At 49.2% G+C, this 103,195-nt stretch overlaps 1 protein-coding gene across 1 annotated transcript; it reads left to right on the forward strand.

Annotated features, from left to right (window-relative positions):
- Positions 1-1,201: 1,201 nt before the first annotated feature.
- LOC124011565 (transcriptional regulator ATRX-like) lies at positions 1,202-97,709 on the forward strand. The gene is given in 35 exon segments (XM_046325022.1): positions 1,202-1,378; positions 8,671-8,765; positions 10,249-10,396; positions 10,912-10,992; positions 15,277-15,386; positions 19,307-19,374; positions 20,904-21,407; positions 21,512-22,250; positions 22,359-23,640; positions 27,732-27,801; positions 30,011-30,138; positions 30,264-30,440; positions 30,678-30,934; positions 32,695-32,880; positions 33,397-33,538; positions 36,730-36,839; positions 40,281-40,421; positions 40,867-41,044; positions 41,130-41,267; positions 43,748-43,923; positions 44,406-44,523; positions 46,861-46,879; positions 46,881-47,000; positions 50,213-50,299; positions 51,227-51,363; positions 54,428-54,575; positions 56,819-56,919; positions 64,787-64,895; positions 67,254-67,431; positions 70,692-70,883; positions 86,396-86,545; positions 88,859-88,978; positions 91,624-91,719; positions 94,204-94,332; positions 94,908-97,709. Coding segments are annotated over 34 exon segments (6,660 nt in total). The 5' UTR covers positions 1,202-1,378; positions 8,671-8,675; the 3' UTR covers positions 95,139-97,709.
- The last annotated feature ends 5,486 nt before the right edge of the window (positions 97,710-103,195 follow it).

Here is a 103,195-nt window from a genome sequence, read left to right on the forward strand (position 1 = left end):
TTTTCTCCCCAATTTCGTGATATGCAATTGGAAGTTACAGTCCCATCGCTGCTACTCCCGTACCAACTCGGGAGAGGTCAAAGGTCGAGAACTATGCGGCCTCCGAAAACACGACCCCGCCAGGCCGCACTGCTTCTTGACACACTGCTCGCTTAACCCGGAAACCAGCTGCATCAAACACCGCACAGCTGGCAACTGAAGTTTGCGTGCATGCGCCCGGTCCGCCACAAGGAGTCGCTAGAGAGCGATGGGACAAGGACATCCCAACCGGCCAAACCCTCCCATAACCAGGACGACGCTGGGCCATTTGTGCTTCATGGATCTCCCATTTGCGGCCGGCTGCGACACAGCCTGTGATTGAACCCGGGTCTGTAGTGACGCCTCCAACTCTGCGATGCAGTGCCTTAGACCTCTGCACGACTCTGGAGGCCAGCCAGAATCTCAAATCTGCAATAAAAATAGTTCAGTCTCTCTGCAAACTCAATGCAATTTTATTGAGCTCAGTGTGGTTGGTTGCTAGTCCAGTGTAGGTTTTTAGGCTTTCCAAGCATCCCTCTCAACAGTGTGTCCTGGTTTTATAACATACTTTTTGTAGGCCTACTTGAGGGGACAGGACAGGCTCCGAGTGAGGAATATGTAGACCTACCTGAGGGAATAGGACAGGCTCTGCGTGAGGAATATGTTTAGCCTACCTGAGGGGACAGGACAGGTTCCGAGTGGGGAATACGTAGGCCTACCTGAGGGAACAGGACAGGCTCTGAGTGGGGAATATGTTGGCCTACCTGAGGGGACAGGACAGGCTCTGAGTGTGGAATATGTTTAGCCTACCTGAGGGGACAGGACAGGCTCTGAGTGGGGAATATGTTTGGCAGCACAATAGACTAAAGTTTAGAGTCTAGCACAATAGAGTTTACTGAGCAATAGAATTTTAGAATTCAAGACAGACCAGAATGAGGCTCAGATTATCAGAGAAAACAGTGTCATTTCCATGTGGCATTCCCCTGAATTAATCCAAAATAAAAACCAGAGCAAAGAGGTGGGACACAAAAAACAAATCGCCAGTAGATTGAGAGAATATGATTCACACTAAGCCTATGTAAACTTCTCAAAAGGATTTGGCCAATCAGAAAGCTGACTCAACAACCAATAGGAAACCAGATAGGATTTGGGCTAGAAGCGCCATTTTAGTGCGTCTCAAACCATCCGGTAAAATGGCGCCTTTGCTTTGTCTCCACTGAAAAAAAAAGGTTTGCTTCAATATTCACATTTTTTTCTAAAATACAAATTACTGAGAATTATCTGTTTTACATCTCCGGGACGACGTGCCAAGAACTACACGTGTCTCAGTCATTCAAGAAATGACAAAAGAGTACAGTAGGTATGATCTTTTCCTCACAGCAGTGTCTAACGTTAGCATCTTTGTATTGATGCTCTGGGCTCGTTAGCGATGTACCGGTGTTACGCAGCGGAACCGGCTCGGTTTCCCACGGTACCAACGTAGCTAGCGACACTATGAAACCGGCTACTGCTGTTATAACGGAGGATTTATAACCTAGCTAGCTAGCTAACTCAACCACTATTACTAAGTTAGTCTTTTTTTGTGGAAAAGGTTGTAAAACAAAACATGTCAGCGGGTTTTGGTCGATTTCCAGCTGTGTTTTGGCCCGGAATGTATAAGCTAGCTACCTAGCATGCTAACTGATGTGGGATCTGACATCTGGCGAGGGGGATAAACTGATGCATTTCGTTGCATGTCTCTGGATGCTCTGGACCATTGAAACGGCACTGCAGGGTTGTCCGGGAATCTGATGTCTGAAATGTGGACATACTGTAGAGATGTTGGATTTGTATATATACAGTTTGATCACACTTTTCTATTGTGTTATTGACTGTTTATTCCATGTGTGTCTCACTGCTTTGCTTTATCTTGATCAGGTCCCAGTTGTAAATGAGAATTTGTTCTCCACTGGCCAACCTGGTTAAATAAAGGTGAAATCAGATATTAAATGTTTGTTTACCTCGACTAACCTGCAGCCCCCCACATGGACTCGATACTGGTACACCTTGTATATCGCCTGGTTCTTGTTTCACTTTTTTTAGGTGGTTTATTTACTAGATATTTTATTTTACTCTTATTTTCTTAAAACGTTGTTAACCAAAACATTGTTGGTTAATGGTTTGTAAGTCAGCATTTCTCGGTAAGGGTCTAAACTGTTTTGATAAGAGTCAGGTTGACTTAGTGCACAGACACTCCGGTTAGTTAGTTTGCCTTTGATGGGAAGATGCCCAGTTTTTGTAGTATGTTTTTCTTCCGGTTTGCCTGATTTCTGTACTCTGTTCATGTCAGAAAGCATTAATTGTAGCAGACAAGGTCCATGTTAGTTCATTCATTCGCACCATTGACGAAAAATGTCAATAAATAATGCTGGAGTTAAACCTTTAGGTCGCTCACACACGGGCCATTTTTCTTTAAAACGAACTGTTGTAACTGCATTTTTAGCCCAAATAGTTACCTAACATTAGTTTGCTTTAGTAATAATATGAATAGTTAGAAAAAAATCACTTAGGCCACTGTTGATCAGTCACTTTATTCTTATGTTTTGGGATCCTGAGTGGTGCAGCGGTCTAACATGAGACACCGTCCGCATGTTGAGGTTGTCCTCCCACACCAGAGGAGATCAGGACAGGCAGGTTAAAATATGAAAACAAACTCTGAATCAATTTGGGGACAGGTCGAAAAGCATTAAACATTTATGGAAATGTAGCTAGCTAGCTAATTTGTCCTGGGATATAAACATTGGGTTGTTATTTTACCTGAAATGCACAAGGTCCTCTACTCCGACAAATGAATCCTCCCATAAAAGGGTAAACCAAGTTTGTTTCTAGTCATCTCTCCTCCATCAGGCTTCTTCTTTGAACTTTATATGGCGGTTGGCAACCAACTTGAAGGTGCTTTACCACCAACTGGACTGGAGTGTGGACCTCAGTTCAGCTTTTCAATGCTCCTAAAAACCAATGAGGAGAGGCGGGATTTGCAGCATGTCAATCATTAGAAATGGAACCAAGTTCTATTTTAGCGCCCAACTACACAGACACTCAAATGACGTGCACGAGTAGTGTGGGTGCAATGATTGAATAACAAGAATGTGTAAATATATTTTTCACTGCTCGCGTCGCATGGTCAGCACATAAGGCACTGCATCGCAGTGCTAGAGGCGTCACTACAGACCCATGTTCGATCCCAGGTTGTATCACAACCGGCTGTGATCACTAGGGTAACTGCCGCCTTGAATATAGCCATGTTATTACCTCATACTCCTGCACATTGACTCAGTACTGGTACTCTGTGTATATAGTCAGGTTACTCATTGACTCAGTACTGATACTCTGTGTATATAGTCAGGTTACTCATTGACTCAGTACTGGTACTCTGTGTATATAGTCAGGTTACTCATTGACTCAGTACTGATACTCTGTGTATATAGTCAGGTTACTCATTGACTCAGTACAGGTACTCTGTGTATATAGTCAGGTTACTCATTGACTCAGTACTGGTACTCTGTGTATATAGGCAGGTTACTCATTGACTCAGTACTGGTACTCTGTGTATATAGGCAGGTTACTCATTGACTCAGTACTGGTACTCTGTGTATATAGTCAGGTTACTCATTGACTCAGTACTGGTACTCTGTGTATATAGGCAGGTTACTCATTGACTCAGTACAGGTACTCTGTGTATATAGTCAGGTTACTCATTGACTCAGTACTGGTACTCTGTGTATATAGTCAGGTTACTCATTGACTCAGTACTGGTACTCTGTGTATATAGTCAGGTTACTCATTGACTCAGTACTGGTACTCTGTGTATATAGGCAGGTTACTCATTGACTCAGTACAGGTACTCTGTGTATATAGGCAGGTTACTCATTGACTCAGTACTTGTGTATATACAGGTTACTCATTGACTGTACTGGTACTCTGTGTATATAGTCAGGTTACTCATTGACTCAGTACTGGTACTCTAGTCAGGTTACTCATTGACTCAGTACTGGTACTCAGGTTACTCATTGACTCAGTACAGGTACTCTGTGTATATAGTCAGGTTACATTGACTCAGTACAGGTACTCTGTGTATATAGTCAGGTTACTCATTGACTCAGTACTGGTACTCTGTGTATATAGTCAGGTTACTCATTGACTCAGTACTGGTACTCTGTGTATATAGTCAGGTTACTCATTGACTCAGTACTGGTACTCTGTGTATATAGTCAGGTTACTCATTGACTCAGTACTGGTACTCTGTATATAGTCAGGTTACTCATTGACTCAGTACTGGTAGGTTCAGGTTACTCATTGACTCAGTACTGGTACTCTGTGTATATAGTCAGGTTACATTGACTGTACAGGTACTCTGTGTATATAGTCAGGTTACTCATTGACTCAGTACTGGTACTCTGTGTATATAGTCAGGTTACTCATTGACTCAGTACTGGTACTCTGTGTATATAGTCAGGTTACTCATTGACTCAGTACTGGTACTCTGTGTATATAGTCAGGTTACTCATTGACTCAGTACTGGTACTCTGTGTATATAGTCAGGTTACTCATTGACTCAGTACTGGTACTCTGTGTATATAGTCAGGTTACTCATTGACTCAGTACTGGTACTCTGTGTATATAGTCAGGTTACTCATTGACTCAGTACTGGTACTCTGTGTATATAGTCAGGTTACTCATTGACTCAGTACTGGTACTCTGTGTATATAGTCAGGTTACTCATTGACTCAGTACTGGTACTCTGTGTATATAGTCAGGTTACTCATTGACTCAGTAGTACTGTGTATATAGTCAGGTTACTCATTGACTCAGTACTGGTACTCTGTGTATATAGTCAGGTTACTCATTGACTCAGTACTGGTACTCTGTGTATATAGTCAGGTTACTCATTGACTCAGTACTGGTACTCTGTGTATATAGTCAGGTTACTCATTGACTCAGTACTGGTACTCTGTGTATATAGTCAGGTTACTCATTGACTCAGTACTGGTACTCTGTGTTACTCATTGATAGTACTGGTAGTATATAGTCAGGTTACTCATTGACTCAGTACAGGTACTCTGTGTATATAGTCAGGTTACTCAGTACTGGTACATTGACTCAGTACTGGTCTGTGTATATAGTCAGGTTGACTCAGGTACTGGTGACTCTGTGTATATAGTCATACTGGTACCCTGTGTATATAGTCAGGTTACTCATTGACTCAGTACTGGTACTCTGTGTATATAGTCAGGTTACTCATTGACTCAGTATATACAGGTTACTCATTCTGTACTGGTATATAGTCAGGTTACTCATTGACTCAGTACTGGTACTCTGTGTATATAGTCAGGTTACTCATTGACTCAGTGGTACTGGTAGGTTACTCATTGACTCAGTACTGGTACTCTGTGTATATAGTCAGGTTACTCATTGACTCAGTACTGGTACTCTGTGTATATAGTCAGGTTACTCATTGACTCAGTACTGGTACTCTGTGTATATAGTCAGGTTACTCATTGACTCAGTACTGGTACTCTGTGTATATATCAGGTTACTCATTGGTGGTACTCTGTGTATATAGTGTTACTCATTGACTCAGTACTGGTACTCTGTGTATATAGTCAGGTTACTCATTGACTCAGTACTGGTACTCTGTGTATATAGTCAGGTTACTCATTGACTCAGTGTATATAGTCAGGTTACTCATTGACTCAGTACTGGTACTCTGTGTATATAGTCAGGTTACTCATTGACTCAGTACTGGTACTCTGTGTATATAGTCAGGTTACTCATTGACTCAGTACTGGTACTCTGTGTATATAGTCAGGTTACTCATTGACTCAGTACTGGTACTCTGTGTATATAGTCAGGTTACTCATTGACTCAGTACTGGTACTCTGTGTATATAGTCAGGTTACTCATTGACTCAGTACTGGTACTCTGTGTATATAGTCAGGTTACTCATTGACTCAGTACTGGTACTCTGTGTATATAGTCAGGTTATGTGTATATAGTCAGGTTACTCATTGACTCAGTACTCTGTGTATATAGTCAGGTTACTCATTGACTCAGTACTGGTACTCTGTGTATATAGTCAGGTTACTCATTGACTCAGTACTGGTACTCTGTGTATATAGTCAGGTTACTCATTGACTCAGTGGTACTCTGTGTATATAGTCAGGTTACTCATTGACTCAGTACTGGTACTCTGTGTATATAGTCAGGTTACTCATTGACTCAGTACTGGTACTCTGTGTATATAGTCAGGTTACTCATTGACTCAGTACTGGTACCCTGTGTATATAGTCAGGTTACTCATTGACTCAGTACTGGTACTCTGTGTATCATAGTCAGTGTATTACTCATTGACTCAGTACTGGTACTCTGTGTATATAGTCAGGTTACTCTTGACTCAGTACTGGTACTCTGTGTATATAGTCAGGTTACTCATTGACTCAGTACTGGTACTCTGTGTATATAGTCAGGTTACTCATTGACTCAGTACTGGTACTCTGTGTATATAGTCAGGTTACTCATTGACTCAGTACTGGTACTCTGTGTATATAGTCAGGTTACTCATTGACTCAGTACTGGTACTCTGTGTATATAGTCAGGTTACTCATTGACTCAGTACTGGTACTCTGTGTATATAGTCAGGTTACTCATTGACTCAGTACTGGTACTCTGTGTATATAGTCAGGTTACTCATTGACTCAGTACTGGTACTCTGTGTATATAGTCAGGTTACTCATTGACTCAGTACTGGTACTCTGTGTATATAGTCAGGTTACTCATTGACTCAGTACTGGTACTCTGTGTATATAGTCAGGTTACTCATTGACTCAGTACTGGTACTCTGTGTATATAGTCAGGTTACTCATTGACTCAGTACTGGTACTCTGTGTATATAGTCAGGTTACTCATTGACTCAGTACTGGTACTCTGTGTATATAGTCAGGTTACTCATTGACTCAGTACTGGTACTCTGTGTATATAGTCAGGTTACTCATTGACTCAGTACTGGTACTCTGTGTATATAGTCAGGTTACTCATTGACTCAGTACTGGTACTCTGTGTATATAGTCAGGTTTACTGTTGTACTCTGTGTATATAGTCAGGTACTCATTGACTCAGTACTGGTACTCTGTGTATATAGTCAGGTTACTCATTGACTCAGTACTGGTACCCTGTGTATATAGTCAGGTTACTCATTGACTCAGTACTGGTACTCTGTGTATATAGTCAGGTTACTCATTGACTCAGTACTGGTACTCTGTGTATATAGTCAGGTTACTCATTGACTCAGTACTGGTACTCTGTGTATATAGTCAGGTTACTCATTGACTCAGTACTGGTACTCTGTGTATATAGTCAGGTTACTCATTGACTCAGTACTGGTACTCTGTGTATATAGTCAGGTTACTCATTGTGTATTTATTACTTTTATTATGTTTTTTCCCCTTTTCTATTATTTCTCTATTTTCTTTCTCTTCATTGTTGGGAAGGGCCGTCAGTCAGCATGTCACTGTTAGTCTAAATCAAATCAAATTTAGTTGTCACATACACATGGTTAGCAGATGTTAATGCGAGTGTAGCGAAATGCTTCTACACCTGTTGTTTATGGAGCATTTCACTGTTAGTCTACACCTGTTGTTGATGAAGCATTTCACTGTTAGTCTACACCTGTTGTTCACGAAAGCATGTGACAAATAACATCTGATTTTAACTATCTAGTTACTGCCCATGGTTGCTAATTTCACATGTTCACACAATAGAAACAATGGCGGAAGCCTGATTTTTGTTGAAACAGTCGGCCTAGCTAATCTGGCTTATTTAGGTCCCGTGTCCAAATTTAATAGAGCCAAAGTTCCACTCAAACTCCCATTAGTGCTGCTGGGCTGCTCCATTAGTGTTGCGGGGCTGCTCCATTAGTGCTGCTGTCTGCTCCATTGGTGCTGCTGTCTGCTCCATTGGTGCTGCTGGACTGCTCCATTAGTGCTGCTGGGCTGCTCCATTAGTGCTGCTCCATTAGTGCTGCTGGGCTGCTCCATTAGTGCTGCTGGGCTGCTCCATTAGTGCTGCTCCATTGGTGCTGCTGGGCTGCTCCATTAGTGCTGCTCCGTTGGTGCTGCTGGGCTGCTCTGTTGGTGCTGCTCCATTAGTGCTGCTGGGCTGCTCCATTAGTGCTGCTGGGCTGCTCCATTAGTGCTGTTGGGCTGCTCCATTAGTGCTGTTGGGCTGCTCCATTAGTGCTGTTGGGCTGCTCCATTAGTGCTGTTGGGCTGCTCCATTGGTGCTGCTCTGCTGCTTGTTGAGTTCTGTACTGAATACAGTTAACAGTAGTTATAATTTAGATTCTAGCCTTGCTGTTAGTGAACTTAGTTTCTAACAGCCAACATTATATCTAGTGTTGCATCTGAATTCGCACCCTATTCCCTAAATAGTGCACTCCATTTGACCAGGGCCATAGGGAACAGGGTGTCATTTGGGACAAAGTCCTAGATCTGTTTTGCTTTTACTTACAAAAAGGAAAGAGCCTCTAACCTGGTAATTTAGTCCGCTCTTCATCTCCCCCGTCCTTTTAAATTGTCTAATTTCCGACCTAATAGTGGGATTTCTTGTTGTTGGCAGGTTAAATGAGTAGAACCTCAGCTGAATCTACAGACCAAATGATGGAGCAGGAAGTAGATCATCTTCCGATTACAGACCAGAAGGAGGAGGAGGAGGTAGGTCAACATCAGATTACAGACCAGATGGAGGAGGAGGAGGAGGAGGAGGGGGTAGGTCAACATCAGTTTACAGACCAGATGGAGGAGGAGGGGGTAGGTCAACATCAGATTACAGACCAGATGGAGGAGGTCGGTCAACATCAGATTACAGACCAGATGGAGGAGGAGGGGGTAGGTCAACATCAGATTACAGACCAGGTAAGTCAACATCAGATTACAGACCAGATGGAGGAGGAGGAGGGGGTAGGTCAACATCAGATTACAGACCAGATGGAGGAGGAGGAGGAGGAGGTAGGTCAACATCAGATTACAGACCAGATGGAGGAGGAGGAGGTAGGTCAACATCAGATTACAGACCAGATGGAGGAGGAGGAGGGGGTAGGTCAACATCAGATTACAGACCAGATGGAGGAGGAGGTAGGTCAACATCAGATTACAGACCAGATGGAGGAGGAGGAGGAGGAGGGGGTAGGTCAACATCAGATTACAGACCTAGAGGAGGAGGAGGAGGAGGGGGTAGGTCAACATCAGATTACAGACCAGATGGAGGAGGAGGAGGTAGGTCAACATCAGATTACAGACCTAGAGGAGGAGGAGGAGGTAGGTCAACATCGGATTACAGACCAGATGGAGGAGGAGGGGGTAGGTCAACATCAGATTACAGACCAGATGGAGGAGGAGGTAGGTCGGTCAACATCAGATTACAGACCAGATGGAGGAGGAGGGGGTAGGTCAACGTCAGATTACAGACCAGATGGAGGAGGAGGGGGTAGGTCAACGTCAGATTATAGACCAGATGGAGGAGGAGGAGGAGGTAGGTCGGTCAACATCAGATTACAGACCAGATGGAGGAGGAGGAGGTAGGTCAACATCAGATTACAGACCTAGAGGAGGAGGAGGAGGAGGTAGGTCAACATCAGATTACAGACCTAGAGGAGGAGGAGGAGGAGGAGGAGGAGGTAGGTCAACATCAGATTACAGACCAGATGGAGGAGGAGGTAGGTCGGTCAACATCAGATTACAGACCAGATGGAGGAGGAGGAGGAGGAGGAGGAGGTAGGTCAACATCAGATTACAGACCAGATGGAGGAGGAGGAGGAGGAGGAGGTAGGTCAACGTCAGATTACAGACCAGATGGAGGAGGAGGAGGAGGAGGAGGTAGGTCAACATCAGATTACAGACCAGATGGAGGAGGAGGAGGTAGGTCGGTCAACATCAGATTACAGACCAGATGGAGGAGGAGGAGGAGGAGGAGGTAGGTCAACATCAGATTGTCTATTTACCTGCTCACTTTTTCAGATGTATCCACCTGTGAACTTCATGAATGTCTTACCAGAGCTGGTTGAACGTAGTGCACTAGATAGGGTGCCATTTGGGACACAGCTGGACTGTAGCTTCTGTAGCAGATAATAGGACGATCACTCAGGGTCTATTCTGAGGTTTTTCATTAGACTCATGTTGACTCTTGTTTACTCCTCAGCCTGGGAGCTCAGCAGAGACTGAGAGACCCTCCTCTTCTCACACCAAGAGGAAGCCTGCTGTTACAGCCAAGCACACCGGAGGGAATGAGTCTGACACCTCGGACGAGAGTGGACAGGAAGATGGCGCCTCTGACAACCCCTCAGATGGTAAGGTCTACCACGACCTGGGGCCAGAACGTGTTTTAATGCCTCTTCATATCATTGTGGAGCCAGAAGGTGCATTTCTACACTTTGTGGATAATATTGTTGTTGGTCTATTCTGAGTTGATGTTCAAGGTAGATAATACTGTTGTTCATATATGTTTTTAAAAAGGTATTGAGTTCATATTCAAGGTTTATGTGGTGGTGAAAGAGCACTTGTTGAGAGTTATGAGTCCCGGTCTAAAGTAGTGCACTATATAGGGAATAGGGTGCAATCGGGCTCTGGTCTAAAGTAGTGCACTCTATAGGGAATAGGACTGGTCAAAGTAGTGCACTATATAGGGAATAGGGTTCCATAGGGCTCTGGTCTAAAGTAGTGCACTCTATAGGGAATAGGACTGGTCAAAGTAGTGCACTATATAGGGAATAGGGTTCCATAGGGCTCTGGTCTAAAGTAGTGCACTATATAGGGAATAGGGTCCCATTTGGGATGCATATTAAGTTCTTGTCCTCTACTTCAGGCGTGTTGGTGGTACGGCCTGGGACTGACAACAAGGAGAGCAGAGGAGCCATGAAGCTGGACCTCTCAAGGAAAAACACAGGTTTGTCTCTCACACACAGGCCATGTCTAAAATCTGGCCTACTTTAAATCATACTCCATTTATACATTTCACATACTATAAAACTAGTTTAGCATACCCGAAATACCTACAATTTGGGATGCAGTTACAGGTACTCCGATATGGCCTCCACACAGACACAGGGGGGACCCCCTCCAGGGGGGGCTCCTCAGTCAAAAACACAGGTTGGTCTCCACACCACACAGACACAGGGGGGACCCCCTCCAGGGGGGGCTCCTCAGTCAAAAACACAGGTTGGTCTCCACACCACACAGACACAGGGGGGACCCCCTCCAGGGGGAGCTCCTCAGTCAAAAACACAGGTTGGTCTCCACACAGACACAGGGGGGACCCCCTCCAGGGGGGGCTCCTCAGTCAAAAACACAGGTTGGTCTCCACACAGACACAGGGGGGACCCCCTCCAGGGGGGGCTCCTCAGTCAAAAACACAGGTTGGCCTCCACACAGACACAGGGGGGACCCCCTCCAGGGGGGGCTCCTCAGTCAAAAACACAGGTTGGTCTCCACACTGTGTATATCTCACTACTACTAACAAGTGGATAGTCATATAAACACCTACGGACTGTTTGATTATATAGGGTTCCATAGGGCTCTGGTCTATAGTAGTACCACTATATAGGGAATAGGGTTCCATAGGGCTCTGGTCTAAAGTAGTGCACTATAAAGGGAGTAGGGCTCTGGTCTAAAGTAGTACCACTATATAGGGAATAGGGCTCTGGTCTAAAGTAGTGCACTATATAGGGAATAGGGCTCTGGTCTAAAGTAGTGCATTATATAGGGAATAGGGCTCTGGTCTAAAGTAGTGCACTATATAGGGAATAGGGCTCTGGTCTATAGTAGTGCACTATATAGGGCTCTGGTCTAAATTAGTGCAGTATATAGGGAATAGGGTTCTGGTCTATAGTAGTGCACTATATAGGGAATAGGGTTCCATAGGGCTCTGGTCTAAAGTAGTGCATTATATAGGGAATGGGGCTCTGGTCTAAAGTAGTGCATTATATAGGGAATAGGGCTCTGGTCTAAAGTAGTGCATTATATAGGGAATAGGGCTCTGGTCTAAAGTAGTGCATTATATAGGGAATAGGGCTCTGGTCTAAAGTAGTGCATTATATAGGGAATAGGGCTCTGGTCTAAAGTAGTGCACTATATAGGGAATAGGGCTCTGGTCTAAAGTAGTGCACTATATAGGGTTCCATAGGGCTCTGGTCTAAAGTAGTGCACTATATAGGGAGCCATAGGGCTCTGGTCTAAAGTAGTGCACTATATAGGGAGCCATAGGGCTCTGGTCTAAAGTAGTGCACTATATAGGGAGCCATAGGGCTCTGGTCTAAAGTAGTGCATTATATAGGGAATGGGGCTCTGGTCTAAAGTAGTGCATTATATAGGGAATAGGGCTCTGGTCTAAAGTAGTGCATTATATAGGGAATAGGGCTCTGGTCTAAAGTAGTGCACTATATAGGGTTCCATAGGGCTCTGGTCTAAAGTAGTGCACTATATAGGGAGCCATAGGGCTCTGGTCTAAAGTAGTGCACTATATAGGGAGCCATAGGGCTCTGGTCTAAAGTAGTGCACTATATAGGGAGCCATAGGGCTCTGGTCTAAAGTAGTGCACTATATAGGGAATATGGCTCTGGTCTAAAGTAGTGCACTATATAGGGAGCCATAGGGCTCTGGTCTAAAGTAGTGTACTATATAGGGAATAGGGCTCTGGTCTAAAGTAGTGCAATATATAGGGAGCCATAGGGCTCTGGTCTAAAGTAGTGCACTATATAGGGTATAGGGTGCCATAGGGCTTTGGTCTAAAGTAGTGCACTATATAGGGAATAGGGTTCCATAGGGCTCTGGTCTATAGTAGTGCACTATAAAGGGAATAGGGTGCCATAGTGCTCTGGTCTAAAGTAGTACCACTATATAGGGAATAGGGCTCTGGTCTATAGTAGTACCACTATATAGGGAATAGGGCTCTGGTCTAAAGTAGTGCACTATATAGGGAGCCATAGGGCTCTGGTCTAAAGTAGTGCACTATATAGGGAATAGGGCTCTGGTCTAAAGTAGTGCACTATATAGGGAATAGGGCTCTGGTCTAAAGTAGTGCACTATATAGGGCTCTGGTCTAAAGTAGTGCACTATATAGGGCTCTGGTCTAAAGTAGTGCACTATATAGGGGAATAGGGTTCCATAGGGCTCTGGTCTAAAGTAGTGCACTATATAGGGCTCTGGTCTAAAGTAGTGCACTATATAGGGCTCTGGTCTAAAGTAGTGCACTATATAGGGCTCTGGTCTAAAGTAGTGCACGATATAGGGCTCTGGTCTAAAGTAGTGCACTATATAGGGAATAGGGTTCCATAGGGCTCTGGTCTAAAGTAGTGCACTATATAGGGAATAGGGCTCTGGTCTAAAGTAGTGCACTATATAGGGAATAGGGCTCTGGTCTAAAGTAGTGCACTATATAGGGAATAGGGTTCCATAGGGCTCTGGTCTAAAGTAGTGCACTATATAGGGAATAGGGTTCCATAGGGCTCTGGTCTAAAGTAGTGCACTATATAGGGAATAGGGTTCCATAGGGCTCTGGTCTAAAGTAGTGCACTATATAGGGAATAGGGTTCCATAGGGCTCTGGTCTAAAGTAGTGCACTATATAGGGAATAGGGTTCTATAGGGCTCTGGTCTAAAGTAGTGCACTATATAGGCAATAGGGCTCTGGTCTAAAGTAGTGCACTATATAGGGAATAGGGCTCTGGTCTAAAGTAGTGCACTATATAGGGAATAGGGCTCTGGTCTAAGGTAGTGCACTATATAGGGAATAGGGCTCTGGTCTAAAGTAGTGCACTATATAGGGCATAGGGCTCTGGTCTAAAGTAATGCACTATATAGGGCATAGGGCTCTGGTCTAAAGTAATGCACTATATAGGGAATAGGGCTCTGGTCTAAAGTAATGCACTATATAGGGCATAGGGCTCTGGTCTAAAGTAATGCACTATATAGGGAATATGGCTCTGGTCTATAGTAGTGCACTATATAGGGAATAGGGCTCTGGTCTAAAGTAGTACCACTATATAGGGAATAGGGTTCCACAGGGCTCTGGTCTAAAGTAGTGCACTATATAGGGAATAGAGCTCTGGTCTAAAGTAGTGCACTATATAGGGAATAGGGCTCTGGTCTAAAGTAGTGCACTACATAGGGAATAGGGCTCTGGTCTAAAGTAGTGCACTACATAGGGAATAGGGCTCTGGTCTAAAGTAGTGCACTATATAGGGCTCTGGTCTAAAGTAGTGCACTATAAAGGGAATAGGGCTCTGGTCTAAAGTAGTGCACTATAAAGGGAATAGGGCTCTGGTCTAAAGTATTGCACTATAAAGGGAATAGGGCTCTGGTCTAAAGTAGTGCACTATAAAGGGAATAGGGTTCCATAGGGCTCTGGTCTAAAGTGGTGCACTATAAAGGGAATAGGGTTCCATAGGGCTCTGGTCTAAAGTAGTGCACTATAAAGGGAATAGGGTTCCATAGGGCTCTGGTCTAAAGTAGTGCACTATAAAGGGAATAGGGCTCTGGTCTAAAGTAGTGCACTATAAAGGGAATAGGGTTCCATAGGGCTCTGGTCTAAAGTAGTGCACTATAAAGGGAATAGGGTTCCATAGGGCTCTGGTCTAAAGTAGTGCACTATAAAGGGAATAGGGTTCCATAGGGCTCTGGTCTAAAGTAGTGCACTATAAAGGGAATACGGTTCCATAGGGCTCTGGTCTAAAGTAGTGCACTATAAAGGGAATAGGGCTCTGGTCTAAAGTAGTGCACTATAAAGGGAATAGGGTTCCATAGGGCTCTGGTCTAAAGTAGTGCACTATAAAGGGAATAGGGTTCCATAGGGCTCTGGTCTAAAGTAGTGCACTATAAAGGGAATAGGGTTCCATAGGGCTCTGGTCTAAAGTAGTGCACTATAAAGGGAATAGGGTTCCATAGGGCTTTGGTCTAAAGTAGTGCACTATAAAGGGAATAGGGTTCCATAGGGCTCTGGTCTAAAGTAGTGCACTATATAGGGAATAGGGCTCTGGTCTAAAGTAGTGCACTATATAGGGAATAGATAAACGGTTTGAATCCTCCCATCGTTAAATAAAAGGTTTTGACCAGGAATGTGTCTTCCTACTGCCTAATATCCAGACCTGCTGCTGAATGAAATCATTCAGTTTGGGATTGATACTGGATGTAAACTAAACATGTTTGTCTCTCGGTCTTCCTCTGTTTATATCCAGATAACACTTTGGAGGAGAGGATAGACTGCACCGCCTGTGGACAGCAGGTCAACCACTTCCAGCGCCACTCAGTGTTTGAGCACCCGATGCTCCATGTGCTCCTCTGCAAGGTAGATACACCTGCAACACCCTCTCTGTCTATCTTCCATCTGTCTGTTTGTCTCCTATCGGGCTCTACATCTTTCCATCTGTCTGTCTCTCTATCAAATTCTGTCTCCATCTGTCTGTCTTTCTCACATACCCTTTCTTCTCTAGTCTGTGATTGTGGGATGATTGTCTCTGTCTCTGTCTCGTCTGTCTGTCTGTCTGTCTGTCTGTCTGTCTGTCTGTCTGTCTGTCTGTCTGTCTGTCTGTCTGTCTGTCTGTCTGTCTGTCTGTCTGTCTGTCTGTCTGTCTGTCTGTCTGTCTGTCTGTCTGTCTGTCTGTCTGTCTCGCCTGCCTGCCTGCCTGCCTGCCTGCCTGCCTGCCTGCCTGCCTGCCTGCCTGCCTGCCTGCCTGCCTGCCTGCAGACATACCCTTTCCTCTCTTGTCTGTGATTGTGGGATGATTGTCTCTCTCCCTCTCTGTCTGCCTGTCTCTCTGTGCCTGTCTTTCTCTCTGCCTGTCTCTCTGTCTCTCTCTCTCTCTCTCTGTCTCTCTCTCTGTCTCTCTCTCTCTCTCTCTCTCTCTCTCTCTCTCTCTCTCTCTCTCTCTCTGCCTGTCTCTCTCTCTGTCTGAGCTCCACCATGCTCCTTTAGGGTTGGACATATATATGATTCATTTGAATGTATGTTTTTGCGAGATATTCCAAATGGTGTGTGTTACTGCATTGTCGGAACTAGAAGCACAAGCATTTCGCTACACTCGCATTAACATCTGCTAACCATGTGTATGTGACAAATAAAATTTGATTTGATTTGGAATGCCAATATCACAAGAATAGTTTTTAGCGTTTGTCCGCATTTTCTCATGTCTTTTTGCTCTCGTCTCCTTCCCGTTTACACCAGAGATCTGAATATAATGAGGAGATGCTAATGTCCCCTTAACAATGGGAGTCGTCCCAAAGGCGACAAGCTTAGGACCAAAATACACCCATAGAAACACATTGGGATGATTTTGAACAGATTTGGGCGAGAGTGAAACCTCTCACTTTGTTTCCTCCTCTGTTTACACACACACCAAGCCCCTCCCCTGCCACTCACACCGAGCCCCTTCCCCTGCCACTCACACCAAGCCCCTCCCCCTGCCACTCACACCGAGCCCCTTCCCCTGCCACTCACACCAAGCCCCTCCCCCTGCCACTCACACCGAGCCCCTGCCACTCACACCAAGCCCCTCCCCCTGCCACTCACACCAAACCCCTCCCCTGCCACTCACACCAAGCCCCTCCCCCTGCCACTCACACCGAGCCCCTCGGACTGCTTATACAAGCTGTCTAGTCTGTGTTTTAGAATAAACACAATTATATAATACATTTAAAGTGGACAGGCCAGCATGCTGTTCCAACAGTTTGAGACGGACGGGCTAGCATGCTGTTCAACAGTTTGAGACGGACGGGCTAGCATGCTGTTCAACAGTTTGAGACGGACAGGCTCGCATGCTGTTCCAACAGTTTGAGACAGACAGGCTAGCATGCTGTTCCAACAGTTTGAGACAGACAGGCTAGCATGCTGTTCCAACAGTTGGAGACGGACAGGCTAGCATGCTGTTCAACAGTTGGAGACGGACAGGCTAGCATGCTGTTCCAACAGTTTGAGACGGACAGGCTAGCATGCTGTTCCAACAGTTTGAGACGGACAGGCTAGCATGCTGTTCCAACAGTTTGAGACAGACAGGCTAGCATGCTGTTCAACAGTTGGAGACGGACAGGCTAGCATGCTGTTCCAACAGTTTGAGACGGACAGGCTAGCATGCTGTTCCAACAGTTTGAGACGGACAGGCTAGCATGCTGTTCCAACAGTTGGAGACGGACAGGAGGTCATGTTTCTAATCCAACTGTTTTGCCTTTTTAGCTGTATTCCAGAGCTGATCAAATTATACCTTGTTTCAAGTTGGCTGAACTTGAAGTCTAAATATTAGCTGGCTACTCACCAACACGCCCCTCCCACTCACACCAAGCCCCTGCCATTCACACCAAGCCCCTGCCATTCACACCAAGCCCCTGCCAGTCACACCAAGCCCCTGCCAGTCACACCAAGCCCCTGCCAGTCACACCAAGCCCCTGCCAGTCACACCAAGCCCCTGCCAGTCACACCAAGCCCCTGCCAGTCACACCAAGCCCCTGCCAGTCACACCAAGCCCCTGCCAGTCACACCAAGCCCCTCCCACTCACACCAAGCCCCTCCCACTCACACCAAGCCACTCCCACTCACACCAAGCCCCTGGCTACTCACTAACACGTGGGCTTGTTCTTGAGAGATTGTTTATGAGACCGGTGTTCGTTTACGCCATTAGTAAATGTGCATCATGCATGGTTCTGGTTCAATTTAAACAAAATATCATTTTTAAAGAAGACCTGAAAGCCAGATCAGTGATTATTGCAAAAAAAAGCAGGTACAACTATTTTGATAAAATAATGAAATTAGTGGGCCATAAAACTTGTTATGGTAGACGGTAGCATCCCACCTGGCCAACATCCAGTGAAATTGCAGAGCGCAAAATTAAAAAAAATATTCAAATCAAATATTTAACTTTCTTGAAAATATGTGTTCTACATCAAAATAAAGTGTAACTTCTTGTTAATCCAGCCACTGTGTCAGATTTCAAAAAGGCTTTACGGTGAAAGTATACCATGCGATTATCTGAGGACAGCACCCAGCAGACAAATCATTACATACAGTTACCAGCCAAGTAGACTAATCACAAAAGTCAGAAATAGCAATAAAATTAATCACTTACCTTTGATCTTCGTATGGTTGCACTCACAAGACTCCCAGCTACACAATAAATGTTTGTTTTGTTCGATAAAGTCCCTCTTTCTATCCAAAAACCTCAATTTTGTTGGCACGTTTTGTTCAGTAATCCAATGGCCCAAAGGCAGTCTCAACAGGCAGACGAAAAATCCAAGAAGTATCAGTAAAGTTCGTAGAAACATGTCAAACGATGTTTAATCAATCCTCAGGTTGTTTTTAGTCATAATAATCGAAAATATTTCAACCGGACAAAAGCTTCATCAATATAAAAAGAAATAAAGGCTCTCGGTCGGGCAAACAGGTCTGGGGACTTTCCACTATCCACTTACTCAGAGTGGTCTTACTCCCTCAGTTTTCAGAATACAAGCTTGAAACAATTTCTATAGACTGCTGGCATCTAGTGGAAGCTATAGGAAGTAGAATTTGAGTCCTAGGTCAATGGATACTGTGATGGCATTCAATAGAAAACTATAAACATAAAAAAAACATCTCAGGTTTTTGCCTGCCATATCAGTTTCTGTTATACTCACAGACATTATTTTAACAGTTTTGGGAACTAGAGTTTTCTATTTTTCAAATCTAATAATTATATGCATATCCTATCTTCTGGGCCTGAGTAACAGGCAGTTTACTTTGGGCACGCTTCTCATCCGGAGATGAAAATAACCTCACTCTAGGGTAGGGGGCACAAAGGTTGTAAAAGTCTTCTATTTGGACAAGATATAATTTACCAAGACCTGCATTCATTAAATTGTAGTTTGAAATGCAGTGTATTTGATATTGAATTGTTACAACAAAGCTTGTGTGTGTGTGACCTTTATTTAACTAGGCAAGTCAGTTAAGAACCAATTCTTATTTACAATGACGACCTACACCGGCCAAACCTGGACGACGCTGGGTGCCGCCCTATGGGACTCCCAATCACAGCCAGATGTGATACAGCCTGGATTCAAACCAGGGACTGTAGTGACGCCTCTTGCTCTGAGATGCAGTGCCTTAGACCGCTGCATCCAAACTAAAATGCTTCTGCTGAAACTTTAAATATCGGTTATCGGTATTGTTTTATTTTGGCAAGGACAATATCGGTATCAGCCAAAAACGTAATATCTGTGCATCACTGTTGTTTCCTCTCCCTCTAGTCGTGTTATAAGTATTACACCAGCGATGACATCAATAAAGACGAGGACGGCATGGACGAACAGTGCAGGTAGGTCCCCTCACAGAACACAGAAACATGGACGAACAGTGCAGGTAGGTCCCCTCACAGAACACAGAAACATGGATGAACAGTGCAGGTAGGTCCCCTCACAGAACACAGAAACATGGACGAACAGTGCAGGTAGGTCCCCTCACAGAACACAGAAACATGGACGAACAGTGCAGGTAGGTCCCCTCACAGAACACAGAAACATGGACGAACAGTGCAGGTAGGTCCCCTCACAGAAACATGGACGAACAGTGCAGGCAGGTCCCCTCACAGAAACATGGACGAACAGTGCAGGCAGGTCCCCTCACAGAAACATGGACGAACAGTGCAGGTAGGTCCCCTCACAGAAACATGGACGAACAGTGCAGGTAGGTCCCCTCACAGAACACAGAAACATGGACGAACAGTGCAGGTAGGTCCCCTCACAGAAACACAGAAACATGGACGAACAGTGCAGGCAGGTCCCCTCACAGAACACAGAAACATGGACGAACAGTGCAGGCAGGTCCCCTCACAGAACACAGAAACATGGACGAACAGTGCAGGTAGGTCCCCTCACAGAACACAGAAACATGGACGAACAGTGCAGGTAGGTCCCCTCACAGAACACAGAAACATGGACGAACAGTGCAGGCAGGTCCCCTCACAGAAACATGGACGAACAGTGCAGGTAGGTCCCCTCACAGAAACATGGACGAACAGTGCAGGCAGGTCCCCTCACAGAAACATGGACGAACAGTGCAGGCAGGTCCCCTCACAGAAACATGGACGAACAGTGCAGGTAGGTCCCCTCACAGAACACAGAAACATGGACGAACAGTGCAGGCAGGTCCCCTCACAGAAACATGGACGAACAGTGCAGGTAGGTCCCCTCACAGAACACAGAAACATGGACGAACAGTGCAGGTAGGTCCCCTCACAGAACACAGAAACATGGACGAACAGTGCAGGTAGGTCCCCTCACAGAACACAGAAACATGGACGAACAGTGCAGGTAGGTCCCCTCACAGAACACAGAAACATGGACGAACAGTGCAGGTAGGTCCCCTCACAGAAACATGGACGAACAGTGCAGGCAGGTCCCCTCACAGAAACATGGACGAACAGTGCAGGCAGGTCCCCTCACAGAAACATGGACGAACAGTGCAGGTAGGTCCCCTCACAGAAACATGGACGAACAGTGCAGGTAGGTCCCCTCACAGAAACATGGACGAACAGTGCAGGCAGGTCCCCTCAAACGGTCGCCATTGTTCTAGCTGCCGTAAGCTCCCTGTTCTACTGCTTGAGTGTCGCCACCTCTTGTACAATATTGGCTCTCGACTATGAGTACCTACTTTCAAAGAGTCCCAGCACCTATTTTAGTCCACACCAAGGGCTACGCCCCAACTGCCACCCTATTCCCTATATAGTGCACTATCTTTGTCATTTTTTAGAATGAGTCATTGCTTCCCAACAACAGCTGCAAATCCCAATTAAGATACGTCACGTTTTGAAGTTGACTTTCCTCGCTATCTTAACTACGCCCCAAGGTGGTGTGCTGAAGGTGGCAACCTGATCTGCTGTGACTACTGCCACAACGCCTTCTGTAAGAAGTGCATCCTGCGTAACCTGGGGCGCAAGGAGCTGTCTATGATCACCGACAAGGACAGTAAATGGTCCTGCTATATCTGCAGCCCTCAGCCTCTGTCAGACATCGCCTCCAACTGCTCCAACATCTTGGCCCAGCTGGAGAGCTTCTGGCGCACGGGATGCAAGAAAGAGAGGAAGGAGGTGAAAGGGCACAGTAAGGGTAAAGGTCACCACCACCATGGTAAAGCTGTGGTGAACGGTAAGGAACATTCAGACGGGTCAGGGACCCTCACCTTCTCCTATAAGACCCTGAAGGTCCCCAAGGAGCTGGTGAAGAGGACCAAGAAGCTGATTGAGACGACCACAGGGCTCAACAACACCTTCATCCATTTCATCCAGCAGGCTGAGGAGGAGCAGGGAGCAGGAGGAGGTGGCAGCGGGACCAGACACCTCAATGCCTTCAGGTATCCTAACACATGTTAATATTATGACTGCTACAAAGTAAGTGAGGCAACCCAATTCTGTTATTTTGCCTAATCTATCCATTCATCCATCTATCTCTCTCTAGGTCTGTTCTGGCTGATCTGAAGAAGGCCCATGCTGCCCTAGAGGAGGACTTGGAGTCACAGTTCACTTCCCAGGACCAGGGGATGCAGAACGGGGATGCTGTTTCCAACACCGACGGCCACGACGGCCACGATCAGATTGACAACATGGTTGAGGATGGACAGGAGGCAGAAGAGGATAAAATGGCCGACACTGAGGACGGGGAGGAGCTAGAGGAGGATGGGGGCTTGTCAGAGGACGCAGAGATGGAGGGGAGCCCCGCCCCCGCGCCTCAGGACCACTCGGACACAGAGACAGATAGCCAGGCCAAAGACCAGACAGCAGTGGAGGAGGAGGAGGATGAAGAAGAAGAAGAGGAGGAGGAGGAGGGTGAACGGGATAAAGACATTGTGTCCGTCGGGCCGGCCGTCCCTGACGAGCTCTTCCAAATGGTAGAGAGTCTGGCGGACTCGACAGGGTTAACGCCCGGCAACAACGCCATGGAAACCACCGCTGCTAGCCAATCCGAGAGCCCCGCCGCCGACTCAAACAGGAAGTCACTTGAAACCCATAAGGAGAAGGCCATGCCCAAGGTGAAGAACCTGATTGTGAAGCTGACGCCCGTTCCAGTGGTTACCACACGCACCTCCAGGTCTATGAGCAAGGATGGAGGGAAGGAGAGGAGTAAGGATGGAGGGAAGGAGAGGAGTAAGGATGGAGGGAAGGAGAGGAGTAAGGATGGAGGGAAGGAGAGGAGTAAGGATGGAGGGAAGGAGAGGAGTAAGGATGGAGGGAAGGAGAGGAGTAAGGATGGAGGGAAGGAGAGGAGTAAGGATGGAGGGAAGGAGAGGAGTAAGGATGGAGGGAAGGAGAGGAGTAAGGATGGAGGGAAGCAGAGGAGTAAGGATGGAGGCAAGGACAAGAGTAAGGATGGAGGCAAGGACAAGAGTAAGGATGGAGGCAAGGACAGGAGTAAGGATGGAGGCAAGGACAAGAGTAAGGATGGAGGCAAGGACAAGAGTAAGGATGGAGGCAAGGACAAGAGTAAGGATGGAGGCAAGGACAAGAGTAAGGATGGAGGCAAGGACAAGAGTAAGGATGGAGGCAAGGACAAGAGTAAGGATGGAGGCAAGGACAAGAGTAAGGATGGAGGCAAGGAGAAGAGTAAGGATGGAGGCAAGGAGAAGAGTAAGGAGGAGGTGGAGGAAGGTGGGGGCTCTGAGGAGGACAGCCGCCGCTCCAGCCGCACAAAGACCACACCCCTCAGGAAGTCACCGGACGGGAAGAACAAGATGGCCGAATCCTCTCCAGAGAACAGTGACTCAGAGGGCAAGAGTCCCAGCAGGCTGAAGAGTAGAGCCAAAGGCAGCTCGGAGAAGGAACATGAGGAGGAGGAGGAGCAGCAGCAGAGCAATGCCTCCCCCAAGGTGACCGCTGACCCTTCTAAACAAGAAGTGGACTCTGACTCTGACGAGGTTCTGGACATCCTGCTCCAGACTGCAGCGGCAGAACACAGCTCGGACGAGGATGCGCAGCAGGACGCCGATGGTAACCAGGGCAACAGTAGCTTCAAAAGGTGCCTGTTCAAACTCAGCAAGAAAGATGGAGAGGAGGAGGAGAATGACAAGGTGAAGACTGACAAGAAGCTGGCGGCCAAACGCAAACTGAAAGCCGACGATTCAGACAACTCAGAGTCCGACTCAGACGAAGACGCAAAGAAGAAGAAGAAAAAGAAGTCCTCCTCAGCTTCTGCCAAAAAGACATCCAAGAAGAAGGGCTCGGACGGCTCCTCCGACTCGGACCTGGAGATGGAGGGACTCAGCAAACTGGCGACGGGGAAACGGAGGAGCAGCCGTGTGAAGAAGGAAAGAGAGGAGAAGGAGAACAAGGGCGGAGATCGGAGGCGGTCGTACGAACTGAAACGCAAAGCCAGAAGTAGAGGAGCCAAGCAGCAAGATTCATCGTCTGATGACGATGAGGAGGAGGGAGGAGGGTCTGGAGAGGAGAGTGGAGACCAGCAGAAGATTAAACCTGATGACGATGAGGAGGAGGGAGGAGGGTCTGGAGAGGAGAGTGGAGACCAGCAGAAGATTAAACCCATCGTGGAGGAGACGGTGCTAGCAGGGAGGGGAACCTTCCACCAGTCCTCAGGTGAGTAGAGCTGTTGTTTCTGAAAGCGGTATATTGAGCTCTCTGTTTCTACAAGGCAGACGCTACACTGTGTTGTCAATACAACTCGACCTAAACTCCACTGATTTAACATCTGACCTCTGCAGTGTTTTCCACAAGTACGTAGAGTAGCCAGCCAGGCGCCCCCGGGGTGTGAGGCTTGACCACTGGGGTGTGAGGCTTGACCACTGGGGTGTGAGGCTTGACATTTACATTTACATTTAAGTCATTTAGCAGACGCTCTTATCCAGAGCGACTTACAAATTGGTGCATTCACCTTATGACATCCAGTGGAACAACCACTTTACAATAGTGCATCTAAATATTTTAAGGGGGGTGAGAAGGATTACTTTATCCTATCCTAGGTATTCCTTAAAGAGGTGGGGTTTCAAGTGTCTCCGGAAGGTGGTGATTGACTCCGCTGTCCTGGCGTCGTGAGGGAGTTTGTTCCACCATTGGGGAGCCAGAGCAGCGAACAGTTTTGACTGAGCTGAGCGGGAACTGTACTTCCTCAGTGGTAGGGAGGCGAGCAGGCCAGAGGTGGATGAACGCAGTGCCCTTATTTGGGTGTAGGGCCTGATCAGAGCCTGGAGGTACTGAGGTGCCGTTCCCCTCACAGCTCCGTAGGCAAGCACCATGGTCTTGTAGCGGATGCGAGCTTCAACTGGAAGCCAGTGGAGAGAGCGGAGGAGCGGGGTGACGTGAGAGAACTTGGGAAGGTTGAACACTAGACGGGCTGCGGCGTTCTGGATGAGTTGTAGGGGTTTAATGGCACAGGCAGGGAGCCCAGCCAACAGCGAGTTGCAGTAATCCAGACGGGAGATGACAAGTGCCTGGATTAGGACCTGCGCCGCTTCCTGTGTGAGGCAGGGTCGTACTCTGCGGATGTTGTAGAGCATGAACCTACAGGAACGGGCCACCACCTTGATGTTAGTTGAGAACGACAGTTTGTTGTCCAGGATCACGCCAAGGTTCTTAGCGCTCTGGGAGGAGGACACAATGGAGTTGTCAACCGTGATGGCGAGATCATGGAACGGGCAGTCCTTCCCCGGGAGGAAGAGCAGCTCCGTCTTGCCGAAGTTCAGCTTGAGGTGGTGATCCGTCATCCACACTGATATGTCTGCCAGACATGCAGAGATGCGATTCGCCACCTGGTCATCAGAAGGGGCCACTGGGGTGTGAGGCTTGACCCTCAGGGTTTGACATTTTTTGGCCAAAGAAATTATTTCTGAAGATTAAATCCGAAATAGACAGTGAAATTATTTTATACCTTATCGAGTTTACCTCCCAGATTGGAAACATTAGTTGTGGTTTTGTGCAGAACAGGGCTCTCCAACCTTGATTCCTGGAGAGATACCCTCCTGTAGGTTGTAACTCGAACCTCAGTTGTAACCTAACAGGATTCAGATTATCAACCAGTTCATTATTAGTCAGTTGCCCTTGATTAGGGTTTGAGTGAAAACCTACAGGCCTGTAGCTCTCCAGGAACAGAGATAGAGAGCTCGGGTAAAGAAAGACTATAATTTAAATGAATTCAGTTTATTGTTATTTGTTTTGAATATGATCTGGGCCTATATGATCAGGATTATTTTCTAAATAAGACTCAATTAAACCTGTCTTTTGAGTTTAAGTTTCTTTAAAGTTTTTCTGCAAGATATGAATTAGCTCAATAATGTTAGTTTAAAGAACAATGTATTAAATTAGAAATGAATTAAGTAGCCCACATCATAAAAATTAAAACAATTAAGGTTTCATTGAACAAATTACAAGGTTACATCATGTTCAGTGTTATCATTCTGATTTTACATACATATATATATTTTAATGTGAAATGATCATTAGTTAGGACCATGTTAAATATGTTTGTTATTTTGTCTGATTCCATTTGATTAGTTTTTCCAGGTTTCTGTTTTTCTTAATCGAAATCACGCTTTTAAAAATAGAAAAACAACAAATTGGATGTTTTAAGTCCACAACAATGAACCTCATCAGGAGACCGCTTTGATATCTGGGAAAAACCTGATCCATTAAAATGTTTGGGTGCTGTTGGCCTCAAATTCAATGGCGCGCCTAACAGGCTGTTTATGGTGAATCTGGCTATAGAGGCTGTTTATGGTGAATCTAGCTAGAGGCTGTTTATGATGAATCTAGTTAGAGGCTGTTTATGATTAATCTAGCTAGAGGCTGTTTATGATTAATCTAGCTAGAGGCTGTTTATGGTGAATCTAGCTAGAGGCTGTTTATGGTGAATCTAGCTAGAGGCTGTTTATGGTGAATCTAGCTAGAGGCTGTTTATGGTGAATCTAGCTAGAGGCTGTTTATGGTGAATCTAGCTAGAGGCTGTTTATGGTGAATCTAGCTAGAGGCTGTTTATGGTGAATCTAGCTAGAGGCTGTTTATGGTGAATCTAGCTAGAGGCTGTTTATGGTGAATCTAGCTAGAGGCTGTTTATGGTGAATCTAGCTAGAGGCTGTTTATGGTGAATCTAGCTAGAGGCTGTTTATGGTGAATCTAGCTAGAGGCTGTTTATGGTGAATCTACCTAGAGGCTGTTTATGGTGAATCTACCTAGAGGCTGTTTATGGTGAATCTACCTAGAGGCTGTTTATGGTGAATCTACCTAGAGGCTGTTTATGGTGAATCTACCTAGAGGCTGTTTATGGTGAATCTACCTAGAGGCTGTTTATGGTGAATCTACCTAGAGGCTGTTTATGGTGAATCTACCTAGAGGCTGTTTATGGTGAATCTACCTAGAGGCTGTTTATGGTGAATCTACCTAGAGGCTGTTTATGGTGAATCTACCTAGAGGCTGTTTATGGTGAATCTACCTAGAGGCTGTTTATGGTGAATCTACCTAGAGGCTGTTTATGGTGAATCTACCTAGAGGCTGTTTATGGTGAATCTACCTAGAGGCTGTTTATGGTGAATCTACCTAGAGGCTGTTTATGGTGAATCTACCTAGAGGCTGTTTATGGTGAATCTAGTTAGAGGCTGTTTAGCGGCGAGCCTAGCGAGAGGCTGTTTAGCGGCGAGCCTAGCGAGAGGCTGTTTAGCGGCGAGCCTAGCGAGAGGCTGTTTTGCGGCGAGCCTAGCGAGAGGCTGTTTAGCGGCGAGCCTAGCGAGAGGCTGTTTAGCGGCGAGCCTAGCGAGAGGCTGTTTAGCGGCGAGCCCTGCGAGAGGCTGTTTAGCGGCGAGCCCTGCGAGAGGCTGTTTAGCGGCGAGCCTAGCGAGAGGCTGTTTAGCGGCGAGCCTAGCGAGAGGCTGTTTAGCGGCGAGCCTAGCGAGAGGCTGTTTAGCGGCGAGCCTAGCGAGAGGCTGTTTAGCGGCGAGCCTAGCGAGAGGCTGTTTAGCGGCGAGCCTAGCGAGAGGCTGTTTAGCGGCGAGCCTAGCGAGAGGCTGTTTAGCGGCGAGCCTGGCAATACCATGGACATATAACCACGCTGCATGATTTATAAATGGCAAAGGTGTATAGGAGATCAACTTTATTCAGTTCTACACCTTTTATAAAATAGTCAACACTTGCTGGTCAGTTGTCAAAGCACAGTAAATAGACTACCGTGACTCTGCGTGGTTTGCTATGTGACAGTTCTACACCTTTTATAAAATAGTCAACACTTGCTGGTCAGTTGTCAAAGCACAGTAAATAGACTACCGTGACTCCGCGTGGTTTGTTATTGTGAAACAGGACAAAGAAAATAAATGTGCCAGAAAACAAGTGGATTTTCACTCGTCATTACCATTTACGTTACATTCTAATTCACCAGCATGCTCTGTAAGGAAATTAAACTGCAACCACAGTGTGCAGAAATTGTACCTGGGGGCGGGACGTGTTACCGTGGGCGGGATGTGTCATCTCTTGCTTTGTGACGGACAGGACTATCCTATCAATAGATGGCTAGCAGATGCATATTATTCTATATAGCAGGAGACGGTCCGACAGACTGGCAAACTAAGACTTTTAAATGAAAAGTATCCTAGTTTATCTGAAGTGGAAAATGTAGCTGATTGACTGATGTCCGTCTCTTATGGGAAAACATGGTCTCTTACCCCTGACCCTTCTCTGTGTGTCTGAAGGAGATGAAGGTAACCATGACGCTTCTCAGATGGCCGATGAGGAGGACGATGATGATGAGCCTGAGAACAGGTATTAAAAAGTATTTTAATTCAAGACAAACCAAATATGTCCTGAACTGCATGCTTCTCAACCAGCTGACGAACAGCCTTCAATCCTTTTTCTTATTTCCTTTACTTACTTACGGGATGGCTGCTGTTTTATGGGCCCCTAACCAGTTGTGTTTTTTCACATTGTAACTTATTTCTCTTATGATCCAGAAGAGCGATTACATTCCTCGACTGGACAAAGGCTTTTTAATGAGTCCGACGCAAAGGATATACTGCTTTTCCGAGAACGGCCCAAATCCTCATAATTCGTGTTAAAAAAAGATGTAGGTACAGGGGGTGGAGATCTGGGTGCCTTGTGAGAATTCGTCTGCGAGTGGTTAACCCGCCTCTACCATCCTTCCTATTGGCCAACGTGTAATCACTGGAGAATAAACTGGATGAGCTCCGTTCAAGACTAGCCTACCAACGGGACATTCAAAACTGTAATATCTTATGTTTCACCGAGTCGTGGCTCAACGACGAGATGGATAATATACAGTTGGCTGGGTTTTCCGTGCATCGGCAGGACAGAATAGCTAAGCCCGGCAAGACGAGGGTGGTGTGTATTTGTCAACAGCTGGTGCAAGATGTCTAATATTAAAGAAGTATCGAAGTATTGCTCGCCTGAGGTAGAGCACCTCATGATAAGCTGTAGACCAAACAAGAATATGCTGCGCTCCTGGTGGCTGGGTACTTTAAACTCTTGACCACCTTTACTCCACCTACAAAGCTCTCCCCCACCCTCCATTTGGCAAATCTGACCATAATTATATCCTCCTGATTCCTGCTTACAAACAAAAACTAAAGCAGGAAGTACCAGTGACTCGCTCAATACGGAAGTGGTCAGATGACACGGATGCTACGCTACAGGACTGTTTTGCAGCACAGACTGGAATATGTTCCGGGATTCATCCAATGGGATTGAGGAGTATACCACCACAGTCATCGACGACGTTGTCCCCATAGTGACCGTACGTACATTTCCCAAACAGAAGCCATGGATTAACTTCTTACGGGCAGGTGGGACGGTAGCGTCCGGTGAAATTGCAGAGCCCGAAATTGAAATGACAGAAATTGTATATATATTTAAAATTTAACATTCATGAAAATACAAGTGTCATACATCAGAAAAAAGCTTAACTTCTTGTTAGTCAGGTTTCAAAAAGGCTTTACGGTGATAGCACACCATGTGATTATCTGAGGACAGCGCCCCGCACACAAAGCATTTAAAAACATTTTTCAACCAGGCAGGTGCGCCTCGAAAGTCAGGAATGGAGATATAATAAATGCCTTACCTTTGAAGATCTTCTTCTGTTGGCACTCCAAAAGGTCCCAGCTACATCGCAAATTGTGCTTTTGTTCGATATCCCCAAAAACTCAGTTTAGCTGGCGTGCTTCATTGAATAATCCACCGGTTTCCCTCCTTCAAAATGAATCCCAAACGTTACCAATTAACCTCTGTGGGATAGGGGGCAGTATTTTAATGTCTGGATGAGAAGCGTGCCCAAAGTAAACTGCCTGTTACTCAGGCCCAGAAGCTAGGATATGCATATAATTAGTCGATGTGGAAAGAAAACACAAAAGTTTTGAAAACTGTTAAAATAAAGTCTATGAGTATAACAGAACTGATATGGCAGGTGAAACCCTGAGGACAACCCCCAAAAAAAATCAGCCACCACTGTTTCCAATGGCTGTCATGTTTTGTGGGAGGCAAAAACCTCCCAGATTGCAGTTCCTCAGGCTTCCACTAGATGTCAACAGTCTTTAGAAAGAGTTTTAGGCTGGTTTTTGGCTGTATTGTTTTCATGCGCGTGGATAAGAGCGTGTTCTTTGTTGTTTATCTCCGGTAAAGACAATAACGATTCTCCGTCTTAAATTGTATCGTTTAGTATCTGAGGTTTGATTATAAACGTTGTTTGACTTGTTTGGAGAAGTTAAGGGCTTGTAAGTAAGCATTTCACTACACCTGTTGTATTCGGAGCATGTGACAAATAAAAGCTCCTTCTCCTTACGGTCCTTCTGTAGCTCAGTTGGTAGAGCATGGCGCTTGTAACGCCAGGGTAGTGGGTTCGATCCCCGGGACCACCCATACGTAGAATGTATGCACACATGACTGTAAGTCGCTTTGGATAAAAGCGTCTGCTAAATGGCATATATTTAAATAACATTGATTTAAATTTCTTCCTCAATAGAATTGCCAAGAAGATGCTGCTGGCCCAGATCAAGGCTAACTACTCTTCAGGAGCAGAGGAGAGCTCTGACGAGGACGGAGAAGAGAACGAACAGAAGAAGGGGAAGGGAGGAGAGGAGCAGGAGGAGGGTGAGCTACATTCACTTTTTCATTTCATTCTCGTTGATACAGTGATTCTGCAGTGCCTCTTTCCACCATTAATGGTTTATGTCACTCGACTAGATGTAGAAATAACTGCTTGTTGCCCTCAACAGATGACGACGATGATGATGAAGGGGGCTCTGGCTCTGATGTGGACATGAAGACGAGTGTGGGGCGTCGCCACCGGCTGCTCCGCCACAAACTGACACTGTACGAAGTGGAGTCGGGAGAGGAGAAGGAGAAACCAGCCAGCAAGGGGAAGAAGGAGACCAAGAGGACCAGACGGAAAGGTACGAGGGCTGTCTGGCTGGCTGGCTGGCTGGTTGGCCTGGTCTCTAGCTGGCCTGGTCTGTCTAGGCCTGTGTATTAACACCTTTGGAAAAGAATAGAAGTCCTACTCTGCAAACTCTTTTCAATCAACTCTACCTCCCGCCTTTCTCTCTATCCTCCTCTTCCTCCCTCTCCTCTCTTTCTCCTTCTCCCCTCTCCCTGTCTTCTCTTCTCTCTTCCTCCCTCCAACTCTCCAGTGGGTAGTGATGACTCAGCAGACTCAGACTTTAAGGAGTCAGCTAGCAGCAGTGAGTCAGGAGTTAGTGAGGAGATCAGTGAGAAGGAGTCTTCATCAGAGGAGGAGTCGGAGTCTGAGAAGGAAGGAAGTAGCCAAAAGAGGACCACACGCTCCTCCAAGAAGAAGAAGAAGAAGAAGAAGAAGGAGGAGAGGAGCTACGCCCAGAAGAAGAAACGGCGCCGCATCAAGACCCAGGATTCTTCATCTGAAGACAAGGTATAAGGAGGCAGGGTAGCCTAGTGGTTAGAGTGGAGGTGTGGCAGGGTAGCCTAGTGGTTAGAGTGGAGGGGTGGCAGGGTAGCCTAGTGGTTAGAGTGGAGGGGTGGCAGGGTAGCCTAGTGGTTAGAGTGGAGGGGTGGCAGGGTAGCCTAGTGGTTAGAGTGGAGGGGTGGCAGGGTAGCCTAGTGGTTAGAGTGGAGGTGTGGCAGGGTAGCCTAGTGGTTAGAGTGGAGGGGTGGCAGGGTAGCCTAGTGGTTAGAGTGGAGGGGTGGCAGGGTAGCCTAGTGGTTAGAGTGGAGGGGTGGCAGGGTAGCCTAGTGGTTAGAGTGGAGGGGTAGCCTAGTGGTTAGAGTGGAGGGGTAGCCTAGTGGTTAGAGTGGAGGGGTAGCCTAGTGGTTAGAGTGGCAGGGTAGCCTAGTGGTTAGAGTGGAGGGGTGGCAGGGTAGCCTAGTGGTTAGAGTGGAGGGGTAGTCTAGTGGTTAGAGTGGCAGGGTAGCCTAGTGGTTAGAGTGGCAGGGGTGGCAGGGTAGCCTAGTGGTTAGAGTGGAGGGGTGGCAGGGTAGCCTAGTGGTTAGAGTGGAGGGGTGGCAGGGTAGCCTAGTGGTTAGAGTGGAGGGGTGGCAGGGTAGCCTAGTGGTTAGAGTGGAGGGGTAGCCTAGTGGTTAGAGTGGCAGGGTAGCCTAGTGGTTAGAGTGGAGGGGTAGCCTAGTGGTTAGAGTGGAGGGGTAGCCTAGTGGTTAGAGTGGCAGGGTAGCCTAGTGGTTAGAGTGGAGGGGTGGCAGGGTAGCCTAGTGGTTATAGAGTGGAGGGGTAGTCTAGTGGTTAGAGTGGAGGGGTGGCAGGGTAGCCTAGTGGTTAGAGTGGAGGGGTGGCAGGGTAGCCTAGTGGTTAGGGTGGCAGGGTAGTCTAGTGGTTAGAGTGGAGGGGTGGCAGGGTAGCCTAGTGGTTAGAGTGGAGGGGTGGCAGGGTAGCCTAGTGGTTAGAGTGGCAGGGGAGTGGGAGTGGCAGGGTAGCCTAGTGGTTAGAGTGGAGGGGTGGCAGGGTAGCCTAGTGGTTAGAGTGGAGGGGTGGCAGGGTAGCCTAGTGGTTAGAGTGGAGGGGTGGCAGGGTAGCCTAGTGGTTAGAGTGGAGGGGGGTGGCAGGGTAGCCTAGTGGTTAGAGTGGAGGGGGGTGGCAGTGGAGGGGTAGCCTAGTGGTTAGAGTGGGAGGGAGGGGTGGCAGGGTAGCCCTAGTGGTTAGAGTGGAGGGGTGGCAGGGTAGCCTAGTGGTTAGAGTGGAGGGGGGTGGCAGTGGTTAGCCTAGTGGTTAGAGTGGAGGGGTGGCAGGGTAGCCTAGTGGTTAGAGTGGAGGGGTGGCAGGGTAGCCTAGTGGTTAGAGTGGCAGGGTAGCCTAGTGGTTAGAGTGGCAGGGTAGCCTAGTGGTTAGAGTGGAGGGGTGGCAGGGTAGCCTAGTGGTTAGAGTGGCAGGGTAGCCTAGTGGTTAGAGTGGAGGGGCGGCAGGGTAGCCTAGTGGTTAGAGTGGAGGGGTGGCAGGGTAGCCTACTGGATTCTTCATCTGACGACAAGGTATAGGGAAGGAGAGGATTTTCTCCTTACTCCTAAACAATTCTATATTGAAAATTTGTGAATTTGGTCTGGAATTCATTGATTGGTCAATGTTTGATTGTTATCACATCATAGGTCACAATGTGTGATTGGATTGGTCAGTTGACCCCTGGGGGTTGAAGTTGAGAGGTTAACCCTCATTCTCTCCTCCAGAGCGGGTCAGGAGAGGACGGCTCGGCGAAGGAGGATGGAGACACTCCTAAAGGACAGAGGAAGAAGATCAGAAAAATCCTCAAGGACGACAAGCTGAGGATGGAAACGAGGGATGCCCTGAAGGAGGAGGAGGAGAGGAGGAGACGCATCGCTGAGAGGGAGCAGCTCAGGGAGAAACTCAGAGAGGTAAAAGTCAACTGTGTGTGCGCTGTTGTCATGGCATCTGCAAATGTCCCAACCAGCAGAACAGTCTCTCAGCTGCCCTAAACTCCTAGGAACATAACCTGTCCCAACCAGCAGAACAGTCTCTCAGCTGCCCTATACTCCTAGGAACATAACCTGTCCTAACCAGCAGAACAGTCTCTCAGCTGCCCTATACTCCTAGGAACATAACCTGTCCCAACCAGCAGAACAGTCTCTCAGCTGCCCTATACTCCTAGGAACATAACCTGTCCCAACCAGCAGAACAGTCTCTCAGCTGCCCTATACGCCTAGGAACATAACCTGTCCCAACCAGCAGAACAGTCTCTCAGCTGCCCTATACTCCTAGGAACATAACCTGTCCCAACCAGCAGAACAGTCTCCCAGCTGCCCTATACGCCTAGGAACATAACCTGTCCCAACCAGCAGAATAAATGTATGTATTTGTATGTGCAGACTGTAATGCTTTTAGACTAGACTCTACATGTCCCTCCCGACCAGGTACTCGTGGTGGAGGAGGCGTCCGCCGTGGCTTGTCCAATCACAACCAAGCTGGTGCTGGATGAAGACGAGGAGACCAAGGAGCCCATGGTGCAGGTTCACCGCAATCTGGTCACTAAGCTCAAACCACACCAGGTCGACGGTGAGAGACATGTTGTTGTAGTAGTGGAGCCCATGGTGAAGGTGTAGTAGTAGTAGTAGTAGTAGTAGTAGTAGCATTAGTAGTAGTAGTAGTAGAGCAGATTAGTAGTAGTATGGTGCAGGTGGAGTAGTAGTAGTAGCAGTAGTAGATCCAGCATCAGTATTAGTAGCAGCAGTAGTAGTAACATTAGTAGTAACAGCTGTAGTAGTAACTGTAGTAGTAGCAGTAGTAGTAGTAGTAACAGTAGTAGTAACAGTAGCAGCAGTTGTAGTAGTAGTAGTAGTAGTAGTAGAGCCCATGGTGCAGGTGGAATAGTAGGAGTAGTAGTAGTAGCAGCATTAGTAGTCGTAGTAGTAGTAGTAGTAGTAGTAGTAGTAGAGCCCATGGTGCAGGTGGAGTAGTAGTAGTAGTAGTAGTAGTCGTAGTAGTAACAGTAGTAGTAGTAGTAGTAACAGTAGTAGTAGTAGTAGTAACAGTAGTAGTAGTAGTAACAGTAGTAGTAGTAGTAGTAGTAACAGTAGCAACAGTAGTAGTAACAGTAGCAACAGTAGTAGTAGTAGTAGTAGTATCAACACTAGTAGTAGTAGCAACACTAGTAGTAGTAGTAGCAGTAGTAGCAGTAGTAGCAGTAGTAGTAACAGTATCAGTAGCGGTAGTAGTAGTAGTAGTAACAGTAGTAGTAGTAGAAACAGTAGTAGTAGTAGTAGTAGTAGTAACAGTAGTAGTAGTAACAGTAGTAGCAGTAGCAGTAGTAGTAACAGTAGCAGTAGTAGTAACAGTAGCAGCGGTAACAGTAGTAGTAGCATCAGTAGTAGTAGTAGCAACAGTAGTAGTTGTAGCAACAGTAGTAGTTGTAGGAATAGTAGTAACAGTAGTAGTAGTCGTAGTAACAGTAGTAGCAACACTAGTAGTAACAGTAGTAGTAGTGGTAACAGTAGAATTAGTAGTAGTAGTGGTAACAGTAGAATTAGTAGTAGTAGCAGCAGTAGTAACAGTAGAATTAGTAGTAGTAGTAGCAGCAGTAGTAGTAGTAACAGTAGAATTAGTAGTAGTAGCAGCAGTAGTAACAGTAGAATTAGTAGTAGTAGTAGTAGTAGCAGCAGTAGTAACAGTAGAATTAGTAGTAGCAGTAGTAGTAGCAGCGGTAACAGTAGTAGTAGTAGCAACACTAGTAGTAAGCAGTAGTAGTAGTAGTAGTAGCAACACTAGTAGTAGTAGTAGTAGTATTAGTAGTAACAGTAGTAGTAGTAGTAGCAGCTAGTAGTAACAGTAGTAGTAGCAGTAGTAGTAGTAGCAACACTAGTAGTAACAGTAGTAGTAGTAGTAGTAGCAGTAGTAGTAGTAGTAGTAGCAAGTTGCAGTAGCAGTAGTAACACTAGTAGTAACAGTAGTAGTAGTAGTAGCAGCAGCAGTGGTAGTAGTAGTAACAGTAGTAGTAACACTAGTAGTAGCAGCAGTAGTAGTAGCAGTAGCAGTAGTAGTAGTAACAGCAGTAACAGTAGTAGTAACAGTAGTAGTAACAGTAGTAAGTAGCAGCAGTAGCAACAGTAGTGTAGTAGCAGCAGTAGTAGTAGCAACACAGTAGCAGTAGTAGTAACAGTAGCAGTAGTAGTAACAATAGTAGTAGTAGCAGTAGCAGTAGTAGTAGTAGTAGTAGTAGTAAGTAGCAGTAGTAGCAGTAGTAGTACAGTAGTAGTAGTAGCAACACTAGTAGTAACAGTAGTAGTAGCAGTAGTAGTAGTAGTAGCAGTAGTAGCAACACAGTAGTAACAGTAGTAAGTAGTAGTAGTAGTAGCAGTAGCAACAGAAGTAGTAGTAGTAGTAGTAGCAGTAGTAACAGTAGTAGTAGCAACAGTAGTAGTAGTAGTAGTAGTAACAGTAGCAACACTAGTAGTAACAGTAGCAACACTAGTAGTAACAGTAGCAACACTAGTAGTAACAGTAGCAACACTAGTAGTAACAGTAGCAACACTAGTAGTAACAGTAGTAGCAGTATTAGCAGTAACAGTAGTATTAGCAGTAGCAGTATTAGCAGTAGCAGTAACAGTAGTAGTAGCAGTAGTAGTAGTAGTAGTAGTAGTGGTAGTAGTAGCAGCAGTAGTAGTAGTAGTAGCAGTAGTAGCAGTTGTTGTAGTAGTAGTAGTAGTAACTGTAGTTGTAGCACCAGTAGCAGTAGCATCAGTAGTAGGAGTGGTAACAGTAACAGTAGCAGTATTAGCAGTAACAGTAGTAGCAGTAGTAGCAGTATTAGCAGTAACAGTGGTAGTAGTAGCAGTATTAGCATTAGCAGTAGCAGTAGTAGTAGTAGTAGCAGTAGCAGTAACAGTAGTAGTAGTAGTAGTAGCAGTAGCAGTATTAGCAGTAACAGTAGCAGTAGTAGCAGTAACAGTAGTAGTAGTAACAGTAGTAGTAGTAACAGTAGTAGTAGTAGTAGCAGCAGTAGTAGTAATAGTTGTAGTAGTAGCCGTAGTAGTTGTTGTATTAGCAGCAGTAGTAGTAGTAGCAGTAGTAGCAGTAGTAGTAGTAGTAGCAGTAGTAGTAGTAGTAGTAGTAGTAGTAGCAGTAGTAGTAGTAACAGTAGTAGTAGTAGTAGTAGTAACAGTAGTAGTAGTAGTAGTAGCAGTAGTAGTAGTAGTTGTAGTAGTAGCAGTAGTAGTTGTAGTAGTAGCAGCAGTAGTAGTAGCAGCAGTAGTAGCAGTAGTAGTAGCAACAGTAGTAGTAGCAACAGTAGTAGTAGCAGCAGTAGTAGTAGTAGCAGTAGTAGTAGCAACAGTAGTAGCAGCAACAGTAGTAGTAACAGTAGTAGTAGGAGAGCAGCAGTAGTAGCAGCAACAGTAGTAGTAGTAGTAGCAACAGTAGTAGTAGTAGTTGTAACAGCAGTAGTAGTAGTGCAGTAGTAGTAGTTGTTGTAGTAACAGTAGTAGTAACAGTAGTTGTATTAGCAGCAGTAGTTGTTGTAGTAGTAACAGTAGTAGTAGTAGTAGTAGCAGTAGTAGTAGCAGTAGCAGCAGTAGTAGCAGTTGTAGTAGTAAAAGTAGTAGTATCAATGTTTGTCTTTTATCATTATGGTGAAAACAAGGGTGTTTTGTCTTTTACTCACTTATCAAATCAATGCCATGCTTCATGCTTCATGGGTTCAGTGCTGCCAACAATGGTAGGATTTCTGTAGTCTGAGCTTTCTGTCTCTCTAGGGGTCCAGTTCATGTGGGACTGCTGTTGTGAGTCGGTGAAGAAAACCAACAAGAACTCTGGTTCTGGATGTATCCTGGCTCACTGTATGGGCCTGGGAAAAACACTGCAGGTCTGTACCACTCATCCCTTTACCTGTGTCGTGGTAATTTCCTCTCTTACTAAACATTGAGAGAGCAAAGCACACAAGTCAGAGTTATATCATAAAGTCCATATTTAATTATATATGAGCCTCAACATAGCCCTGTTTGACTCAGATCAATTCAGTGTCTATAAATGAATTCTCTGAGAGTGCTTACAAAACAGTTCTTAGTATCATTTATAGCCAAGACACACCCATCTCAACTCACATGACGAAACACAGATCTTAGGAACATTACAAAGGAAGAATTTACTTGAAAGAGGAGTGTCCCTGTTTGACAAGGTTCTAATCTCGTTCATGGTACCACTTAGGACCAAAACATTACCTCATCCAATGGCATATATCAATTGTCAATTCTAGATACTCCCATCTCAAATACACTCCCTCCTGGACAAGCTCACCGAGACAGTGAGCCTCTTAGGTCATATACTAGATCGAGATAAGGGCAACCTCAGAGGGGACATACAATAGTTAGACACATTCCCATAAGAAGACAAGCCTCCATTCTGTCCTCCTCCCCTTCTGATATTCTTCATAGCATCACATGGTTTAACAGACACATTGACATAAGAAGAGGAGCCTCCATTCTGTCCTCCTCCTCTTCTGATATTCTTCATAGCATCACATGGTTTAACAGACACATTGACATAAGAAGAGGAGCCTCCATTCTGTCCTCCTCCTCTTCTGATATTCTTCATAGCATCACATGGTTTAACAGACACATTCATTCTGTCCTCCTCCCCTTCTGATATTCTTCATAGCATCACATGGTTTAACAGACACATTGACATAAGAAGACAAGCCTCTCCCCTCTCTGGGCCCGTAGTGACTAAGCCCTAGCAGAGAAGGGATAACTACAAACTTCCAACATTATTATCCAAAAGAAGACATCCTAATGACAAGTATCTCACATAAGCATTATTATGTAAATAAAACATCTTATTTATCTATGTTACCCAACTAATTCTGATTCATCCTCCACATGACCAAGGCCCTTCTCCCCCAATTTCCAAGTTTGGCCTGGAGGCCAGCTCTGGGAAGAGTCTTGGTAGTTCCAAACTAATTCTGATTCTGCCGCAACACCTGTTTCTCTGGCCGGTGGACTGTGGTCTCTGGCCGGTGGACTGTGGTCTCTGGCCGGTGGACTGTGGTCTCTGGCCGGTGGACTGTGGTCTCTGGCCGGTGGACTGTGGTCTCTGGCCGGTGGACTGTGGTCTCTGGCCGGTGGACTGTGGTCTCTGGCCGGTGGACTGTGGTCTCTGGCCGGTGGACTGGGGTCTCTGGCCGGTGGACTGGGGTCTCTGGCCGGTGGACTGTGGTCTCTGGCCTGTGGACTGTGGTCTCTGGCCTGTGGACTGTGGTCTCTTGCCGGTGGACTGGGGTCTCTTGCCGGTGGACTGTGGTCTCTGGCCGGTGGACTGTGGTCTCTGGCCGGTGGACTGTGGTCTCTGGCCGGTGGACTGTGGTCTCTGGCCGGTGGACTGTGGTAGACTGTGGTCTCTGGCCGGTGGACTGTGGTAGACTGTGGTCTCTGGCCGGTGGACTGTGGTAGACTGTGGTCTCTGGCCGGTGGACTGTGGCCGGTGGACTGTGGTCTCTGGCCGGTGGACTGTGGTAGACTGTGGTCTCTGGCCGGTGGACTGTGGTGGACTGTGGTCTCTGGCCGGTGGACTGTGGTCTCTTGCCGGTGGACTGTGGTCTCTGGCCGGTGGACTGTGGTCTCTGGCCGGTGGACTGTGGTCTCTGGCCGGTGGACTGTGGTGGTCTGTGGTCTCGGTGGACCGGTGGACTGTGGTCTCTGGCCGGTGGACTGTGGTCTCTGGCCGGTGGACTGTGGTCTCTGGCCGGTGGACTGTGGTCTCTGGCCGGTGGACTGGGGTCTCTGGCCGGTGGACTGGGGTCTCTGGCCGGTGGACTGGGGTCTCTGGCCGGTGGACTGTGGTCTCTGGCCTGTGGACTGTGGTCTCTGGCCTGTGGACTGTGGTCTCTGGCCTGTGGACTGGGGTCTCTTGCCGGTGGACTGGGGTCTCTTGCCGGTGGACTGTGGTCTCTGGCCGGTGGACTGTGGTCTCTGGCCGGTGGACTGTGGTCTCTGGCCGGTGGACTGTGGTAGACTGTGGTCTCTGGCCGGTGGACTGTGGTCTCTGGCCGGTGGACTGTGGTCTCTGGCCGGTGGACTGTGGTCTCTGGCCGGTGGACTGTGGTCTCTGGCCTGTGGACTGGGGTCTCTGGCCGGTGGACTGGGGTCTCTGGCCGGTGGACTGGGGTCTCTGGCCGGTGGACTGGGGTCTCTGGCCGGTGGACTGGGGTCTCTGGCCGGTGGACTGTGGTCTCTGGCCGGTGGACTGTGGTCTCTGGCCGGTGGACTGTGGTAGACTGTGGTCTCTGGCCGGTGGACTGTGGTAGACTGTGGTCTCTGGCCGGTGGACTGTGGTCTCTGGCCGGTGGACTGTGGTCTCTGGCCGGTGGACTGTGGTAGACTGTGGTCTCTGGCCGGTGGACTGTGGTCTCTGGCCGGTGGACTGTGGTCTCTGGCCGGTGGACTGTGGTCTCTGGCCGGTGGACTGTGGTCTCTGGCCTGTGGACTGGGGTCTCTGGCCGGTGGACTGGGGTCTCTGGCCGGTGGACTGGGGTCTCTGGCCGGTGGACTGGGGTCTCTGGCCGGTGGACTGTGGTCTCTGGCCAATGGACTGTGGTCTCTGGCCGGTCTGACTGTGGTAGACTGTGACCTCTGGCCGGTGGACTGTGGTAGACTGTGGTCTCTGGCCGGTGGACTGTGGTAGACTGTGGTCTCTGGCCGGTGGACTGTGGTAGACTGTGGTCTCTGGCCGGTGGACTGTGGTCTCTGGCCGGTGGACTATCTATGGACTGTGGTCTCCCGGTGGTTTCTACCGGTGGACTGGGGTGGCCAGTCCTCCATAGAATGGGATGTTTCTGCTGTGGGACAAGCATAATCTTTCTCAATCCCAACCATTTCTCTCATCTGACCCTCTAACCCTGTTTGACCACTAGGTGGTAACCCTCCTCCACACACTACTGCTGTGTGACAAGTTACACTTCTTTCTCTATGTGTATATATCTATACTGTATCTAACCCTGTTTATACCACTAGGTGGTAACCCTACTCCACACACTACTGCTGTGTGACAAGTTAGACTTCTCTCTATGTGTATATATCTATACTGTATCTAACCCTGTTTATACCACTAGGTGGTAACCCTCCTCCACACACTACTGCTGTGTGACAAGTTAGACTTCTCTCTATGTGTATATATCTATACTGTATCTAACCCTGTTTATACCACTAGGTGGTAACCCTCCTCCACACACTACTGCTGTGTGACAAGTTAGACTTCTCTCTATGTGTATATATCTATACACCGTTATCTAACCCTGTTTATACCAGTTTAGGTGGTAACCCTCCTCCACACACTACTGCTGTGTGAAAAGTTAGACTTCTCCACGGCTCTGATCGTCTGTCCTCTCAACACCGTTCTCAACTGGCTCAATGAGTTTGAGAAGTGGCTGTGGCTTCAAGGACGCTGTTTGTGTGTACACACTTACTCTGATATACCTGTCTTTACGCTGTCTGTGTCTTTACTCTGTCTGTGTGTCTTTACGCTGTCTGTGTGTCTGTTACGCTGTCTGTGTGTCTTTACGCTGTCTGTGTGTCTTTACTCTGTCTGTGTGTCTTTACTCTGTCTGTGTGTCTTTACGCTGTCTGTGTGTCTTTACGCTGTCTGTGTGTCTTTACTCTGTCTGTGTGTCTTTACGCTGTCTGTGTGTCTTTACGCTGTCTGTGTGTCTTTACGCTGTCTGTGTGTCTTTACTCTGTCTGTGTGTCTTTACGCTGTCTGTGTGTCTTTACGCTGTCTGTGTGTCTTTACGCTGTCTGTGTGTCTTTACGCTGTCTGTGTGTCTTTACGCTGTCTGTGTGTCTTTACGCTGTCTGTGTGTCTTTACGCTGTCTGTGTGTCTTTACTCTGTCTGTCACTAGGTGACGGAGCTGGCCACGGTGAAGCGTCCTCAGGAGAGAGCGTCTGCTCTGCAGCAGTGGCAGGAGGATGGAGGAATCATGATCATTGGCTATGAGATGTACCGTAACCTCACTCAGGGTAGAAACATCAAGAGCAAGAAACTCAAAGAGACCTTCCAGAAGACCCTGGTTGACCCAGGTAGGTAGAGGACACACACACATGGTTATTTCTTGTATCCAGTTTCTTCTCAACTCTCTCTGCTCTGCGTTGTCTCCCTCCCCAGGCCCAGATTTTGTGATCTGTGATGAGGGCCACATCTTGAAGAACGAGGTGTCGGCCATCTCTAAAGCCATGAATTCCATCAAGACCCGACGGAGAGTGGTGCTCACCGGCACTCCACTGCAGAACAACCTCATAGAGTGTATGTCCATTACTTCCTGTTATATCCAGACCGCTGGCCTACAGGACATTCGGAAATAATTCAGACCCCTGGACTTTTAACACATTACAGCCTTACTCTAAAATTGATGTTTTTAAAGTCCCCCCCACCTCATCATTCTACACATAATGACTAAGCAAAAACAGGTTTAGAAATTTTTGCTAATTCATAAAAAAATACAAAACTGAAAAATCACAAGTACATTTAGTATGCAGATCTTTTCCTCAGTACTTTGTTGAAACACCTTTGGCAGCGATTACAGCCTCTGGTCTTCTTGGGTCTGACGCTACAAGCTTGGCACACCTGTATTTGGGGAGTTTCTCCCATTCTTCTCTGCAGATCCTCTTTGGTTGGTGGAGGGCCGAAAAAGCCCTCCCAGGTCCACCCATGACTGTGCCCCTGCCCAGTCAAGTGTTGTCCTTAAGCCATTTTGCCACAACTTTGGAAGTACGCTTGGGGTCATTGTCCATTTGGAAGACCAATTTGCGACCAAGCTTTAACCTGACTGATGTCTTGAGATGTTACTTCAATATATCCACATAATTGTCATTTTTCATGATGCCATCTATTTTGTGAAGTGCACCAGTCCCTCCTGCAGTAAAGCACCTCCACAACATGATGCTGCCACCCCTGTGCTTCACGGTTGGGATGGTGTTCTTTAGCTTGCAAGCCTCCCCTTTTTCCTCCAAACATAACGATGGTCATTATGGCCAAACAGTTCTATTTTTGTTTCATCAGACCAGAGGACATTTCTCCAAAAAGTACAATCTTTGTCCCCATGTGCAGTTGCAAACCGTAGTCTGGCTTTTCTATGGCGGTTTTGGAGCAGTGGCTTCTTCCTTGCTGAGCGGCCTTTCAGGTTTGTCGATATAGGACTCGTTTTACTGTGGATATAGATACTTCCAATTGACACAAATGATTTCAATTAGCCTATCAGAAGCTTCTAAAGCCATGACATCATTTTCTGGAACTTTCCAAGCTGTTTAAAGGAACAGACAACTTAGTGTATGTAAACTTCTGACTCACTGGAAATGTGATACAGTGAAATAATCTGTCTGTAAACAATTGTTGGAAAAATGCCTTGTGTCTTGCACAAAGTAGATGTCCTAACTGACTTGCCAAAACTATAGTTTGTTAACAAGCAATATGTGGAGTGGTTGAAACATGAGTTTTAATGACTCCAACCTAAGTGTATGTAAACTAGTTTTAATGACTCCAACCTAAGTGTATGTAAACTAGTTTTAATGACTCCAACCTAAGTGTATGTAAACAAGTTTTAATGACTCCAACCTAAGTGTATGTAAACTAGTTTTAATAATGACTCCAACCTAAGTGTATGTAAACTAGTTTTAATGACTCCAACCTCAGTGTATGTAAACCTCCGAGTTTTTTAACTTGTAAACCTCTGTAAACTAGTTTTAATGGTCCTAGTTTTCAGTGAATTATTGAATTTTAAATTCACATAGAGTTGTGAGTTCTAGATATGTCACTGAAAGCAAGTCTGAGACTCCAACCAGATCTGTTCTATGTGAGATAATAAACTAGTTTTAATGACTCCAACCTAAGTGTATGTAAAGTTTTTTTAATGACACCAACTTCAAAGTGCTGTAAAAGACAATATTTTCTTATGGTCCTTATGAATTATTGGTTATATTTTACAGCAGTTTTAGATGGTTCTAGATGATGTCTCTGAAAGCAAGTCTGAGCAGATCTTTCTATGTGAGATAATGGGGAAAATACAGTGTTTTACAATACACCAGGTGTGAAATCAGCTGAAAAAGAGACTATTTTGGTTATGGTTACAATCCAGGTATTTGAAATTTTAGATGGTACAGCTGATTCGCTACAATCCAGGTTTGAAATCTGAAATGGGGAAAATACAGTGTTGTACAATCCAGGTGTGAAATCTCTTAGGAGAGGAGACTCCCAGCTGTAGTCGCTACAATCCAGGTGTGAAATCTCTTAGGAGAGGAGACTCCCAGCTGTAGTCGCTACAATCCAGGTGTGAAATCTCTTAGGAGAGGAGACTCCCAGCTGTAGTCGCTACAATCCAGGTGTGAAATCTCTTAGGAGAGGAGACTCCCAGCTGTAGTCGCTACAATCCAGGTGTGAAATCTCTTAGGAGAGGAGACTCCCAGCTGTAGTCGCTACAATCCAGGTGTGAAATTTCTTAGGAGAGGAGACTCCCAGCTGTAGTCGCTACAATCCAGGTGTGAAATTTCTTAGGAGATGAGACTCCCAGCTGTAGTCGCTACAATCCAGGTGTGAAATCTCTTAGGAGAGGAGACTCCCAGCTGTAGTCGCTGCAATCCAGGTGTGAAATCTCTTAGGAGAGGAGACTCCCAGCTGTAGTCACTGACAAAAATGACAGTGGAATTAACTTTAATGCCACTTCGTAACACAACAAAATGTGAAGAAATCTGAGGGGAGGGTGAATACTTATGTTGTGTGCCCTTGTCCAGACCACTGCATGGTGAACTTCATCAAGGAGAACCTGCTGGGGTCAGTGAAGGAGTTCAGGAACCGCTTCGTCAACCCCATCCAGAACGGGCAGGCAGCGGACTCCACAGACCAGGATGTACGCATCATGAAGAAGAGGGCCCACATCCTCTACGAGATGCTCAATGGATGTGTTCAGGTAACACTGTTGTAACACTATATAACACTGTGATGTTCGCCTCATAAAGGATAGCTCACATTCTCTCTGCTCTCTTTCTCTGCTCTCTCCTCTCTGCTCTTTCTCCTCTGCTCTTTCTCCTCTGCTCTTTCTCTGCTCTTTCTCTCTCTGCTCTCTCCTCTCTGCTCTTTCTCCTCTCTCTTTCTCTGCTCCTCTGCTCTTTCTCTCTCTGCTCTTTCTCCTCTGCTGCTCTCTCTCTCTTTCTCTGCTCTTTCTCCTCTCTGCTCTCTCTCCTCGGATCTTTCTCCTCTCTGCTCTCTGCTCTCTCTTTCTCTGCTCTCCTCCTCTTTCTCTGCTCTGTCTCTGCTCTCCTCCTCTTTCTCTGCTCTGTCTCTGCTCTCCTGCTCTCTCTCTGCTCTCTCTCTCTCTCTCTCTGCTCTTTCTCTCCTCTTTCTCTGCTCTCTCTCTGCTCTCTCTCTGCTCTTTCTCTGCTCTCTCTCCAGAGAAGAGACTACTCTGCCCTGACCAAGTTCCTGCCTCCTAAACATGAGTACGTTGTGTGCGTCAGAGTCACGCCCATCCAGTGTACTCTATACCGACACTACCTGGAGCACTTAACAGGTACACACTAACCCCTACCTTACCTAGTGTACACTACAGATCCTACCTGGAGCACTTAACAGGTACACACTAACCCCTACCTTACCTAGTGTACCCTACAGATCCTACCTGGAGCACTTAACAGGTACACACTAACCCCTACCTTACCTAGTGTACACTACAGATCCTACCTGGAGCACTTAACAGGTACACACTAACCCCTACCTTACCTAGTGTACACTACAGATCCTACCTGGAGCACTTAACAGGTACACACTAACCCCTACCTTACCTAGTGTACACTACAGATCCTACCTGGAGGATTGTACTTCTGTGTGTTTTAAGAGGGAGGGAAGGAGGTTACCACAGTGGTTACCACAGAGGTTACCACAGAGGTCTGGTCTCTAGTCTAAACAGTTCATTATGACCCAGAGGTCTGGTCTCTAGTCTAAACAGTTCATTATGACCCAGAGGTCTGGTCCCTAGTCTAAACAGTTCATTATGACCCAGAGGTCTGGTCTCTAGTCTAAACAGTTCATTATGACCCAGAGGTCTGGTTTCTAGTCTAAACAGTTCATTATGACCCAGAGGTCTGGTCCCTAGTCTAAACAGTTCATTATGACCCAGAGGTCTGGTCTCTAGTCTAAACAGTTCATTATGACCACAGAGGTCTGGTCTTCTAGATCTAAACAGTTCATTATGACCCAGAGGTCTGGTCCCTAGTCTAAACAGTTCATTATGACCCAGAGGTCTGGTCTCTAGTCTAAACAGTTCATTATGACCCAGAGGTCTGGTCTCTAGTCTAAACAGTTCATTATGACCCAGAGGTCTGGTCCCTAGTCTAAACAGTTCATTATGACCCAGAGGTCTGGTCCCTAGTCTAAACAGTTCATTATGACCCAGAGGTCTGGTCTCTAGTCTAAACAGTTCATTATGACAGCCAGGAGGTCTGGATTCTCTTCCATTCTAAACAGTTCATTATGACCTTCAATGGTCTGGTCTCTAGTCTAAACAGTTCATTATGACCCAGACCTCATGGTCTGGTCTCTAGCACTCTAAACAGTTCATTATGACCCAGAGGTCTGGTCAAATCTGTCTAAACAGTTCATTAGTTGACCCAGAGGTCTGGTCTCTAGTCTAAACAGTTCATTATGACCCAGAGGTCTGGTTTGAACCAGTTTTTAGTCTAAACAGTTCAATATGTTCCCACAGCATGATGCTGCCACCACCATGCTTCACCGTAGGGATGGTGCAAGGTTTCCTCCAGACATGATGCTGCCACCACCATGCTTCACCGTAGGGATGGTGCAAGGTTTCCTCCAGACATGATGCTGCCACCACCATGCTTCACCGTAGGGATGGTGCAAGGTTTCCTCCAGACATGATGCTGCCACCACCATGCTTCACCGTAGGGATGGTGTAAGGTTTCCTCCAGACATGATGCTGCCACCACCATGCTTCACCGTAGGGATGGAACGTCCTGGCGTGATGCTTGGCATTCAGGCCAAAGAGCTCGATCTTGGTTTCATCAGACCAGAGAATCTTGTTTCTCATGGTCTGAGAGTCTTTAGGTGACTTTTGGCAAACTCCAAGTGGGTTGTCATGTGCCTTTTACTGAGCAGTGGCTTCCGTCTGGCCACTCTACCATAAAAGCCTGATTGGTGGAGTGCTGGAGAGATGATTGTCCTTCTGGAAGGTTCTCCCATCTCCACAGAGGAACTCTAGAGCTCGACCGCAGTTTGGAACGGGCGACCAGCTCTAGGAAGAGTCTTGGTGATTCCAAACTTCTTCCATTTAAGAATGATTGAGGCCATTGTGTTCTTGGGGGACCTTCAATGCTGCAGAAATGTTTTGGCACGCTTCCCCAGATCTGCGCCTCGACACAATCCTGTCTCGGAGCTCTACGGACCATTCCTTCGACCTCATGGCTTGGTTTTTGCTCTGACATGCACTGTCAACCGTGGGGCCTAATATAGACAGGTGTGTGCCTTTCCAAATCATGTCCAATCAGTTGAATTTACTACAGTTGGACTCCAAGTTGTAGAAACATCTCAATGATCAAGTCTCAAAGGAAAGGGTCTGAATACTTATGTAAATAAGATATTTCAGTTTTTTTATTTGAAATTTGCGTAACATTTGAAACCAGTTTTTTTTGGGGGGGCTGTGTAGATTGAGGAATACATTTAATTGAATCCATTTTAGAATAAGGCTGTAACGTTTAGCAATCCAGGTTTGTCTCTTTCAGTCTTCTCTTACGGTGTTCTGGTGTTGATGTGAAGGAGTGGTACCTTACTCAGCTGTGGTTGGTGTGACACACATGTTCTCTCTCTGTCTCTTCTGTGCGTGTGCCTGGGGCAGGTACTGGGAACGTGGTGGAGGGGGTCGGGTCGTGCCGGCACCAAACTCTTCCAGGACTTCCAGATGCTCAGCAGAATCTGGACCCATCCCTGGTGCCTGCAGCTGGACTACATCAGCAAGGAAAACAAGGTATACACAGACGGACTCACACACACTCATCAGCTAAGAAAACAGGTTGAGGGAACGACATTGGGTCTGTATCAGCTGCCCCAATCACCCACTAACCGACACGCTATCACCCATTGAGCAACCCCAGGAGAACATACTAACACGCCACAGTAAACCCCAGGAGAACATATAAACACGCTACACTCAACCCCAGGAGAACATACTAACACGAGTTTCACCCTCAACCCCAGGAGAACATATAAACACGCTACACTCAACCCCAGAGAACATACTAACACGCAGAGTATCACATTGAAACCCCAGGAGAACATACTAACACGTATCACCCACTAAAACCCCAGAGAACATACTAACACGCTACACTGAAACCCCAGAGAACATATAAACACGCTACACTCAATCCCCAGGAGAACATACAAACACGCATTGAGCACTCAACCCCAGGAGAACATATAAACACGCTACACTCAACCCCAGGAGAACATACTAACACGAGTATCACATTGAAACCCCAGGAGAACATATAAACACGCCCACACTCAACCCCAGGAGAACATACAACACGCTATCACATTGAGCAACCCCAGGAGAACATACTAACATGCTTCACTAAACCCCAGGAGAACATACTAAGGGGGCTGACTGTGTCTTAGGGGGAGGCTGACCCTGTGTCTTAGGGGCGGCTGACCCTGTGTCTTAGGGGGCGGCTCACCCATTGTGTCTTAACAGGGAGCAGAGCTCACCCATTGTCTTTAACAGAGGGAGTATCACCCATTGAGCTTTAACAGGGCCCAGAGTATCACCCATTGAGCTTTAACAGGGCCCAGGTATGACCTGTGTCTTAACAGGGCCCAGAGTATCACCCATTGAGCTCTTAGGGGGCCAGAGTATCACTGTGTCTTAGGGGGCCGGCTGACTGTGTCTTAGGGCCAGGCTGACTGAGTCTTAACAGGGCCCAGAGTATGACCCATTGTGTCTTAGGGGGCCCAGAGCTGACTGTGTCTTAACAGGGGCCGGCTGACTGTGCTTAACAGGGGCCAGAGTATCTGACATTGTCTTAACAGGGGGCCCGAGCTGACTGTGCTTAACAGGGGCCAGAGCTGACCCTGTGTCTTAACAGGGGGCCAGAGTTTCGGACTGTGTCTTAGGGGGCAGAGTATCGGACTGAGTCTTAAGGGAGGCCCAGGACCCTGTGTCTTAACAGGGGCCCAGGACTGTGTCTAACAGAGGGGCAGAGCTGACTGAGTCTTAGGGGCCAGAGTGACCCTGTGTCTTAACAGGGGCCCGGACTGTGTCTTAACAGGGGCCCAGAGTTTCACTGTGTCTTGGGGGGCCCAGGACTGTGTCTTGGGGGAGGCCCAGGACTGTGTCTTAACAGGGGCCCAGGACTGTGTCTTGGGGGCGGCAGGACTGTGTCTCAGGGGCCCGGACTGACTGTGCTTTAACAGGGGGAGGGCTGACCCATTGTGCTCTAACAGGGCCCAGGGCTCACTGTGTCTAACAGAGGGGAGGGCTGACCCTGTGTCTAACGGGGCCCAGGGCTGACTGTGTATAACAGGGGGAGGGCTGACCCATTGTGTCTAACAGAGGGGAGGCTCACCCATTGTGTCTAACAGGGCCCAGGGCTGACTGTGTCTAACAGGGGGAGGGCTGACTGTGTCTAACAGGGGAGCTCACCCTGTGTATAACAGGGGGGCTGACCCTGTGTCTAACAGAGGGGGCTGACTGTGTCTGGGGGAGGGCTGAGTATCACTGTGTCTGGGGGAGTTTCACCCATTGACTGTGTCAGGGGGTCACCCATTGGGCTGACTGTGTCTTGAGGGGGCGCTGACTGTGTCTTGAGGGGGAGTATCACCCTGTGTCTTAACAGAGGGGTTTCACCCTGTGTCTTAACAGAGGGGGGCTGACTGTGTCTAACAGGGGGGCTCACCCTGTGTCTTAACAGGGGGGCTGACTGTGTCTTGGACTGGGGCTGACTGTGTCACCCTGGGGCTGACTGTGTCTTGGACTGGGGTATGACTGTGTCTTAACAGGGAGCTGACATTGTCTATAACTGGGGCTGACTGTGTCTATAACTGGGGCTGACTGTGTCTTGGACTGGGGTATGACTGTGTCTTGGACAGGGGCTGACTGTGTCTTGAGCTATAACTGGGGCTGACTGTGTCTTGGACTGGGGCTGACTGTGTCTTGGACTGGGGCTGACTGTATCACCCTTGAGCTTTAACTGGGCCCAGACTGTGTCTTGGCTTTAACAGGGGAGACTGTGTCTTAACAGGGGGCTGACCCATTGTGTCTAACAGAGGGGGCTGACTGTGTCTTAGAGTATCACCCATTGAGTATCACCCATTGAGCTTTAACAGGGGAGTATCACCCATTGTCTAACAGGGGAGGGCTGACTATCTTGAGGGGGAGGGCTGACTATCTTGGGGGGAGGGCTGACTGTGTCTTAACAGAGGGGGGGCTGACCCTGTGTCTAACAGAGGGGGCTGACTGTGTCTTAGACTGGGGCTGACTGTGTCTTAGACTGGGGCTGACTGTGTCACCCTTGGCTTTAACTGGGGCTGACTGTGTCTTGGACTGGGGCTGACTGTGTCTTAGGGGGGCTCACCCTGTGTCTTAGGGGGCTGACTGTGTCTTAACAGGGGGGCTGACTGTGTCTAACAGGGGGGCTGACTGTGTCTTAACAGGGGGGCTGACTGTGTCTTAACAGGGGGCAGACTGTGTCTTGAGGGGGCTGACTGTGTCTTGAGGGGGCTGACTGTGTCTTAACAGGGGAGCTGACTGTGTCTTAACAGGGGGCTCACTGTGTCTTAACAGGGGGCTGACTGTGTCTTAACAGGGGGGCTGACTGTGTCTTAACAGGGGGCTGACTGTGTCTTAACAGAGGGGGGCTGACTGTGTCTAACAGGGGGCTGACTGTGTCTTGGGGGCTCACTGTGTCTTAACAGGGGGCTCACCTGTGTCTTAACAGGGGGCTGACCCTGTGTCTTAACAGGGGGCTGACTGTGTCTTAACAGGGGGGCTGACTGTGTCTTAACAGGGGGCTGACTGTGTCTTAACAGGGGGCTGACTGTGTCTTGGGGGCTGACTGTGTCTTAGAGGGGGCTGACTGTGTCTTAACAGGGCCCAGTGACTGTGTCTTAGGGGGCTGACTGTGTCTTAACAGAGGGGGGCTTACTGTGTGTCTTGTGTTTTAGCTTTAACAGAGGGTAGTTTCACCCATTGAGGACAGCATGGAGAGTTTCATCCCATTGGAGACCGAGGAATCTTCTTTAAGCATGACCTCTGAGGACATTGAGAAACAGAAAAAGTAATTTTCAGGGACACAAGGCCCAAGTTTCAATGGGTGATACTCAGGGCCTCTGTTACCCAGCTAACAGAGGGTGTATCACCCATCGCGCTATAACAGAGGCCTCTGTTATAGCTCAATGAGCTATAACAGAGGCCCAGAGTTTCACCCATCGAGCTATAACAGAGGCCCAGAGTTTCACCCATCGCGCTATAACAGAGGCCCAGAGGGAGAATAGGCAACAAAATATTGAAGTGCCTTTGAACGGGGTATGGTAGTAGGTGCCAGGCGCACCGGTTTGTGTCAAGAACTGCAACGATCCTGGGGTTTTCACACTCGAACAGTTTCCTGTGTATATCAAGAATAATCCACCACCCGAAGGACATTCGGCCAACTTCACACAACTTTGGGAAGCATTGGAGTCAACGCTTTCGACACTTTGTAGAGTCCGTGCCCCGACAAATTGAGGCTGTTCTGAGGGGCAAAAGGGAGCGCAACTCAATATTAGGAAGGTGTTCTTAATGTTTTGTACACTGTGTATATTCCTTACCACATTCATCCTGCCCAATCACAGGTAGGCATTTGGATATGAGCAAAGCATCTGTTTTCTGCAGTAGCCTTTTTGTATTGTACTGTAAAGTGTGAAGGTCAATCGAAGTGTGTTGAGTAGAGGTGTGAAAATCAGAGCTTTGTGCAGCGCACGGGCAGAACCAATAGGAAATGGGGACAGGCATCCTGAGGGGGCGGGGCCAACTTCGTGGTATCACCATATTACTCTGTATCGTGATACTTGGTCTGGCATCACTTTGTTGGTCAAATGTTGGTATTGTGACAACCCTACTCTGGGAAAATAGGTACATTTTCTAGCAAGTTTACAGGTTGTTTCTTGTCTGACATTTTATCACCTGACTGTCTTACAACGTTGCTCTGCTCTGCCCCCCCCTGTAGGAAGAAGAAGCGGGGGAAGGCCAGGAAGAAGGACAGTGACTCAGACAGTGACGCTCTCGAGGTGATTAAGGAGTGGAACACCAGCTCCCGAGGGGGAGACCCCTCCAGCCGCAACCGGGCGGAGCCACAGGAGGAAGGTATAGAAATAGAATTATATAGAGCCTGTAGATTGTTACCTGACTAGAAATGTACAGTTATAATGTTATGTTGTTATATATATAATGTGTGTGTTTTATTTTTTAAAGGTTAATACATTAAATTATCATTGTCGTAAGTGTTCAGCTCCCTGAGTCAATAGATGTTAGAAACACCTTTGGTAGCGACTACAGCTGGGAGTCTTCTTGGTTAACTCTCATAAGAGCGTTGCACACCTGGATTGTACAATTTTGTAATCGCCCATATAATCATCTACTCTAAATTCTTCAAGCTCAGTCAAATTGGTTGTTGATCATTGCTACGCAACCATTTCAACGAGATGTAAGTCAAAACTGCCAGTCGGGAACATTCACTGTCTTGGTAAGCAACTCCAGTGTAGAATTGGCCTGTCATGCTGAAAGGTGAATTCATCTCCCAGTGTCTGGTGGAAAGCAGACTGAAGCAGGTTTTCCTCTAGGAATTTGCCTGTGCTTAGCTCCATTCCGTTTCCTTTTTGTCCTAAAAAAAACTCCCTGGTTTTGTCCACTTACAAGCATACCCATAACATGATGCAGCCACCGCCATGCTTGAAAACATGGAGAGTGGTACTCAGTGATGTTGGAACATAAGCCTTTGCACTTTGGCCGAAGAGCGTTCCAAGTTATGGAATATTTTTTTATTCCCTGTGTGTGTATTTTTTTCACTCTGTCATTGAGGTCATTCTTGTGGAGTCACTACAATGTTGTTGATCCATCCTCAGTTTTCTCCCATCACATCCATTGAACCCTGGTAGATGTTTTAAAATGACCAGTGGCCTCATGGTGACACCTCAGAGCTGTTTCCTTCCTCTCCTGCAGCTCAGTTCAGGAGGACTGTTGTCTCGTTGATTTGCCTGGTTGGTTTAATATGCTGAACGAAAATATAAATGGTTTAATATGCTGAACGAAAATATAAATGCATCAAGGTTTTTACTGAGTTACAGTTCATAGACGGACATCAGTCAATTGAAATAAATTCATTACACCCTAATCAATGATTACACAGGACTGGGTGCTGGTGGGCACCGGGAGGGCATAGACCTTGTCCTTGTGAGCCAGGCCCAACCAATCAGAATGAGTTCTTCTCCACAAAAGTCCTTATTACAGACAGAAACGGTTCATAGCGTCCCACCTCGTCAACAGCCAGTGAAAACTGCAGGGCGCCAAATTCAAAACAACAGAAATCCCATAATTAAAATTAATTAATTAAAATTAATTAAAATTCCTCAAACATACATGTATTTTAAAGATACACTTGTTGTAAATCCAGCCGATTTCAAAAAGGCTTTACGACGAAAGCAAACCAAACGATTATGTTAGGTGAGTGCCTATTCACAGAATAACACAGCCATTTTTCCAGCCAAAGAGAGGATTCACAAAAAGCAGAAATATAGATCAAATTAATCACTAACCTTTGATGATCTTCATCAGATGACACTCATAGGACTTCATGTTACACAATACATGTATGTTTTGTTCGGTAAAGTTCATATTTATGTCCAAAAATCCGAGTTGTGGTCAGAAATGCATTGTCTCAAACAAACATCCGGTGAAAGTGCAGAGAGCCACATCAAATAACAGAAATACTCATCATCAACATTGATAAACTATACAAATGTTTTCATGGAAATATAGATAAACTTCTCCTTAATGCAACCGCTGTGTCCCATTTCAAAAAAACGCTTTACGGCGAAAGCATACTTTGCTATTATGTAAGGTCAGCTCCTAGCCACAGAAACGCATGCATGCATTTTCCAGCCAAGGAGTGTCATGAAAGTCAGAAATAGCATTAAAATTAATCACATACCTTTGATGATCTTCATCTGGTGGCTCTCCCAGGTCTTCATGTTAGACAATAAATGTTTGTTTTGTTCGATAATGTCCCTCTTTATGACCAAAAACCTCCTTTTTGTTCGCATGGTTTGTCCAGTAATCCGAATGCAGAAGGCGCGTGCACTAATTCCAGGACGAAAAGTTTTTAAAAAGTAGAATAAAAGTTCATAGAAACATGCCAAACGATGTTTAAAATCAATCCTCGGGTTGTTTTTGTCATAAATAATCAATAATATTTTAACCGGACAAAAGCTTCGTCAATAGGAAAGGAGAAACAAGAAAGGTGCGTTCCTGATCAGGCACATGGCTGATGAATGGAAATGTCCACTGGCCACTGATTGAAAGTGCTGTATCTCCCTCATTTTTCAGAGTAAAAGCCTGAAACAATGCCTAAAGACTGGTCACATGTAGAGGAAGGCACAGAGCTCGTGAAGTGGGTCCTAAGTCTTTGTATGGTGGATAGGCTTTCAATGGAAAAACAGCGTTTCAAAATAATAGTACTTCCTGGATGGATATTCCTCAGGTTTTCACCTGCCATATCAGTTCTGTTATACTCACAGACATTATTTTAACAGTTTTGGAAACTTTAGAGTGTTTTCCATCCAAATCTACGAATTATATGCATATCCTATATTCTGGGACTGAGTAGCAGACAGTTTAATTTGTGCATGCTTTTCATCCGAAATTCAGAACGCTGCCCCCTACCCTAGGGAAGTTAAACTACAGCTGGCCCAGAACAGAGCTGCACGTCTTGCTCTTCATTGTAACTAGAAAGTTCATATAGATACTACGCATGTCAGTGTCTTGGCTGAGAGTTGAGGAAAGACTGACTGTCACTACTTGTTAAAATAAACATAGTTGGAAATTCCAAATTGTTTGCGTAATCAACTTACACACAGCACCAACACTTATCACACCAGCATTGCCACCAGGGGTCTTTTCCAGAAAAAATGTACAGAAACATACAGTATTATACAGAGCCGAACTCCCATCTTATCTAGCGCAAGTGAAGCAACACAACTCCTCTCCCCCATGTGACCTGCTTGTTGTGTACTGTTCTACATGTTAATGATTTAAAATGTATGTATATTAAGTATTTTGTCTAATTTTTCGTTATGTGTCGGACCCCAGTAAGACTAGCTGTCACTAATCCTAATGAAAAAATATATAAATTCTTACCCTCTGCCCTCCCCAGTGCGTCCGGCCTCCAGCCCTGGCACCAGGAGTCCTGACTGGCACAAGGAGTTTGTTACGGAGGCTGACTCTGAGATCCTGGAGCATTCTGGGAAAATGGTGCTGCTGTTTGAGATTCTCCGCATGGCCGAGGAGGTGGAGGACAAAATGTAAGTAACTATAATATACATTTGAGGTGGAAGAAGAACCAGAAACCCACCAATTCAAAGAGAAATAATTTTACATACAGCTTCATTATTACATTTCTTTGTATTATTTTCACTGCATCATGGACACAGATGTTTCGGCTTTACAGCCTTCAGTGTACAATTTTATTTAAATTCAAAACGATGTGAAGAACATCCTTTGATCACCAGCTTCATAAATATGTTTATCGACGACGGTGACCGTAAGTACATATCGAAACCAGAAGCTATGGTTTAAAGGCAACATCATCACCGAGCTAAAGCCTAGAGCAGCAACTTTCAAGGTGTAGGACACTAATCCGGACGTTTGTAAGAAATCCCGCCCTCAGACGAACCATCGAATGGGCAAAGCGTCAATACAGGACTAAGATCGAATCATACGACACCGGCTCTGACGCTCAGCGACGTGACAGGGCTTGCAAACTATTACAGACTACAAAGGGAAACCTGCCGTGAGCTGCACAGTGATGCAAGCCTACCAGACGGGCTAAATGCCCTTTTTTGCTTGCTTTGAGGAAAGCAAAACAGAAGCATGCATGAGAGCACCAGCTGTTCCGAACGACTGTGTGATCACGCTCTCTGTAGCCGATGTGAGCAAGACCTTTAAACATGTCAACAATGGTGCCAGACGGATTACCAGGACGTTACTTTTATGCTCGCTTCGAGGCAAGCAACACCGAATCATATATGAGAGCACCAGCTGTTCCGGATGACTGTGTGATCACGCTAGCCGTAGCTTTTAAACAGATCAACTTTCACAGGTCGCGGGATAGCACGGATTACCAGAACGTGTACTCTGAGCATGCGCAGACCAACTGGCAAGTGTCTTCACTGACAGGTTCAACCTGACCGAGTCTGTAATACCAAGATATTTCAAACAGACCACCACAGTCCCTGTGCCCAAGAATGCGAAGGTAACCTGCCTAAATGACTACTGCCCTGTAGCACTCACGCTGGTAACCATGAAGTTCTTTGAAAGGCTGGTCATTGCTCACATCAACCCCATTATCCCAGAAACCCTAGACCCACTCAAATTTGCATACCACCCCAACAGATCCACAGATGATGCAATCTCTATTGCAATCCACACTGCCCTTTCCCACCTGGACAAAAGGAACACCTATGTGAGAATGCTATTCATTGACTACAGCTCAGCGTTCAACACCATAGTGCCCTCAAAGCTCATCAATAAGCTAAGGACCCTGGGACTTAACACCTCCCCCTCCAACTGGATCCTGGACTTTCTGACGGGCCGCCCCCAGGTGGTAAGGGTAGGGAACAACACATCTGCCACGTTGATCCTCAACACAGGGGCCCCTCAGGGGTACGTGCTTAGACCCCTCCTCTACTCCCTGTTCACTCACGACTGGGTGGCTAGGCATGACTCCAACACCATCCTTAAGTTTGTTGACAACATCGAGGGTCAGAGACCTGGCAGTGTGGTGCCAGGACAACAACCTCTCCCTCAATGTGATCAAGACAAAGGAGCTGATCGTGGACTACAGGAAAAGGAGGGCCGAATGGGCCCCATTCACATCGACGGGGCAGGTCGAGATTTTAAAGTTTCTTGGTGTCCACATCACCAACGAACTATCATGGTCCAGACAGTTATGAAGAGGCCACTCCAGGTGTCGTCCCACCTAAATACATATCAGTTCATCACCACAAAGGAGGAGGTTGGGGACAAAGTGTAAGGAGACAAGCTCTGAAAACACTCTTGAGACAAGAAGAATTGATCAATGCTAAGTGCTTGAATGAAACGCTTAAATGGCGCATTTTTCATGTTTTCAAATGTCCTGTTAACTTGACAGACAGTCCAGTGATGGTGTGATGTTGACAGTGTCTTCTGTCCCCTCGTCAGTCTGGTGTTCAGTCAGTCTCTGATCTCTTCTGTCCCCTCGTCAGTCTCTGATCTCTACTGTCCCCTCGTCAGTCTGGTGTTCAGTCAGTCTCTGATCTCTTCTGTCCCCTCGTCAGTCTGGTGTTCAGTCAGTCTCTGATCTCTACTGTCCCCTCGTCAGTCTCTGATCTCTACTGTCCCCTCGTCAGTCTCTGATCTCTACTGTCCCCTCGTCAGTCTGGTGTTCAGTCAGTCTCTGATCTCTACTGTCCCCTCGTCAGTCTGGTGTTCAGTCAGTCTCTGTCTCTTCTGTCCCCTCGTCAGTCTGGTGTTCAGTCAGTCTCTGTCTCTTCTGTCCCCTCGTCAGTCTGGTGTTCAGTCAGTCTCTCATCTCTCTGGACCTGATTGAAGACTTCCTGGAGCTGTCTGGCCGAGCCAAAGAGGAGGAGAAACCTTCTCCCTACAAAGGTACTGTACTGCCCTACACCCTAACCCCTCCCCCCTAGAAGAGAGGGACAACCCTCTCATTACAGAGGTAGTCCCAGGACACTGTCCACAAACAACCCCGAGCTTAGTGTTTCCCAACCTCGTCCGTTATGTGCACCACCGGCTCACTGGACCACACCGCTGACCACACCGCTGACCACACCACTGACCACACCGCTGACCTGACCACTGACCACACCACTGACCTGACCACTGACCACACCACTGACCACACCACTGACCACACCGCTGACCACACCGCTGACCACACCGCTGACCTGACCACACCACTGACCGCTGACCACACCACTGACCTGACCACACCACTGACCTGACCACACCACTGACCACACCGCTGACCTGACCGCTGACCTGACCACACCACTGACCTGACCGCTGACCACACCACTGACCTGACCGCTGACCACACCACTGACCTGACCACTGACCACACCACTGACCACACCACTGACCACACCACTGACCTGACCACACCACTGACCACACCACTGACCTGACCACACCACTAACCTGACCACTGACCACACCACTGACCTGACCACACCACTGACCTGACCTGACCACACCACTGACCTGACCACTGACCTGACCGCTGACCACACCACTGACCACTGACCACACCACTGACCTGACCACCCCGCTGACCACACCACTGACCACTGACCACACCACTGACCTGACCACTGACCACACCACTGACCACACCACTGACGACTGACCACACCACTGACCACACCACTGACCTGACCACTGACCACACCACTGACCACACCGCTGACCTGACCTGACCACACCACTGACCACACCGCTGACCTGACCACACCACTGACCTGACCGCTGACCACACCACTGACCTGACCGCTGACCACACCACTGACCTGACCACTGACCACACCACTGACCACACCACTGACCACACCACTGACCACACCACTGACCTGACCACACCACTGACCACACCACTGACCTGACCACTGACCACACCACTGACCTGACCACACCACTGACCTGACCTGACCACACCACTGACCTGACCACTGACCTGACCGCTGACCACACCACTGACCACTGACCACACCACTGACCTGACCACCCCGCTGACCACACCACTGACCACACCACTGACCTGACCACTGACCACACCACTGACCACACCACTGACCACACCACTGACCACACCGCTGACCTGACCTGACCACACCACTGACCACACCGCTGACCTGACCTGACCACACCACTGACCTGACCACACCGCTGACCTGACCACACCACTGACCTGACCACTGACCACACCACTGACCTGACCACTGACCTGACCGCTGACCACACCACTGACCTGACCACACCACTGACCTGACCACTGACCACACCACTGACCTGACCACTGACCTGACCACTGACCACACCACTGACCTGACCGCTGACCACACCACTGACCTGACCACACCACTGACCTGACCACATGTCCTGATCTCTTCTGGTGTGGGAGGACAACCTCAACATGCAGACGATGTCTCTGGGGGACGGTGTCTCTGGGGGACGGTGTCTCTGGGGGACGATGTCTCTGGGGGCGGTGTCTCTAGGGGACGGTGTCTCTGGGGGACGGTGTCTCTGGGGGACGGTGTCTCTGGGGGACGGTGTCTCTGGGGGACGGTGTCTCTGGGGGGACGGTGTCTCTGGGGGGACGGTGTCTCTGGGGGACGGTGTCTCTGGGGGGGACGGTGTCTCTGAGGGGGCGGTGTCTCTGGGGGGCGGTGTCTCGGGTGGAAGCGCATGTTAGACCGCTGCACCACTCAGGATCCCAAAACATAAGAATAAAGTGACTGATCAACAGTAGCAGATCCCGATGTTTTGGATTTAAATTCCTCTCACCACAAATTGGACTGAAATGTTTTGTACCTCAATACCAGGCTTATATCACTAAACTAACTACTGATGGATAGGAGGACGGTTCTGTCCTCAATAGGTATTCCCTATATAGGGCACTACCTCTATGGGCCCTGGTCTAATGTAGTGCACTACCCTATGGGCCCTGGTCTAATGTAGTGCCCTACCCCTATGGGCCCTGGTCTAATGTAGTGCACTACCTCTATGGGCCCTGGTCTAATGTAGTGCACTACCTCTATGGGCCCTGGTCTAATGTAGTGCACTACCTCTATGGGTCCTGGTCTAATGTAGGGCACTACCCTATGGGCTCTGGTCTAATGTAGTGCACTACCCTATGGGCCCTGGTCTAATGTAGTGCACTACCCTGTGGGCCCTGGTCTAATGTAGTGCACTACCTCTATGGGTCCTGGTCTAATGTAGTGCACTACCTCTATGGGCCCTGGTCTAATGTAGTGCACTACCTCTATGGGCCCTGGTCTAATGTAGTGCACTACCTCTATGGGCCCTGGTCTAATGTAGTGCACTACCCTGTGGGCCCTGGTCTAATGTAGTGCACTACCTCTATGGGTCCTGGTCTAATGTAGTGCACTACCTCTATGGGCCCTGGTCTAATGTAGTGCATTACCCTGTGGGCCCTGGTCTAATGTAGTGCACTACCCTGTGGGTCCTGGTCTAACGTAGTGCACTACCTCTATGGGCCCTGGTCTAATGTAGTGCACTACCTCTATGGGCCCTGGTCTAATGTAGTGCACTACCTCTATGGGCCCTGGTCTAATGTAGTGCACTACCTCTATGGGTCCTGGTCTAATGTAGGGCACTACCCTATGGGCTCTGGTCTAATGTAGTGCACTACCCTATGGGCCCTGGTCTAATGTAGTGCACTACCCTGTGGGCCCTGGTCTAATGTAGTGCACTACCTCTATGGGTCCTGGTCTAATGTAGTGCACTACCTCTATGGGCCCTGGTCTAATGTAGTGCACTACCTCTAGGGGCCCTGGTCTAATGTAGTGCACTACCTCTATGGGCCCTGGTCTAATGTAGTGCACTACCTCTATGGGCCCTGGTCTAATGTAGTGCACTACCTCTATGGGCCCTGGTCTAATGTAGTGCACTACCTCTATGGGCCCTGGTCTAATGTAGTGCACTACCTCTACTACCCTATGGGCCCTGGTCTAATGTAGTGCACTACCCTGTGGGTCCTGGTCTAATGTAGTGCACTACCTCTATGGGCCCTGGTCTAATGTAGTGCACTACCTCTATGGGCCCTGGTCTAATGTAGTGCACTACCCTGTGGGCCCTGGTCTAATGTAGTGCATTACCCTGTGGGCCCTGGTCTAATGTAGTGCCCTACCCCTATGGGCCCTGGTCTACTGTAGGGCACTACCTCTATGGGCCCTGGTCTAATGTAGTGCATTACCCTGTGGGCCCTGGTCTAATGTAGTGCACTACCCTGTGGGCCCTGGTCTAATGTAGTGCACTACCCTATGGGTCCTGGTCTAATGTAGTGCACTACCCTGTGGGCCCTGGTCTAATGTAGTGCCCTACCCTATGGGTCCTGGTCTAATGTAGTGCCCTACCCTATGGGTCCTGGTCTAATGTAGTGCCCTACCCTATGGGTCCTGGTCTAATGTAGTGCCCTACCCTATGGGTCCTGGTCTAATGTAGTGCCCTACCCTATGGGTCCTGGTCTAATGTGGCGTGTTGTTACCGGAGGAGACCGTGGCGTGTTGTTGCCGGAGGAGACCGTGGCGGGTTGTTGCCGGAGGAGACCGTGGCGGGTTGTTACCGGAGGAGACCGTGGCGTGTTGTTACCGGAGGAGACCGTGGCGTGTTGTTACCGGAGGAGACCGTGGCGTGTTGTTGCCGGAGGAGGCCGTGGCGGGTTGTTGCCGGAGGAGGCCGTGGCGGGTTGTTGCCGGAGGAGGCCGTGGCGGGTTGTTGCCGGAGGAGGCCGTGGCGGGTTGTTGCCGGAGGAGGCCGTGGCGGGTTGTTGCCGGAGGAGGCCGTGGCGGGTTGTTGCCGGAGGAGGCCGTGGCGGGGTAGTAATGAGAGAAAACAACACTGAAGACATGCAACATGTGTACTGGTACATGCACAGAGTATTTCTCTCTGCCCCTCTCAACAAACACAGCCTCTGGCGTTAGGTCATGTTCTTAATTAAGCCTTGGCATCTGGTTTTGCTTACGTTTTGAAAATGATTAGACCTTGACTCTTTAAAAAAAAAATATATATAACACAAAAAAATGTTTGCTTAAGGGGTAGCAATTTGTAATGAAAAGATCAGTGAAGTAATTGGAACCATACTGAATGTTAGTTGTGAAGCAGGCTGCATGCGTGTGTGTTTAGCAGGCTATATTAAAAGGCTGATCACTCTCGCGTTTGGCCTGGCCTCCACTATCGCTGTTCTCTCAGTACTTTAGTTTACATCTCTCAAATCAATTTCAATTGAAGGGCTTTATTGGCATGGGAAACATATGTTAACATTGCCAAAGCAAGTTAAGTAGATAATAAACAAAAGTGAAATAAACAAGAAAAATTAACAGTAAACATTACACTCACAGAAGTTCCAAAAGAACAGAGACATTTCAAATGTCACATTATGTCTATATACATTGTAACAATGTGCAAATAGTTACAAAAGGGAATTTACAATGGTGTTTGTTCTTCACTGGTTGCCCTTTTCTGGTGGCAACAGGTCACACATCTTGCTGCCGTGAGTTGATCAACATTTAATTGGTTTTCTAATTCTTTGTGGATCTGTGTAATCTGTGGGAAATCTGTGTCTACTATGGTCATACATTTGGCAGGTTAGGAAGTGCATCACAGTTCTCCGTTCTCCCCTCTCCGTTCTCCTCTCTTCTCTCTCAGCACTTACATCTCCACATGGTGTCATGCTCAGTTTGATCTACTCCAGGAAGTGATGTTACTGATTTTCTCAGTGCCGCCTTCTCTCATTGAGTACACTACGTGACCACAAGTATGTGGACTGCTCGTCCAACATCTCCTACACCTTTGCTGCTATAACAGCCTCCTCTCTTCTGGGAAGGCTTTCCACTAGATGTTGGAACATTGCTGCTATAACAGTCTCCACTCTTCTGGGAAGGCTTTCCACTAGATGTTGGAACATTGCTGCTATAACAGCCTCCACTCTTCTGGGAAGGCTTTCCACTAGATGATGGAACATTGCTGCTATAACAGCTTCCACTCTTCTGGGAAGGCTAGATGTTGGAACATTGCTGCTATAACAGCCTCCACTCTTCTGGGAAGGCTTTCCACTAGATGTTGGAACATTGCTGCTATACCAGCCTCCACTCTTCTGGGAAGGCTTTCCACTAGATGTTGGGAACATTGCTGCTATACCAGCCTCCACTCTTCTGGGAAGGCTTTCCACTAGTTGTTGGAACATTTCTGCGGGGACTTGGTTCCATTCAGCCACGAGCATTAGTGAGGTCTGACACTGATATTAGGCGATTAGGCCTGGCTCGCAGTTGCTGTTCCAATTCATCCCAAAAGTGTACGACGGGGTTGAGGTCAGGGCTCTGTCCATTTCTGTATGGACCTCGCTTTGTGCATGGGGGCATTGTCATGCTGAAATAGGAAAGACCCTTGGAAGCACAGAATTGTCTAGAATGTAATTGTATGCTGTAGCATTAAGATTTCCCTTCACTGGACATAAGAGGCCTAGCCTGAACCATGAAAAACAGCCCCAGACAATTATTCCTCCACCAAACTTTACAGTTGACAGTTGGGGTGTTCTCCTGGCATCCGCCAAACCCAGATTCGTCCGTCAGACAGCCAGATGGTGAAGCGTGATTCATCACTCCAGAGAACACCTTTCCACTGCTCCAGAGTCCAATGGCGACGAGCTTTACACCACTCCAGCTGACGCTTGGCATTGTGCACGGTGATCTTAGGCTTGTGTGTGGCTGCCCTGCCATGGAAACCCATTTCATGAAGCTCCCAACCAACAGTTGTTGTGCTGACGTTGCTTCCAAAGGCAGTATGGAACTCGTTAGTGAGAGTGACAGATGATTTTTCCACGCTTCAGCACTCGGCGGTCCTAGACGCGGCTCCTAGACGTTTACACTTCACAGTAACAGCCCTGACAGTTGACCAGGGCAGCTCTAGCAGGGAAGACATTTGATCCCTGACTTGTTGGAAAGGTGGCATCCCATTAGCCACTAAATGGTGCTCATGACATCATCGGGACATCTGGTGTAAGTGTGTTATTTACAGGAAGATCACCAGTCTCCCTTCCGCTATAATGGGGATCCTGTTTACTACCAGTAATGCCTGCAGTGCCGTGGTTGTCCTTTGAACTTTGTGGCTTCAGTGAGAGGGCAGTCATTCTCCCCTGGCCATTTTTTAGTGATTCGTTTTGGAACTGGGCCTGTCTAGGGATTGGTTTGGAACTGGGCCTGTAAGGATTGGTTTGGAACTGGGCCTGTCTAGGGATTGGTTTGGAAGTGGGCTTGTCTAGGGATTGGTTTGGAACTAGGCCTGTCTAGGGATTGGTTTGGAACAAGGCCTGTCTAGGGATTGGTTTGGAACTAGTCCTGTCTAGGGATTGGTTTGGAACAAGGCTTGTCTAGGGATTGGTTTGGAAGTGGGCTTGTCTAGGGATTGGTTTGGAACTGGGCCTGTCTATGGGATTGGTTTGGAACTGGGCGTGTCTATGGGTTTGGTTTGGAACTGGGCGTGTCTATGGGATTGGTTTGGAACTGGGCGTGTCTATGGGATTGGTTTGGAACTGGGCGTGTCTATGGGATTGGTTTGGAACTGGGCGTGTCTATAGGTTTGGTTTGGAACTGGGCCTGTCTATGGGATTGGTTTGGAACTGGGCGTGTCTATGGGATTGGTTTGGAACTGGGCCTGTCTATGGGATTGGTTTGGTACTGGGCGTGTCTATGGAATTGGTTTGGAACTGGGCCTGTCTAGGGATTGGTTTGGAACTGGGCCTGTCTATGGGATTGGTTTGGAACTGGGCCTGTCTATGGGATTGGTTTGGAACTGGGTCTGTCTATGGGATTGGTTTGGAACTGGGTCTGTCTATGGGATTGGTTTGGAACTGGGTCTGTCTATGGGATTGGTTTGGAACTGGGTCTGTCTATGGGATTGGTTTGGAACTGGGTCTGTCTATGGGATTGGTTTGGAACTGGGTCTGTCTATGGGATTGGTTTGGAACTGGGTCTGTCTATGGGATTGGTTTGGAACTGGGCCTGTCTATGGGATTGGTTTGGAACTGGGCCTGTCTATGGGATTGGTTTGGAACTGGGTTTGGAATGTCTATGGGATTGGTTTGGAACTGGGCCTGTCTATGGGATTGGTTTGGAACTGGGCCTGTCTATGGGATTGGTTTGGAACTGGGCCTGTCTATGGGATTGGTTTGGAACTGGGCCTGTCTATGGGATTGGTTTGGAACTGGGCCTGTCTATGGGATTGGTTTGGAACTGGGTCTGTCTATGGGATTGGTTTGGAACTGGGTCTGTCTATGGGATTGGTTTGGAACTGGGCCTGTCTATGGGATTGGTTTGGAACTGGGCCTGTCTATGGGATTGGTTTGGAACTGGGTGTGTCTATTGGCTACCTAAACTGGAGCTGACAGGAGAGTAAGGTCTCCCGATTGGTGCAGTGGTACTAGAGGCGTCACTACAGACCCTGGTTCCAATCCAGGCTGTATCAACCGGCCGGGAGTCCCATTGGTTCAGCGTCGTCCGGCTTAGGGTTTGGCTGGTGTAGGTTGACGTTTTACATAAGAATTTGTTCTTAACTGATTTGCCTAGTAAAATAAATAAAAGCCAAACTGCATGATGACTTTTTGAAGACTGTCGTCTAACTACACTATGTGTTTACCTGTGCAGGTGAGGGGAAGTGGTTCTACACCTCGCTCTCCACACCTCTACTACTGTCGTCTAACTACACTATGTGTTTACCTGTGCAGGTGAGGGGAAATGGTTCCGGAACATAGACTACTACCGCTTGGACGGCTCCACCAACGCCCTGAACCGGAAGAAGTGGGCAGAGGAGTTCAATGACACCAGCAACGTCAGGTAAACTACACCCCGCTCTCCACACCTCTACTACACCCCTCTCTCCACACCTCTACTACACCCCTCTCTCCACACCTCTACTACACCCCTCTCTCCACACCTCTACTACACCCCTCTCTCCACACCTCTACTACACCCCTCTCTCCACACCTCTACTACACCCCTCTCTCCACACCTCTACTACACCCCTCTCTCCACACCTCTACTACACCCCTCTCTCCACACCTCTACTACACCCCGCTCTCCACACCTCTACACCCCGCTCTCCACACCTCTACTACACCCCTCTCTCCACACCTCTACTACACCCCTCTCTCCACACCTCTACTACACCCCTCTCTCCACACCTCTACTACACCCCTCTCTCCACACCTCTACTACACCCCTCTCTCCACACCTCTACTACACCCCCCTCTCTCCACACCTCTACTACACCCCTCTCTCCACACCTCTACTACACCCCTCTCTCCACACCTCCACCTCTCTCCACACCTCTACTACGACCCTCTCTCCACACCTCTACTACACCCCTCTCTCCACACCTCTACTACACCACGCTCTCCACTAAACTTTTAAAGTCAAAGTAGTTTTGAATTTAAACATACCCTGATATCACGTCTCTTTGGTAGTCCTGTACCTGTTCCATCGCCCCTCTAACGCCCCTCTCTCTCACACCTCTACTACGCCCCTCTCTCTCACTCTCACTCTCACTCTCACTCTCCCTCTCTCTCTAACTCACTCTCTCCCCTCTCTCCCCCCTAACTTTCTCCCTCTAACTCTCTCCCTCTCTAACTCTCTCTCTCTCTCTCCCTCTAACTCTCTCCCTCTCTAACTCTCTCTCTCCCTCTAACTCTCTCCCTCTCTAACTCTCTCTCTAAGCCCCTCTCTAACCTCTCTCTCTCACCTCTCTAACCCTCTCTCACCCTCTAACTCTCTCCCTCTCTCCACACCTCTCTCTCCCTTTACACCTCTCTACTCCCTTTAACACCTCTCTACGCCCCTCTCTAACACCTCTCTCCCTCTCTAACTCTCTAACCCTCTCTCACACCTCTCTAACTCTCTCTCACCCTCTCTAACCTCTCTCTCCCCTCTAACTACTCCCCTCTCTAACTCTCTACACCCCCTCTCTCTACTACGCCCCTCTCTCCAACCTCTCTACACCCCTCTCTCCACACCTCTACTAACCACTCTCTCCACTAAACTAACAAAGTAGTTTTCTCTCTCCCTCTCTAACTCTCTTTCTAGTCCTCTCTGTTCCTCCCTCTCTAACTCTCTCTCTCCTCTCTCCCTCTAACTCTCTCCCTCTCTAACTCTCTCTCTCTCCTCTCTAACTCTCTCTCCCCTCCCCCTAACTCTCTCTCTCTCCCTCTAACTCTCTCCCTCTCTAACTCTCTCTCTCCCTCTCTAACTCTCTCTCTCCCTCTCTAACTCTCTCTCTCCCTCTCTAACTCTCTCTCTCCCTCTCTAACTCTCTCTCTCCCTCTCTAACTCTCTCTCTCCCTCTCTAACTCTCTCTCTCCCTCTCTAACTCTCTCTCCTCCCTCTCTCTCCCTCTAACTCTCTCCCTCTAACTCTCTCCCTCTCTAACTCTCTCCCTCTCTAACTCTCTCTCTCCCCTCTAACTCTCTCCCTCTAACTCTAACTCTCTCTCTCTAACCTCTCTCTCCCCTCTAACTCTCTCTCTCCCTCTCTAACTCTCTCTCTCTAACTCCTCTCTCCCTCTCCTCTCTAACTCTCTGTCTCCCTCTCTAACTCTCTCTCTCCCTCTCTCCCTCTAACTCTCTCCCTCTCTAACTCTCTCTCTCCCTCTCTAACTCTCTCTCTCCCTCTCTCTCCTTCTAACTCTCTCCCTCTCTAACTCTCTCTCTCCCTCTCTAACTCTCTCTCCCTCTCTAACTCTCTCTCTCCCTCTCTAACTCTCTCTCTCCCTCTCTAACTCTCTCTCTCCCTCTCTAACTCTCTCTCTCCCTCTCTAACTCTCTCCCTCTCTAACTCTCCTCTCTAACTCTCTCTAACTCTCTCTCTCTCTCTCTCCCTCTAACTCTCTCCCTCTCTAACTCTCTCCCTCTCTAACTCTCTCTCTCTCTAACTCTCTCCCTCTCTAACTCTCTCTCCCTCTCTCTCCCTCTAACTCTCTCCCCCTCTAACTCTCTCTCTCCCTCTCTAACTCTCTCTCCCCTCTAACTCTCTCTCTCCCTCTCTAACTCTCTCTCTCCCTCTCTAACTCTCTCTCTCCCTCTCTAACTCTCTCTCTCCCTCTCTAACTCTCTCTCTCCCTCTCTAACTCTCTCTCTCTCTCTCCCTCTCTAACTCTCTCCCTTTCTCTCCCTCTCTAATTCTCCTTCTCTCCCTCTGTAGAGGTCGGTTGTTCCTGATCTCGACCAGGGCTGGTTCTCTGGGCATCAACCTGATCGGAGCTAACAGGGTCATCATCTTCGACGCGTCCTGGAACCCGTCGTACGACATCCAAAGTATCTTCAGGCTCTACCGCTTCGGACAGCTCAAGACCTGCTACGTCTACCGATTCCTGGCTCAGGTAACCAGTCAGTCAGACAGCTCAAGACCTGCTACGTCTACCGATTCCTGGCTCAGGTAACCAGTCAACCAGCCAGCCAACCAGTCAACCAGCCAGTCAACCAGCCAGCCAGTCAGTCAACCAGCCAGCCAGCCACGTAATACCCAGCAGAGTTCAGACAATATCCAGGACAACAAAGTAGGAACTCCATAGTTAGAAAATGTGTATTGTAGCTGGACAGTTAGTGACGTAGTGGTGTGTAGCTGGACAGTTAGTGACGTAGTGGTGTGTAGCTGGACAGTTAGTGACGTAGTGGTGTGTAGCTGGACAGTTAGTGACGTAGTGGTGTGTAGCTGGACAGTTAGTGACGTAGTGGTGTGTAGCTGGACAGTTAGTGATGTAGTGTCGTGTGTAGTTGGACAGTTAGTGACGTAGTGGCGTCTGTAGCTGGACAGTGACGTAGTGTCGTGTTTAGCTGGACAGTGACGTAGTGGCGTGTTTAGCTGGACAGTGACGTAGTGGCGTGTTTAGCTGGACAGTGACGTAGTGGCATCTGTAGCTGGACAGTGACGTAGTGGCATCTGTAGCTGGACAGTGACGTAGTGGCGTGTTTAGCTGGACAGTGACGTAGTGGCGTGTTTAGCTGGACAGTGACGTAGTGGCATCTGTAGCTGGACAGTGACGTAGTGTTGTGTTTAGCTGGACAGTGACGTAGTGGCGTGTTTAGCTGGACAGTGACGTAGTGGCGTTTGTAGCTGGACAGTGACATAGTGGCGTTTGTAGCTGGACAGTGACATAGTGCCATTTGTAGCTGGACAGTTAGTGACGTAGTGGCGTGTTTAGCTGGACAGTTAGTGATATAGTGGCGTGTGTAGCTAGACACCTGTCCTCTTTCCCTCTCAGGGTACTATAGATGTAAACCTGTCCTCTGACCTGTCCTCTTCCCCTCTCAGGGTACTATAGATGTAAACCTGTCCTCTGACCTGTCCTCTTCTCCTCTCAGGGCACTATAGATGTAAACCTGTCCTCTTTCCCTCTCAGGGCACTATAGATTTAAACCTGTCCTCTTCCCCTCTCAGGGTACTATAGATGTAAACCTGTCCTCTGACCTGTCCTCTTCCCCTCTCAGGGTACTATAGATGTATACCTGTCCTCTGACCTGTCCTCTTCTCCTCTCAGGGTACTATAGATGTAAACCTGTCCTCTTTCCCTCTCAGGGCACTATAGATGTAAACCTGTCCTCTTCCCCTCTCAGGGTACTATAGATGTAAACCTGTCCTCTGACCTGTCCTCTTCCCCTCTCAGGGTACTATAGATGTAAACCTGTCCTCTTCCCCTCTCAGGGTACTATAGATGTAAACCTGTCCTCTGACCTGTCCTCTTCTCCTCTCAGGGTACTATAGATGTAAACCTGTCCTCTTCCCCTCTCAGGGTACTATAGATGTAAACCTGTCCTCTGACCTGTCCTCTTTCCCTCTCAGGGTACTATAGATGTAAACCTGTCCTATGACCTGTCCTCTTCCCCTCTCAGGGTACTATAGATGTATACCTGTCCTCTGATCTGTCCTCTTTCCCTCTCAGGGTACTATAGATGTAAACCTGTCCTCTGACCTGTCCTCTTCCCCTCTCAGGGTACTAAACCTGTCCTCTTCCCCTCTCAGGGATGTAAACCTGTCCTCTGACCGGTCCTGTCCTCTTCCCTCTCAGGGTACTATAGATGTAAACCTGTCCTCTTCCCCTCTCAGGGTACTATAGATGTAAACCTGACCTGTCCTCTTTCCCTCTCAGGGTACTATAGATGTAAACCTGTCCTCTTTTCCTCTCAGGATACTATAGATGTAAACCTGTCCTCTGACCTGTCCTCTTCCCCTCTCAGGGTACTATAGATGTAAACCTGTCCTCTGATCTGTCCTCTTCCCCTCTCAGGGTACTATAGATGTAAACCTGTCCTCTGACCTGTCCTCTTCTCCTCTCAGGATACTATAGATGTAAACCTGTCCTCTTCCCCTCTCAGTGTACTATAGATGTAAACCTGTCCTCTGACCTGTCCTCTTCCCCTCTCAGGGTACTGTATATGTAAACCTGTCCTCTTCTCCTCTCAGGATGCTATAGATGTAAACCTGTCCTCTTCCCCTCTCAGGGTACTATAGATGTAAACCTGTCCTCTGACCTGTCCTCTTTCCCTCTCAGGGTACTATAGATGTAAACCTGTCCTCTGACCTGTCCTCTTCCCCTCTCAGGGTACTATAGATGTAAACCTGTCCTCTGACCTGTCCTCTTCCCCTCTCAGGGTACTATAGATGTAAACCTGTCCTCTGACCTGTCCTCTTCCCCTCTCAGGGTACTATAGATGTATACCTGTCCTCTGACCTGTCCTCTTTCCCTCTCAGGGTACTATAGATGTAAACCTGTCCTCTTCCCCTCTCAGGGTACTATAGATGTAAACCTGTCCTCCGACCTGTCCTCTTCCCCTCTCAGGGTACTATAGATGTAAACCTGTCCTCTGACCTGTCCTCTTCCCCTCTCAGGGTACTATAGATGTAAACCTGTCCTCAGACCTGTCCTCTTCCCCTCAGGGTACTATAGATGTAAACCTGTCCTCTGACCTGTCCTCTTCCCCTCTCAGGGTACTATAGATGCAAACCTGTCCTCTTCCCCTCTCAGGGTACTATAGATGTAAACCTGTCCTCTGACCTGTCCTCTTCCCCTCTCAGGGTACTATAGATGTAAACCTGTCCTCTGACCTGTCCTCTTCCCCTCTCAGGGTACTATAGATGTAAACCTGTCCTCAGACCTGTCCTCTGTTCTTCCCCTCTCAGGGTACTATAGATGTAAACCTGTCCTCTGACCTGTCCTCTTCCCCTCTCAGGGTACTATAGATGCAAACCTGTCCTCTTCCCCTCTCAGGGTACTATAGATGTAAACCTGTCCTCTGACCTGTCCTCTTCCCCTCTCAGGGTACTATAGATGTAAACCTGTCCTCTGACCTGTCCTCTTTCCCTCTCAGGGTACTATAGATGTAAACCTGTCCTCTGACCTGTCCTCTTCCCCTCTCAGGGTACTATAGATGTAAACCTGTCCTCTACTATAGATGTAAACCTGTCCTCTGACCTGTCCTCTTTCCCTCTCAGGGTACTATAGATGTAAACCTGTCCTCTGACCTGTCCTCTTTCCCTCTCAGGGTACTATAGATGTAAACCTGTCCTCTGACCTGTCCTCTTTCCCTCTCAGGGTACTATAGATGTAAACCTGTCCTCTGACCTGTCCTCTTCCCCTCTCAGGGTACTATGGAAGAGAAGATCTATGACCGCCAGGTGGCTAAACAGTCTCTATCCTTCAGAGTGGTGGATCAACAGCAGATAGAGAGACATTTCACCATGAATGAGCTGACGGAGCTCTACGCCTTTGAACCTGACCTTCTGGATGATCCCACTGGCAAGAAGAGCAAGAGGACCACGCCTATGCTGCCAAAGGTACTGAGGCTGGATGGGATGGCTGGGGGGTGTATAATCTCTCTAGGACAGGCGTGGGTAACATAGATGTATGTCAACTCTGTCCCAGGACGATGGGATGTGACTAATAACGAGGAACCATTGTCACTGGTTATTTGGACAAATCACAGTTTTGTGTGTGTGCACGCTCACCTGGCACACTCTCATAAATCTGTGTAGTGGAGGGAACATGCAGCCCATCTGGCCCCCTGCTCACCGAGCCCCTGCAGAGGAGCAGGTCCAACCCTCGTTACTGTGTTTAAACCCTCTCATTATAGACACACCGCAATATCCTTCACTGGAACAACGATGAACCAAATAACCTTTAAATGCCAAGATGCTCTCTGTTAACCTGCTCCCTCTGTGTGTGTGTGTGTGTGTGTGTGTGTGTGTGTGTGTGTGTGTGTGTGTGTGTGTGTGTGTGTGTGTGTGTGTGTGTGTGTGTGTGTGTGTGTGTGTGTGTGTGTGTGTGTGTGTGTGTGTGTGTAACAGGTTAGTGTGCAGCCAGCTGCCTTTGATCTTTAGAGATGTCATAAACCCTGTTGTTTATCCCTCCCTCGGTCTGTCCGGCCTGCGTCCACCCTCCAGCTCTCTCTGTTCCATTGTTTCCTCTCCTCCCATGGGTGCAGGTGCTGTGTGACAGGCTGGTTTGGCCCCCAAGGGCCCCACCATGCCGTTTAATGATCTCAGCACAGCCTTTAGAGAGGCTGTCTAACAGCACAACACAGCTGCTCTGGCATTCATCTGTTTACTGCCTAGATGGATGAGTCTGTTGGAGAGATGGATGAGTCTGTTGGAGAGATGGATGAGTCTGTTGGAGAGATGGATGAGTCTGTTGGAGAGATGGATGAGTCTGTTGGAGAGATGGATGAGTCTGTTGGAGAGATGGATGAGTCTGTTGGAGAGATGGATGAGTCTGTTGGAGAGATGGATGAGTCTGTTGGAGAGATGGATGAGTCTGTTGGAGAAATGGATGAATCCGTTGGAGAGATGGATGAATCCGTTGGAGAGATGGATGAATCTTTTAGAGAGATGGATGAATCCGTTGGAGAGATGGATGAATCCGTTGGAGAGATGGATGAATCCGTTGGAGAGATGGATGAATCCGTTGGAGAGATGGATGAATCCGTTGGAGAGATGGATGAATCCGTTGGAGAGATGGATGAATCCGTTGGAGAGATGGATGAATCTTTTAGAGAGATGGATGAATCCGTTGGAGAGATGGATGAGTCTGTTGGAGAGATGGATGAGTCTGTTGGAGAGATGGATGAGTCTGTTGGAGAGATGGATGAGTCTGTTGGAGAGATGGATGAATCTGTTGGAGAGATGAATGAATCCGTTGGAGAGATGGATGAATCCGTTGGAGAGATGGATGAATCTGTTAGAGAGATGGATGAATCTGTTGGAGAGATGGATGAATCTGTTGGAGAGATGGATGAATCTGTTGGAGAGATGGATGAATCTTTGGAGAGATGGATGAATCCGTTGGAGAGATGGATGAATCCGTTGGAGAGATGGATGAATCCGTTGGAGAGATGGATGAATCCGTTGGAGAGATGGATGAATCCGTTGGAGAGATGGATGAATCTTTTAGGGAGAGATGGATGAATCTTTTAGAGAGATGGATGAATCTTTTAGAGAGATGGATGAATCTTTTAGAGAGATGGATGAGTCTGTTGGAGAGATGGATGAGTCTGTTGGAGAGATGGATGAGTCTGTTGGAGAGATGGATGAGTCTGTTGGAGAGATGGATGAGTCTGTTGGAGAGATGGATGAGTCTGTTGGAGAGATGGATGAGTCTGTTGGAGAGATGGATGAGTCTGTTGGAGAGATGGATGAGTCTGTTGGAGAGATGGATGAGTCTGTTGGAGAGGAGAGATGGATGAATCTATTGGAGAGGAGAGATGGATGAATCTTTTGGAGAGGAGAGATGGATGAATCTGTTGGAGAGGAGAGATGGATGAATCTGTTGGAGAGGAGAGATGGATGAATCTGTTGGAGAGGAGAGATGGATGAATCTGTTGGAGAGGAGAGATGGATGAGTCTGTTGGAGAGATGGATGAGTCTGTTGGAGAGATGGATGAGTCTGTTGGAGAGATGGATGAGTCTGTTGGAGAGATGGATGAGTCTGTTGGAGTGGAGAGATGGATGAATCTTTTGGAGAGATGGATGAATCTGTTGGAGAGGAGAGATGGATGAATCTTTTAGAGAGATGGATGAATCTTTTAGAGAGATGGATGAATCTTTTAGAGAGATGGATGAATCTTTTAGAGAGATGGATGAATCTTTTAGAGAGATGGATGAATCTTTTAGAGAGATGGATGAGTCTGTTGGAGAGGAGAGATGGATGAATATTTTAGAGAGATGGATGAGTCTGTTGGAGAGGTGGATGAGTCTGTTGGAGAGGTGGATGAGTCTGTTGGAGAGGTGGATGAGTCTGTTGGAGAGGTGGATGAGTCTGTTGGAGAGGTGGATGAGTCTGTTGGAGAGGTGGATGAGTCTGTTGGAGAGGTGGATGAGTCTGTTGGAGAGGTGGATGAGTCTGTTGGAGAGAAGGTGGATGAATCTGTTGGAGAGGAGAGATGGATGAATCTATTGGAGAGGAGAGATGGATGAATCTGTTGGAGAGGAGAGATGGATGAATCTATTGGAGAGGAGAGATGGATGAATCTATTGGAGAGGAGAGATGGATGAATCTATTGGAGAGGAGAGATGGATGAATCTATTGGAGAGGAGAGATGGATGAATCTTTTGGAGAGATGGATGAATCTATTGGAGAGGAGAGATGGATGAATCTATTGGAGAGGAGAGATGGATGAATCTGTTGGAGAGGAGAGATGGATGAATCTGTTGGAGAGGAGAGATGGATGAATCTGTTGGAGAGGAGAGATGGATGAATCTGTTGGAGAGATGGATGAATCTGTTGGAGAGATGGATGAATCTGTTGGAGAGGAGAGATGGATGAGTCTGTTGGAGAGGAGAGGTGGATGAGTCTGGAGAGGAGGAAGTGTTGGTTGGAGAAGAGAGAGTGTGGGATGTGTATTGATGTTTAACTAGCCATCTAAACCCAGTGATGTTTATATGACAGGGTTTACTGCCCACTATTAAAGATGTCTAGCTGACCGCCTCTTAAACCAGATGACCTGCTCTGTTCTGGCCACAGACTAGTACAGCTGTTAGTTCTGCTGGGTTCAGTACAGCTGTTGGTTCAGGTACAGCTGTTAGTTCTGCTGGGTTCAGGGACAGCTGTTAGTTCTGCTGGGTTCAGAGACAGCTGTTAGTTCTGCTGGGTTCAGAGACAGCTGTTAGTTCTGCTGGGTTCAGAGACAGCTGTTAGTTCTGCTGGGTTCAGAGACAGCTGTTAGTTCTGCTGGGTTCAGAGACAGCTGTTAGTTCTGCTGGGTTCAGGGACAGCTGTTAGTTCTGCTGGGTTCAGGGACAGCTGTTAGTTCTGCTGGGTTCAGGGACAGCTGTTAGTTCTGCTGGGTTCAGGGACAGCTGTTAGTTCTGCTGGGTTCAGGGACAGCTGTTAGTTCTGCTGGGTTCAGGGACAGCTGTTAGTTCTGCTGGGTTCAGAGACAGCTGTTAGTTCTGCTGGGTTCAGGTACAGCTGTGGGTTCTGCTGGGTTCAGGGACAGCTGTTCTGCTGGGTTCAGGTACAGATGTTAGTTCTGCTGGGTTCAGGGACAGCTGTTAGTTCTGCTGGGTTCAGGGACAGCTGTTAGTTCTGCTGGGTTCAGGGACAGCTGTTAGTTCTGCTGGGTTCAGGTACAGCTGTGGGTTCTGCTGGGTTCAGGGACAGCTGTTCTGCTGGGTTCAGGGACAGCTGTTAGTTCTGCTGGGTTCAGAGACAGCTGTTCTGCTGGGTTCAGAGACAGCTGTTAGTTCTGCTGGGTTCAGAGACAGCTGTTAGTTCTGCTGGGTTCAGGGACAGCTTTTAGTTCTGCTGGGTTCAGGAACAGCTGTTAGTTCTGCTGGGTTCGGAGACAGCTGTTGGTTCTGCTGGGTTCGGAGACAGCTGTTAGTTCTGCTGGGTTCAGGGACAGCTGTTAGTTCTGCTGGGTTCAGAGACAGCTGTTAGTTCTGCTGGGTTCAGAGACAGCTGTTAGTTCTGCTGGGTTCAGAGACAGCTGTTAGTTCTGCTGGGTTCAGAGACAGCTGTTAGTTCTGCTGGGTTCAGGGACAGCTGTTAGTTCTGCTGGGTTCAGGGACAGCTGTTAGTTCTGCTGGGTTCAGAGACAGCTGTTAGTTCTGCTGGGTTCAGGTACAGATGTTAGGTATGCTGGTTTCAGGGACAGCTGTGGGTTCTGGAACAGCTGTGGGTTCTGCTGGGTTCAGGTACAGCTGTGGGTTCAGACACAGCTGTGGGTTCTGCTGGGTTCAGGTACAGCTGTGGGTTCTGGAACAGCTGTGGGTTCTGCTGGGTTCAGGTACAGCTGCTGTACTCTCTCTCTCCTCACCCTCACTTCTCCTCACCCTGTCCTCACCCACTCTCTCCCCTCACCCACTCTCTCCCCTCACCCCCTCTCTCCCCTCACCCTCTCTCTCCCCTCACCCTCTCTCTCCCCTCACCCTCTCTACCCCAGTTGTTTTCCTTGTCTCCCTCTGTCAGTCTACCTCAAATCAAATCAAATTTATTTATATAGCCCTTCGTACATCAGCTGATATCTCAAAGTGCTGTACAGAAACCCAGCCTAAAACCCCAAACAGCAAACAATGCAGGTGTAAAAGCACGGTGGCTAGGAAAAACTCCCTAGAAAGGCCAAAACCTAGGAAGAAACCTAGAGAGGAACCGGGCTATGTGGGGTGGCCAGTCCTCTTCTGGCTGTGCCGGGTAGAGATTATAACAGAACATGACCAAGATGTTAAAATGTTCATAAATGACCAGCATGGTCAAATAATAATAAGGCAGAACAGTTGAAACTGGAGCAGGAGCATGGCCAGGTGGACTGGGGACAGCAAGGAGTCCTCATGTCAGGTAGTCCTGGGGCATGGTCCTAGGGCTCAGGTCCTCCGAGAGAGAAAAAGAAAGAGAGAAGGAGAGAATTAGGAGAACAGTTGAAACTGGAGCAGGAGCATGGCCAGGTGGACACTAGGGCTCAGGTCCTCCGAGAGAGAAAAAGAAAGAGAGAAGGAGAGAATTAGAGAACGCACACTTAGATTCACACAGGACACCGAATAGGACAGGAGAAGTACTCCAGATAAACAAACTGACCCTAACTGACCCCAGCCCCCCGACACATAAACTACTGCAGCATAAATACTGGAGGCTGAGACATGGAGGCTGAGACATGGTGATGGTGTAATTACTCCATCCCTCTCTTTAAGATACTCCTTGATTGTGTCCCAAATGGCAAACTATTCACCATGTAGTGCACTACTTTAGACCCTATTCCCTATGTAGTGCACTACTTTAGACCCTATTCCCTATGTAGTGCACTACTTTAGACCCTATTCCCTATGTAGTGCACTACTTTAGACCCTATTCCCTATGTAGTGCACTACTTTGACCCTATTCCCTATGTAGTACTTTAGACCCTACTATGTAGTGCACTTTAGACCCTATTCCCTATGTAGTGCACACTTTAGACCCTATTCCCTCAGTTTAGACCCTATTCCCTATGTAGACTACACTACTACTTTAGACCCTATTCCCTCAGTAGTGCACTACTTTAGACCCTATTCCCTATGTACTGCTCTACTGTCTGACTACTTTAGACCCTATTCCCTATGTAGTGCACTACTTTAGACCCTTGACTGGCTCTACTTTACTGGCTCTACTGGCACTACTTTAGACCCTATTCCCTATTTAGGGCACTACATTAGACCAGAGCCCTTTGGGCCAAGGAAGCAGCTTGTTTCCTCTTGACAGAGGGAGCAGCTAACCCCACTGTCTGACTGACACTGGACTGTTTGACTGAGCTCTACTGTCTGACCTGGCTCCTGTCTGACTGACTGGCTCTACTGACTGACTGGCTCTACTGTCTGACTGACTGGCTCTACTGTCACACTGACACTGGCTCTACTGACTGACTGGCTCTACTGTCTGACACTGACAGGCTCTACTGTCTGACTGACAGGCTCTACTGTCTGACTGACAGGCTCTACTGTCTGACTGACAGGCTCTACTGTCTGACTGACAGGCTCTACTGTCTGTCAGGAGCTGTACATGACTGACTGGCTCTACTGTCTGACTGACTGGCTCTACTGTCTGACAGGAGCTGTACAGGACTGACTGGCTCTACTGTCTGACTGACTGGCTCTACTGTCTGACTGACTGGCTCTACTGTCTGACTGACTGGCTCTACTGTCTGACTGACTGGCTCTACTGTCTGACTGACTGGCTCTACTGTTTGACTGACTGGCTCTACTGTTTGACTGACTGGCTCTACTGTTTGACTGACTGGCTCTACTGACTGACTACTGTCTGACTGACTGGCTCTACTGTCTGACTGACTGGCTCTACTGTCTGACTGGCTCACTGTCTGACTGACTGGCTGACTGACTGGCTCTACTGTCTGACTGACTGGCTCTACTGTCTGACTGACTGGCTCTACTGTCTGACTGACAGGACTGCTGGCTCTACTGTCTGACTGACTGGCTCTACTGTCTGACTGACTGGCTCTACTGTGACTGGACTGACACTGGGTCTCTGACTGGCTCTACTGTCTGACTGACTGGCTCTGACTGACTGGTCTGACTGACTGGCTCTACTGTCTGACTGACTGGCTCTACTGTCTGACTGACTGGCTCTACTGTCTGACAGGAGCTGTACATGACTGACTGGCTCTACTGTCTGACTGACTGGCTCTACTGTCTGACTGACTGGCTCTACTGTCTGACTGACTGGCTCTACTGTCTGACTGACTGGCTCTACTGTCTGACTGACTGGCTCTACTGTTTGACTGACTGGCTCTACTGTCTGACTGACTGGCTCTACTGTTTGACTGACTGGCTCTACTGTCTGACTGACTGGCTCTACTGTCTGACTGACTGGCTCTACTGTCTGACTGACTGGCTCTACTGTCTGGACTGACTGGCTCTACTGCTCTGACTGACTGGCTCTACTGTCTGACTGACTGGCTCTACTGTCTGACTGACTGGCTCTACTGTCTGACTGACTGGCTCTACTGTCTGACAGGAGCTGTACAGGACTGACTGGCTCTACTGTCTGACTGACTGGCTCTACTGTCTGACAGGAGCTGTACAGGACTGACTGGCTCTACTGTCTGACTGACTGGCTCTACTGTGACTGACTGGACTGTCTGACTGGCTCTACTGTCTGACTGACTGGCTCTACTGTCTGACTGACTGGCTCTACTGTCTGACTGACTGGCTCTACTGACTGACTGGACTGACTGGCTCTACTGTCTGACTCTGACTGTCTGACTGACTGGCTCTACTGTCTGACTGACTGGCTCTACTGTCTGACTGACTGGCTCTACTGTCTGACTGACTGGCTGACTGACTGTCTGACTGACTGGCTCTACTGTCTGACTGACTGGCTCTACTGTCTGACTGACTGGCTCTACTGTCTGACTGACTGGCTCTACTGTCTGACTGACTGGCTCTACTGTCTGACTGACTGGACTGTCTGACTGACTGGCTCTACTGTCTGACTGACTGGCTCTACTGTTTGACTGGACTGGCTCTACTGTCTGACTGACTGGCTCTACTGTCTGACTGACTGGCTCTACTGTCTGACTGACTGGCTCTACTGTCTGACTGACTGGCTCTACTGTCTGACTGGCTCTACTGTCTGACTGGACTGTCTGCTGACTGGCTCTACTGTCTGACTGACTGGCTCTACTGTCTGACTGACTGGCTCTACTGTCTGACTGACTGGCTCTACTGTCTGACTGACTGGCTCTACTGTCTGACTGACTGGCTCTACTGTCTGACTGACTGGCTCTACTGTCTGACTGACTGGCTCTACTGTCTGACTGACTGGCTCTACTGCTGACTGACTGGCTCTACTGTCTGACTGACTGGCTCTACTGTCTGACTGACTGGCTCTACTGTCTGACTGACTGGCTCTACTGTCTGACTGACTGGCTCTACTGTCTCTGACTGGACTGGACTGGCTCTACTGTCTGACTGACTGGCTCTACTGTCTGACTGACTGGCTCTACTGTCTGACTGACTGGCTCTACTGTCTGACTGACTGGCTCTACTGTCTGACTGACTGGCTCTACTGTCTGACTGACTGGCTCTACTGTCTGACTGACTGGCTCTACTGTCTGACTGACTGGCTCTACTGTCTGACTGACTGGCTCTACTGTCTGACTGACTGGCTCTACTGTCTGACTGACTGGCTGGCTCTACTGTCTGACTGTCTGACTGGCTCTACTGTCTGACTGACTGGCTCTACTGTCTGACTGACTGGCTCTACTGTCTGACTGACTGGCTCTACTGTCTGACTGACTGGCTCTACTGTCTGACTGACTGGCTCTACTGTCTGACTGACTGGCTCTACTGTCTGACTGACTGGCTCTACTGTCTGACTGACTGGCTCTACTGTCTGACTGACTGGCTCTACTGTCTGACTGACTGGCTCTACTGTCTGACTGACTGGCTCTACTGTCTGACTGACTGGCTCTACTGTCTGACTGACTGGCTCTACTGTCTGACTGACTGGCTCTACTGTCTGACTGACTGGCTCTACTGTCTGACTGACTGGCTCTACTGTCTGACTGACTGGCTCTACTGTCTGACTGACTGGCTCTACTGTCTGACTGACTGGCTCTACTGTCTGACTGACTGGCTCTACTGTCTGACTGACTGGCTCTACTGTCTGACTGGAACTGGACTGACTGACTGGCTCTACTGTCTGACTGACTGGCTCTACTGTCTGACTGACTGGCTCTACTGTCTGACTGACTGGCTCTACTGTCTGACTGACTGGCTCTACTGTCTGACTGACTGGCTCTACTGTCTGACTGACTGGCTCTACTGTCTGACTGACTGGCTCTACTGTCTGACTGACTGGCTCTACTGTCTGACTGACTGGCTCTACTGTCTGACTGACTGGCTCTACTGTCTGACTGACTGGCTCTACTGTCTGACTGACTGGCTCTACTGTCTGACTGACTGGCTCTACTGTCTGACTGACTGGCTCTACTGTCTGACTGACTGGCTCTACTGTCTGACTGACTGGCTCTACTGTCTGACTGACTGGCTCTACTGTCTGACTGACTGGCTCTACTGTCTGACTGACTGGCTCTACTGTCTGACTGACTGGCTCTACTGTCTGACTGACTGGCTCTACTGTCTGACTGACTGGCTCTACTGTGACTGGCTCTACTGTCTGACTGACTGGACTGGCTCTACTGTCTGACTGACTGGCTCTACTGTCTGACTGACTGGCTCTACTGTCTGACTGACTGGCTCTACTGTCTGACTGACTGGCTCTACTGTCTGACTGACTGGCTCTACTGTCTGACTGACTGGTCTGACTGACTGGCTCTACTGTCTGACTGACTGGCTCTACTGTCTGACTGACTGGCTCTACTGTCTGACTGACTGGCTCTACTGTCTGACTGACTGGCTCTACTGTCTGACTGACTGGCTCTACTGTCTGACTGACTGGCTCTACTGTCTGACTGACTGGCTCTACTGTCTGACTGACTGGCTCTACTGTCTGACTGACTGGCTCTACTGTCTGACTGACTGGCTCTACTGTCTGACTGACTGGCTCTACTGTCTGACTGACTGGCTCTACTGTCTGACTGACTGGCTCTACTGTCTGACTGACTGGCTCTACTGTCTGACTGACTGGCTCTACTGTCTGACTGACTGGCTCTACTGTCTGACTGACTGGCTCTACTGTCTGACTGACTGGCTGGCTCTACTGTCTGACTGACTGGCTCTACTGTCTGACTGACTGGCTCTACTGTCTGACTGACTGGCTCTACTGTCTGACTGACTGGCTCTACTGTCTGACTGACTGGCTCTACTGTCTGACTGACTGGCTCTACTGTCTGACTGACTGGCTCTGACTGTCTGACTGACTGGCTCTACTGTCTGACTGACTGGCTCTACTGTCTGACTGACTGGCTCTACTGTCTGACTGACTGGCTCTACTGTCTGACTGACTGGCTCTACTGTCTGACTGACTGGCTCTACTGTCTGACTGACTGGCTCTACTGTCTGACTGACTGGCTCTACTGTCTGACTGACTGGGTCTCTGACTGGCTCTCTGTCTGACTGACTGGCTCTACTGTCTGACTGACTGGACTGGACTCTACTGTCTGACTGACTGGGTCTGACTGACTGGCTCTCTGTCTGACTGACTGGCTCTGTCTGACTGACTGGCTCTACTGTCTGACTGACTGGACTGACTGACTGGCTCTACTGTCTGACTGACTGGCTCTACTGTCTGACTGACTGGCTCTACTGTCTGACTGACTGGCTCTACTGTCTGACTGACTGGCTCTACTGTCTGACTGACTGGCTCTGACTGGCTCTCTGACTGACTGGCTCTACTGTCTGACTGACTGGCTCTACTGTCTGACTGACTGGCTCTACTGTCTGACTGACTGGCTCTACTGTCTGACTGACTGGCTCTACTGTCTGACTGACTGGCTCTACTGTCTGACTGACTGGCTCTACTGTCTGACTGACTGGCTCTACTGTCTGACTGACTGGCTCTACTGTCTGACTGACTGGCTCTACTGTCTGACTGACTGGCTCTACTGTCTACTGACTGGCTGTCTGACTGACTGGCTCTACTGTCTGACTGACTGGGTCTGACTGACTGGCTCTCTGTCTGACTGACTGGCTCTACTGTCTGACTGACTGGCTCTACTGTCTGACTGACTGGCTCTACTGTCTGACTGACTGGCTCTACTGTCTGACTGACTGGCTCTACTGTCTGACTGACTGGCTCTGACTGGCTCTACTGTCTGACTGACTGGCTCTACTGTCTGACTGACTGGCTCTACTGTCTGACTGACTGGCTCTACTGTCTGACTGACTGGCTCTACTGTCTGACTGACTGGCTCTACTGTCTGACTGACTGGCTCTACTGTCTGACTGACTGGACTGTCTGACTGGCTCTGACTGGTCTGACTGACTGGTCTGACTGACTGGTCTGACTGACTGGCTCTACTGTCTGACTGACTGGGTCTGACTGACTGTCTGACTGACTGGCTCTACTGTCTGTCTGACTGACTGGCTCTACTGTCTGACTGACTGGCTCTACTGTCTGACTGACTGGCTCTACTGTCTGACTGACTGGCTCTACTGTCTGACTGACTGGCTCTACTGTCTGACTGACTGGCTCTACTGTCTGACTGACTGGCTCTACTGTGACTGACTGGACTGACTGGCTCTACTGTCTGACTGACTGGCTCTACTGTGACTGACTGGCTCTACTGTCTGACTGACTGGCTCTACTGTCTGACTGACTGGCTCTACTGTCTGACTGACTGGCTCTACTGTCTGACTGACTGGCTCTACTGTCTGACTGACTGGCTCTACTGTCTGACTGACTGGACTGACTGACTGGCTCTACTGTCTGACTGACTGGCTCTACTGCTGACTGACTGGCTCTGTCTGACTGACTGGCTCTACTGTCTGACTGACTGGCTCTACTGTCTGACTGACTGGCTCTACTGTCTGACTGACTGGCTCTACTGTCTGACTGACTGGCTCTACTGTCTGACTGACTGGCTCTACTGTCTGACTGACTGGCTCTACTGTCTGACTGACTGGCTCTACTGTCTGACTGACTGGCTCTACTGTCTGACTGACTGGCTCTACTGTCTGACTGACTGGCTCTACTGTCTGACTGACTGGCTCTACTGTCTGACTGACTGGCTCTACTGTCTGACTGTCTGGACTGGCTCTACTGTCTGACTGACTGGCTCTCTACTGTCTGACTGGACTGGCTCTACTGTCTGACTGACTGGCTCTACTGTCTGACTGACTGGCTCTACTGTCTGACTGACTGGCTCTACTGTCTGACTGACTGGCTCTACTGTCTGACTGACTGGCTCTACTGTCTGACTGACTGGCTCTACTGTCTGACTGACTGGCTCTACTGTCTGACTGACTGGCTCTACTGTCTGACTGACTGGCTCTACTGTCTGACTGACTGGCTCTACTGTCTGACTGACTGGGCTGACTGACTGTCTGACTGACTGGCTCTACTGTCTGACTGACTGGCTCTGACTGTCTGACTGACTGACTGGCTCTACTGTCTGACTGACTGGCTCTACTGTCTGACTGACTGGCTCTACTGTCTGACTGACTGGCTCTACTGTCTGACTGACTGGCTCTACTGTCTGACTGACTGGCTCTACTGTCTGACTGACTGGCTCTACTGTCTGACTGACTGGCTCTACTGTCTGACTGACTGGCTCTACTGTCTGACTGACTGGCTCTACTGTCTGACTGACTGGCTCTACTGTCTGACTGACTGGCTCTACTGTCTGACTGACTGGCTCTACTGTCTGACTGACTGGCTCTACTGTCTGACTGACTGGCTCTACTGTCTGACTGACTGGCTCTACTGTCTGACTGACTGGCTCTACTGTCTGACTGACTGGCTCTACTGTCTGACTGACTGGCTCTACTGTCTGACTGACTGGCTCTACTGTCTGACTGACTGGCTCTACTGTCTGACTGACTGGCTCTGACTGACTGTCTGACTGACTGGCTCTACTGTCTGACTGACTGGCTCTACTGTCTGACTGACTGGCTCTACTGTCTGACTGACTGGCTCTACTGTCTGACTGACTGGCTCTACTGTCTGACTGACTGGCTCTACTGTCTGACTGACTGGCTCTACTGTCTGACTGACTGGCTCTACTGTCTGACTGACTGGCTCTACTGTCTGACTGACTGGCTCTACTGTCTGACTGACTGGCTCTACTGTCTGACTGACTGGCTCTACTGTCTGACTGACTGGCTCTACTGTCTGACTGACTGGCTCTACTGTCTGACTGACTGGCTCTACTGTCTGACTGACTGGCTCTACTGTCTGACTGACTGGCTCTGACTGGTACTGTCTGACTGACTGGCTCTACTGTCTGACTGACTGACTGCTCTACTGTCTGACTGACTGGCTCTACTGTCTGACTGACTGGCTCTACTGTCTGACAGGAGCTGTACAGGACTGACTGGCTCTACTGTCTGACTGACTGGCTCTACTGTCTGACAGGAGCTGTACAGGACTGACTGGCTCTACTGTCTGACTGACTGGCTCTACTGTCTGACTGACTGGCTCTACTGTCTGACTGACTGTCTGACTGACTGGCTCTACTGTCTGACTGACTGGCTCTACTGTCTGACTGACTGGCTCTACTGTCTGACTGACTGGCTCTACTGTCTGACTGACTGGCTCTACTGTCTGACTGACTGGCTCTACTGTCTGACTGACTGGCTCTACTGTCTGACTGACTGGCTCTGACTGTCTGACTGACTGGCTCTACTGTCTGACTGACTGGCTCTACTGTCTGACAGGAGCTGTACCGGACTGACTGGCTCTACTGTCTGACTGACTGGCTCTACTGTCTGACTGACTGGCTCTACTGTCTGACTGACTGGCTCTACTGTCTGACTGACTGGCTCTACTGTCTGACTGACTGGCTCTACTGTCTGACTGACTGGCTCTACTGTCTGACTGACTGGCTCTACTGTCTGACTGACTGGCTCTACTGTCTGACTGACTGGCTCTACTGTCTGACTGACTGGCTCTACTGTCTGACTGACTGGCTCTACTGTCTGACTGACTGGCTCTACTGTCTGACTGACTGGCTCTACTGTCTGTCTGGACTGTCTGACTGACTGGCTCTACTGTCTGACTGACTGGCTCTGACTGACTGGTCTGTCTGACTGACTGGCTCTACTGTCTGACTGACTGGCTCTACTGTCTGACTGACTGGCTCTACTGTCTGACTGACTGGCTCTACTGTCTGACTGACTGGCTCTACTGTCTGACTGACTGGCTCTACTGTCTGACTGACTGGCTCTACTGTCTGACTGACTGGCTCTACTGTCTGACTGACTGGCTCTACTGTCTGACTGACTGGCTCTCTGACTGACTGTCTGACTGACTGGCTCTACTGTCTGACTGACTGGCTCTACTGTCTGACTGACTGGCTCTACTGTCTGACTGACTGGCTCTACTGTCTGACTGACTGGCTCTACTGTCTGACTGACTGGCTCTACTGTCTGACTGACTGACTGGCTGACTGGCTACTGTCTGACTGACTGGCTCTACTGTCTGACTGACTGGCTCTACTGTCTGACTGACTGGCTCTACTGTCTCTGACTGACTGGCTCTACTGTCTGACTGACTGGCTACTGTCTGACTGACTGGCTCTACTGTCTGACTGACTGGACTGGCTCTACTGTCTGACTGACTGGCTCTACTGTCTGACTGACTGGCTCTACTGTCTGACTGACTGGCTCTACTGTCTGACTGACTGGCTCTACTGTCTGACTGACTGGCTCTACTGTCTGACTGACTGGCTCTACTGTCTGACTGACTGGCTCTACTGTCTGACTGACTGGCTCTACTGTCTGACTGACTGGCTCTACTGTCTGACTGACTGGAGTTTGTCACTTTTACTCAGGTATTATTTTCAATAACAGTGTTGCCACGGAAACTGAAGAGTCTCATGAACGCCCTGAACATGTCCTCTTCTGCCCCCCCCCTTCCCCCTCCAGCTGTTCCACTCTGGAGAACACTCAAACCAGCTGTTGGATTTTATTCTCTGATTATATTAACAGATTTTATTTTCCCACTTTTAGGGTTTTGATTGGTGTATAAAAAAAAGAGCTGTGGTGTGTGTGTGTGTGTGTGTGTTTCCTAGCTGACTGCTCCATCTCTGCTGTAGGACCACAGCAATAAGAGACAGATTGTGGGCTGTCATGACTCACTGACCTTAACCTGACTCTAACCTTAACCTGACCTAATCTTCACCTGACCTTCACCTGACCTTAACCTGACTCTAACCTAACCTGACCTTAACCTGACTCTAACCTAATCTTAACCTAACCTTAACCTGACCTTAACCTGACTCTAACCTTAACCTGACCTGACTCTAACCTAACCTTAACCTGACCTGACTCTAACCTAACCTTAACCTGACCTGACTCTAACCTAACCTTAACCTGACCTGACTCTAACCTAACCTTAACCTGACCTAATCTTCACCTGACCTTAACCTGACCTAACCTTAACCTGACCTTAACCTAACCTAATCTTCACCTGACCTTAACCTGACCTAACCTTCACCTGACCTTAACCTAACCTAACCTTCACCTGACCTTAACCTGACCTAACCTTAACCTGACCTTAACCTGACCTAACCTTAACCTGACCTTAACCTAACCGTGCTGTAACTTCTCTCCTGTAGGACCCCTTCCTAGCTGAGCTGCTCCATCTCTCCTGTAGGACCACAGCAATAAGGGACAGATTGTGGGCTATCATGAACTTGACTCCCTGACCTTAACCTAACCGTGCTGTAACTTCTCTCCTGTAGGACCCCTTCCTAGCTGAGCTGCTCCACAGCAATAAGGAGCAGATTGTGGGCTATCATGAACATGACTCCCTGCTGGATCACAAAGAAGAGGAGGCTCTCAGCGAGGAGGACCGCAAAGCAGCCTGGGCCGAGTATGAGGCAGAGAAGAAGGTACAGTCAGTCAGACCTCGAATCTTTTGACCTCCACTGCGGTCCCGTGATAGGGAGGTGCTCCCCCTCCTCTCCCTCTGAGTCCACGATCAGCTCCTTCCTTTTGTTGACTTTGAAGAAGAGGATGTTTTCCTGACACCACACTGCTGAGTTCCTCACCTCCTCCCTGTAGACTCATCATTGTTGGTAATCAGTCCTACTACTGCTGAGTTCCTCACCTCCTCCCTGTAGACTCTCATCATTGTTGGTAATCAGGCCTACTACTGCTGAGTTCCTCACCTCCTCCCTGTAGACTCTCATCATTGTTGGTAATCAGTCCTACTACTGCTGAGTTCCTCACTTCCTCCCTGTAGACTCATCATTGTTGGTAATCAGGCCTACTACTGCTGAGTTCCTCACCTCCTCCCTGTAGACTCTCATCATTGTTGGTAATCAGTCCTACTACTGCTGAGTTCCTCACTTCCTCCCTGTAGACTCATCATTGTTGGTAATCAGGCCTACTACTGCTGAGTTCCTCACTTCCTCCCTGTAGACTCTCATCATTGTTGGTAATCAGGCCTACTACTGCTGAGTTCCTCACCTCCTCCCTGTAGACTCTCATCATTGTTGGTAATCAGGCCTACTACTGCTGAGTTCCTCACCTCCTCCCTGTAGACTCTCATCATTGTTGGTAATCAGTCCTACTACTGCTGAGTTCCTCACCTCCTCCCTGTAGACTCATCATTGTTGGTAATCAGTCCTACTACTGCTGAGTTCCTCACCTCCTCCCTGTAGACTCATCATTGTTGGTAATCAGTCCTACTACTGCTGAGTTCCTCACCTCCTCCCTGTAGACTCTCATCATTGTTGGTAATCAGTCCTACTACTGCTGAGTTCCTCACCTCCTCCCTGTAGACTCTCATCATTGTTGGTAATCAGGCCTACTACTGCTGAGTTCCTCACCTCCTCCCTGTAGACTCTCATCATTGTTGGTAATCAGGCCTACTACTGCTGAGTTCCTCACCTCCTCCCTGTAGACTCTCATCATTGTTGGTAATCAGGCCTACTACTGCTGAGTTCCTCACCTCCTCCCTGTAGACTCTCATCATTGTTGGTAATCAGGCCTACTACTGTTGTACCGTCTGTAAACTTGATGATTGAGTTGGAGACGTGCATGGCCACGCAGTCATGGGTGAACAGGGAGGACAGGAGAGGGCTCAGAACGCACTCTGTCCCAGGGTCTGTCTCTATAACCCCCTTTGTCCCAGGGTCTGTCTCTATAACCCTCTCTGTCTCTGTCCCAGGGTCTGTCTCTGTGTGTCTCTATAACCCTCTCTGTCTCTGTCCCAGGGTCTGTCTCTGTGTGTCTCTATAACCCTCTCTGTCCCAGGGTCTGTCTCTGTGTGTCTCTATAACCCTCTCTGTCCTAGGGTCTGTCTCTATAACCCTCTCTGTCCCAGGGTCTGTCTCTGTCTGTCTCTATAACCCTCTCTGTCTCTGTCCCAGGGTCTGTCTCTGTGTGTCTCTATAACCCTCTCTGTCCCAGGGTCTGTCTCTGTGTGTCTCTATAACCCTCTCTGTCTCTGTCCCAGGGTCTGTCTCTGTGTGTCTCTATAACCCTCTCTGTCCCAGGGTCTGTCTCTGTGTGTCTCTATAACCCTCTCTGTCTCTGTCCCAGGGTCTGTCTCTGTGTGTCTCTATAACCCTCTCTGTCTCTGTCCCAGGGTCTGTCTCTGTGTGTCTCTATAACCCTCTCTGTCCCAGGGTCTGTCTCTGTGTGTCTCTATAACCCTCTCTGTCCTAGGGTCTGTCTCTATAACCCTCTCTGTCCCAGGGTCTGTCTCTGTCTGTCTCTATAACCCTCTCTGTCTCTGTCCCAGGGTCTGTCTCTGTGTGTCTCTATAACCCTCTCTGTCCCAGGGTCTGTCTCTGTGTGTCTCTATAACCCTCTCTGTCCCAGGGTCTGTCTCTATAACCCTCTCTGTCCCAGGGTCTGTCTCTATAACCCTCTTTGTCCCAGGGTCTGTCTCTATAACCCTCTCTGTCCCAGGGTCTGTCTCTATAACCCTCTCTGTCCCAGGGTCTGTCTCTGTGTGTCTCTATAACCCTCTCTGTCTCTGTCCCAGGGTCTGTCTCTGTGTGTCTCTATAACCCTCTCTGTCCCAGGGTCTGTCTCTGTGTGTCTCTATAACCCTCTCTGTCCCAGGGTCTGTCTCTATAACCCTCTCTGTCTCTGTCCCAGGGTCTGTCTCTGTGTGTCTCTATAACCCTCTCTGTCTCTGTCCCAGGGTCTGTCTCTGTGTGTCTCTATAACCCTCTCTGTCTCTGTCCCAGGGTCTGTCTCTGCGTGTGAACCATGGAGCGTACGGAGGACAGATGGACATGGGAGGAGCTAACAGCTACTTCCCCTTCAACATTGCCGCACTGGCCTCTATGTCCAACCCTCAGCTGGAGGTACCACACACACACTGGCCTCTATGTCCAACCCTCAGCAGGAGGTACCACACACACACACTGGCCTCTATGTCCAACCCTCAGCAGGAGGTACCACACACACACACTGGCCTCTATGTCCAACCCTCAGCAGGAGGTACCACACACACTGGCCTGTCAGTCCTCTATGTAGTGGTTCTATGTAGTGGTTCTATATAGTTAACCCAGTCCTCTATGTAGTGGTTCTATGTAGTTAACCCAGTCCTCTATGTAGTGGTTCTATATAGTTAACCCAGTCCTCTATGTAGTGATTCTATGTAGTTAACCCAGTCCTCTATGTAGTGGTTCTATATAGTTAACCCAGTCCTCTATGTAGTGGTTCTATATAGTTAACCCAGTCCTCTATGTAGTGGTTCTATGTAGTTAACCCAGTCCTCTATGTAGTGGTTCTATGTAGTGGTTCTATATAGTTAACCCAGTCCTCTATGTAGTGGTTCTATGTAGTTGTTCTATATAGTTAACCCAGTCCTCTAGGTAGTGGTTCTATGTAGTTAACCCAGTCCTCTAAGTAGGCGTTCTATATACACTGCTCAACAAAATAAAGGGAACACTTAAACAACACAATGTAACTCCAAGTCAATCACACTTCTGTGAAATCAAACTGTCCACTGAGGAAGCAACATCCTAGGTATGAGGAATCCTATCCTAGGTATTCCTTAAAGAGGTGGGGTTTCAGGTGTCTCCGGAAGGTGGTGATTGACTCCGCTGTCCTGGCGTCGTGAGGGAGTTTGTTCCACCATTGGGGAGCCAGAGCAGCGAACAGTTTTGACTGGGCTGAGCGGGAACTGTACTTCCTCAGTGGTAGGGAGGCGAGCAGGCCAGGTGGATGAACGCAGTGCCCTTGTTTGGGTGTAGGGCCTGATCAGAGCCTGGAGGTACTGAGGTGCCGTTCCCCTCACAGCTCCGTAGGCAAGCACCATGGTCTTGTAGCAGATGCGAGCTTCAACTGGAAGCCAGTGGAGAGAGCGGAGGAGCGGGGTGACGTGAGAGAACTTGGGAAGGTTGAACACCAGACGGGCTGCGGCGTTCTGGATGAGTTGTAGGGGTTTAGACAACAGGTGGAAATTATAGGCAATTAACAAGACACCCCCAATAAAGGAGTAGTTCTGCAGGTGATAACCACAGACCACTTCTCAGTTCCTATGCTTCCTGGCTGATGTTTTGGTCACTTTTGAATGCTGGCGGTGCTTTCACTCTAATGATAGCATGAGACGGAGTCTACAACCCACACAAGTGGCTCAGGTAGTGCAGCTCATCCAGGATGGCACATCAATGCGAGCTGTGGCAAGAAGGTTTGCTGTGTCTGTCAGCGTAGTGTCCAGAGCATGGAGGTGCTACCAGGAGACAGGCCAGTACATCAGGAGACGTGGAGGAGGGCGTAGGAGGGCAACAACCCAGCAGCAGGACCGCTACCTCCGCCTTTGTGCAAGGAGGAGCAGGAGGAACACCAGAGCCCTGCAAAATGACCTCCAGCAGGCCACAAATTTGCATGTGTCTGCTCAAACGGTCAGAAACAGACTCCATGAGGGTGGTATGAGGGCCGACGTCCACAGGTGGGGGTTGTGCTTACAGCCCAACACCGTGCAGGACGTTTGGCATTTGCCAGAGAACACCAAGATTGGCAAATTCGCCACTGGCGCCCTGTGCTCTTCACAGATGAAAGCAGGTTCACACTGAGCACATGTGACAGACGTGACAGAGTCTGGAGAGGCCGTAGAGAACGTTCTGCTGCCTGCAACATCCTCCAGCATGACCTGTTTGGCGGTGGGTCAGCCATGGTGTGGGGTGGCATTTCTTTAGGGGGCCGCCAGCCCTCAATGTGCTCGCCAGAGGTAGCCTGACTGCCATTAGGTACCGAGATGAGATCCTCAGATGCCTTGTGAGACCATATGCTGGTGCGGTTGGCCCTGGGTTCCTCCTAATGCAAGACAATGCTAGACCTCATGTGGCTGGAGTGTGTCAGCAGTTCCTGCAAGAGGAAGGCATTGATGCTATGGACTGGCCCGCCCGTTCCCCAGACCTGAATCCAATTGAGCACATCTGGGACATCATGTCTCGCTCCATCCACCAACGCCACGTTGCACCACAGACTGTCCAGGAGTTGGCGGATGCTTTAGTCCAGGTCTGGGAGGAGATCCCTCAGGAGACCATCCGCCACCTCATCAGGAGCATGCCCAGGCGTTGTAGGGAGGTCATACAGGCACGTGGAGGCCACACACACACTACTGAGCCTCATTTGGACTTGTTTTAAGGACATTACATCAAAGTTGGATCAGCCTGTAGTGTGGTTTTCCACTTTAATTTTGAGTGTGACTCCAAATCCAGACCTCCATGGGTTGATAAATTTGATTTCCATTGATCATTTTTGTGTGATTTTGTTATAAAGAAAAAAGTATTTAATAAAAATATTTCATTCATTCAGATCTAGGATGTGTTATTTTAGTGTTCCCTTTATCTTTTTGAGCAGTGTATTTAGAGGGTTAAATAAGGCCGGACCACTGGAATGTGTGTTTTGATGTTTCTATTGGATCTGGTTTTAATTGGGATTTCCCAGCATCCCTTGAGATAGGCTGGGGCAGAAACGTTACCCTTTCCTATGTCTATAGGAGTTGATCAACCAGGGCCGTCAGAAGGTGATGGAGGCCACCAACGCTCTCAAGTTCCTCCCCAGAGAATCTCTAGAGGACACCATCGGGAGAGTGGTGAGTGGAGGGAGAGAGAGAGGGACGGACGGACGGACAGAGAGGGACGGACGGAGGGAGAGCGGTGGATGGGTGGAGGGATGGATGGAATGGAGGGAGGGAGGGGGATGGATGGATGGAATGGAGGGAGGGAGGGGGATGGATGGAATGGAGGGAGGGAAGGGATGGATGGAATGGAGGAAGGGGATGGATGGAATGGAGGGAGGGGGATGGATGGAATGGAGGGAGGGAGGGGGATGGATGGAATGGAGGGAGGGAGGGGGATGGATGGAATGGAGGGGGAGGGGGATGGATGGAATGGAGGGGGGAGGGGGATGGATGGATGGAATGGAGGGAGGGAGGGAGATGGATGGAATGGAGGGGGAGGGGGATGGATGGAATGGAGGGAGGGAGGGAGGAGGGGAGGGAGGGAGATGGATGGAATGGAGGGAGGGAGGGGGATGGATGGAATGGAGGGAGGGAGGGAGGTAGGGGGATGGATGGAATGGAGGGAGGGAGGTAGGGGGATGGATGGAATGGAGGGAGGGAGGGAGATGGATGGAATGGAGGGAGGGAGATGGATGGAATGGAGGGAGGGAGGGAGGGGGGGATGGATGGAATGGAGGGAGGGAGGGAGGGGGATGGATGGAATGGAGGGAGGGAGGGGGATGGAATGGAGGGAGGGAGGGGGATGAATGGAATGGAGGGAGGGAGATGGATGGAATGGAGGGAGGGAGGGAGGGAGATGGATGGAATGGAGGGAGGGAGGGAGATGGATGGAATGGAGGGAGGGAGGGAGATGGATGGGAGGGAGGGAGGGGGATGGATGGGAGGGAGGGAGGGGGATGGATGGGAGGGAGGGAGTGGGATGGATGGAATGGAGGGAGGGAGGGGGATGGATGGAATGGAGGGAGATGGATGGAATGGAGGGAGGGAGGGGGATGGATGGAATGGAGGGAGGGAGGGGGATGGATGGAATGGAATGGAGGGAGGGGGATGGAGGGAGGGAGGGGGATGGAGGGAGGGAGGGAGGGGGATGGAGGGGGAGGGAGGGGGGATGGATGTATGGAATGGAGGGAGGGAGGGGGATGGATGGAATGGAGGGAGGGAGGGAGGGGGATGGATGGAATGGAGGGGGAGGGGGATGGATGGAATGGAGGGGGAGGGGGATGGATGGATGGAATGGAGGGAGGGAGGGAGATGGATGGAATGGAATGGAGGGAGGGGGATGGATGGAATGGAGGGAGGGAGGGAGGTAGGGGGATGGATGGAATGGAGGGAGGGAGGGAGATGGATGGAATGGAGGGAGGGAGGGAGATGGATGGAATGGAGGGAGGGAGGGAGATGGATGGAATGGAGGGAGGGAGGGAGGGAGGGGGATGGATGGAATGGAGGGAGGGAGGGAGGGGGATGGAATGGAGGGAGGGAGGGGGATGAATGGAATGGAGGGAGGGAGATGGAGGGAATGGAGGGAGGGAGGGAGATGGATGGAATGGAGGGAGGGAGGGAGGAGATGGATGGAATGGAGGGAGGGAGGGAGATGGATGGAATGGAGGGAGGGAGGGAGGGAGATGGATGGGAGGGAGGGAGGGGGATGGATGGGAGGGAGGGAGTGGGATGGATGGAATGGAGGGAGGGAGGGGGATGGATGGAATGGAGGGAGATGGATGGAATGGAGGGAGGGAGGGGGATGGATGGAATGGAGGGAGGGAGATGGATGGAATGGAATGGAGGAGGGAGGGGGATGGAGGGAGGGAGGGAGGGGATGGAGGGAGGGAGGGAGGGGGATGGATGGAATGGAGGGGGATGGATGGATGGATGGATGGAATGGAGGGGGAGGGGGATGGAATGGAGGGAGGGGGATGGATGGAATGGAGGGAGGGAGAGGGATGGATGGAATGGAGGGAGGGAGGGGGAGGGGGATGGATGGAATGGAGGGAGGGAGGGGGATGGATGGAATGGAGGGAGGGAGAGGGATGGATGGAATGGAGGGGGGATGGATGGAATGGAGGGGGGATGGATGGAATGGAGGGGGGGATGGATGGAATGGATGGAATGGAGGGAGGGGGAGGGGGAGGGAGGGGGATGGATGGATGGAATGGAGGGAGGGAGGGGGATGGATGGAATGGAGGGAGGGAGGGGGATGGAATGGAGGGAGGGAGGGAGGGAGAGGGATGGATGGAATGGAGGGAGGGAGGGAGGGAGAGGGATGGATGGAATGGAGGGATGGGTGGGTGGAGGGAGGGTGGGGGTGGATGGAATGGAGGGATGGATGGGTGGAGGGATAGAGAGGGAGGGAGGGGGTGTGTCATGTTTTGTATTGCTGCTGGAGTCCTACCTACCGTCACTTCAGTGTTTATTCTCCCCTGTAGAACCTGTGTTGAAGACTTCAGGTGTGAAGATGTTTAATGGTTTGTTAGGACTGTGTGTTGTCCGTGCTGTGACCAGTCTCCTCTTCCTCTCCCCACTCCCCTCTTCCTCTCCCCACTCTCCCATCTTCTCCAGTGGAAGGAGAACCCAGCCCTCACGGAGTCCCAGGTCCAGGCCATGGCTCTGGGGAGACAGGCCAGTGTAGAGATGGAGCTCAAACACAGAGAAGCTGTCTACAGAGACGTCCTCAATAAGCAACAGACTGTAAGATCACAACTTTACACCTTTTCTTTCCACCTGCTATCTTAATCTCTCCTTCTTTTTCTAGCGTTCAGGCTGACCACCACCTCGCCTCTCTCTCCATCTGTCTCTCTCTGATGGAACCTGAGAAGTCCTGACCTCTCTCTCTCCATCTCTCTCTGATGGAACCTGAGAAGTCCTGACCTCTCTCTCTTCATCTCTCTCTGATGGAACCTGAGAAGTCCTGACCTCTCTCTCTCCATCTGTCTCTCTGATGGAACCTGAGAAGTCCTGACTTCTCTCTCCATCTGTCTCTCTCTGATGGAACCTGAGAAGTCCTGACTTCTCTCTCCATCTGTCTCTCTCTGATGGAACCTGAGAAGTCCTGACCTCTCTCTCTCCATCTGTCTCTCTCTGATGGAACCTGAGAAGTCCTAACCTCTCTCTCTCCATCTCTCTCTGATGGAACCTGAGAAGTCCTGACCTCTCTCTCTCCATCTCTCTCTGATGGAACCTGAGAAGTCCTGACCTCTCTCTCCATCACTCTCTCTCTGATGGAACCTGAGAAGTCCTAACCTCTCCCTGCCTCCCCTCCACAGCTAATGATGTACGTTCAGAAGGTGATCACCAACAGGAAGGTGAGAGAGCAGCAGATGGCCATGGCCAACCAGGCCCAGCTGATGAGCCAGATGAACGGCATGCTGGGAGCTGGCGGGATGAGCCAGATGGAACTCTTGGGGTTGTACCAACAGCTGGGGGCGCTACAGGGTCATCCCACCCACCCCTCCATGGGCGGCAAGAACCCCGGTCCCTCCAAGGGCAACCTGTAAGGGGAGGGGGACCCAGGGCGTGCCCTACATAGTGCACTATCCACTATCCATATTGGCTGAGTGCGCAACGTTAGACCAATGTAGCGAATATGGTTTCATTTGTGACTCAGACTGCCCCCTCGATGTCTCAGTAGGTCGCTCCCTAACGCTGCTCTGTCTCCTATGTAGTGCACTAGATGGAGCCCGGAGCCCTAGGGTTTTGGTTAGAAGTAGTGCACTATGTAGGGGATAAGAGGTGTGTGATCTGGGAACGATGCCGCTGCCTTACAACACTTCTTCACTGGGGAGGTGAGAGACGACACAGAGAGAAGGGTCTCGGAGCCCCTCGCCACTCCCTCCAGCTCTCCTGAAGCAGGGAATGACATGACTTGTATAGGGACTATACGAAGGGGTTTTTAGCAATTTCATTTGAGATTCTGTATATAGCGCAGTAATGTTATTCAAGTTCTCTTCTGTAGTTCTCTTCTATAGTTCTCTTTTATAGTTCTCTTCTATAGTTCTCTTCTATAGTTCTCTTCTATAGTACTCTTCTATAGTTCTCTTCTATAGTTCTCTTCTATAGTTCTCTTCTATAGTTCTCTTCTATAGTTCTCTTCTATAGTTCTCTTCTATAGTTCTCTTCTATAGTTCTCTTCTATAGTTCACATGTATTTAAAGGAAAAACGCTAAACAGTGCGTTATTCTTTCCCCTTATAAGGAGGGTTTGGTTAATGAATGGATTTTTCTGTAAGTTGTGTTTTGATACACTTTTAATGAATGCTTGTCTATCTAAAGAACCCTCAGAGTGGGACCATAGTGCTGACTAATTGGTGACAGGACTATTTTAGGATAGCTACAAGATGCGATCCCTCTAGAACCCTCCCTCCACACGCAGGCTAGAGGGCGGACACGCAGGCTAGAGGGCGGACACGCAGGCTAGAGGGCGGACACGCAGGCTAGAGGGCGGACACGCAGGCTAGAGGGCGGACACGCAGGCTAGAGGCGGACACGCAGGCTAGAGGCGGACACGCAGGCTAGAGGGCGGACACGCAGGCTAGAGGACGGACACGCAGGCTAGAGGACGGACACGCAGGCTAGCGGACGGACACGCAGGCTAGAGGACGGACACGCAGGCTAGCGGACGGACACGCAGGCTAGCGGACGGACACGCAGGCTAGCGGACGGACACGCAGGCTAGAGGGCGGACACGCAGGCTAGAGGGCGGACACGCAGGCTAGAGGGCGGACACGCAGGCTAGAGGGCGGACACGCAGGCTAGAGGGCGGACACGCAGGCTAGAGGGCGGACACGCAGGCTAGAGGGCGGACACGCAGGCTAGAGGACGGACACGCAGGCTAGAGGGCGGACACGCAGGCTAGAGGACGGACACGCAGGCTAGCGGACGGACACGCAGGCTAGCGGACGGACACGCAGGCTAGCGGACGGACACGCAGGCTAGCGGACGGACACGCAGGCTAGCGGGCGGACACGCAGGCTAGCGGGCGGACACGCAGGCTAGCGGGCGGCCACGCAGGCTAGCGGGCGGCCACGCAGGCTAGAGGGCGGCCACGCAGGCTAGCGGGCGGACACGCAGGCTAGCGGACGGACACGCAGGCTAGCGGACGGACACGCAGGCTAGCGGACGGACACGCAGGCTAGAGGACGGACACGCAGGCTAGAGGACGGACACGCAGGCTAGAGGACGGACACGCAGGCTAGAGGACGGACACGCAGGCTAGAGGGCGGACACGCAGGCTAGCGGTGCTGGTGTCCTCAAACTATTTTGGGAGATTTTGATGCATAGCCATGACAAGAAAAAACTATAACATTCAAATAAAAATTAGGGCCTTTATTTCCATTTCCTAAAGTTTTGTGTAAATGAGATTTGAGAATGATTTTTCTATCAGCTTGTGGCTCTTAATATTTCCACTGTTTGTCTCATGGTTATTATGATGGTAATATGGAATGCTCTTGTCGTTAAAACACACTGCCCCCCCCCGTCTCTCGCCCCTCACTCACTTCCCCGGGACTCTCTCTCTTTGTAAAGCTCATGCTCTTGTTGTCAAGTTGTTGCCTAGCGTAGCTCCATATCCCAGGGTGCTGTTCATCCTTCTCTTTCTGTTCCACTTGTTGCATCCTAATCCACCCCTGGTGGAGGACTGGGTCGAGGAGGGGGAGGTCGGGGTGCTTCACCAAGCAAGGTCATGTCCAGCTCTTTTATTTCATTATGGGTTCACCGTCTTGGCGTTGCAGGTGCCCGAATCACGCAGGCTAGAGGGCGGACACGCAGGCTAGCGGACGGACACGCAGGCTAGAGGGGCGGACACGCAGGCTAGAGGGCGGACACGCAGGCTAGAGGGCGGACACGCAGGCTAGAGGGCGGACACGCAGGCTAGAGGGCGGACACGCAGGCTAGAGGGCGGACACGCAGGCTAGAGGGCGGACACGCAGGCTAGAGGGCGGACACGCAGGCTAGGGGGGCGGACACGCAGGCTAGAGGGGCGGACACGCAGGCTAGAGGGGCGGACACGCAGGCTAGAGGGCGGACACGCAGGCTAGAGGGCGGACACGCAGGCTAGAGGGCGGACACGCAGGCTAGAGGGCGGACACGCAGGCTAGAGGGGACACGCAGGCTAGAGGGCGGACACGCAGGCTAGAGGGCGGACACGCAGGCTAGAGGGCGGACACGCAGGCTAGAGGGCGGACACGCAGGCTAGAGGGCGGACACGCAGGCTAGAGGGCGGACACGCAGGCTAGAGGGCGGACACGCAGGCTAGAGGGCGGACACGCAGGCTAGAGGGCGGACACGCAGGCTAGAGGGCGGACACGCAGGCTAGAGGGCGGACACGCAGGCTAGAGGGCGGACACGCAGGCTAGAGGGCGGACACGCCCGGATCAACTGAGCCACAAAGGACTGAAGTTTGACACCGTCTAGCTTCTAAATCAGGACCCGATCCTTTCAAAACATTCTTCTAATTGAGATTCCAGTGGGCCATTCCTGACCCAGACCTGGGTTAGCTGGTTAGCAGCACCAGACCTGGGTTAGCTGGCTAGCAGCACCAGACCTGGGTTAGCTGGCTAGCAGCACCAGACCTGGGTTAGCTGGTTAGCAGCACCAGACCTGGGTTAGCTGGTTAGCAGCACCAGACCTGGTTAGCAGCACCAGACCTGGGTTAGCTGGTTAGCAGCACCAGACCTGGGTAGCAGCACCAGACCTGGGTTAGCTGCACCAGACCTGGGTTAGCTGCACCAGACCTGGGTTAGCTGCACCAGACCTGGGTTAGCTGCACCAGACCTGGGTTAGCTGCACCAGACCTGGGTTAGCTGGTTAGCAGCACCAGACCTGGGTAGCAGCACCAGACCTGGGTTAGCTGGTTAGCAGCACCAGACCTGGGTAGCAGCACCAGACCTGAGTTAGCAGCACCAGACCTGGGTTAGCAGCACCAGACCTGGGTTAGCTGGTTAGCAGCACCAGACCTGGTTAGCAGCACCAGACCTGGGTTAGCTGCACCAGACCTGGGTTAGCTGCACCAGACCTGGGTTAGCTGGTTAGCAGCACCAGACCTGGTTAGCAGCACCAGACCTGGGTTAGCAGCACCAGACCTGGGTTAGCTGCACCAGACCTGGGTTAGCTGGTTAGCAGCACCAGACCTGGGTTAGCTGGTTAGCAGCACCAGACCTGGGTTAACTGGTTAGCAGCACCAGACCTGGGTTAGCTGGTTAGCAGCACCAGACCTGGGTTAGCTGGTTAGCAGCACCAGACCTGGGTTAGCTGGTTAGCAGCACCAGACCTGGGTAGCAGCACCAGACCTGGGTTAGCTGGTTAGCAGCACCAGACCTGGGTTAGCTGGCTAGCAGCACCAGGCTGGGGTTAGCTGGTTAGCAGCACCAGGCCGGGGTTAACTGGTTAGCAGCACCAGACCTGGGTTAGCTGGTTAGCAGCACCAGACCTGGGTTAGCTGGTTAGCAGCACCAGACCTGGGTTAGCTGGTTAGCAGCACCAGACCTGGGTAGCAGCACCAGACCTGGGTTAGCTGGTTAGCAGCACCAGACCTGAGTTAGTCCTGAGCTAACCAGCTATCGTCTCTACCCAGGCTACCTGTTCTCTACAATAGTCTCCACCCAGGCTACCTGTTCTCTACTATAGTCTCCACCCAGGCTACCTGTTCTCTGCTATAGTCTCCACCCAGGCTACCTGTTCTCTACTATAGTCTCCACCCAGGCCACCTGTTCTCTACTATAGTCTCCACCCAGGCTACCTGTTCTCTACTATAGTCTCCACCCAGGCCACCTGTTCTCTACTATAGTCTCCACCCAGGCTACCTGTTCTCTACTATAGTCTCCACCCAGGCTACCTGTTCTCTACTAAGGCACATGTTTATTTTCCAAAATAAAAGTCAGTGTTGTCGGTGTTAAGAGGAGGAAGTGATGACTGTCTGACCTGATCGACTGGAGACTGAGTTCCTCCGTTTGCACAGTAAGGTGTAAATGTAGCCTGTCGCCCTCCCACTCTACTCTACCAAGAATGTTCTTCTCATGTTTTCGCAAATTCAACAACTTGATTTTGTTGCCATTCATTGATTAATCTGACTGGCTACTATCTTGAAAAGTATTTAAAATAACATTTAATAAAGTGACCAAAAGGGTGACCACCTTTTTTTGTTTGTGGGTTTTCTTTCACTGACTACACCACGGGAATACTGACTACACCACGGGGAGTACTGACTACACCACGGGGAGTACCGACTACACCACGGGGAATACCGACTACACCACGGGGAATTCTGACTACACCATGGGGAATACCGACTACACCATGGGGAATACCGACTACACCACGGGGAATACCGACTACACCACGGGGAATACCGACTACACCACGGGGAATACCGACTACACCACGGGGAATACCGACTACACCACAGGGAATGTTGACTACGTCACAGGGAATGTTGACTACGCCACAGGGAATGTTGACTACACCACAGGGAATGCTGACAACTGGACTCCACTATTCTACCCATGATGACCGCTCCACTACTATACCCAGATGACCGCTCCACTACTATACCCAGATGACCGCTCCACTACTATACCCAGATGACCGCTCCACTACTATACCCAGGTGACCGCTCCACTACTATACCCAGGTGACCGCTCCACTACTATACCCAGATGCCCGCTCCACTACTATACCCAGGTGACCGCTCCACTACTATACCCAGGTGACCGCTCCACTACTATACCCAGGTGACCGCTCCACTACTATACCCAGGTGACCGCTCCACTACTATACCCAGATGACCGCTCCACTACTATACCCAGATGACCGCTCCACTACTATACCCAGGTGACCGCTCCACTACTATACCCAGATGACCGCTCCACTACTATACCCAGATGACCGCTCCACTACTATACCCAGGTGACCGCTCCACTACTATACCCAGGTGACCGCTCCACTACTATACCCAGGTGACCGCTCCACTACCCAGATGACCGCTCCACTACCCAGATGACCGCTCCACTACTATACCCAGATGACCGCTCCACTACTATACCCAGGTGACCGCTCCGCTACTATACCCAGATGACCGCTCCACTACTATACCCAGATGACCGCTCCACTACTATACCCAGATGACCGCTCCACTACCCAGATGACCGCTCCACTACCCAGATGACCGCTCCACTACTATACCCAGATGACCGCTCCACTACTATACCCAGGTGACCGCTCCACTACTATAACCAGATGACCGCTCCACTACTATACCCAGGTGACCGCTCCACTACTATACCCAGATGACCGCTCTGTTACTATACCCAGATGACCGCTCCGCTACTATACCCAGATGACCGCTCCGCTACTATACCCAGATGACCGCTCCACTACTATACCCAGGTGACCGCTCCTCTACTATACCCAGATGACTGCTCCACTACTATACCCAGGTGACCGCTCCACTACTATACCCAGGTGACCGCTCCACTACTATACCCAGGTGACCGCTCCACTACTATACCCAGGTGACCGCTCCACTACTATACCCAGGTGACCGCTCCACTACTATACCCAGGTGACCGCTCCACTACTATTCCCAGATGACCGCTCCACTACTATACCCAGGTGACCGCTCCACTACTATACCCAGGTGACCGCTCCACTACTATACCCAGATGACCGCTCCGCTACCCAGATGACCGCTCCCCTACTATACCCAGATGACCGCTCCACTACTATACCCAGATGACCGCTCCACTACTATACCCAGATGACCGCTCCACTACTATACCCAGATGACCGCTCCACTACTATACCCAGATGACCGCTCCACTACCCAGATGACCGCTCCACTACTATACCCAGATGACCGCTCCGCTACCCAGATGACCGCTCCACTACTATACCCAGATGACCGCTCCACTACTATACCCAGATGACCGCTCCACTACTATACCCAGATGACCGCTCCACTACTATACCCAGATGACCGCTCCACTACTATACCCAGGTGACCGCTCCACTACTATACCCAGGTGACCGCTCCACTACTATACCCAGGTGACCGCTCCACTACTATACCCAGGTGACCGCTCCGCTACTATACCCAGATGACCGCTCCACTACTATACCCAGATGACCGCTCCGCTACTATACCCAGATGACCGCTCCGCTACTATACCCAGATGACCGCTCCGCTACTATACCCAGATGACCGCTCCGCTACTATACCCAGATGACCGCTCCGCTACTATACCCAGATGACCGCTCCGCTACCCAGATGACCGCTCCACTACTATACCCAGATGACCGCTCCGCTACTATACCCAGATGACCGCTCCACTACTATACCCAGGTGACCGCTCCACTACTATACCCAGATGCCCGCTCCACTACTATACCCAGGTGACCGCTCCACTACTATACCCAGGTGACCGCTCCACTACTATACCCAGGTGACCGCTCCACTACTATACCCAGGTGACCGCTCCACTACTATACCCAGATGACCGCTCCACTACTATACCCAGATGACCGCTCCACTACTATACCCAGGTGACCGCTCCACTACTATACCCAGATGACCGCTCCACTACTATACCCAGATGACCGCTCCACTACTATACCCAGGTGACCGCTCCACTACTATACCCAGGTGACCGCTCCACTACTATACCCAGGTGACCGCTCCACTACTATACCCAGATGACCGCTCCACTACCCAGATGACCGCTCCACTACTATACCCAGATGACCGCTCCACTACTATACCCAGATGACCGCTCCACTACTATACCCAGGTGACCGCTCCGCTACTATACCCAGATGACCGCTCCGCTACTATACCCAGATGACCGCTCCACTACTATACCCAGATGACCGCTCCACTACTATACCCAGATGACCGCTCCACTACCCAGATGACCGCTCCACTACCCAGATGACCGCTCCACTACTATACCCAGATGACCGCTCCACTACTATACCCAGATGACCGCTCCACTACTATACCCAGGTGACCGCTCCACTACTATAACCAGATGACCGCTCCACTACTATACCCAGGTGACCGCTCCACTACTATACCCAGATGACCGCTCCGTTACTATACCCAGATGACCGCTCCGCTACTATACCCAGATGACCGCTCCGCTACTATACCCAGATGACCGCTCCACTACTATACCCAGGTGACCGCTCCACTACTATACCCAGGTGACCGCTCCACTACTATACCCAGGTGACCGCTCCGCTACCCAGATGACCGCTCCCCTACTATACCCAGATGACCGCTCCACTACTATACCCAGATGACCGCTCCACTACTATACCCAGATGACCGCTCCACTACTATACCCAGATGACCGCTCCACTACCCAGATGACCGCTCCACTACTATACCCAGATGACCGCTCCGCTACCCAGATGACCGCTCCACTACTATACCCAGATGACCGCTCCACTACTATACCCAGATGACCGCTCCACTACTATACCCAGATGACCGCTCCACTACTATACCCAGATGACCGCTCCACTACTATACCCAGATGACCGCTCCACTACTATACCCA

Source organism: Oncorhynchus gorbuscha, linkage group LG23 (assembly GCF_021184085.1).
Source record: "Oncorhynchus gorbuscha isolate QuinsamMale2020 ecotype Even-year linkage group LG23, OgorEven_v1.0, whole genome shotgun sequence".
NCBI lineage: Eukaryota > Metazoa > Chordata > Actinopteri > Salmoniformes > Salmonidae > Oncorhynchus > Oncorhynchus gorbuscha.